This window comes from Microtus oregoni, unplaced genomic scaffold, assembly GCF_018167655.1.
Source record: "Microtus oregoni isolate MIOR12 unplaced genomic scaffold, Mior012 000025F_ref0000491, whole genome shotgun sequence".
In the NCBI taxonomy this organism is placed as follows: Eukaryota; Metazoa; Chordata; class Mammalia; order Rodentia; family Cricetidae; genus Microtus; species Microtus oregoni.
This window is the reverse complement of record NW_024543084.1, coordinates 2,358,197-2,502,375: the sequence shown is the minus strand read 5'-3', so window position 1 is coordinate 2,502,375 and position 144,179 is coordinate 2,358,197. Positions and strand designations below refer to the sequence as shown.

General features: G+C 41.4%; 1 protein-coding gene across 7 annotated transcripts in view; it reads right to left on the bottom strand.

Annotated features, from left to right (window-relative positions):
• Window positions 1-139,685: 139,685 nt before the first annotated feature.
• LOC121462986 (glycosyltransferase-like domain-containing protein 1) overlaps window positions 139,686-144,179 on the bottom strand; it is a 354,055-nt gene continuing 349,561 nt past the window's right edge. For all 7 annotated transcript variants that reach the window (XM_041674978.1, XM_041674980.1, XM_041674983.1 and 4 more), the window contains one exon: window positions 139,686-140,783. In XM_041674978.1, the coding sequence (XP_041530912.1) occupies window positions 140,700-140,783 (84 nt within the window). In that variant the 3' untranslated portion in view covers window positions 139,686-140,699. The remainder of the gene's footprint in view (window positions 140,784-144,179) is intronic.

Sequence of the window (144,179 nt, the reverse complement as noted above, 5' to 3'; positions counted from 1 at the left end):
TCATCCTGACCTATTGTGCTTTGAGAACGCCAGTGAAGAAATCCTCATCACAGCAATCTGCTGGCACCATGGCCTTGAGCTTGCCAGCCACTCAAACTATAAGAAATATTTAATATAAAATGACTCCATCTTGGGTGTTTTGTTAAAGTGGCGAAACAGACGAGGACAAAATTAAGCATGGAAAGAAAGAAGAGCAAAGTAATATTTAGGCTGTACTATTGGCCTTGCGTTTTTCATGTGTTTTATGGAAAATTCTTTCACCAAACCTTAGGTATACATTCAGTGATTCCCATTTTATAGAGAAAAAAAAAAGCTGAAGGCCATAAAGGCCAAGTGATTATGATGGGAAAAAAAATCTTTAAGAGGAGAGGTCAGTTCAGAGCTGTGTCTGCCTCCAGCACCCACTTGCCACTGCATTGAAATTGCACTGATAAGGGTGAACCTGCTATAAAAGTCAATACCATGTAAGATCCCATGTAATCTGTCATATCATGACAGTTACAAATACAGCTATATTTAATACATTCTATACAAATGGGCCAATAGACATCTGAGGGAAACAACTGTAGAAAATGCTGATTCTTCTTCTACCAACTATCGTGTCATTAAGTTCCGTAACTTCTCATCTCTCAGGGATGTTTAGCAGGAGATAGAAGCAAGAAGACTGAGGAGGGATTCACTACTTCGAAACAGCCATGAATAGTTAAAAAGAAAAAAAGAAAGAAAAAAGACTCTCTGTCCTCACTCCAATGTGCCCACCCTGGAACTGGCCTGTTCCTTCTGATGGTATTATTTCACTCTTTCTATTCCTCGTGTTTCTTTATCCTTACTCTCTGGATCTATGTTTGGAAACTATTACATGTATGTCATTTACCACATGGCATTGGCTATGGTTGCCTCACTAAGGTGCCAGATCAGTGACTCTGACCCTCTGTTATCCTCATGGCTCGATATGGCCCTCACCCCTTACACATGACTGCCTGGCAAGCATGTGTTGTTTCACCAGGGTTACAGTAGGCTAAAACTCTCCTTACTCAACTATACGTGAGAGCAAGTTCATCCCGCTATGTGTATAGGAAAAGATGATGCCTGTTTGTCATTCTGCTTCCAGTATGGACAAATCAGTAGTTTCTAATCTCAGTTTTAAACTCTTTTTATATTATGAGCCTCACAAGTGAGCTTCGTGGCAGAGAGAAGGTTGGACACAGGCAGTCATAGGCAGCTGCAGCAGCAGGCACCTCCATGGGCACCTCTGACTCCCCTCCACCCCAGCCCCCAAAGAGTAGGGAATAGCTGGGCTACCCTTCCTGATTTCCCTAACAATATTTTTATCAAGAACTCGGTACTCATTTGACTAATTTCTAATTAACCAAGAGCAATCGCTTAAGAATTTTGACAATGTAAGCTTAAAAAAAAATTCTAAAGACTCAGTTCATTTTCTTGCATGAGGTGTAGGATGAACATTTTCCTTCATTGCTGAGCTGAAGGTTACACATGAGAAATGTGTATTTCAACTCAGATGTCAGGACAGCTCCTTAAGCACTAAGGGAACAATTAAAATTCCCCCATTAAAAGTCCATAGCCTACTGAAGTTTTCAGAACCACTCTCTGGCATACAAAAGTGCTAACAATAGCTGAATTAAAGGTTACATACCACCTAACCACGGGCTTTCAACAAATTATTGCAGAAATAAAGACCCACCAGTTAGGACATAAAACCTAAATAAATAAAGCAGATATTCACTTAATTTAGTTTCTCTAGCATGTAGGTCAGCAAATATTATTTAAAAATAAAAATGTTACCATGTCCCCAGGCTTCAAAACAGGCAAAGCATTTATGCAGGAGGTTACAAGTATTCATTCTGCAACAACTCTTGGCTATTGGTAGCATGTATGTTGATCACCAGTTAAAAAGTAAAATTGAATTAATCCAAATAAGCTGCTCTATCATAAAAGAGACATTTCAGATAAAACATCATTGGTGCAGGGATTATATCAACTAAGCCATACAAAGTTCCAGGAAAAAGTTCTGGATAGCAACTTGGTAATGATGTCTTGAAGAGTATAATTCTAACTATTATACACATGGCCCCTTCACAAAGCCACTGGACAGTCTACGTGGTTATTTCTATTATAATTTTCAGGGTAAACGTAATAAGGTGAGGAAATGTATTTTGTTAATTGATTTATGAATGCTGCTGCAGGAGGTCTTCTTGTGAGATGGCCTCACGACAAGGCAGTCTTACAGTACAGATCCAAGGGACAATATTCCAGCAAAGGCCTGAGGCATTTTCTAAGATTAATATAAATCAACCTTTGCTTTCCAGGCGAACCCATGTGAGCAGCGATCAAAATATTCTTTTGAGTATTTTGTGTGGAAGTACTCATGCTTGATATTTTTCTATTTTAAAGGGGAAGACCAAAACTGGCCAGTGCCCATAGTCATTTGTGTGACGTACAGAAGCAGGTGTCTGTGTGCCTCAATGGAGCCCAAAGGAAGGACAATTCAAAAGAGTATAACGGGTCTTCAAAAAATAGTTATAAAATATGTGATCATTTTCCCTATGACCCTTGAAACATTGAGATCAAATAAATTAGCTTGTATGTAGTCTACTTGCTAGTTGAGATACAGATAGCTGCCACTTCAGGCCACTCAAAATGCAAGACATATTGCTCTCCAGTGGAACCAAGCCCCCAGCGCAGCTAAGCTGGTTAACAAATTTCTCCCAGGTTTCCTTCCTTTGCCTGTGGGGAATATCTCTAGAAATGGCTAAGGCTGTTTCTCCATAGCGTCGTAAGGAAGCAAGGCTGTATTTCTCGTAACTCAGATTGTCATTATAGCCACACCAACTTGAGAAGCATCAACAGTCATGTTACGTGCTAGGTCCCATCTCACAGAGGAACACATAATAGCATGGATTTTGTTTGTTTTTATTCAGTCCCTGGAGAAAAGGAAATGAAAATTATAACCAGTCAGATAACCACGGAATCTAACAAGCAAACACCATGAGCTTGCAAGCCAGAGAGAAGACATGATGAACTCCAGCTCAGCATCATATTGAGTGAGGTTCAGTTTAGGACATAAAATAAAATGAAAAGCCCAAACTAATTAGACCGTAATGAGCAGTTCATATGCCTCATGTCATTTCATCACGTGTAGTAGGTGCTGTATCCTTGCAATGAATGACTTCAAGCAAGTCATCAGCTTCTACTGTGTTCAAGAATGCTAATCAGAAAAGGGGGTCTTTTATGACATGCTTGACGAAAACAAGATTGATCGGAGCTTCTTGATCATAGCTGTACCAGGGGGATGGAGTTAGCGCTATTAGATTTCACTGTGTTTCTGGAAAGCATGGAGTGTCCTAATGAGACAGGCAGAAAGAAAGGAGTTCATTAGTACAAAATTTGCTCAAGTTGATATGTCACCCAACAAGTTGTGAGCTGATATTCTGGGGGCGGTTTAGAACCTGGATCAAAAACTCTTATGGTTAACAGATATACTTGTGGCCTCCCTAGCCTCCATTTCTCCCAGTTCAGTGAGCACATTGATGTTTAGGGTATTTCCAACTATCAGCTTAGGGGAACTTTAGGCGTACCATTAAATAGTTGATTGAAAAACAGAACAAAGATCCACTGTATTTCCTTGTAGCCCTGAAGACTAATAGTCCAAGGCCTTATTGGTAGAGTTGGCTTTCCAAGAGGCCTCTTTGTGGCTCGCAAATGGCATTCCTCTCCTTGTGACCTTAGATATCACCCTCTCGATCTGGACTGACTGTGTCTTTCTGTCGGAACATTAACAAGAACACACTGAGGCACACCCAAACGACCTATTCTTACTTAATTGCCTCTTTAAAGATTCTATCTCCAAACAGTCTCATGGACTCGAACTTAGGGCTTCACACATAAATTTTGAAAAGATGCAAAGTGGTTTCCTTATCCTGTCCCTTTCCTTATGAACTTGACCTTAATGAGAGGCTCACACATCCAGTATTTCCACTGGAAAAGGGCCTCCTCACTTCTACCCAAACTCCTTAGAGAAGCTCTTGAAATATTCGTGTTGCATTACAATCTGCAGGACAGTCAAGTCCCCTGCAGCAATTTTCAAGTGTAAGGGCTTTTAAATACGGAGTAGCCATTCGTTAAAAAAAAAAAAAAAAAGAATGAAATCCCAGTTGTTAAAGGTTCAACTATCAGCTAAACAAAACAAAGTGATGTCCCCATTACCTTTCAAACCACATCACAAACTAAAGCACCACCGTTCCTCAGCCGACTGCCCTCCTCAAATGTCTTCATTATCACCCAAGCCCACCTGACATTTTCTAGACTGTCGTGCCTTTATTGAGTGGCAGTGGGGGGCTCCATACAAAGAGGCTGCTAAAAGTTGGTAAGTAGTACTCACATACCAATCTCCAACCCGGGGCTGTTAGAAATTATGTTTATGATTCAATAAATGGGATTTTTGACTATTGCCCAAACTGCACCCCAGCATGACCTGGGTGAACGGATCCTGCTAGGGGTACTATTTTTGGATGCCATAAATCTAAGCTTCTGGCTATTTCTAGTCATTAAACATCCCACGGAACTTTTCATAACACTAAGGGGTTTTAATCCCCAGCTTCTGGCCAAATTCCAACTGGAATAATTGTGTTCCCCTCGCCATACCTAGCTTCTCATACGAGAGCACGAGGGACGCTTGTATTTGTATCTTCTCAGCAATTAAGCGACAGTCCATTGAGTATGCTGTGTAGATTTTAACACGGTAGAATGCGAGTTTATATAATTCTGGAAGTTGCTTTTCCAGTCCAACTCAACTCAGCCACCACCTTTCTTCAGGGGCTTCAAGATAATTTGTGTGCTAAGATGAAGTCACTCAATGCTAATTGTTATACCATCTTAAGTCATAGGGAGCCGAACGCAGGAGTTCCCCCTTAGAGTCTCTTTCAGCAGGAAAAATAGAGGGTCGCTGCCTGAATTTTATTATTGTTCACATGGTTGTTTGGGAATTCGGTTTCAGCTCAGAGACACACGAAATGTTACAGACAACTTGAATTCATTAGCTTCTTTTGATTATACGGGAAGTTAAGAAGAAAGAAAGCCCGGTCTTCCAGGACACCATACCCTAGTGACTGAAGTTTCCAGTTTATAGTTGTAGAGGGAAAAGAATATCGATTTTTCAAAGGTCTGACCACCTAATATTCAAAAGATAAACAGAATGATCTCACTGAGGAGCTCCTAAAGCCTGGAAGGCCTTTAAGTGGGCCGCGGGTAACAGCTGCTCTCACCAGAGAAGAGATCCGGCAGGGCACCTAGTCTCACGGTCAGGGGCTGGAACCGGGAAACAGAAACGCCAGCACCAGATGAGGGCAACAGCACAGAGCGCTGTGGTGAAGACATTTGCTGTGGAGAGCACACTGAGGAAGACGCTAACTTCCCCCAGTTCCAACTTCCCAAATGGAAAGGCCTCAACTTTCCCCCACAGAACAGTCGCAGAGAGAGATGCAGTACTTTGCTTTTATGGCCGTGCAAACGCCCTGATATCTTCTGAACGCTGTGGCTCAGATAACCAGTGCTTTTTAGTTTGGACATAAGAAAGGTCCCTTGCAAAGTGCTTTCGTGGCCTCTGGTTGGTGTTCCTCTTCAGATGCAGAGGTTCAAGCGTTCAGCCGACAACCCAGGGGGGGTCGGCCCCCACATGAGTGTGGCACAGCCGGGCCAGGAAGAGGCAACACTTAATGGGAGTTCTTAATCCCGTTTACAGCAAGAGTCCTGAACGACGGCGTTTGATGCAGACTGCAAAGCCAGCACCTGGGATGTGGAGGCAGAAGGATTAGAAGGTCAGGGCTGTCCTGGGTTTATGTAGTGAGACCTTGGCTCAGAGAGAAGGAGGAGCGAACTCAGACACCCCACCTGCATCCCGCCTATGCTTTCGCAGCCATGACTACTCTCTTGTTCCCTACACAACGCACAGATACAAACCCCAGTTTCTTTTCAAGTTTTCTTCTCCTAACGATTGGGTTTATTGTTATAAATATAACATCCTTAGGTGACTGGCTAGGGCACAAAGTTGAATGTGCTTCAAGTGCTAACCAGTCTCTTCTCCTGGCCAAGAAGGCCACAAAAACAGCTCTCATCTCCTCAAATGCAGATATAAGAGAGATTTTACCTGAACTAAGAAAGCTTAGGAAAATAGAAAGCTTTAATGAGATAATGCATATTTAGTGCTGTATTGTTCTTCTACTTTCAAGAATCCTCAGCTTTTCTCAGGAAAATATAACAAATGAGGCGACAATGAAAAGGCATTTGGTGGAAGCCTGCGCGTTGCGTTCCGATTTAAGCAGCTTCCACTCCTCCCCCCCCCCCCCTTCAACTTTTGAAGCACTGTCTTTAAACTGCTCCATATCCAGAAGGGTTGGCAGAACTGGGACTAGAATAAAATAAGATATGGTTTGTGAAAACCATCTTCATATATTTGAATAAGGTATGCTTCTCCTCTCTAGCCGACTCTGTAAAGTGGCTCTCAAACAGCAGTTGTGAACACCAGAGTGCGAAGATGGAGCAATGTGTTATCTCTCTGAGTAATATTTGCATTTTGGATCTCATTTCTAATTGTGGAATGAAATAATCTGTTCCAGATAAAAGAATTTTAAGTTGAAGCCCAGAAATTATTTTTGAGCTCTACTTGATCACCTTTTTTTTTTTTTGGTAGCTGAAAAGGAAGGCTCAAGGAATAGTAGTTTTTCTTGAGAGAATGCCCCCTCCCTGCCAATTTTGCCATATAAAACTACATTGTTTTACATTACATATGCTAATCAGTGCACTTGGAGGCTGGAGGGAGCTGGAGGACTTAAAAGTTTATCTAAGCCAATACCCTCATCCAGGGCTTTTCAAATAATAAACTCTACAGCTGTCTTGTAACGAGTCCTTGATACAAACAGCTCAGAGGCTCAGGGCGCAGGCTTTGACATGAGACGGTGAGATCACCCACCATGGACTGTGTTGTTTTCCTTAAGAATGGGAACGATTGTGCTTCATGTAATCCAGACTCCCATTCTTGCTCCCCATTGGCTAGAGGAAAGATGGGTACAACCACATGCTGGGGTCTGGAATAAAACTTAGGGTTTGTGAAAGACAGAAGTCCATGGTTCTACAGAAAGGCACAAATCTGTGTTTCATCCGCCTCCTTTTCCAACAAGGAATTAACCAACCATACACTAATGCACACACCTATACTAAGGTGAAATTGTTTAACTATCATTGGCCCACCTCTCAAAAAATCAGTTATAACACATTATCAAGTTATCAAGCAATAATTCAAGTCATCTATTACATAATATTTACTAGATTTCTTTTTTCAGTTGTTAAAGATTATGTGGAGTTATTGATTGGTGATAGGAATAAATAACCCAAGGAGGGGTGTAGAATTCATTCTAATTAGTAACAGACATCATATAGACCCTGGTTTAATCTGAAAAGCTTCACATTCCAGATCCAAAGATCACAAGTAATTCATAGCATGATAGAAATTGTATTTTAATGAATATATATGATATCAACTCCTATTATAATGTATAATGTAATGACATCATCTCAATTTAATGAAGTAATAAAAGCTTGCATATTCTTTTACGCTTTTCTTAGCATTTGGCTAGGCTATTAGATCCTACAACCAGGCAAAGACGAAGTCCAAATATATAAAATACATATCTCTTATGCTATGATAGAAATGAAATTACCATGCTTCCAATAAAAGATTACAACTGTATGACTAGGTAACAAAAAATGTTCAGAACTTAGAATGAAAGAATTAAGAAAATAAAATACAAAAAATATATGTATAAATCTTACCAATTTTGATAAATCATATGTCATATATAAGAATCTATCTTTAGCCAGGTGGTGGCACAACCTTTAATCCCAGCATTGGGAGGCAGAGGCAGGGATATGAGTTTGAGGCCAACCTGGTTTACAAAACGAGTTCCACAACAGATAAGGTTATACAGAGAAACTCTGTCTCAAAAAAACATAAAAGAAACCAAACAAACAAAAAATGCATCTTGAAAAGTCTATGTAGGGTCATTCCTTTGGGAACACTGATGTCACAAATTTATCACCATTCTTAAGTGTAGCATATTTGCCTAAGAAGGATTATGCAGTCTTACACATGACACAGAAGGAAGATGTAAATAATTTGCCAGAACTCAAGAAGCCCACCATTTCCCTAGATCTGAGCAAAAGCATTCTGACGGACGGACACCATGGCCCAAAGTGTCAGGCCTGGGCTGAGACTTCCAGTGGACTCCAGACCCACAGAAAGATGAGATAGATGTTCATAGCAGGATGTTCTTCCAGGGGGCGGCCTTAGGTCAACTCCCTCTAAGAGATAATGCTGATTCCAGAGAAATTCTACAATCCCCTAAGTCACCACCAACAGCAGGCACCATGATGTTCCTCCAGGGTTGAGCACACATTTCATGCAGGAATTAACTTGAGAACATTGTTTATTTGACCTTATCACCATCTCCAATCCCTTTGCTTCCAAGCCCAGCAGGAACTGGAGTGAAAAGAAGAGTCCTGCACCGAAGTGTTCTGTTAGTTAAATCAGTTAAGAAAGGGACTGAATTTGCCAGCAGTCTTACAAATTGCAAAATGTTCTGGGCTGATCATTTAAATGGTTGGTTCAGTGAATCCTTGGTACAAACTGGGAAAACTAGGCATCTTGGAAAGGTAAAGAAAAGAAAGGCCAAGAGAACTCAGCAACCTCGAGACCTCTTCTGTCCATTCCTATCATCGAAGTTTCAGTATTTATGACTATTTAATAGAAGATTATTCCCCATATGTTTTTGGAGACCACTGTTCATCTTCTGGCCATTCAGGCTCCCAAAATAATCACACAGAAGCTATATTATTTGCAATACTGTTTGGCCAATAGCTCAAGCATATTACTACCTAGCTCTTACATATAGAATTAACCCATTTCCATTATTTCATATTGTACCACAAGGCTTGTGGCCTATCAGCAAGGTTCTAGCTGGCATCTTGCATCTTTCACCTCTGTAGGCTATGTTGAATCTCACGACTTTGCTTTCTTTCTCCCAGAATTCTGTTTAGTTTTCCCCGCCTAGCTCTACTCTGCCCTATCACAGGCCAAGCTAGTTTCTTTATTCATTAACTAATGAAAGCAACACATATACAGAAGGACTTCCCACATCTCCCATCCAAAAAATAATAAATAAATAAATAAATAAATAAATAAATAGGCTGTTTGGGGAAGGAAACAGAATGACAATAGTAACCACTAGCTAACAAAAAAAAAATCCAATCAAAATTTGTATTTATTTGTTGTACCCTTGGGAGGTGGCTGAAACTGTCTTGTTGATAGTTCCTTGCATGGGAAATAGCACTATGGTGCTTTATAAGACTGTTCGCTGGTGGAGTAGAAGACAGGACACAGGGATGTTCTATGAGAGAGAGCCATTTGCATGGTGGTGGCTAGCCATCATGAAGAGCTAGCATGAATAAAGTTGGGATACATGAGTTCATTGGGCCATGCCTTAGAACAGCTGAACTGAAGGATCTTATCAAGTGTCCTGCTTTAATTAGATATTTTCCCAAAATCAAAGTAACTTGATGAAGCAAGAATGCTCCATGGCTCTCTACTTTCAAACTTAGAAATCTCTAAACTTTCAGAAAGAAAGTCTTTCCAACTCTCTGTAAGAGGCTCAGAGTGGCGGCACATGTCTATAACCTCAGCATGCAGGAGGCTGAGGAATGAGGATCAATAGTCCAGGATTGACTTCATTTACATAGTGAGTTCATGGCCCAGTATGTGCTACATGAGACTCTGTCTCAAAAGCAAAAAGTTTTTTAACTTAGGAACAAGTTAAATCTGAAATACCAAATTCATCTACTGTTCCCCTTAAATAAACACATGATGGATATAAGATTAATTCAATGTTCAGACCCCAGAAATAACACTAAAAACAATTAACATAATTTTAAGGGCTATTTGAAAGATTAATTTATATAAACACTATCTATTAAAATACCTCACCCTTCACTGTGGTTTATTGGACAGTGAAAACTGGCTGAAATTCTAGCCAGGAGGATCTGAAGTACAAATGCGCATGCTACTCTGGCTAAAGATAGTTGCGATGCCGAAATGATGTGCTTCATTTTTTCAGAAGCATCAGCACAAGGCATTTGCAAATGTGCCAAACTCTCCAAAACTTTCTGCAAGGAAAATGTTTGAGGCTAGAAATAGAAAGCTATGCTGTAAACTAAAAGCAGCCTTGCAAGTAATTACATGCCCACTTCTCCGGGTGATAAATGACACTTGCTCATGCTTTTTCTACTGTTTCTATGACTTATGAGAAGATTATAGGTAATCTTTCCATGGATAGGAGGGAGTGAAGGCTGCATCAGGGCCGTCAACGTCAGCCTGGGAGAAAAAGAGCTGAGTATGATCTAGAGCCAAAACAGGTGGTCCGGGAATGTAGCAGTTAAACTATTAGGCTGAAAAACAAGGGGTCCAAGGAGGCAGGGTAGAGAATCATTGAAGATCAGTGAACATCGTTCCACTGGGAGTGCAGCTGAGGGAAATAAAACTCAACTCTGATCAAAATTACAATTGACAACCTGAAGACAAATGGAGGGCCAGAGACAGACAGCTCCTTGAGAAGGCTCGGCACCCACGAGTGGAATCAGAGCAGTATGCAAAGGAAATAGAATGCAGATGGGGATGAAGGCAGCCAAGACATGGTAAGAAGGGAGCCCAGTGAACATGAAGCTTGTCAGGTGAACTTCAGGGCGAGGCGGCAGGTATGCGGCCGCGTCAGTTGCAGATGCTCAGAAATGGTCCCTCAGGAAGTGAGATTCCATCTTCCTCAGCACCGGTATGACTTTGTGTCCCAGTCACGCCGGCCATGTGCCTTTGACCTGTTTTACACCTCCTCCCCAGATGAACTGCAGTTGCCTGGAGGCAATGCTCTAGCACAGACAGCTATGCTGAAGGCCCCATGCTTACATGTGCGTTGCTCTTACATAGTGAATGCAGTGTTTCCGCTCACGTCCCAAACGAAGACTCGAAAAGTCATCCAAATATTTATTTTCACGAGTTCTCATGCAATTCGGTCTTCTGACAGGAGAAAGCATCTTGACCTTGTTACAGCTTCTACTTCAGTTTAAAACAAAGTTGTCCAATGTTTTACTAAGAAGCCATGTCTACTATGTCCGTGTGTCAGGGCAAAATTGCTCCTGACTGCTCAAGAGATTTTTTTTTCTTTCTAAAGTTTAGAAACTTTATAGGGCTTTGTGTGTGTGTGTGAGTGTGTGTGTGAATATCAAGTCCAATCTCTCTATACAAAGCACTGCTAAAACAATCTTGATCACTCAAGCTCAGTCTCACTGTTCTGCATGGATGATCTCTTTCCAGAAAGTTCTTTTATAATATCTTTTTGCAAATAGTTCCATTTGCCCTGTCTTTACTTCTTAACTGGGTATTTACAGCATTTCATTCATGACAGTGTTACAGATGTGTAGAGGTGGTTACTTCCTTGCTTAATCTTCTCTTTTACAAGTTAAACTACACATTATTATCATATTTAAATAGAATGCCTCTATTTTTGCCATACAGCCATCATTTTCTGCAATGTGCTTCATTAACTGTGGTCCCTAGACACAATATCCTAAAGTTATCTGAGCAAAGAACTGACTCCCTCAAATTGACCTCTGACCTCAAACATGTAATGGCGGCATTTATGCGTGGGTGTGTGCATGTACATACATGGTGGTAAGGAAATAAAACGTGTTTTTAAATGTAAATAAACAGGAAAATGAAGTCAGGACAAGCTCAAGAATATTCCAAGGTAGGGAAAGTTCATATGACCAAGTGTAGTTTCCAACTAAGAGGGCATGAAGAATTTATCAACGTGCTAGAGAGTAAAAGAGAGAAAAAAGAAAAGGGAAAAGCACACTATAATCAACAAAGGGAAATTGGCGTCAGGTCAGAAACAGAAAGAGGTTAAATAGATTATGAGCCCCAAATCTTAATCTTTACTGAAATAACGATCATTTTATTTATTACAGTAATACATGAATGATCAATTGTTATAGAGGGGCCAACACCAACATGCATGTCACCCAGGTGGAACATGTATGCATAAAGTGGTTACAGAAGCGCTATAAATGCATGTTTATCACTAAGAACCATATTAATACAGAGATGAAACTGTGGAAATTAAAGAAAATCAAACTGAGAGATAGCAAAATGGGGGGGGGGGTCTTGAAGCAGTACCAGACACCTAGGAAGAGAATCAGTACTGAACTGTTAGCCAAGGCGATGGAAGGGGTGGGTCAGTGTGGGAGCGACCACAGGCGTGAGCTGCTGCAGAGTCTACATATGAAATCACTCAACATAGGCCCAAGCAAAATGCAGCTAACCGCACTGGCCTGCGCTTTGTAGAGGAGTCCGGCTTTTCCCTTCTGCCTCCCATGAGAACAACCTATTTGTGAGGAGAAAAGGTTCACTGAGGCAACAAAACATTGGGAAAATTCAGAGAGGCCTTTGCCTTGCATCTGAATTAAGCTTCTCTTCAGAGAAACATAAGGAAAGATCCAAAACTGGATTGGAGGCCCCTAAGGCACAGGTAAGTAAGTCCACTAATCAAGAGTTAGAAGAACCCCAGTCATGAGGCTGGATAACAGAGATTGGATCTCACAGGCTGATAGGCAGTGGTAGGAACAAGGCAGGATCCAGAAACCAGAGTTTGGGTTTCTAAGCAGATTCTAAAGCATAGATTCTAAGACATAGAGGAAAGTGAGGAGGCAGAAACTGGGCGATACATTTCAGGGTTAAAAGAGCAGCAGGGGACTAAACGCTTAGTGTGAGTCACTGAGTGGAGATGCTAGCTAGGCATCTGCCTAGAATCAGAGTGGTCTCTGGTGTATGAAGATGCTTGACCCTTCAGGGGCTGCTGCTCTGAGAGCCGGGGTGGGTGAAATGTGAGCGGGGAGGTGTGTACAAATATCTCTGTGGAATTTCACTGAGGTGAGGAAGAGTTGGCCGAGAAGAAGAAAAAAGAAAGAAAGAGAGAGAGAGAAAGAAAGAAAAGAAAACAACAAGGTCCAGAGTGTTTCTGTTAGTGTTCCTTAGTAATGGAAATAAAAACATCTATAAACAAAAGAGGCAGTGGAAAAAAGAGTCACTCTTGAAATTATGGGATTCCCCACCTCCCAGGAGAAAGGAGGAGCTGGATAAAGGGTTATGAGCTTGGTATCTTGGACAAGAACTTATTTAAAGCTGAAGCTTCTCAGAGGAGGGCAGGGCAGGGAGAATGCCAGAGTCCGAAGCCCTGTGTTTCTGTCCTTTTTCTGTAGCTGCCATCTTGTAACCCCTAACAAGTGTTTCTCCCTGAGCCTCCGCCAGCTCTTTCTCGTGTAAAACTCAGCAATGAGTAGAATGCAGATATGTGACATGGAAGAAGAATCCTCCAAAAGGAAGATTTGGGACACTTTAATACGCATAGTACATTAGCAAGCCACATAACCCAGTGATGGCGTCATATGTGAGTCAAATGAGAATCAGCTGAGGGATTGAAGGCCAGGCGAGGCTGCAGAGCACCCTGGCCAGATCTGCTGGAAAGCTAATTTTACATGCTGGCTCTGCTTCTTAGATGCGTGGGAATTTGGACAAACTGCTCAATCCTGGACATATGTCCCTTCATCTGTAACACGAGAGTGATGGTTGTCTTGAGATTTTCCTAAGTACAAGATTAATGAAGAAAGTCCATAGATGACACACACATGACATGTGATACTTTGCCCAGCCAACCCATGTGTCAAACTAACTCATCACACTTGAAATAAATAAAATCAGAGTTGGGAGTAAACTCTAAAAAACTTATAGTGGCTCCAACCACTGGTGCGTCATAATTTTCCCTTACAGGGTCATTATCTTCGAGGGAAAGGAAAGAAAACAGTTAATGGAAAGGAATCTCAAGAAGAGGAAGTTGGGTGTTCCCGGGAAGCAGGTAGATGTCTGCCTGAAGGAATGAGAGAGAGAGAGAGAGAGAGAGAGAGAGAGAGAGAGAGAGAGAGAGAATAGGCAGAGGCTATTGGACAGGGAGCATGGAGGAAGGTGACCTTGAAGCCCAAAGCCTAGGGAGTGAAATTCCTGGGTTCATAAGCAAGGATTTGAAGTGGTAGGCTTAGCAAATGTGGTCAGGAAAAGAAAATGGTTTGAAGGACCCAAAGGGGTCACTGAGAAAAGTGAGAAGGAAAGAAAAAGGGAAAGCCTGGATGCTCAGACAACCTCCAAAACAACCGGCAACTCTATCTCCTCACAAAGAAAGAACTTCAGAGGGTAGAGAGTGATGTTTTCATTATAAAAGGTTTTATATATTTTTACGATTCTGCCATCTGTATATTCTACTAGATAAAGCAAAACATTTAATAAAGGCAAAACAGTATGCAGTTCGAAGAGTGTTTACTTCAGCAGCGTGCATACTAAAGTTGAAAGAGTACAGAGAAGATCTGTATGGCTACGGTACAAGGGTGGCATGCAGAATTGCATGCTGTAGAATATTCTCTTAAAATACAAAAGTAGAAGGAAAGTGATTTGTGAGGAAGGAGAGACCAGAGGTGGGGCGAGAAGGAAAAAAGGCAATGGAAAAGTGGGTATGAGCTGCAAAACACAAACACTTGAGGAGTGCTGAAAATGAATGCTTCTATATCCTAATTAAATTCTATTATAAATATAAATATATATCTTAAAACACACCTACAAATGGAGTCATTAGAAAATCAGTGACCTAGAGGAGTGACCTGGCCTCTTTAGTCCTACTGAAAAACAGGACAAGTCACACCCTCAGAGACTGGGTTGCTTGTCTAGTCCCTTTTACACGCATAGAGGTATGCCACTCAGACTTCAGTGATGAATGTAAGGGCCCATTGCCTGAACCATAGAGAATCATCCTCTGAGTTTATCAGCAATCGCTCAATTGCCACAACTTTAGGACACTTGCTGTTCACCCTGATCTTATTCAATCCCTGCCAGGAGACCCCCGAGAAGAAGATGCCACGATTGCATCCACTTTGCAAACAAACCAGAATACATACATAACATCAGTTGTCTTTGTCGCCAAGCCCCACAGGGGCAGCTGAGTTGACTCCTCAGTAGCCATGCTTGTCACTTTATGGATCAAGTTCAAAGTGAGAAGAAAGTGTCAGAAAAGGGCCCTGTATCTTCCATTCAGGTGGAAATATACTAATTCAATTTTTTGCTAGCTTATCCCATAAAACCACCCATTTTCCCCCGAATTATTATTATTATTCTTACATTTGCTCATTTTAAAATCTTCCCAGGCATGTGTTTGGAGTTGCACTGCAGAAAAAAATTAAAATAAGATGGGAACTTCAAGTGTGGATCAAAAGTTGTACAAAGTGTCAATTTCCTGAGCATCGCGGATACGGGAGAGCTTAACAGTAAAGTCCTAAAAATGTAACTGTAGCTTGGTAACGCCATTAAATATGTATACTGTGGGCTTTTTGACAATTGTATTAATCCCTTTACAAAGCCTTCAGATGTCCCATCACAGAGGCATAGATGCTGTTTTGATCTATTTATTACTCTTAAGTGTTCAGAGAACTGTCCCTATTTTCTAATTAACACTTTCAGAGATAAAAAGACATGTATTAAATCAATCTGAAGGATGGTTGTTTGTGAATCCCCCAAGATAAGACAATTTGCATGTTCACTTTGTACTTACAAACTAAATCTGCCCATCTCCAAAGCAGTCCCTTCGAATGTAAACCTTTTGTGAGTGTTTGTAACTTGAAAGAAAGTTTGGCCTACTAGGAAGCTGTACCAATTATCTAAAGGGCTTCATTACCGAATGTGATTAAGATAGAAAGATATAAGGCTTTTTTTTTTTTACACTGTTTGCTGCAGAATTTGAGGAAACGACTTTTAAATACCCAGGATTACAGATTATCACCTTTTCACGGGAGGAATAAACAACAGAACTCATTTCCCCCAGCAGTTGAACTTCACGGAGTAGCCGGACGATCGCCACTCACTTGGGGTAAAGTCACTTTGATATGTATTAAATTGCTTACTGATGAAATGTACCTTTCAGCGACCTGTTTGAGTGGTGGCTGACGCTGTGGCTTGCTCTGTGATGGGAATTCCAGCTCTAGAGCGAATGCACGCTGGCGATTCGTTACTGGAGTTCAGGCCTGACGAGTCAGCACTGGCTGCTGCTTACCAAATTGGACCTTCAAGAACAATGGCACTTCTCTCGTTATGCAGAAACCTTTGTTGCCAGCAGCCGGCTATTGTTTCCACATGGTTCTGGTGTGGTGTGTTCACACTCGGGGCCTCTCATCAGATAGAATTTCTTAGCTCTCCCAGGATCTGTCTTCATTAGACTTTACGTGCCCAATCAACTTTGAAACCACTTGTAAAAGCCCAGTCTTCAAAACACAAGCCTGGGTCCTTTATCTTCCTAAACAGTTCAACCTGGGCTTTCCCTTTGCCAAGTCAGTCATGAAACCAGAAATATATGGTGTTAGCTAGTGAAAATGGTGTCTGATTTTACTCTCCTCTCCCCCTTAGGAAAATGAAAAGCAATACCTCATGTCCGTTGATCTCTTTTGAACTGCTCTTAGAGAGAAGACCTGGACAAAGATGGTGGCGATGTGAGGCTGACTGGTTGGAAGGAAAGCAGTGGGGTTTTCTATTCAGCAAGTTTTTGTTGTCCTTCCGTTGCATAGCAGGTCCCGCTGTCGGTGGTACAGCTACGGTCAATATAAGCAAGAGAGTCTTATCTCTCTGGAGTTACTTCCAGAAAAGCTGTTGTGTGTGTGAACTAATGTCACATGACAATGTTTCTAGGTCTTGGACACATCCACCAAGAAGCACCGTAACTTACAAAAGCAAAGTCCAGTCGGAACTGCCCACTCCAGGTCCCATTGGGACCTACTTTAATAAGTGCTTCCTTTTGCAGCACATCTTTCAAATACCAACTCTTCGTGGGGCCCCGAGCACAGTTTCCAGCCACAAATTCACCTGGCCATCGCAGTAATCTGTCTTCTGAGTCAAAACTGAAGTTACCAGAGAGTGCATTTTTGCCAACTCTTCCAGGTATGTAACTGATGTCCTGTCCCTAGGAAAAGCAAGTGCACATCTTTGGAGACCTCATCTGTCATTATTACTGAGTAATTAAAAAAAATCACACTCGTTAATTATTATATAAAGGTTATAAAGAAGCCGCATATGAACAAATAAATATATTAACAATTAAATCCTCAAGCAATGGCTTTCAGCCTTTGTCTCTTGTTCCTCCTGTAGAATACATGGCAGCTGATTTTCACACGTGGGACACGGTTTTGTAAACGTTTAAGGCTATATACTATCCCCCAGGAAGTTGGCTCTACCACCATCTCATTCGCTCACAAATGGCATAGGAACAGCAGCCAATGAGAAAGAAGTCACTACAGGGATAACCTTGAGTCTTCTGTCCTGATTCATTGTTAAATAAGTCACTTGAAGATAATTCTTAACCACAAATTATGTGCGAAACACTTCCCAAAGAATCATGGATGTGCCCCAATGGTAGGTCCAGAACCCACTCACCCACAGACTAAATTCTCTTAAAGTGAAGGAACCGTGTGTACTCTGAATGTATAGAAATCTGTTATATTGTAAATTAGCAGTAACTAAGCCAACCAGTGCTATACCACAGTACTTAACTTACTTCATTACTACCGTCTTGCATCCTGGGTTCCCTCTCTCTCTCTATATATATATATATAGATAGATAGATAGATAGATAGATAGATATAGATATAGATAGATATAGATATAGATAGATATAGATATAGATATATAGATATATATAGATATAGATAGATAGATAGATAGATATAAAGATATATAAATATATATATATATATATCTTTTTCTCATACCACAGAGACGATAAAATCAAGGAAGACTGACTCTCTCTAAAGCAGGTACTCCCTCCCCTGTGTAGAATCCTTCAAATATCCCCTGACAAGGCGATGATACGTGGAAGTAGTTGCCTCAGGTCCAATGTTCTTGCATTGGCTGTGAGCACTGACTTCAACAGAAAGCTCCGTGGTCCCTGCCAGCCCCTCTGGTCCACAGATGTCTCAGGACACAGCCCCGCCCTTGCTGGATGGAGCAGAGCAGTGGGATTTACAAAGGACCAACACAGCAGACTTGTTACCAAACTTATGGTGGACATCAGCAAAAGGTAGGAAGCTTGCTGACTTCAGAAAAATGCATCTTAGTGTTTGACATCTTCCTATGTCTTTTTAAGAGACTTTTTTTTTTTTAGTTATGATTCAGGTGGGACATTTTGTTCCTTCTGTTAATGGGGCCTTTGCTTTTTTGGGGGTGTGGTAAATGTGGTTTTACATATCCTGTTTAGCCATAAGTCCTTCTGAAAACGTAAACTAAAAGCATACTTTCCTGCTCATTAAATTCCATTATGTCAAAAAATAGAAAAAATAAAATAAAGATCTAAGTAGAAATGTAACAGGATCTAAGCATAGCTCTACAGGGCTGCCTTATAAACAGCATAGTGTGAGTCTAGAAAGGCCCTGCCTCTGTGCTGCCCAACCAGGTGGTTGCTGGGTGAAGGTAGAGCTTGAACAAAATAGTATATGACTGGACAGGTTTGTGGGGTTTTTTTAAGTAGTAGGAATAGTTATTATGAGACTGGAAGCATGTTCCATAGAAACGAGATTCATTATGTATCATGTCTATGCAATAAAATGTCCCAAGTTGGACCATAGCAAATAAATGATAATATTTTTGTTTGGAGTTTCTGATACTAAGAAAACTGTAAGCTAAAGACATATTTTTAAAATTCAACAAAAGGAAGATGGGTATAATGGAAGACCGTGAAAGAAGGTCAAAGCCTTGGAAAAAGCAAAAACCCTACAAGAAAATTGGAGGAAAAAAAGAAGAAGGGTAGGACAGAGGGGAAAAAAGAAAAGAAAGAAAAGAGGAGGTTAAAAGAAGGATAGAATAAGATATAAAAGTTAGGTCTATGCAAAACACTACACATTCAAAGTGGATCTGCAGAAAGTTCCAAAGCACAGGTGTCTTTTTAATTGGGATACAGCGGGAAAAAATCACGCTGGTAAATGAGCCTCTGGTTCTCACTTCTACCTGCGTGACACAGAAACACACTGTTAGTATGCTGAGCTAAAATCCGAAAGATGCCAAACTCAGTGTGTGTAGATAAAAGAGCTGCGAGAGTCTGCTGTCTTATGTTCCTGTAGTGCTGCAGCAAGGAGAGAGTCCGGGCATTTCTATTTTACATGCCATTCACAGAATATTTATGCTCAGAATTTGTCATTATAAGATGATGTGCGTGCATGCATGTGCATGCGTGCGTGTACATGTGCGTGTGCGTGTGCGTGCATTTGCATGTAAAACATGTTGGGGCTGTCAGAGGACACTCCCTGGCATTGGTCTTTTCCTTTCATCCTTTTTGGAGCGGGGTTCACTTTGTTGTTTCCTGCTGAGTAACGGCTAGCTATCCCGTGAGGGCCCAGGGATTCTCCTGTGTCCACTTCGCATCTCACTGATTACGGATGGACAAGCCTGGTTTACAGAGGTTCTGGGTAGGTGAACTTGGGCCCTCATATTTTGTAGCAGGTGTTTTATTCACTGACTCGTCTCTAAAAACCCCATTATTTTTATGTTAAAAACATTCTTTGTTATAGGAAAGATTCATTGCTGTTTTTTTTTTTTCAAAGATAAATCACTGAAAGGCTAAATATCAAATCCAGCGAATGAGCCCAGGGATCAGAAGTAAACTGTCAAGAAAATGAAAGTTGAAAGGGGTAGCTAGTTTCCACAAGGTATGGGTCTAGGTGTTTAGAGAACAGCCCAGGAAGGTGATGAAGATGCAAAGCTATGAAGATACTTTATCACTGTGCGGTGTGGGCGTAAGGGGCAGGTTACTGTCTACACTGTAGATTAACTATCGCAAGAGCATTTGCTTTATGAAACCACTGTCTACGAAAGGACTTGCCGTCTCTGGAAGTGTGGGAAAGCAAATCATTCTGTTGACTGCAAGCTTCTTTTGTTCCCAGTCATTATCACAGTAAATGATTTTGTCAGAGGAGGTAACTTGGGCGACAACTCTTCCATCTCAGAACAGTGGTTTAAGTTGACCACATGGTTCAAAGTTGAGGTCTGAAAGATGTCTAACACATAGGCCGATTTGTATTTCTGTAAGTGCCAATGATTTATTCCTTTGTTTCTCTAGCCATCAATCTATAAATGGAGAAAATACTTTAAAAAAATACATGTATTAAGGATTTGCTTGTCTGCAGTCCATTAGGGAGCAGTTCTTACCCACATTTAAAGACTTATTTAAGGAGAGTTTAAATATAAACAGATTCAGATGCACGTGCGTGCATAATGAAAGAGAGAAAAGAAAGGACACGTTATGTAATTTCCTCTCTAATTTTTTGTGCGCCACACCACATCTGACTTGCATGGCTTGGGGGTTACTGGGTTTGAAACAGATACTCCCTTCTTATCAGCGTCCTAGACCAGGGACAAATAACGCTTTGTTTGTGACAACGGAGAGATATGTGTCGATGTTTTATCCTGATTTACCACAGTTACTAACAGCAATCTGCTCGCTGCTCACTCTGTCCAGAGTTAGGACCAAACTCCCAGAGGAAGCACAGAATTGAAACAAAAGTGGTTGCTGCTGTGTGTTGCACCTGGCCTGGGTCTCAGGGAGCAGGAGGAAGCTTTGATTTCCCTTTAACCCTAATGGTTAGCATCTTTGCAGCTTTGTACTACGGACCTTTGCTAGTCCTTAAATGCATCTATATATATGCTGAGGTCAGAGTAGTGCTGTTACTCTTTTGTGGAATACTTTTGTTATGCAAAAACATATATATAGTACATATATATTTGCCAAAGTTCCCATTACACCCCTTCACTAAATAACAACCAATGTCGGGGTTGGTTCAATTTCTTATGAAGAATCGCCTTCTTTCCTTAGACTTACGCAACTTGAATCATTACCACCCTAGACAACAGAAACAAAAGAACTGAGTGGCCTCACTCCTTCCTTCTGTCGTTTTCAGTCTTCACAGCTCAGATCACGGGCACGGCCTCTTTGTGTGCCTGAAAAGGGCAGAATAAGACAGCTGGAAGCGTGGATCCACTTTGAACACCTCTCCAGAGTTACTTAGATTTTAATCAAATACCCTCCACAATCACACAATGCCTGAGTTTTTGCTTAGAACACCCTGCCTATCCCAGTGACTCTTATTCTCCTTTAAACAAGAATGCAAATGACAGCCCCAGGATGGACTTGGCGTTCCCCTGCGTGCCAAGCAGCTGCTTCTCTGAAGGGGCTAGTGCATTGACATCCCGGGTACTTCCCTGTGGAGAGTTGCGGGTCTGGTTACATGCAGCTCCCAGTCTTACAGCTGCCTATGAGCATCCTATCTCTCTAATGGCTGCAGGATCCAAACGCTGAGACTCACTGCAACTCTTAAAGCGTTTCCTAGCTATAATAATAGGATTTTAGGCAGGTTTGACAAACATTTTTAGATCCACCGAATTGATAAATGTCAGATAAATGAGGAAGTCACTGAGCAGTACACGCATTGATCTGTCATCAATAGAACTGCAGATCAGATGGCGGCCTGAACATTTTTAGCCTGGCTCTTCCCTCCCTCCACTCAAATGCACCGAACGAAGCGCCCATTTGCTGACTGGAAATTCACAGTTGAGGTCGGCCGATGATGCAGCGCAAAGAGGCCTGTTCTATTCCTCTGCTGGCGGGTGAGCCTTGCCAGCCTTCACCTCTAAATAGCTACATACTTAATTATGTGATATTAAGAAACAAAGTTCAGTCACAATTCATTAAGAACATGCACCCGCGTGGAGGGTGGGGTGGGGAGCTATCAGCAACTCAAAAACAACAACGGAACCTACACAGCTCATTGCCAGGATGTCACAGAAAACAAAACGCTTACTCAAAGGCAAATCATAATCAATTAGACTAAACTATAACAAAAATGTACGCATTTTTAAAGACTGGAATTATTTCTGTATCTCACCTTAAAACCTTGGGAAGTATGAGCTCACTTGGACAAACAGAACAAAAACTGAAGCCAGAGGACAAGGTACAGTAGCCACTTTCTTGAAAACAAAACAACCTCTCGGTTCCTGCCATTTGTCTGAATTCTTCCTCCAGGCAAGCTGGACAGCTGCACTGGTAGGTGTTTTAGTCACGGGTTGTAGGCCCCACCTGGCTAGATTTGTTTAGCAGACAGCTGGCAGAATTAAATAAAAAGAATGGAACACAAAATGCTTCCCCCAAAGAAAAAAAAAAAGAAAAAGGCTGAGAGAATTTTTTTTTTTTTTTTAGATGCTTTAGCCTTTTGGAGGTTTATGGACTTCTCTTGTCTTTTCTCTGCGCGTATTCACATTCGGCGTGTGAGCGTATCGCGTGGCTATTTTCTTCTTTCAATTATAGCGCCGTAGCTGAGGTAAAAATGTACATAAATGAACATAACAACTAAGTGTGTCTTAAACGACTTTTTTTTTTTTGCTGCTAGAACACTAATTTGAAGTTTATAAGTTCCCGAGAATGACATCAGTTTTAAATTACCTTTTTTTATTCCTGCATTTTCGTTGCTATATTTTAAAGCCAATAAAATAGATTTTCTTCATCTGGAATGTTCTTTCTCACTTAAAGATAAGAAGGAGCCTAAATTGTGGGAATGGCATCCCTCGGCATCTGTTTCTCTCACAGACCTATCAAATATCTAATTTTTGGCATGGCTGCTGACTCCGACCGGGGGATGACATAAACCAGCTTTGTGGTTACATGTTTCACTTTTAATCTTGGGGAATAAAACTCAGCACTGAAATGTCCCTTTGCAATGGGACAATATGAGAGCCTTCCCCCCCCCCCAAAAAAAAGACCAAGCAGAAGAGCATGAACCTGGGTCAGCTTAGCACACAGTGTACACAAAAGCATTCTGTATTTTAGGCAACAGCCATGAGGCGGATCTGCCTTCAGGAGAGCTGTGATCCTCCCTAAATCAGGAGCTACAGACAATGGAAGTGGAGAGTGGGTGGCAGGGAGATACCAGGGAACAGCCTAGACGCAGAGGAGCAAGCTCACTCAATAACGGCAGCCCCGGCATGCTTTTGCTCTTTCTGTAAATGCAACAAGACTCGGTGAGGTTTTGGAAAGACCACCATGGGTTCAACGCTCAGCACTGGGGGATCCAGGCTTTTCATTAAATACAGTAAATATAGAGTGGAAGGTTCAAAAAAAAAAAAAACAAAACAGTTTGGATACAGTCCTGGTTGGAAGAAGTCCATGAAAATTGATTCCAACTGCTTGTAAATGAGCAAGGGGAGGGGCATGCTTATTTTAAAGACAGTACTGCATGGTAGACAGGAAGCATTTATACAGTAGCTCCACTGTCACCTATGAGATGGCAACGATGGTTACTTTAGAAAGTGGCTCAAACCTATCTGCATAACCCATAAAAATAGAGTGCATATTAAGGACCAGGTCAAGAAAATACTCTTTAATTTGTAACCTAGTCCTTGCTTTCCAGAGCAAGGCCTGTGTTGGCCCCTGTCCACCCAGCCTATACATCCCGCTATGCAACATAGACTTTACGGAGCCAGGCATGATCTGTTCACTGCAGAGGCGGAGTCTCTCTAAGCACTGGTATCAATAGCATACATTTCAAATAGAAGGGAAGCCCTACACAGGCTTAATCCCCAGAGCCCAAGTAAACCGAGCACGGTCTCTGGGGAGGCTGCTGGTACAAAGCAAAAGGCAGTGTGGCTATACCTGCTTTCCCGTGGTTCGCAAAGTGGGTCTGATCCAAGACCAGGCAAACAAGCGTGGTAGGAAGTGAGGTCACTGCAGGCTTCTATCTGACCCCTAAAGATGGCTCAATCTGGCTGTCAGCTAACGGCTCTTGTATTTAATTAGACAGACACACTCACATCTCTAGTCAGATCTTTACGGGACTGCACGTCTTTCATCTATCACTGGCCTGGCAGAATTAAAAGCTCTAAAACCCCTTTGAGGGTGCCATGGGGTTTTTGTTTTTGTCCTCATAGAGATTTCCTGTACCCACCCGTGACGAAAAGGAATTCCGTGGGGGTGTACATTCTGATTCTGGACTGTTTTGTGCACGCACCATACAAATTCGTTGTGTCCATCATGGGCAACTTCTTTGCTAAGGCAAACTCAATCGTTTTACTTTGTTAAAGGGCCTTTTAATTGCACGTTGACCTTCAATTCCTAGCAGAATAAGCAACCCCCAAGCATTATTTATTTGGGGGGTGAAAAATCAAAATCATTTCTCTCTGTATTAGCAAAGAGAAGTTGTTGACAGAGATGATGTAGACTACTTCAAAAAGCAAATATTCAAGAAAGGCAAAAGAAAGACCTCAATGCTAATTCTATTCATTGAAGCCTGAGATCTTTGAAATGGGGTTAACATACTGCTATGGGGATGTTGTAGTACGTCCGTATCACTTCAGATATTATCATCATAGCTCATACTTAGCAGTATGTATGCTATTATTTGTTGAGTGAAAGAAAAGACTGTATATTCTTAGCAAGGTTTCTTACTTTTTAAATTACCAGAGCTCATTCTATAGCCCAACAGAAGCTTCCTCCACCAGCTAGAGTCTCAAGTCGGGAATTTTACTAATCCATCAGGTGTGTGTTTCTCCACTTAAAGGACCAAGGAGGCTACAGACTGTCTATCTACTCCGGGATCACCTTCCTGGTGGTGAAACGGAACGAGCTCTTCTGCAGGATAGAGCCATCAGTGGGTGTCGGTAACACTGTGCTGCGAAGTGGGGAGAAGGAGGCGAAGGCAGCTCATTCAAAGGAAGCGCTACAGGGGGATTTTAGATCAGCAGAATGTAATTATCCAAGTTGGAACGGTTCCCAAACACCAAGGAGAACTCTAAAGGTGGGTGAACTGACTACCGCTTCCTCGCAGGACAAGCGAGCACATCTCTGACAAGACTGGTGCTGATTCTATTTATTTGTCTTAACTTTATGAATAGTACTAGCCAAGTTCTGGCTGTTGCCATAGGAACTGGAAGATGTAGACCATTTGATCAGCACTGGAGACATCACGCCTACTGGTGAGTACCCTATAGCCTTTACTTATCAGGAAAGCGAAGGATATTTTTAGAACCTTCCTAAAAACAAAATGCATGTGTCTACTAGGAGTTATCCTAGGAGCCTCTACCCCTGCACCTCTGTGTGAGATACGAATGAGTTCTGGCCAATCAAACCATGACAGAAATATGCACTTGAATTTTGATATGACCATAAAGTGCCCACACTTGATCTCCTATCTCTGTATATGTATTCATCTCGTTGTCATTCATGTGCACACACAGATTCTTCTTCTCTTCCCAACCTCTCTCTCAATTGTTTGTTCACCAAGACGTAAACTACTACAACCTGATAGACTAAAATATTTACGGCTCAGGTCCCTGCAGAGAGGAAAGCTATGCAGAAGTGATTCAAACATCAGACTGTGAAGTGATATCAACAACCAAATAAACTCCACAATGTGAAAGTTTGAAAGTTTTTAATCAAAGCCATTAAGAGGTGCCTTGACTAATTGTCTTAGTTAGGTTTCTACGGCTTGATAAACACCATAACCAAAAGCAACCTTGGGAGGGAAAGTGTTTATTTCAGTTTACAGCTGCAGTCCATCATGAAGGGAAGTCAGAGCAGGAACCTGGAGGCAGGAACTGAAGCAGAAGTCATGGAGGGAGCTTACTGGCTTGGTCCCCTTGACTTGCTCAGCCTGCTTTCTTTTCTTCTCTCTCTTTCTCTCTTCATAGGCATTAACTTGGGCTTAATGCATGTAAATTATCTATCAGTAAATTTATCATAAAATAAGCTTGCCTGGATAAATATTTTCTCAGAATTTGCAAAGTGTTTCTTACTACATCCTTGGCTTATAGAATAATGTTTCAACTCTTGCAGCTTTGGAACTCAAAAGAATTTCATGTTTATCATCACTATTATATAAAATATGCTGGTTAGTTTTGTGAGTTTGATAGAAATCTAGTCATAACTAGGAAGAAGGACTCTCAACTGAAGAACTACTTCTGTCAGACTGGCCTGTAAGCAAGACTGTGTTGTTCTTGAGCAATAATTGATGTAGGTGGACTCAGCCCTGTGGTGATATTTTGTGTGTGCTTTAACAGATAAAGCTTGCCTGAATATCAGAGTACAGAGCTACCCACTAGTTAGCCATATAGACCAAGCTGGGGTGGCACACACCTTTAATCCCAGTACTCGGGAGGCAGAGGCAGACAGATCTCTGTGAGTTCAAGGCCACCCTGGGCTACACAAGACAAAGCCAGGCAGGGGTGGCTCATGCCTTTAATCCCAACATTTGGGATCACATGCCTTTAATCTCAGCATTAGGAAGCTGGAGACAAGAAGGGATATGGCTGGGTGGAGAGAGGATTATAAGGAGGGAGAAGACAGGAGTTCAGTGCATTCCCTCTGAGGATTTATATAGACAGGATCGCCCTTTCGTTCTGAGGTGAGGTAAGAACTAGAGGCTGACTGTTCTGCTTCTCTGACCTTTCAACTTTCACCACTGATAACTGACTCTCAGTTTTTATTATTAAGACCAATTAGAATGTGTGCTATACAGTCTGCTGTGGGCAATGCCCCCTCTGGGCAGGTTGTATAAAAGAGCAGGCTGATGCACGGTTCTAAATGGGATGTTCTAAGGCGTTATGTAGTCAAAAACATTAAGCTGTGTTTTAGTTACTTTGTGCATCATTATGACAAAATACAGAACATTATGACAGAAGCAACTTCAGGGAGAATGAACTTCTTTTGGCTCATGGCTTCAGAGGCTTTCCGTGGCAATGGCACGGTAACAGGAGCAGTCCAGAGTGGCAATGGGAGCTAGAAGCAGCAATATTCGCTCAACAGGAAGCACAGACAAGACCAAAGATGGATCAGGCTAAGGCTCCAGGTCTGTTCCTCCTGACCCTCCTCTGCCAGCTAGGCCTACTCCTGAAGATTTCACAGCTGGGAACCAAGCATCCAAACACATGAGCAGGGGATGGGGGACACGACACTTCAGGTTCCGTCTACACGAGTTTATAAAGACAATGCTTAGCGTTTATGCTTCCATTTAATATAGTCTACAACCAGAAACTGTCCTGAAGTAAGGCTCGAAGCTAGTGGCCAAGAGTTTTGTCTTTTAGGACATGGGGTCACATAATGTAAGCAGCAGATAAACACTTAACTCGGCCTTGGCCCGGCTTTAATAGAGAAGACAAAGCAGCCCTCAAAAACTCCATATACTGTATATATGGGAATATTTTAGTCATTTATTTACTGAATAAGCTAAAGTTTGTAGAACACCTACTATGTTCTATACTTGTGCTAGATGCTGGGAATATAATCAGGAACAACAAAATGTCTGCTCTCACAATATTTGTATTTTTTTGGAGATGAAATAATACCTAACAAAAAGATCAGTCAGTAGAATAACTAGTAGTATTAACGAATTAAGAAAATGTTTCTTGAGAATTTTAAGTAACTATCATGCACAGAAACTACAGGTACACTGTCAGAACATGGGTCCACACATACATTTTTTATAATGTGAAATTAAAATGGAAAAGCTAGAAAAATATTAAAATTCTAATGTATGCATATGAAACGTTTCTAATTGTGAGCAACTCAAAGTCCATAAAACATATAAATTAGTTGCATTGCTGATGTATGAATTTGAAATATTAAATGGACAGCACCAGAGTGGAGGATCAATTTACACAGAGCACAAATGTAATTAGGTAGCCAACCAGCAGCCCCTTTTTGAAAGATTTTATTATTTCACGTCAAGTAATGTTCTACAAAGTGATTTAAATTATTTAAAAGAAAGCATTATTTATTTTCAAAAAAATTAAAAGAAGAAAAGGAAGTGAAGGGCTTGGATGTAAACCAACTGCTGTGTGTGTAATGGTGGAAACAGGAAGAGCATGATGGTACAAACTTAACAGGGCCGCACATGACCGGAGCTGGGGCTGGAGTGGAAACGGATGGCAAAAAAAGCAGCCCATACTGCTTTTTCATAGTACAGTCCAAAGAATGATAAGAGAAAAATTACTGACTCAAAAACATGAGGTCAAAATTAAAATTCCCCATTGTAGGACTGGGGAGGGTGGCTCAGTGTGTAACCTCAGAATGCTGGGGGTGACAGTGAGCGCAGGCCTCCAATCCCATTCCCTCTCGGGCAAGTTGGTAGGCGGGACAGGAAAATTCCTGGATGCTGATGGACCAGCTACCGTGGTATAGCAAAGAGATTCACTCTCAAGCAATGTGGAAGATGAGAACAGACACTTGGGGTAGATTTTTGATTTCTACATATGCATGCACACAAGTGCAAATATAGACATACACACAAACATACACACAATCATCCCACATACAAAAATAAATTGATTAATTAGTTTAATTTAGCTTTTTTATTTCACATAGTAAGCAATTTTTCTTCAGGGCAACACACATCATCAAGCAGAATGTGAGCGCGTCTGTTCTCAAGTGCTCAGTCCACTTGAAAGTGACAGCTGCCGGCCACATACCCTAGTGATAGTAGTGATTATTTCTCAGTTATGGATTTGAGATTATTTATGCTTGAGCCTCAATACTTTCCTGCTTTCGTAAAATTTTTCTAAAGATAAAGTCGGATGATGGTGGCGCATGCCTTTAATCCCAACACTTGGGAGGCAGAGGCAGGAGGATCTCTGTGAGTTCAAGGCCAGCCTGGTCTATAAGAGCTTGTTCCAGGACTGGTTCCAAACCCTGTCTCAAAAAAAAAAAAAAATTCTAAAGACAATATGTCTAATTACAAAATTTAAGTTTTAAAAACTGTGAGTTGTATATATTAAAACCAAAGTATACTGTTGTTTCTTTGCTTCTTAATTGCTTATCTATATTATTAGCTTTATAGAGGAGAACTTGATAGTGTCCCGCTTTAAGTACAACCACCTCACATCTACTCAGGTGGGAATACCATCAGCAGCACTAAGTTGTTGACCCAAGTTCACATTGATCCCATCAGACCATCACCCCTGACAAGGATCTTCCATAATGCCTTTGGGCTCCATGCCATGGCCCTTGAAGGCCAACAAATCATGGAAAATCTTAGCCTGAAAGAGCAGCTCCTCCGCACACAACACATTCACATGCCTCCATTCCTCCCTTCCGGTTAGAGCCCCACACATGGAGCAAAGTCTGCAAAGAGCATTTCAGAGGCAGCCTCATCCCACGGAGATGGACAGTGGGACTCGTTCTTAACTAAACTCAACAAGTATTTCAGCATTCTGCACAGAGGCTGGAGATACGGGCATACCCCACCAGGGCTAACTCTGTTAGCTGGCAACAGGGCAAAGTCTGAGTCAGAGACTTGGAAGGGATCTCAGGAAGACATCTCGTCCATCACCCTGCCTTCAGGCAGCTTTCCAGGCAGATGGGTGTTTACTCTGTTCATCAAGCACACCACTGATCCCGGAGGAAAAAAAAGACCAGGGTATTTATACCCGTGATGTGTTCTAACCAAATGTTTAGGATTGGCCACCCCTACCATCTACAGCGGTTCCGAATGCACTTGGACTGAAAGTTATACTCATGGATGTCAGGGAATATAATTAAATAAAAATAGTCTCCATTATATACTGAAATAGTTCTCAAAGCTTTTGATAAAGAATTCCAAAGTGGTATCAACAGTTTAAGGCAAAAACTGAAGCAGTTGTGGTTTCCAGAATCTAGTCCAGAGCCACCTGTTCTAAATTTACAACCTTCGTCACAAATAGTTCAAGAGAATATAAATCAATTATCACAACTTTATGTTTTGGAGTGGTGGAAAATATCCATTCTCTGTCCCTACATAGACTAATCATTTTTCTATATGAAATAAATCCGATTCATCATTTGCCATTTGTATAGAGGAGCAAAATGGGAAGGCATCCTAGCCAGACTTCATAAGGAATTTTAGAAATCAAACTCACTTAACTCTCTCACCTGCAAACTCGTTTTCTACAGTCTTTGGAACGTAAGCTATTGAAAGCAGGAATGGAGGTGTTCCCTGAAGTCCCAGGTAGTGACTGTAGTGCTTAGCCACTGCTAGGGCCTTACTTGTTTCCCACCCAGAATATCCTTGTCCTAGTGCTGGCCTTGGCAGTAAATATTTATCCTAGGCATTTCTGATTATTCTGGTGGGGAATGATGCTTGATGCTATCTCCAGACAGACATGGTAAAGAAATCAAAAAGAAATGCAAAACAAAACAAAAACAAACCATGGTTGACCCATTTCCGATCAGAATTATAGAGACTGGCCTGTCGGAAGCCCTCTCTATGGACAACCTTCAGGCACACTAGAGACGATGCCTCCAGCATCAATCCATTCAAAGCACACGTCATACGACTCTCCTTGTCTGTTTTTACATTTTTGTTGGATTCACTGCCAAAGAAGTTGGAGATAGTGAGGCCTGTTTTTCTAGTAAACCCTTTCTCCAAAGTTTCTGGGAGTGGGTCTGGAATCCAGGCATTATCCTAGAGTTACTTTATCCCAGGTCTAACTGAAGGAACCTCGGCATGAGATATGAGCCTCCTCAAAGACTTTTTCATAAGATTTATTGTCCTCGGTACAGAAAGTTGGTGAAAATTGCCAAACTTGGTTATGCATTTCTTGTGCACAAACAGCCAGAAAGGTTATGGGAAAGTTACCTTGTTACTGCTGTGAGAAGGAGGGAAATGGAATGATTTTGAGTCAGGCATAATAGAAAGTGAATCCACCCAGCGGTCTAGATACCAACATTTCAGCTATTTCCTGCCACATATAAAGTCAGTGTATGGTCTCACAGCTGATGTGGGAATTCTAAAGCATTCCTAAGGAAGTTCAAGTCCAGGAGGCCGTGACTGTGGAACAGAGTGGAAGTCTCCAAATAGCAGCTTAGGCGGAGCAGTAGAGGTTGAGATCTTTAGCAGTAGAGGGAAAGTAGAGACTTTAGTCCCCAGGAATGGAAAACCCAAAGTCAACACAAGCTAGCGTACATTTCTACAAGCTTTCAGCCAAGGGTAAGATATGATTGTATATCATCTCAGGAAAAGTGGTCCTCAGCATCTGTCAGTGTCTGAATTATCATGCAGAGACCCTGTGAGACTAGATAAAGTAAGTCTGACCTTAGGACACTGGATGGAAAGACCAGAAGAAAGAGGGAAGTACACGGCCTATGGACAACAGAAGGCAGACAAGCTGGCCTCTCATCCAGACATGACGGGCAATGCAATCCAGGACCCAAGAACCAGTTCATCAGAACCAGAACTGAAAGGGAGCCACAGCTGGAAGTGTGGCCAAGGAGTGGCCAAGGCCTGTTCACTTTGAGTACAAAAGTTTCCAAGTCTCTGCTGTGGTAGGCTAGGCAACCAGCAATCCTCATTCCTTATTATCATGCTCTCAGGGGCAGGTATTGCTTTGCAAACTAGCGGGAAACTAGACCATGCAGCCAGCCTTTCCACAGATTTGGAGAGCTAACTACAGACCTTGGAAAACGCTGCTGCTTCTAACCACTTTCTTCCCTTAATTACTGTCTTGGGGAAGTACATTATGCCCTACAAACTACGACATACTATGCTAAGGGCACAGAATTTCCCATGAATGTGCGTCACTACCACAGTGTTGTAGGAGGCCGCTTGTTCATTTCCCGAGCGCCCAGATTCCCGAAATAACCACACAGAAACTGTACTAATTAAATCACTACTTGGCCTATTAGCTCTAACTTCTGATTGGCTAGCTTTTACATCTTAATTTAACCCATTTTCATTATTTTATATTTTACCATGAGGCTCATGGCCTACTGTCAAGGTTCTGACATGTCTGTCTCCTGCAGCAGCTCCAAGGCTTGTCCTGATTCTGCCTTCTTCCTCCCAGCATTTAGTTTAGTTTTTCCCAACTAGCTCTGCTCTACCCTATCACAGGCCCAAAACAGCTTCTTTATTAACCAACGGTATTCACAGCATACAGAGGGGAATCCCACATCACCACAGCAACATATACACACCCATGGGTTTGTTCTCTCAGAAAACTTTTCATCTTCTTACCTAATGTCCTTGGGAATACGCTCTGAAACTCTAATAGAAATGCATGTGCTTTTCAATACAAAACATTAAACAAATACAAAATGTTACTCTTTGATTGTTTTGTACAGGTGGAAGTGAGTGAAACGGCTATGTTATAAGCCATTAAGTCACTGGCTTTTAAGCTGAAGGTTTCTCTTTCTGGCTGTTTATAATACATAAATATGAATAATAAAATAAGGAAAGGTAAAAATGATTTCACATTCTATTACTGTAGAATAAATTTTCTTCAGGAATTTAGAGGAAAGCCATAAATTCTTGGTCACTATGCCCAAATCATGACACAAATTGGCAGCTGGGCCTCTTGCCATGATTTTGGAGTCAGAAAGAATTTTCACCATGAAGTTTTTTTCTCTCTGGTGGTCTTCCAACTTCACAGTACTCTTCTCAGGGACTTTGAGGTTTCTTTCTGTCCCCAGATTCCAACTCAAAAGCAAGTGCTGGAGCCATGGCCTGTGTGGAAGACTCCATACTTGGGAAGCTGTGGAGGCAGAGGGTGTATTTGCTGACTATAAGAAAAATTCCAAAAGTTCCAAATGGGCCCCAGAGGATATTCTAGATAAATAATATGCAAAGAGGTAAATAAATAACTGTTTGAACAAGGAGCTTCTCAAAGCGACACACCGCTTGAATGTGTTGCTATGGAAAACTATCTCCTAATAACATATTCATAAGACATTATAGGGCAGGCAAGATGGTTCAGTGAGTAAAGGCACTTACTGCCCAAGCCTGGCACCCTGAGTTCAATGTCTGGAACCCACATAAAGATAGACGGATGTAGCCAACAGGACAAAGCTGTTCTCTGGCCTCCATAGACATGTATGCCCTGGCACTCTTGCCCCTCAATAACTATTAATTAATTACTGTATTTTAAAGTATATTAAATAGAGCTTCTTAAGTTACAAGTGTTTCTACCAAACTCTGCCCATGGCATTTGGGGTGCTGTACTGATTTAATTTTTTTAAATGTCTTTAGCTAGAGTTTTCCCTAAAGGTTACTGTAAGGAGCACATAAACCACTTTGAGTGGTGTTTCCTAATGTACTCATACACAGCAGTTTTCATACATGATGTTCCTTTAAGAACCCCAAGGCAGGGTGTTTATTGCTGTGGAGAGAGATAATGACCATAGCAACTCTAATAACGGAAAACATTTAGTTGGGACTGGCTTACAGTTTCAGAGGTCCGGTTCACTGTCATCATGGCAGGAAGCATGGTGGCAGTCAGGCAGATAGCCGAGAGGGCCACATGATGGAGGAAGGTAATTGGCTAATAAAGGCACTGCCCTGGCCCATTTTATTGGTTAGAGGATAGGTGGGAGGAGTAAACAGAACAAAATGCTGAAAGGAAGAGGAAGTGAGCTCAGAGACTCCACAGCTCTCTCGGGAGCAGACGCCTCAGAGAGAGACACCATGCCCCGCTCCCAGGATGAAAATCTCCCCAGTAAGCGCACCTTGGGGTGCTACATACAGATGATTAGAGGTGGGCTAAATTAATATGTGAGAATTAGCTTAGAAGAGAATGGGCCAGGCAGTGTTTGGAGGAATACAGTGTCCATGTAATTATTCCAGGGCATAAGCTAGCCGGGCAGGCGGCTGGGGTGTTGGGGACGCAGCCCCGCCGCCCTTATTACTTCATATGGCGCCCCACGTGATGGACTAAATCCACTTAAAAAACCTGAGAAGGCTTAAAAATAAGGGAGCGAGAGTTTAACACAGATTTTTGCTGTTTGTTGGAGGCGTGCTGTAGAGAGATTTCCAGATTCGGCAACAATAGCAGAAAAAAACGCTGTGTCATTTTAAAGCGCGACTTCCTGGGGCTGTGCACCATTGCGATCTCTGTCTGGCTCCTGCGGGAGACAGAGCTTTTGAATAGAGCATTTGGAGTAAAGTGCTACGATTTGTTTGATGGCAACTAGACTCACTGTGTTCTCGGGTCTGCTCTGCTTGTTAGAGGCAAGCATGCGCTTTCTTCTAAGAGAAGCTTCCTGACTCAGCTTTAGCTGCAAAGCCTGCAGCTCATTAAGAGGTCCTGCCACGAAACACTTAAACGGTGTTGACAAAAAGCTGAACGCATGCTTTTCGGTTTTCAGCCGTAGCAGGAAAAAAGCTGCACTGTTTAAAAATGCCGGCTTTCTGGGCCATCCTGCCAGGGCAAACTTTGACTGTTTGAGGCAGGAGGGCTGGCTACTGAGAGAGGACTTCAGTGTTGTCTGTTGTAGCTCACTTGCTGGCAGGGACCTTGAAATGCCATACAGTTGTTGTAGTAAACATAGCTACAGCCTGTATATCCGCCATGAGGCTGGAAAGCTAAGAAATGGACTGGATCTAGCTGGCAAAGCCATGCCTTTAGTCCTACTGAGATTGCTTGGTAAATTAAAGACTCATGTGGTCAGAAAAAGAGAGATATACAGTAAAGAGAGATTCAAAGACAAAGAAAATTTTTAAATGGTTTACAGTGTGTTAAAAATATATGCAGACTAAAAGTTGAAGTTCTTAAAGTAAACATAAAAAAAGGAAGAGAGTTGTGTGTGGTAGCACACGCCTTTAATCCCAGTGCCTAGAAGGCAGAGATAAACAGATCTCTGTGAGTTCAAGGTGTAGTAGTGTACACCTTTAATCCCGAATGCCTGGGAGGCAGAGACAGGCAAAGACAGCCTGGTCTACAGAGTTACTTCAGGTCAAAGATACAGAGAACCTGTCTCAAAAAGCAAAAAGTTAAAAGTAAAAAATAAACGAAATAGAGGTTAAAACAAAGCTGTACAAAGATGGAAAATACACAGAGACTTTTGATACTGTATGCTATTATGCTCTCTTTGAATCGTTTAAATGCTGAGGAAGGAGAAACAGATGCTAAAAGATATTTATTTATAAATACTGCTGAACTAATCCAACATAGATATTATGAATTTGGATCTAAGGATATGATACTTTGGAAAGGAGTTTCTTATTTTGTTTTCACAGAGGATGAGACGCTGTTCATTTCTTCTATTCCAATTTGGTATGATGGACCATGCCCTCCTGAAGGGTTGCAGTGAACATCTTCAGAAAATTGCTTCCCTCAACTGTCAACTGAGATGAAACTAGCACACAGGTTATACCATGAAAGACCTAATTAACGACGCCCCCATTCAGCAGGAAGCAGTTTGGAGAGAAAAAACTGCGCCCATGTTCCCAAATATGGTTTATAAACGTCCTTTTACATTTAAAGGGGGATATGATATAGGTATGAATAATTTGCATTAGTATAGATTTTGCTTTATTGACAGAGATTTAAGGTCAATTTTGTTATATATATAAGTGTTTCTGATTTTGATTAAGGTATTGTGATTGTGTAGTTCATTTAAATATGTACTGTATAATTAAGAAATATAGGTTGTTAATGGATAATCATTGATAATAGTAAAGCTTGTAGTCATGTTAGTTAGATTTTCTAGATATATAGAGATATATTTTAGATAGACATTCTTCATGTCTTTCAAAGATTACAGAATAGGACATTTAATGTTTTAATAACTGAGGACTTTTCATGACAATGAGACACTCTGCTCCTGGCAGCACCAATCTACTTCAAGAGGAAGATGGGCATCAAAGAGGCACCTTATGGAGTTTGATAGCCATTTGGGCAAAAAACTGCTCTTGCCTGGACTATTGCATAAACTGGACACAGAGAACCCGCAGAGAGAGGACTACTGAACTTGCCTAAGGTGAGATGATCTTTCGGGGTTCCTGATTCATGAAAGAGTCTGTGAGACATGCTGCAGGACACAACAGATAGTGACTGAACTGACTTTGAATTTTCCTGCTTTATGGAAATGTCTGCTGGATACCATGGGCCTGAAGGCTGAAGATGGATGCCCCAACGGTACAAAAGAACTTTGGGTGACTGTCCAGGCAGCGAGATGTCTCTGTCATTTCTAGAGTTTTAAAAGTTGCTTTTTTCTTGTTTGCTTAGGTAGTATTGTATCTTTCTGGAGTCTTTGATGGAGTTAAGAATAGTTAGTTATAGTTATAGTTTTCCTTAGTTATGATAAAGATTATTGTAACTTTTACTTGATAACTGTTTTGTTATATGTAATTTTGCTATGTTAAAGTTAAAGCCTTTTTTTTTTTTGTTTAAACCGAAAAAGGGGAATGATGGAGGAAGGTAATTGGCTAATAAAGGCACTGCCCTGGCCCATTTTATTGGTTAGAGGATAGGTGGGAGGAGTAAACAGAACAAAATGCTGGGAGGAAGAGGAAGTGAGCTCAGAGACTCCACAGCTCTCTCGGGAGCAGACGCCTCAGAGAGAGACACCATGCCCCGCCCCCGGGATGAAAATCTCCCCAGTAAGCGCACCTTGGGGTGCTACATACAGATGATTAGAGGTGGGCTAAATTAATATGTGAGAATTAGCTTAGAAGAGAATGGGCCAGGCAGTGTTTGGAGGAATACAGTGTCCATGTAATTATTCCAGGGCATAAGCTAGCCGGGCAGGCGGCTGGGGTGTTGGGGACACAGCCCCGCCGCCCTTATTACTTCAGCCACATCTGGATCCACAGGCAGCAGGAAGAGAGAGTGATACTGGGCAATGCTTAAGCATCTGAAATTTCAAAACCCATCCACAGTGACACACTTCCCCCAACATACCATACCTACTCCAACAATGTCACACTTCCTAAGAGTGCCACTCCCTCTGGGCCTGTGGGAGCCATTTTTCTTTCAAACCACCACGATGGGGTAGGCGTTTGTTATCCCTCTTTTACAAATGAGGAAGTTGAAGTTCACAGGCGTTACATGGTGTGTCTTTCATCAAGCAGCTAATACTGCTTCTGCTAAACCTAAAATGCTTACCCTCTATCACTCCTTTTGGCCTTGAGTGGCTTTCACCCCACAACTCCATCTCCTTCCAGGATGCCACATCCACCCAGAAGTCAGCAGGGCATGAAGCACACTGAGAGTCACACACTGGGAGTCTCGTGTTTTTGAAGGCTTGAGATAAAAAAAAAAAAAAAAAAAAAAAAAAAAAAAAAAAAAAAAGTGCTATCCAATTTTTCCCACACATGCCACTTCTTAGCTAGCCTATCACTGAGGCCTGCACAGTGTGGCCAATAATCATATCACCATTGTAGCGAGTGGCAAATCCTATGTAATTTACACATTAAAAGAGAGTGAGATGCACGGAAAAACCCAGCCCCCACTTGTCTAATGAAAGTAAAGCTCTTAGCCAAATAGTGGTTCTGAAAAGAGATGTTTGGGAAGGCTATCCCAGCCCTCCCTCTGAAGAAGAGGGTAAGTGCTCTTTATTCATGATCACCCCCACAAAGGGACCTCTAAACCAGGGGGCCCCTGTCTGGGGCTTGATTGTCCATAGCATAGCAGAGGCCAGGCAAGACTTCGGCATTATGAGTACTTATTTTCAATGACAATCGAAGGGAAAATAAAGCAGGAAAGACGTGACAGGCAACACAGAACTGCCCTGCCTCCTCTACCGCATGACATAGAAGGTTCTGAGCATACCCGAATTAGCAATTATCTCAAGGCCACGCTCATCCTCTGTAGTAACTGAGCGAGCATTGTGAAGCACAAGCAACTGATACAGTGTTTGCTTCATCCACACTGACCTTAATCTCCAGAATAACCTACTGGTCCTACGATTGTGCATGACAACGTGGATCCCTCTTGCCCTTGGTGCTGTCCAAGTTTTTGTGAATCTCCTTTGGCTTTGAAATAGCCCCTAAAGTCATGATCAAATAAATTAAAAAAAAAAAAAAAAAGGGCAGCTGAATTTCAGTGTGTTAAAGTCGAGAACCTTTTAATTAGGGAAGTTTCATGTAAGACGTTCACATTTTGTTCATGAAAGGTAACTATGCAAACCCGTTGTGGAGTATCTGGGCCTAAAATTTAAGGCATGAATCTGCAGAGAGGAATGGCAAAAGCACATGATGACTCGTGAAGGGTCTTTACTCCTAGCATAAACAGCTACCCAAAGGCAAACATTTTTTTTTTTAAAGAAAATGAACCGTGCTCGTGCACACACACACACATACACACACCTCTGACCCAGTAAAAAAGGCATGTTGAGAATCACAATCTACTTTCCTTAATCCGTGTAAATCTTGCACAGTCCAAACATGGATTCCAGTTTCACTTTCTACCACTGTTCCTCATTCCCCTTTTATTCACAGGTCATATCTTCTTTGCTTCTCCGTCACATGAAACTCTTTTCTGATTGGAGAAATTCTTTTCTGCATCATTATCCCCCAAATTCTCACATAGGTAGTTCATTCTTATCTAAGACTGGGCTCTACACAAGTTCAAGCATGTCAATATATATTCACATTGGATGTAAGAATTGAAATGTCCTGGTTGTTTCATTTGGTTGTTTTTGTTGTTGTTTGTTTAGTTGGTTGGTTGTTTTTTTTGTTGTTGTTGTTGTTGTTTTTTGTTTTTTTTGAGACAGTGTTTCTCTGTATAACAGCCCTAGCTGTCCTGGAACTCATTCCATAAACCAGTTTGGTCTCAAACTCTCCGAGATCCGCCTGCCTCTGCCTCCCAAGTGCTGGGATTAAAGGCGTGTGCCACCACTGCCAGGCTTTGTTTGTTAACTTAAAACAACCTAACATTATCTGGGAAGAGGAACCTCAATTGAAAAAAAATGCCTCTTTCCAATTTCTTGTAGGCAATTTTCTTGATTAAAGATTGTTGTAGGTAGGCCATCCCATGGAGGCAATCTCTGGTCCTAAATTGTACAAGAAATCAGACTGAGCAAGCCATGAGAAACATACCAAAAAAAAAAAAAAAGCAGCATTCTACCATTACCTTTGCTTCAGTTCCTGCCTCCAGGTTTGTGCTTTGAGTTCCTAACCTGACTCCCCTCAGTGCTGGGCTCTTACCTGGGCATCTAAGATAAAATAAACCCTTTCCTCCCCAAACTACTTTCCATTAAGGTTTTTATCACAGCAATAGAAATGCTAAAAGACAGAAATTGGTACCAGGTCATGGAGTGTTGCTGCCACAGACCTGACCATGTATTTTGGGGAGTACTGTGAAGGGTTTTGTAACTTTAGGCTAGAAAAGCCATTGAGTGCTCAGAGCTAGCAGGCTGCTATTGTGGGGACTTGGAAGATAACTGAGAGCAATGCAGATGGTGGAGCTCTTGCTTATGAAGTTTCAGAGAGAAGCAAACACTCTCCCAGGGCTGTCTGAGTGATGGTTTGAATTAAGAACATGTGGTTCTGGTCATCTGTGGCTGAAGAATCAACTGGGATGAACAATCTATCGCTGCCACTGAAGCGAAATCTGTGCTTTACTGGGACAATTTATTCCAGTTTTCTTGCTGAGAAATCACCTGTGATGAAGAAGAGACCAGCATTATTGAGCTGAATTCTTCTGAGACTATTTCCTCGGGGTCAACACACAGAAGCTGTGGTCCAGAGGGAGCCAAGATTGTTTCTCAGGCTATTGATGTTGGCAACATTCAACAGTTTTCCAGCAAGTACTGGTTGTGAAGGTAAGAAGGAATTATGGAGGCCAAGAAAAGCCACTGATAAAGATGTGGACTGTGTTGCCATGGAAGCCACAGGACTGAAAGGGTCATGGAGAGAAGTTGAGGCTTGTCACTATGCTATGGGGTCAGAGTCCCTGCAAAGAGTGCAGAAGAGGCTACTGGTGAACAGTGTGGCCCAGTTCCAGAAAAGTTACCAAGTGTTTTACCAGTTACCAAAATTTTGAAGATTCCACTACATGGGATGACCTCCAAGGACTGGAGCTACTCTGAAATAGAGCCAGCTGGAACCCATGAGATCTGTCACGTATGTGATGGAACTAGAGGAGCAAAGCTGCACTTGTATTTTGGCACCCAGAAGATTGTGAGTCCCAGATGCCTGACACTGAATTTCACACTGTTAGACTTCAAGTTTGCTTTGTTTCAAATGTAACTGTGTCTTTGTTCCTCCCTCTGAGAGTAAAAACTTGCTATTGTTACTATCATCCTCATCATTTTTATTAATATTCTTATTGTATAGGAATCCACAGCTAAGAGATTAAATTTTTAGAAATATTTGAATGTTTTAAAGAGATTTTGGACTTTTAAGTATTAAAATTTTTGAAGATTGTGGAACTTTTAAAAGTTAGATTGTTTTATATCATCATTATTATTAACATTTTATCTTGAGGACCAAAAAAGGAAAGGTTATAGTTTAAAAGTAGTGTGTGTGTGTGTGTGTGTGTGTGTGTGTGTGTGTGTGAAAACAGTGGGCCTCAGTTGTTCAGGTTGTTTTTTACTTGTTTGTTTATGTCTGGGAAGAAGAACATTAATGAGAAATAGGAAAATGCCTCCATCAAATTGCCTTTAGAACTGAGGGGCAGCATTTTTGTTTTAGATCGATATGAATTGATCTATCCCATAGTGAGGAGCATTTCCACCCCTGTGCTGATGGCCCTAGGTTCTATGAGAAAACAGGCTGAACAAGTCATGAGGAAAAAGCTATGAGGATCAAGCCAAAAAAGCAGCTGTTTCCCTGCCCCTACTTTAGTTCCTGCCCTGACTTCCCTCAAGGCTGAACTTCGACCTGGGTTTGTAAGCTGAAATAAACCCTTTCCTCCCCAACTTGTTTTTCATCATGATCTTTATCAGTGCATCTAACACAGAAACCTAGCTAGGCTATTATATAGAATGAAAATAGCTGTGTTGCCATTAGTTACAATTTACACTTGAATTAAATATTAGTGATTTCAATTTTACAATCTTCTTTCCATTAATTAATGCCAATAACATTCTTCCAGGCCTGAAATACTATCGTGGGCCCTCGTACAACACACCATAGGCATCAGGTTTATCATCCTTAATAAATGAGACAGTCCTAGTCTCTATATTGGTTGAGGCTTAACATCATCACTTGCTCAGAAGAGGTGTCTCCCAATTATCTGATCCCAATTATAACTTCAAACTTATACTCTCTTTAGCATGACTGTTTTAACACTTCTCATAATCTGAAGTTATCCGGTGTTGCGTGGTCCTATCTGTTTCTGGCCAAGAGGATGCAAATGCTACAAGATAAAACATAAAGTATTTTCTTCACCATTGTACCCCAGTGTGAAGAACAGTATCTGGTGTACAGCGGGAGCTGCATAATATCACTAAATGAGCAAGAGAATGGGTTTATTCTATTTAACTCTATTATGATAGTAATATAAGTTAATTTCATAATACTGCTATGCTGATTTGTGTGGGGATTAGGGCTCATGTAGCCAAAATGTATTTTTTCCAGTAGTAACTACTCAACATACACACGGGCAATACCTGGTGCATAGGAACATTGGCAAACAGAGCAAACACCTCCAAATCTTGCTTCTTCAATGGACACTTTATTATGCCATCATGCACCTCTATGGAATTTTCATTTTCAGGAAGAGAATGCCAACAGATTGAAAAACTACCCAGCTCTCACAGTAGGTGGGGGGAAGCACATCCAGAATGTAAATTTACCAAGGCTGTGAGACAGAAGCAAACCTTCTCATTGAAAATAATTTTTGAGGCATATGAAACCTTGGGCCATCAAAAGTCTATAGTCTCAGGAAGTACTAAAAAGAAAAATCCAGCTTTGGAACAAGAGTTTTTAAGTAGAAACTGGAAAGTGTGGTAGGGACTATATAGAACAGAGAAGTACAAAACTCACCCAGGAAGCTTCAGATGAGAGATATGCAGGGCCCCGGGATAAGCAAGAAACCATTATCAGAGCCCACCATGGGAAGGATACACATACAACTCTCATCACGGAGTAACTGTCAATCATCTCGGAAAATCGCTTTCTCTTTTTGAAATCTTAGCTAAACAGCATCTCCTGGTATTGTGATAGACACATTCCCGGGCCAAATGAATTTTATAAAATTGTAAGTTATAATTCTGAGATGCAAAGTAGTTCAACTCAACTACTGCATAATTATGACTTAAGTAGTTTTTGTGTGGTGTGAGCTCTACTTCATTATGTAAGTAAAAAGGAGAGTATTGCTGTTCTGTAATGAGGTACTTTGAGGGATTATAAGCCTATTTAGGATTGGGAAAAATCGTGTTACAGAAACAAAAAATTATAAATGAAATTAATTATTTGTTTCTCTATCAAAATAGCCTAATGTTCGAATACCTTTCTGTGGCAATAAATAACCAGATAATGTATGATAGTTAATTTTATGTGCCAGTTTGACCTAGTTAAGAGTTACTTTGGCACCAGGTGGTAATGACACGTGTCTTTAATCGGGAGGTAGAGGAAGGGGTATCTCTGAGTTCAGTGCCAGCCTAGTCTACAGAATAAGTTCCAGGTGAGTCAGGGCTACACAGTGAAACCCTGTCTCAAAAAAAAATAAAAATAAACCCATGAAATAAAAGTTACTTTGAATAACAATGAACTATTATTCTTAGTATGTCTGTAAGAATATTGCTCTGTTTTTTAAGAGAAAAGAACTTGAATCTGAGTGAAGAAAATTTTCCCTCACCAGTGTGAACATCCAATCCACTGGGGGATGACCGAACAAAGGGACAAAAGGATAAAGGGGGAAAGCCCCCACCCTTTTCTCTCTCTCCCCTTCAATCAGGAAACCTATTTTCTAGTCTTAGAGATCAGAGTCCCTATTTCTATGGCCTTCGGATTCCAGGAATTATACTGGCAGCCCCAGGCAGTTTCCAGGCCTTTGGATTTGGACCAAGTTACAACCACAATTTTCTGCTTGTAGGCACAGGTCATGCAACTTTTTGACCTCCATTATGGTATGAGTCAGTTCCCATGGTTGGAAGTGTGTGTGTGTGTGTGTGTGTGTGTGTGTGTGTGTGTGTATGTGTGTGTGTGTGTACATGCACGCTCCTGTGCACGCGCATACATATGAAGATATATTGGTACAGGTGACTTGGTACTGATATACACAGATTACAGAGGTAGGGAGAGATGGATTCAAGATACCCTGAGTCTATACAAAACACTGGTTAAAATACAGTCCTTAGCAGTCCTGGTACTGTCTGTGGCTGTATCACTTCAAGATGAAGTTTCCGTGTGAGAAGGAAAAAAAGACTGAAGACATGTTTCATGACCTTGGACCAAAAGTGTCAGACAAAATGTCTTCACATCTGATTGATTTAAATTCAAGAGTACTTAGAAGTATAACTTTCCATGTTCCCAAGAAAGAGGAACTTTAAACTTGTCCCTGTCCTAAACAAATAACAAAGTAAGAACTAAAGGTTGTCCCAGATCTGATACAACCTTAATAATACTCTCAAGAATTCGCTTTGGGGCTCAGAATATACCTAACATTTGGAAGATGCTCATAAATACTTATTATAGAAGAAATGCAGATGAAAAATGAAAGAAAATAAGTGAAAAGAAGGACAAAGTAAAAGAGGGAACAAAGAGAAGGCAGACAGGGAAAAATAGAGTCTTGATTTTAATTACCCTATAATTACCCTATAATTGGGGAGGGGGTCCCCAACTAGACACCACATGTTAGCAAATAAAAAATTCTAACTCCCGGTGAAGGTTACCTATTTTTGAGTTTCTGGCCAGTGGGATCCCCTAGACTGCCAAACATTGCAGGCTATCCTCCCTGCTCTTCTCTAGCCTTCAGAAAGTGATGGTGACAACCTATTGCTAAAGATACCACATCCTTACTTTATAAAAGACAGAAAAATCAAGCAGGTATTGATCTGAAAGCTTCATGACTACTAAATAGCTTTCATAGTGCTGGAAAGTACTATGCTCACAACCAGAGGAAAAACTGATCAACAGTCTTGCCCACTTGTGACCGCTATGAGCCACAGTAATGACTGTTCTTTCAAGATCTGTACACCGGTGCAAGAACAACATGAATTTTATGGGAGTAGCCAACAACTCTCCGACTGGAATTAAGGCACACACCATGAGATGGAACTCAGGTCTGGCAATGACACCAAGGCCAAGAAACTTTGGCCGGGTAAGTCATAGGCCCTAAAGGATAATCTACTACTATCATTACAAATGAACATGGTATTAAAATGACTCCTAACAACTTACTTCTATATCCATAAATTAATGCATCTCTCGACCTTCATTAGAGAACCTTCTTGTATTAGATGATCATTAACACAGAGGCCCACATTGGCGAGTGTTCAAAAACTATGAGACCTCAGAGTACTCAGCCCTAAATGGAACATATTGATTACACTCTTCCCCCAAAGCTCAGGGGACTTTGAGAGAGGGGAACAGAGAAAAGGGTTTTCTTACCACAACAGGGAAATTACACATGTGAACTCCTCCCAGTGATGGGGACAGAGTTCTTAAAACCTGTGCAAACTTATGCCAGACAAAAACCCAGCGTGGAGAGGACGAGGAGGGCAGGAAGCCCCACCCTAACTGAGGAGTTACTGGCATTTGATAGCGCCTGGGAGAGGATGGTTCAGTTTTCTTTAAGGGTGTGATCCCTAGTAGGTCAACCGCATTATAGTGCAGACCTCACTCTCTCGAGTATTTGGGCAACACAAGTTGGACTTGATAGGTTAGAGAGAGAGAGAACACAAAGTTGGGTGAGTAATGAAGTAAGGTGGGGTGAATCTGGGAGGAGTTGGGAGAGTGTATAAATAGGATAAAAATACACTGTATGAAATTCTCAAGGAATTAATAAAAATGTCTTTTTAAAATCAATAAACAAAAGCATAGAAACCAATGTAGAGCAGCATTAAATAAAAAGAGAAAAATGGAAGCCCAGTATGGTCTTTTCCAGGTTTGCCAAATATATAATATGCATAAAGGGGGAGGATGAATTAATAAAACAAAGAAGAGAAAGATAAATCACATGATCTTCAGGGGCTGTAGAGACAAAAGGGAACTCATTTTGAAAGTAAATCTGCGTATATCATTTGCCCTGAGCTCCTTGGCAGAGGAGTGATGTCTAAAGTAAATGATACGGTGAAACTTTTAATAATAAGAGTACTATACTTCTTCCCCACCACACAATTTACAGTAGCATCAAAGGGCTATGCTTTTATGCAGCCCTTACAGGAAAAGCAAGACATTGGCAAGTAGAAATAAATTATCTTCCATTGATTGTCATGGAGAGTTCATAGAGTATTGAACTAATAGTTTATTAGCATGCTCTCGCTCAGATGATGAGGATCTTTTATTGTTCTTGTGGTAACTCTTTATTTTAAGTATCTTATCATTATGAATTCATTTTGCATTGATTACAATAGCACTGATCATAAAGAATTAATTTGACATTACCATGTATGTCATATGCCCTCATATAAGAGTTTGGCTGTGATTAAAAATTAATTAATATGGTAAATTTTATTGCTTTGATATTTTTTAATGTATCTAAGCTATTTTTTAGCAGGTGCACCACAGCAAGAATGCTCCGAAGGCGTTTCACTGTAGAGGTCAGTCTCAGGGAGTGATGGATGGTCAGTGTGCCCTTCATTTTTTGTTAGTTGTTTGTTTGGAGACATTTAGGGTTACAGGCCCAGGATTCAAGAGAAACAAGTTTGAGTCCTGGAAAATCATGCTCACTTGGTATATCTGGGCTGAGTAGCAGAACTGAGGTTTTTTTCCCCCTCTTTTTAATCAGTATCTTTTATCTCTCACCAAAGATAATTTGTTCTTGTCAGAGAAAAGTCGCCACAGCAAGGAATTCCATTTCCTATAGTAACAACAGATTCCCCAGAAGGTAGAGGTCAAAACACTGTTAGCAAAGTGAAATTGTTGAATTTGGATGTGCGGCAACCAAGTTTCAGAATCTGTATCAAACGTTGCTGGAATGCCTATCTGTGGCCTGCGGTTAAAAACCCACCGAGGAAGCCGGACGGTGGTGGCACACACCTTTAATGCCATCATTCGGAAGGCAGAGACAGGCAGATCTCTGTGAGTTCGAGGCCAGCCTGGTCTACAGAGTGGGTTGCTGGACAGGCTCCAAAGCTACAGAGAAACCCTGTCTTGAAAAACATAAAATAAACAAACAAACAAAAATCCACTGAGGAGCCAGGTTAATGGCTCAGCAAGTAAAGGCACTTGCGGCCAAACAAGACTTTCTGAGTTTGGTCCCAGAACCCACATAGTAGAAGAACAGAATTGAGTTCCTCAATGTGTCCTCCACATGTCCACCATGGCATATGTAGACATGCCTGCATGGACGTACAGACACACACACGCATACACACACACACACACACACACACACACACACACACCACAATACACACGTCAATTAAGTATATTTAAAATTCTCTATTATTGCTGCTATTCTGTGCCAATAGCAGCACAGGCCCGCTTATTAGGATGTCATGTTGCGGATGACTGGGTTACAGTGTCAGTAAATATCTGCTCTGACAAAACATCAATGTCTAAAATTAATCTCAAACATCGCTGAGAAAATCTTTAAGGCTGTTGCCATTCTTATTTTAAGTATATCCCTATGTGTGCCTTTAGGTCCAATGGAAGGATTCATCTCTTCACCAGACTTCATTACGAGGCAGCCTGACACGGAAAAAATACTCCAACTGAACAGCATACTGGAGTTGTAAAGAACAGCTTTGTCCGGAGGGACAGTCTGGAATATGGGATTGCCTGGGAGGAAGATTCACATGGAATGTCATTATGTCAGGTCCTAGACTACAAGGGGCCGTCGCGTTTACCAAGAAAGAGAGCCAGAGAATATCTACTATCCATGGAATCCCAAAGGGAAACTTTGACCAGGGACAGTGAAGGATGAGCCCAAACGGTCACCACAGATAAGCCAGGGGTGTTGACTGAGGAAGTCCGTGGCTGGCAGCTGAGTGGAAGAGCTTGTGGTGTTTGCCAAAACCAAAACTAGAACACAAAGGAAAAGATTGTCGGTATAGTTCTTTGCCTTCTCCTGCCTTAGCCAGTAGACCTGACACTCACCGCTGAGGCACACAGAATGATCTGGATAAGAAGTAAGCCTGGGATGTGATGAGCAGACAAGGCCAGACACAGTTGGCCCCAGAGCAGTCAGCGACTTCTAGGCTGTTACCAGGTGTGTGTTAGGATTCCTACTCAGCTCCCCCTCCCCCCCAAAAAAACTTTAGAAATATAAAAACTGATTTCTCTTGCTACATGTATACCACATAATATAAACAAAACCCCCTCAAGAAATCTCAGAGTCAAGTGCTGCAAATACAACTCAGGTTCAGAACGCTTGCCAGCATGCTCACGGTCCCACTTCAAGCCCTAGCCACATGAAAAATAAGGAACAGAAAAATATCAAAGATATCCTAGGCTGGTTTCTTCCATGCGGCCCTCAGTCACAGTGCCAAGCCTCCAGGGGGAAGATCCCCACGCTATGGCATGAAGCACTATTATCACTCCTGAGAGAGGAATCTAGCATCCGAAGTCTCCTGGTACAAACAGGGATATTCTGCTCTCTGGGTCTGGTATCAACAAGGTATACAAAAATCTATTCTTGGCTTCCTAATTACTGATATCTTCTTGGTGAAAGTTAATAGCTATTCCAGGCAGACAGCCCAGCTGCAGAGCAGAAAACTGCAGTCCAGGATCTGCCTGTCCCATCAGGTCGGTTAAAGTCGTCTAGCAAAGAGAAGCCATCAGCCTTTAATACCTTAAATTAGCGTGTCCCTTGATGATAGGTGTTTCAGGGTGTCTCGGTGACTGCCGCAATGCCACTGAATAGCTCAGCACCTCCCAGGGCCTCTATGAGGGTGTTCTCTGTTTGTGCTATGGGAAGCAATAGCGGAGATTTATAGTTCTCCAGTATAGCACAGGATTTCCCAGAACACTGGCTAACAGGACCAGTCAAGAGGCTTATTGATGGGGCACCACATTGAAAAGTTTTATTGATGAATGGCTGCATGGGAGTAGAAAAGGCAAGAGCAGGTACCTAAAGACACAAAGGCACCGGTAGCGGGAAGATGGTGTGGAAAAGAAGTAGCTCAAGACATGTGACCAGAGATTAACTCTCAGGATCAACAAAGAAACTTAAGCATTCAGGAATCGACGCTAACAGAGCCCCTTCCTTCTGTCTGCAGGTTTTAATAACCACACATGTCTCTCAGCATTCCCCTCCCTTAGACAGACAATATCAGAGTGCTGGCACCAATTTCATGAAATTGTACTGGCAAAAGATAAACAAAGCTCAAGATATAGAAATATATTTTATACAGTAAAAAAAAAAAAAGGAAAAACACACGGAATGCAAATCTCCTGGCTCACAGTTGCACACTCACTAGTTACCCCAAATGAGCTTGCTGCAAAATCACTCCGTTCTCTCCGTAGGCACCATTCACCGACTGGGTGCAGCAGATACCGGCCGGCTCCTGAACTTCCCTCCTCCAATTAAGTTCCACAACCTGTTACCGGTCTGCCAATGGACGCTATTTACTTCGGCTCTGCATCACTTGCCAAGTGCTCACTCAGTGGAATTCCCAGCCAAGAGAAAGGAACAATTGGGGGAGATTTTTGTTAGCATCCTTTCTTTTAAGTTTTCACAGCAGAAGGGCATACATCAACGCGGAGCAGATGCGCTGAGACCAAATGCTCTCATCCTCATGATTACAGTTGGTTCTACCTGTGGATAGGCGAGCTAATTCCACCGCAACTGTGCAAGAGAGGGTAGTATGAACATAGAATGTGCGGTCCTGGAGGCTTTGTTCCCACATAATAGGGTGCTTCATTTCACAGGAACTGGCACACACAGAACACTAAAGCAAACAGCACTGCGTGTTGGGGATCAGGATCTCCCCGCACTGCTTCCAGAACGCCCTGGTTCACAGCGATGTTGACAGAAAATAGTGTGGCATTTCTTATTCCGAGTTGGAAAGTAATGATTCTTTCTCCTTAATGTGCCCAGTGACTCTGCACCCTATTGTTTTCTGCCATTTGAAAACGCCCGAGGATGTCATTATAACTACATGTATCAATATTAAACCTTTGCAAACAGTTGACTAAATGAGCTGTTATTATCTTTGTTTCTGAAAATAGTGTACCTTTTTTACTTCATTTATCAGTAACTAGGTGTAGTCAATTGCGCTTCGGTATTGATCCCAATATCTATACCCGTCACAGACTACCTTTCCTCAAGGTCATGGTGAGGTCGGGTTATGATCAATATGAATTGACTGTCTGCAAATAAATTTATGTGGCTCACATAATTGCAAGTAATACCTTTTTTTTTCAAATTAAGGTGGACCATTTTATGGAGCATATGTGTCTGAAACATTAACAGTAACACCATCCATGTGCATAATGAACCAATCTCGCTAGAATTTACAAGTCCTCGCTGTACCACTGGAAGCTGTGGAAGCTCCCTGATACCCATTTCTAAATAACACCTGCAGAGTTTCAAGCCTCGGGTTTAGTGTTGAAGCTAATTATGTTTTCCAAGCAATGGTATTTTCCTGTGTAATCTCCGTGTGCATCTTTATTTCCAATTTTCAATCTTCATTTCTATCAGTGTTGTTGCGAAAAGTTAGCGGTAGAATATACGTATCGCCATCCCAGTCAGAGGACCGCATTTGGTTAATACAAAAAAAAAAAAAAAAAAAAAAAAAAAACAACTTTCTAGACCAGAAGCACCAAGCATCAGCAGCATTGCAGAGCGGATTCCAGTGCCATGCCTGAGCCCTGGGCCCCCACACTGGGAGACACACTTGTGATCAGCCTGCTAGCCACTGGATGTCACTGACGCTTACACAAATGGAGCTTAAGGGGCATTTATCTGACTGTAAAAATCATGACTTCGGTAGAAAGCAGTTTAGCTACAAACATTTCACTCAGGCAATTTCTAATTTCAGAAAAATAGGCTCATAAAGCCCACAAAGGCGATACCCAACTTCAAGCGTGATTAGCTTCAGTTGTTTGTTTCAGCTTTAACTGGGATATGAATAAACAGCAAGTTTGGGGGTGCACTCCGTATGACAGCCACTGACATCCTCCTTTAAAGGGACCCTAACCAATCAGGTTTGCGACATCCGAAAATGCATATCAGCAAGTCTAAACCATAAAACAATAACTTTGGAATATCCTCTTAATTTTAGGAGGATTATTTTCTTTTGTAGCAGTATTCCACATTTCACTGTTTTCCCAGGGCGGGAGGAGATTATTTGAAGTATAAAAATGTACTTTTTCAGTAAAAAAAAAAAAAAAAATATTGTGCTTCAGATTTTAAGCAAGTAATTTCACCAAGTGATGAACTTGTAAAGTATAATTAATGGTGACACACGTCATAAAAGCAACATTGGGAGTATTGTAAGTAAAATGGCTTCCACCACAACCTTTAGTCTCAAATCAGATGGTGGCAGAGGAATATAATTTTCGTCGGCAATTTTATGAATTCTCTTTCTAGGACGTATCAAGAGAACGAATCGGGGAGACCAGCGATGGTCTACAGGGTAAACATGGAAAGATGCAGTGGATTGGAAAGGTCTAACTAAATGAAGGTTTATCTTTTGTCTTTAATGTAGACACAAAGCAAATGCAGTATGTGAGTGGCTTAGAGAGAAGGCACGACATAGAGCAAAGAATTATGACAAATGACATTGCACCAGACACGCTGCCATCCCGAGCTTGAGCCATTTGAGAAGCTATTTTGAATTAATAACGCATGCCATCGTGATTACATTTGCTTAGCAGAAACATTTTAAGAAATAACAGCCTGCAGACGGAAGCTGAAACAATAGTTCTCTGCCCTTCCATAGCACATGACTGTCATTTTTCTGTGGAGAAAAAAAGTCCAAAACCTAGTCTAACTAACGCCCAGATTCCTGTTTGTTAGAGTCGGTATAGTCACACGTGCCACAGAATCAAAGTCATGACCTCCCAAGTAAGATACATTTCTGAAAATACGGATATATGAAAGACCGCATAATCCAGCGGTTGCTCACATTGGTAGAACTGAGGCTTCAGAGTTGGAAACGGATGGTAGGGCATGGTGAACTAAACTAAACTCAGTGAGTGAAGGAAGCGATTGCCAGTCATCCATTCTCATCTGCCCACACCACACAAAAGGGTCAAGGTCAAGAAAATGTACTCTGTGTAGTTAGAAACTGATCTCTATGGCTAAAACTGATTGGAACACACACTGCCTAGCCAAATCATGAACTGCAAGCTACCGCGAATCGCAATTTATTCTGAGTTCAGGTAACTGGGAACACCTGGAATCCCACCTGTGGACATCCAATGTTTGCTGAAAGGTAGAAAGGCAGCATTTGCAAGGAGCTCCCTTATACTCTTAAACTGTATTTCCACCTTAAATAATTGCAGCCTGCAGCCGCAGTAGGTAAGGTGGTCAATGCAATTAAATTGAGAACCTGAATGTATTGAACTTTCTGCGATTATACATGGGTCATCTCTGGACAATATGTTGGCCATCTGGTAGCATCTGTGCCAGAGCCTCTAATAGCGTTCCTGCTGTGGCTCGAGGCCATGGCAGGCCGTGCTAAGCAGGTCACATGTTGTGTCTTTCAGCCATATTTAGGTCACTGTTTGGGGTAGGAGAAGGCAGGAATTGTCTTTTTGCACAAAGCAGATATAAATGAATAAGCCTTCGTAGGTATCTCTAGCTTTGTTAAATAGTTAAGGGGCGAGGATGCGATTGTGTCCCCCACTTGTAGAAAAGAGGTGAAAATACATTCTAAATGTTAAACATTTGTCTGTAAGATGTCTGCCACACCTCAAAAAAAAAAAGAGGATCTTTTAGATATGGTAAAATGCCTTTGCCTTTAACAAAACCAAAATGTGGGAAGAGAAATTAAAAATCGATTACTTAGTCCTTATATAATGGATAAAATGCAGACGAACCTTGGGAATCTGGGTATATGAAGTGAAATTTGCGTAGAGGAGACAAGGTTAAACACGCTCCTTTTTCAGACAGGAATATTAGCAGATCATACACTGTTGTGACTGCTTACATATTTTGGCTAGTTGACTCACACAATGTGAAAGCTAGTCCATACAGATTTACATGTCTTCAGAAACGTCTGCGCTACTGAGAAATGAGGGACTGGCTAAAATCAAGATGTGAGCACAAACTAAGACTCTGTTTTAGACCTTCTGAGTCGGTAGAAGGCTTTGGCTTAATATTACAGCTCCAAAATGCACATTTTAATAGTGAGAACCTTATAAATATTGCTCAAGTTGCCTTGATATAGATTTTAAAATGCAGTATGGATAAGACTCAAGTCCGACATAAGCAATTCCAGTTTGACATCAATTAGTGAGCAGCTTTTACTCTTATAGACATATTTATAATGGAAAGGAGTGCATTTAGACTTTAAGGTCCTGCCAACTAATCAATTTGATGAACTAATTGATAATAAATGTTAATTGACAACTAACAGCACTCAATTAATTGCATTTCAAATGCAGCTCCAGGAAGCTGAGTTGAACATTATTCTAACTCGATCTTCTGAAATAATAGCTCAGTGATGACTTTGCAATAGGCTATCAAGGGCAAAGTGGGCTAGCCTCTTCCTGAGTAGGGTGCCAAGGATGCCAGAGTTAGCCTCACTGGAGACGCAGCTCATGCCCTAATCTCCCCTCCCTCCAGCGCTGAGCGTCTTTCAATGAGACAACATGACTTCATCGAAGCGTCCTGTGTATTCATTTCAGTTTACAGTAAGGAACGTCACTGCTGGTCTCCAAGAAAACACCTGATTCTTTGACTTACATACTCTATAACTTTGCTGGGACCACTTAACTTAAAATAACCTAAATTTTTAGTGTACTACTATTTGGTTACAAAATCATCACATTCAGAATGTGTTTTTCTGTGACCCTGTAGCAAAAAGGCTATGTCTCACTTGCCATGCTTGTACAGTGGACTCAGAGAACATGTATGATGTCTAATTAGTGAATTGTGTAACACTGAGTCTTAAAATGGTTAGTAGATGAAATTCAAATAGGATTGGATTTAAACAGTTGATACATACAAAACACTACAAAGGGTTTGTACAAAGGGGTCTAGGGTATAAGGAAGGACAATGTCTAGCGTGGGCTATACAGGGGAATGAAAAGGAAATTAGCATGAGAGCTAGGGAATCCTAGTCCAGCCTTGGGTGTGTGTGACTTGCCACATTGGGAAATCACTCCATCTTTCAAGGACTTGGTTCTCATGACAGAAATAAAGATTTTGACGGGATAACCTCACTAGAGGGTCTCCATGATTTTGTCATTAATTTTTCCTATTTGAAAGAAAACAATCCTCCATTGTTCTTTTCTGGATATATTCTCCCTCGGAAAAAAAATGTAATAATACAATAGAATCATGTGTGTTTCATCAAGACTGTTACCTTAGAAGTCTTTACGGAGTTAGTAAATGTCACTATAAAGTTAAATAAATGGCAGCCGAGGGAGAAATGAGTTAGGAATAGAGGGAGAGGCCCGGACTTTAAATGAAATTTCAAGTGAGATTTGAGATTTGAGGAGACAGCTCGTGCAAAGAAGGTTCTGACAGGAATGGAAGGAGTTTGGGGGTCAAAGGAAATAAAGAGAGAAACATGCAGGGAAAACGAGGGGAAGCAAGGAACTTTTCAAACGTTTGAATTTCAAGAATGCCATGTAATTGAGTGGTTTAATTTTAAGAAAAGGGAAGAGCTATAATTCTGAAAGGACACAAAATAAACGCCTGCGGGAGTATGGGTGACCTGTGGAGGCACCGAGAAGTGTTGTGATCTGACCGCTTGCAGTGTCTCAGGCCCATCCAAGAAGCAAACGGAACTCAAAACAAAGACTCAGGTTCGGGTGATGTGAATTTTTACTTCCCCGTTGCTCTTTCTTGGATCAGATCCAAATCAAACTCCCCAAGTCCCTAATATTCTGACCAGGAAATACATGGCGACTTCCAAGCATGACTGGGGAGGGGGAGAGAAATCTCACTGTTTTCCCTAAATAAATACGAACAAAGGGCTTCCATGTACCTGCTTTGGAAGGTGGTTCATTCCCCTCTGCCCTATCTTTCATTAGTTACCCTGATTTGGTCTGTGTTTGTGTTTTTAAGAGGGGAAAGTGTATGAGAAGCTGGCCTTGTGACCTGAAGTCACTCTCCCATTTTCCTGCTGAATGCTAAGATGACATGCAGATACCCTGGGGTAAGTGGGGAATCCTATTCCACATGGGATAAAGCCATAAACTCATAGAATGTCATTGTCACGGGCGAGTTCAGATATTATTTCAATAAACTCCTTTGAGCAACATAATCTATGAGTTTATTAAAAGACCCTCAGGTTTATTTGATGGACTATAAATAATCTACATGCTCTTTCAAACCAAACATTTAGGAGACAGAGGAAAGGATTTCAGTTTTCCCCCCACGTCTTCCATTAGGAATGGATCTGTTTGCTGCCAACACAGCATCAGGATGCATTTGCTGGGGTTGGACGGGATCCTAATGAGACTCTGTGACAACCACATCTGGATTTCCCACAGCCTCTGAGTGGCAGGTGAAGGAAGGTGCAGAATCATGCCAACAAGCAAAGCTCCGGCTTTCTGCTTTCTCCTATACCGCAAGTATGTTCATTGGTCCCTCTTGCTGTTCCTCCAAGGAGCACTCTTCGCTTCCTAACCTCCCCCTGAAATGGACAGCTCGGGCTCAGATCACACACCCTCCCTCTCGTCTTCTCTCTCTGTCCTATTTCGTTTCCCCTCTTCCACTTTCTTGAGATCCTAAACACTTGAGTAATGGTCAATAGAAGTTGCTAATGTATTGTTCCAAATGAACTCAAGGCAATCTTTTATCTTTGAGTACAATTTGTTTATCCTAAGACTCATTACAGGTACCCTCCCCAAAAAAGAAATCTCAGATTAATTTAAAAGCTATTCTCTATTTAAAGAGGATACTCTCGCAAAATTATTCACTGGTGGATGATGCCTTGTATGAACACAATGTGAGTACTCATGTTTGCCACATAGCCTAGCCTGCTTTCCACATCAGCATAGATTGAAACAAACTGAAGGAACGCTGAAGGGTGGGGTCACCAATGGCAGACTAGCACCAATGTCTGAACAAAGTTTTCAAAGCTAAAAGCAGTACATGAAGATAATTATTTAATCCCAGCACTCGGGAAATAGAGGTAGGCGGATGTCTGTGAATTCGAGGCCACTACAAGAGCTAGCTCCACGACAGGATCCCAAGGAGATAGTCAGAGTCTAAAGAAGAAAACTATGAGCATTTCAGCAGAGGGCCATTATAAAATATTAACTTTCAAAATAATATGACATAATGAAATGAAGACTTGGACCACATTTTTTCCAAAGCAGTTTTTCCTCTTCTACTAATTAGGATCCAGCCGGAGTCCTCCCTGCTAAGGCATTCTGGTCCATCAGTAGATAGGCCTCATTCTAAAGTAACTCTCCCCCATAACAATAACCCAGACTTTGGGGGATAGATAGGATATTATAAAGAAAAAAATTAAATGTCCTCCTGAGCAACTAATGATTTCAGTGACGATTGAAATCAGTTGTCCAGAACTGGCAGATGCATGAATCTCCAAGTTCCAGGCTCAGGACCTACTGCAGAAGGGCCCCACCGAGCTTGGGAGCTTTACAATGGTTTGTGATTCCAAAGTCATTTCAGAATGATAAGAAGAAACAAAATAATGCAGATAAGATTGTAGATTTTTATAAGCATTGATCTAAAAATGCACAAAAATATTGTGAAAAAGAATTTTAGAACCTATTGAGTTTGTTATTAAGATGATTGTTTTGTTATTTTTGTTGATTTTCTTTTTTGCTTCATATTGCTGATGATTGAATGCGAGGCCTAAATCATGTGAAGTGGGCATTTTGCCACCAAACCATATTGTCACCTGGTTTATTATTCCTTCCTTTGGAGGTTATAGACTGATACACATGAACATGTGTTATCATTTTCCATTGCTGCTGGGAGAACACTAAAGTGAGTTTTTACATCAGTTTTATAATGGTACAGATCATTCCGAGGACCTTCTTGTTCCAGGCAAATGCTTTACCACTAATCTACACTCCCAACCCTACAAGTAGCTTTTCCTTAAGGAAAACAACCATATAGACTCAATGGAGGCTTTGGAAGGAAGCGGTCGTACTCTCTTCTTTCCGGTGCTTTAATGGGAAGCCCCCGCATGGCGGTTTCCACTTTCAGACATAAACTACCACAGTTGATATTTTTCAGTTTTTCTTTTTCTTTTATTATTTTAGGAGGATGGTGTGTTTTGTCTGCCTGTGTGAGAAGCATGTGCATACAGTGCTATCTGAGACCTGCAGAAGACACCAGACACCCTGGAACTGGAGTTAACAGATGGTTGTGAGCTGCCATGTGGGTGCTGGGAGTCCAACCTGCGTCCTCTGCAGGTACAGCCTGTGTTCTTAAGCACTGAACCCACTATCCAGCCCCACAGTTCAGATTTTTAATCCAGGGAGGTCACAGTAGCGGCTTTCAAGTAGTGGGTATTCTGTGACTTTGTAGAGCAGAGAAAGAAATGTACGTGTTCTGAATGAATTCCCTGTGTAGAATTCACTGCACACAGATAGAGCCAAGTCACTATCGCTAAGAACAAGTTAGAAGATCATCCCCAAAATACAAGATGCCAAAATTCTGGAAATCTTTTCACTGATGTTAAGAGTTATCCCACCTCCCCCATCTACTATGAGAAAAGCGTGTGACAAGGCTCCATTAAGGGCAGTTAGCCAGCACTGCTCAAATTATTGAAAATGCGCAAATAAAGGAACGCTGGGAACGTTGCAACACCCAAGAAAAGTCGGCAGGAAGAGATCGTGACTAAATTTAATGTGGTACCTCGGATGAGAGCCGCAGAAAACAGCAACGGAGAAATGCCGAGGCAATCTAGGTATGTCATGGGCTTCAGTTAGTCACGTATTGTTGTCTCTGTAATGATACTGCTACATGGACATTGTTGACTAGCACGTCCATTAGAATGATAGTGTCAAGTGATAACAGAAGCAATTGGATATGGGAACTCTCTACACTATTTTTCTCAATTTTTGTGTATTTCCAACTGTTCAGATAAAGAAAGCTTAGTTTAAAAATCTCATTGAGAATAAAACTTTACAAAGTAACCTATCTTTTATAGATACCTTTTAAAAGATAGTCACTATCTTGACTTTCTTAAACAGTACTTACAAGACTGTTCTCATCATCTAAAGATGAAGAACATTTTGGAAACAGGTTTCCATCCTTGTGCATGTGATTATTCTTCCTCCCTTTCTGACAGTCTGAAGCAGGTCCTCACTTTCAACAAATTCTCCCCTGTTGGGAAACTGGAAGCACCAGAAGGCATCCAAAGCACAGAAAGCTTGCATTCATGCTCATATGGTTATTACATAAAGGTAGCTTATATACTATACACTGATGACAAGTTTGAAGCATCTGCAGTCATGATATGTTTCTGCTTACTTGCTGCTGTTTGGAACAAATATAAGCAAAAGGAAAAGACAAATTGGTAAGAAGTTAACCCTTTGACAATGGAAGGATGAAGCCACACGACCCAACGTTACATTCCTCTTTGGGAATTTTGTTCTTATTGTTGAGGTTTTCATTTCTGTTTTTTATTTATTTACTTTTTTGGCTGAGTCTTGTTTTCCCATTGCTCACGATCAAATCCAGTGCCCTGCACAAGCTAGGCAAACACTCTACCACCAAGTTACATCCCTGTGGCCTACTCTTCTGTTTCCAGTGCCACTGGCTCCATCAAGACGCACAAGTATTCATCTTACCACATATACACAACTTTGTTCTGCCCCTCTACGTCCATTGACTGGCCTCTATACTCTATAACAAAATTCAGCCATGCCCATGAGAACAGAAGCAAGTGCCAAAATATACCGACAGGTTGTCTGGGAAGGCAACCGTCCACTCATTTCCTAAAGAAACCCCAGCTTTCTAATGCTTCCTGACCTAAACCCTTGAGTCAATGGCACGAAGACCCTAAGCAACCAGTTGGAACCCCTATCAAGCTATATGCTATTAGGAAAAAGGAAATAGTTGCGGGGCACTAGCAGCAAGCCCCTGCCTGGCTCAACTGCCAGTCACCAGTGACGCGGCAGCCCCTTTTTGGCAGTTGGCCAGAGGAGGGTGCTCTGTTGTTGGAAGACCCTCCAGGAGAGAGGGGGGGAAAAAAGACAAACAGACAACCTTTTCCCTTCCCATCTCGCTCCAGACCTGCGAGGGGAGCCCTTGTGGTGTTTCTCCTTTTTGTCTCAATCCTGTCACTCTCTAGTCTTTGAACAATAGAGACGACAATGGTCTTGTCTGAATGATTTCACAGGCTATTATTCAGACACTCAACTTTTAACATTTCAATTTTGTCATTCTATTTCCACACAAAAGGTGCACTTCTACAGTCTAATGTTCCCAGAATCGTGTCAATGAGCTGTAATAGCTTTCAGCATTAAGTTGATCATTAACAACTACATTATCTGAGGCATAATCAGTCCTTCAGCCTTTTGTGTGATTATGGCATTACCGAATTTGAAGCTAATGGGAGGATGCACTCATAACAACATAGAAAAATATTTATACAGTAATAAAAGGTGGTGAGAGGAAAACAGCCTGAAACATTAAAAATGAATTTAAAAAAACCACTTAGATTTTCTTTCTAAAAGGTGAGCTTCTGAATCAGAACTAGGTAAATGTCATTGCTGCTGAAACGTGACTATCATACCAGGTTGCGTATCGTCGCTAAATTTTTTAGTTAGAAGTGATCTCAACGATATTTTAAAAGAAAAACATACTCATATGGGTTTTTTAAATGTTTTTACATTTCTTAAACTGGAAGGGATATTCACACGACACCTAGTGTGTATGTGGAAGTCAGGGAACAACTTGCAGGAGTAAGTTCTCCTCTTCCACCACATAGGTTCCAGATAAGAAATTCGGGCTATAACAATTGATGGACGGCACTGTTACCTGTTTGGCCACAGTTTCAGCCCCCAAAATATATTTTTTTAACTTCAGTCAATAACATAGGAGGGAAATTCTGTACCTTAAATATTATAGATCTACTGAATCATAAAATTTCTGACAAAGATCAGCAATAGATCAGTATAGATATTGTCTCAAACCTGTATGGTTCTCCCCCTCCCACTGTTTTCATAAGAAATCATTCAAAGCCAGGAAGTGGTGGTGCGTGCCTTTAATCTCAGCAATGAGGAAGGCAAAAGCAGGTGGATCTCTATGAGTTCAAGGTCAGCCTGGTCTACAAAGCAAGTTCTAGAACAGTCAGGGCTACACAGAGAAACCCTGTCTTGGAAAAAAAGAAAACAAAACAAAACAAAAAGAAATCATTCAGAAAAGGGTTATTTCCATGTAGTCATAATTCAATGGTCATGTACACATAGAGTGTGCACGATGGGATCCAGGACCAGATCAGCCATGATGATGGCATTTAGTCTAGAAGTGCAGGCAGAAGCCCCAGTCTTAATGGAAATCTCTGACATGAGAAGATTCTAACGAAGAAAACCACACTTTGTCAAAGAACCAAGCCAATGCTCATATAAACACAAAGTATGAAGCTCACATAGAAAGTTCCTAATCTTTGAGGAAAAAGTCATTCTTCACAAATCAGTCCTATAATAAAATCTTAAGTTCAGAAATAACTCAGAATATCATAACGTTGTAAGTACATTGTTAATTCTCACATTGACGACAGCAGGCCATTTTTTTTTTTACTCAATAAAGGAGCTTTCTTGTGATATTTGCCAAAAATTGTAATAATAATTTTAAAGCTTTTATTAGGTAAAACACAGTCATGATTACATATTGATTAGAGAAATTATCTATTTCTGTGAGTGTGCATGTGTTGTATAAATTGAAAATCCTTCAGATAGGGTAGGTGAGTCTTGAGTGCCTTCTTCCTCCTGCTCTGCTCCTCAACCTGACTTGCTCTCATCTCTCTCCTTTCACTTTCTCCTCCTCTTCTTCTCTGTTCTTTTTCTTCAAAATAGTGTATTGTTTGTACTAAGGTGTCAAATTACCATTGACTGGAGAATATAGTGACTTGGTGTTTATGTGTCATTTGTGTGATTTGTCCTGGACCCTGATCTTCCTGCCTCAGCCTCCATCAGTGCTCATAAAGTACTGTATTTTATGATTACATATTACCATGCCTGAAGAATATTCTCTTACTTACCCTGTCCATTATTAGGAAGGCCTATTAAAAAATGCACAATAACTTAGTACACATATCTTAAGTAAAGCACTGCTTTTGATCACAAAACAGCCTTCTAAAGCCTTCCAGCTCAAAATCTATAGTTTCTCATAATTTTCTATCCTAACATTGTGCACTAGAAAGTACTGACATATAGAAATACATGACTAAAATTGGATTACTAAAATATGCTTAGAGTTCATTATCTTGCCTATCGACATGGAAACCCCAAAGGTTTACCAGAGAAATGTGAACTATAAGATACAGAAAGAATGGTTTTACTTTACAACACCTTTTGAAATTCTAAGAGTTTTTCGGGGGTGTTTTATTTTTTCTGATTTTTCAATTGTTTCTTCTTTGGATCCTTCTATTGAAAATAGATTCCTTTTCTCATACAATATAGTCTGATATAATTTCCCCTCCTTCTACTCCTCCCGGTTCCTCCCCACCTTCCATCCCATCTGTATCCACTCCGTTTCTTTTCCTCGTTAGAAAAGATCAGGCTTCAAAGAGCTAACAACAAAACACAGCAAACATAAAATAATAATAAGATAAAACAAAGTCCATCACATCAAAGTTGGACAAGGGAAACCAACAGAATGAAAAGAGCCCCAAAAGAAGGCACAAGAATCAGAGATACACTCATTCACACACTCAAGAGTCCCATAAAAATACTAAACTGAAAGCTATAACATATATGCAGAGAACCTGGTGCAGATCCATGTTAGCCCTGTGCTTGCTGTTTCAGTCTCTGTGAGTTCATATGAGCTTTGATGATGTTGATTTTTGGCAGGTCTTTTCCTCCTGGTATCCTTTATCGCTGATGGATCTTACATTGTTATATCTCCTCTTCCAAGAGGATTCTCTGAGCTCTTAAAGGAAAATAGAGACATCCCGTTGAGAGCTGTGTGTTCTAAGGTCTCTCTCGCAGTGCAGTGTAACATCTGGCTGTGGGTTTCTGTATTTGTTCCCATCTTTGGCAGGAGGAAGCTTCTCCAATGATGACTGAATAAGGTACTGATCTATGGATATAGAAGAATATCATTAGGAGTCATTTTACCACTATTTTTTTTTCAGACTAGTAGTATTTTGTTTTACCCCTGGTCTCTGGGCTACCTTGCCTCTAGTTCTTAGTCATCCAGCATTGTCAGGCATGGGTTCCATCCCATGGAGTGGGCTTTAAGTCACATCAGATGCTGGCTGGTGTCTTAGTTGGGGTTTACTATGACTGTGAAGAGACACCATGACCACAGCAACTCTTAGAAAGGAAACCTTCAATTGTGCTCGCTCACTTACAGAGGTTTATTCCATCATGACAGGGAGCACAGCGACATGCAGGCAAGCATGGTGCTGGGGAAATAGCCCAGTGTCATACATCTTGCAGGCAACAGGAAGTCAACTGACTGTCATACTGACTGAAGCCTGAGAAAAAGACCCCAAGGTCTGCCCCCCACAGTGACAACAATTCAACTGGATGTTACCCAGTCCCTTATTGAAAGCTTTGTTTGATGACATGAGCTGGTCAGTTGGAGACTTCATTAGAATTGCCTTCATATAGTTTCAGGAGTTTTTTTTTTAAGATACTCAGAAAACAAGTTACGTTTAACTTTGATATGAAGGAATAATTGTGCTGATAATATACAAGCACAAATCAAGCAGGAATCTTGAGGTGGCCATCCTACCACAATACTGGCCACTGAGTACCAAAAGCCTGTGGCTTCTTCAAAGAGAAAATCCTAAGTCACACATGTTCTTTAACAGAAGACAAGAACAAGTCTCTGCCACAACCCTGATATTCTTTCAGGAAATTGCTACAACCTTGATGGTGTTTTTCAGGAAGCATTTGGGGTTTCTTTCTATAATCCTGCAGTGTTACTGCTATTTCTGTCAGATGACACCAAAGGTGACCATCTACATTCTTCTAGGAGTTTATGTTTGCATGAAGACTGTATTGTGGCCGGGCGGTGGTGGCGCACGCCTTTAATCCCAGCACTTGGGAGGCAGAGGCAGGCGGATCTCTGTGAGTTCGAGACCAGCCTGGTCTACAAGAGCTAGTTCCAGGACAGGCTCCAAAACCACAGAGAAACCCTGTCTTGAAAAACCAAAAAAAAAAAAAAAAAAAAAGACTGTATTGTGGAATAATCCTCTTGTGCACTGTAAAGATTTGTCTCTTGAATGGGTTTAATAAAATGCTGATTGGTCAGTAGCCAGGCAGGAAGGATAGGTGGAGTGACCAAACGAAAGATGGTGGGAAGGAGAAGGGAGGAGTCAGGAGTCACCAGTCAGATGCAGAGGGAGCAGGACATGAACATGCCATGCTAATAAAGGTAACACCACATGGCAGTGCTCAAACAAGGAATATGAGTTAACTTAAAATGTAAGAGTTAGTTAGTAAGAAGCCTGAGCTATTGGCTGAACATTTACAAGTAATATTAAGCTTCTGAGTTGGTTATTTGGGAAATGACAAGTGGGAAAGAAACTTATAAGACTTATAAGTTTATAAGACTGTTCTTCTTCTGAACCCATCATCCCTCTTCTACCATATCATGCTTCCTGGCATCTGACACTTACTCCATTCCAAGAAGTCATATGGCCAGAAGGCTGTTGGTGACTAGAATGTCAAGACCTTTCTTACATAATGTCTTTGAACTATGAGCATTAGTGAAGCAAACATAGATGAAACTCCCATCTTATCTCCAAAATGGTCCCTTTATTACTTTAAACTAATCACTGTAAGACTTAGCAGGTCCCAAACATGAATATGTTTTATACCACGTGGTTCCAGTAGGGCAAACCTACTGGTGAGTAAAGCTTGGAGTCTTCTGTAAGGCTTAACCAGGAATGGATGACACATTTCAAATGTGGCTTAATCATATAAGCAGTAAGTTGATGCTGGGTGTTCATAAGGTCTTAATTTCCTTTCCCTTGGGCTTTCCAGGAGACTCTCAACATAGGAGCTTGCTGTACCCAAAGAAAGCAATCTCAGAGAAGACGAGAAAGGGCACAGTAACTGCCGCTCCAGCATAGCAAGTCACAGACTGCTCAGCCCTATGCAATGAAAAAGAGCTCTACCGTGGCACACTCACAGAAATGAAAGTCATTCAAGGCCATTCTACTCTTCATGTCATTACCCATAACTCCCTGTGTCAGGAAGTGGAGTTTCTTATTTGGCCAGCTTGAATCTGAACTGGCCCGTGGTTGCTTTGACCAGTTGAATCCAGAAGTTGTGCTATGTAAGTTTAGACTGGAGTCCAAGACAACTAGTCATTTGAATTTAATGCCTCCTAGAGTCCTGAGCCTCCATAAAATAAGTGCAGGCTTCTCTGATGATGACAATGGCTACATAAAGAGGAGATAATAGATCAGGCACTTGGGTAAACTAGGCCGTATAGAGCTCTTGCTCATTGTGTAGAACCGACCTGTCTGTGGTTTTCTATGCTGGGGCATGAATCACTGTGGCATTTTCCTTCTTCTGAGGTTGCTTTCATTGGTCATAACTAGCTCCTATATTGAGGCCACCAGGCAAGTCTATCCATCTTGTAGGTTTCTGAGACAATAATATGTTTTTGTTTTCCCCTTCCACAATTTGACATGGCTGTTATAAAGACAAAATACTATGGCGCACGCCTTTAATCCCAGCACTCGGGAGGCAGAAGCAGGCGGATCTCTGTGAGTTTGAGACCAGCCTGGTCTGCAGAGCTAGTTCCAGGACAGACTCCAAAGCCACAGAGAAACCCTGTCTCGAAAAACCAAAAAAAAAAAAAAAAAAAAAAAAAAAAAGACAAAATACTAGAATAAAAGTAATGTCATTTTTGTGATTTCTTCTTGGTAACTGTCTTAGTTTCTTCTCTGATTGTGATAAAACACTCCAAAAAAAAGTAACTCAAGGGAGAAAGCATTCATTTCAGCTCACAGTTCAAGGACATCGTCCATCGAGGCAGAGAAGTCAGAATCACAGGAGCTCGGAACAGCTGGTCATATTGCATCCACACTCAGGAAGCAATGACAAATGTTCATGCTTGGCTCATTGTCTCCTCCTTGGACAGTGTCTCAGTCACTGTTCTGTTGCTGTAGAGACACCATGACCAGGGCAACACTCTTCTTTAAAAAAAAGCATTTAATTGTGGGCTAACTTACAGTTTTAGAGACGGTTCATTATTATCATGTCAGGGAGCATGGTGACATGCAGGCATGGAGCTGTAGCTGAAAGCATCATCCTAATCCATAGGCAGAGAGAAAGAGCAAGAGAGAGAAAGAGAGAGAGAGAGAGAGAGAGAAAGAAAGAGAGAGAGACACAGAGAGAGAGACAGAGAGAGAGACAGAGAGAGACAGAGACAGAGAGAGAGAGAGAGCTTGGGACTTTCATGGGCTTTGGAATCCTCAAAGCCTACTCCCAGTGACATACTTATTCCAATAAGGCCACACCTCCTAATCCTTCTAATCCTCCAAAATAGTGCCACTCCCCATCACTAACTAGATATTATATCTAATATATAAGCCTATGGAAGCCATTCCTATTCAAACCAACACATACACTCTAAAACCTAAGCCCAAGGTATAATACTATCCACTCTGAAGATGAGTCATTCCATCCCAAATAACCTGATCAACAGGACCCCTCACAAGCATGGCTGGAGTCTAAGTGATGCATCACAGGAGTGCCCAGAAGCTTATCTCCTAGGTGATTCCACACTCCATCAAGTTGACAGTAAACACTGTCACCACACCTCATGTACAACTCTTACATTATGATGTAAGGTCTACTGGTACAGGGAATATACCATACACCTTGAAAAATGCCCCCAGTGACTTCCTGTTTTTATTGCTGTTCTTTAAATTACCTTTACAACAAACTTCCTTTATCAGAACCATAGTCACAATGAGCATCACCAAAACAAAACATATATCAAACTTTATCCCAATCCTCAAGGTAGGCTTTTATTTTATTATGCATTTTCATTATAATACGTATAGCACTTTTATCATTCCCACCGTGTTTATGAAACAAGAACCTCATTTAATCACAAGCTGCATAATAGCCCTTTTAAAGGTTTGTTCTTTACTAAAACCTAATCTATACATGGAAAGCACACAGCTCTCGCATTTAATTTTCTACATTGTTTTATTTTTATTGTTGCTCCTTCAGTAGCATAAAGCATATATCGTGGTTTCACTTGACATTTCTATACATATACTATTGCACTTGGCTCAAATTCATCACACACATCCTCCCTTGACCCCTTTTCCTTCACTTATTGTTCCCCATCTACTTTAATGTAATTGATGAGTGGATAGATAGTTTGATAGGTAGATGATAGATAGATGGATAGATAGATAATAGATAGATAGATACATAGATAGATAGATGATAGATAACAAATAAATGATAGATAAATAAACACATGGTTAGATAAATAGATTTATACAGAATATACAGATTTAGAGTCTACACATGAAAGAAACATGTGTTCTTTGTCCTTCTTATTTCCTTCAGCCTCATGATCTCCAGTTCCATCCATTTTTCTGAAAATTTTATTCTTCTTTATGGCTGAATGCAGCTCAATTGTGTGTGTGTCAGTATGTATGTGTATATGATATATATGTATATTGTATATACATATACCATACTTTCCTTTTTAATATTTAATTTTTTGAGATTATAATATAAATACATCATTTTCTTCCCCTTTCTCCTCCAAACCACCCCATGTGTTACTTTTTCCTTGTTTTCTTTCAAATTTATGGCTTCTTTTTCCTTAATTGTTGGGGGAGGTGAGTGTATATGTGGGTGTGTGTTTCTGTTCCTAAATATATAAATATAGCTGGTTCACCCCTTATAATCTAACTATATGTATGTTTTAAGGGCTGACCATTTAGCATTAGGTAACTAATTGGTGTGCTCATCCCTGGTGAAAACTATTTCTCCCACTCTCAGTGTTTCTTAACCGCCTGTAGTTCTTTGTCCAGTGGTGAACCTAATACAACAAACTGTCTTTAGCCACCATCTGGTAGTACCTAGCATCGATGGGCATTCATTGTACATTTGATAATGAACAACTTCCCAAAATATGCTTTGCACTTCACACGACTTTGTAATAAAACTTACAAAAGAAATAATTTGCTCAGCTCTGTTGATTCTCATTTTATATTCTAAATTTAATATAGTAATTTCATTAATGAAATAAAAGTTTTATATATTTGCCAACTTATTTAAGCCACAAATAAAGGGTTCTCTAACTCCTTCCTTCAGAAACCTTGTAAAGTATAAATGTTCTTACTCATAGAGATACACCAATCATTACCAAAAAAAAAAAAAAAAAGATAGAGCAGACGCTGTTAGGTCAAGCATGTGCTAATAAAGAACAGAAGTGGTTACACTCACGTGTATTTTCCTATATGGGACTCCAAAGGCCCAAGTATTCAGTCACAAAATTTTGACCATATGTAAACTCATGTAGAATAGATTAGCTGTTCTCTTCCATAAACACAAGAAGCAAATTATAATAATTATGAATAATTTAAAATTATTTTATGAAATCACGGGCCCTAAGTACTAATGATCATTCGGTGGAAATATTCACCACACTATGTGTGTGTGTGTGTGTGTTAGAAACACCAGGTTCATTGACAGCGACACAAGGAAACCAATTTTGCGCATGCCTATATTCAAAAAGATTTTAGACTAATTACTCTCCTTACAACAGTTTCCATGTTCTTTTTCCTTTTTTCTTACATATGCCTCTACATCTGTGTTTGGAATCCAATTTTTACATCTAATTACAAGCAGAGGAATTTGCCCGTTTAACATCGGTGCAGACCTAAATTATTTTACATTCACACAGATTCGTGGAAGTTTCTAGACAGAAGTATTCTAAAGTTACATAATTCCACGGTTTCCAAAGTCTAAAGTGTGTTGTACAGTCACCCACATGGCTCATCACAACGGAGATTGCTAGACTTTACTCCTATACTTCTGATTCAGTATGCCAGGGGTGAACCCTGGATTTTACCTCTTCAAGAGTTGCTTGATCACACTAATATGTTTGGGTCAGACACAGACTTCTAGAGTCAGCCACCCAACCTCACAAACTTCAGTATTACAGACTGAAAAGTAAAAATAGTTACAGAAGATGGCCAGTTCAGGCTCCACCTCCTCCATTACTAGGCGTCCTCTCTAGGGTCATCCCCATAGGTTCCAGGAAGTCAGGAAGTTTCCACATCACCCCCAACTGTCCTCCCGTTCCAGCTGTCTCTCCCCACACTCTTTCTCCATTCCTCCCTCCCCCACCTGATCCCTCCTGTTCCTATGCCCACCTCCCCCCAGTCTACCCACATAATCCATTCTATTTCCCCTTCCCAGAGGGATCCATGTGTCTCCCCTAGAGCCGTCCTTGTTAGTTAGCCTTTCTGGGCCTGTTGTTTGTAGCATGACTATCATTTCTTAACAGCTAAAGTCCAGTTATAAGTGAGTACATACCATGTTTGTTTTTCTGGGTCTGGGTTACTCACTCAGAATGATTTTTTTCTAGTTCCATCCATTTGCCTGCAAATTTCATGGTGTCATTTCTTAAGCGGCTGTGTAATACTCCATTGTGTAAATGTACCACATTTTCTTTGTCCATTCTTTGGTTGATGGACATCTAGGCTATTTTCAGCTCCTGACTATTGTATACAAACCTGCTATGAACATAGTTTATCAAGTGTGCTTGTGGTAATAGTAGAGAAACCTTTGGGTATATGCTCAGGAGTGGTATATCTGGGTCATGAGGTAGCTATTTTTTGAGAAACCACCATATTGATTTCCATAGTGGCTGTACAAGTTTGCACTCCCACCAGCAATGAAGGAGTGTTCCCATTGTTCCATATCCTCACCAGTATGAGCTGTCACTTGCTTTTGGTCTTAGCCATTTTTACATGTGTAAGATGGAATCTCAAAGTCATTTTGATTTACATTTCCCTGATGGCCAAGGATATTACTTGAAATGTTTTTCAGCCATTTGAGATTCTTCTGTTGAGAATTCCCTGTTTAGATTTGTACCCCATTTTTGAATTGGATTATTTGGTTGGTTAATGTCTAGCTTCTTGAGTTCTTTATATATTTTGCATATTAACCTTCTATCAGATAACCAGGCAAGACTTTCATTGGTAGGACTAGGATACCAACTCACCACAAAATCTTTGACCTACAACCTTTTTTTGGCAAGACGTGCTTGCTTGGGCAATGGTGGCTCAGAGCTTGTGTGAGTGGCAAACCAATCACTGGTCTAACATGAGGCCCATGCCACAAGAGGGAGCCCATGCCCATCCCTGTCTGGATGTCCAGGAATGGGAAGCTGTATGGCCCAGAGACCTATGGGACAACCAAACATGACTGGCAAAAAAAAAGTCAATGAAATGATTCCTAATGATATTCTGCTATACTCGTAGATCAGTTCCTATCAGTTGTCATCAGAGAGACTTCCTCTGGTAGTTGAGGAGAACAGATGCAGAGACCCATAGCCAAACATTAGGAGGGACTTGGGGAACACAGAAGAGGGGGAAGAGGTTGAGTTTTAGAAACCAGAGGGGTTGAGGACACAGGGATCAACTAAGCAGGGCTCATAGGGGTTCACAGAGACTGAAGTGGCAGTTGCAGAACCTACATGAATCTGTGCTAGGCCCTCTGCATGGGGTTGTTTACCTTGTGGTTTTGTGGTACTCCTTACAGGGGGAGTGGGGTTATCTCTGACTCTTTGTCTGCATTTGGGACCCTTTTCCTCCTCCCAGGTTGCCTCACCCAGCCTTGATATGAGGGTTTGTGCATAGCCTTATTGCATCTTGTTTCACGTGTGTTCAGTTGCTATCCCTGGAAGGCCTGCTCTTTCTGAGGGGAAATGTAGGAGCACTGGACATGGGGGCTGAGGCTGCCTGAAAGGAATGGAGGGAAGGAAGGACACAGTCAGGATGTATTGGATGAGAGAAAATAAAGAAAGAAGACAAGGAATGATGGCTTAGAAAACTTCAAAGATTGAGTCAGTGTTCCTCCCATACCCAGTGACAGAGCGACAGGATAAGGAAGGACTGCAGCTTGCTCTTTGAATTCCACCAAGCATGCTCTTTGACTTGACATCCCTAGCCAATGAGGTGTGCTGATACAGAAACTTAGCAAAAACATGAGTCACAGGCCAGGACACTGGAAGTCAATATAAACATCCTTTCTCTCAGTCAACAAAATTAAAGCACAGAGCCTCTTCACTCATGGGGGAAAAAAAAAAAAAAAAAAAACTATTGGATTCAGGTATTTCTTTGTGGCTACTACTCCCTTTTGAAGATCGTTTCCTTCTAAACATCTGAGGGTTTACTTTGCATTCTTACATTGCAACGTCTCTGTTGATAACTTCGCAGTAATTCCATTATGGCAAATCACAGGGTTGTCAAATCTTCAAGGATCAGAAGATCCATGAGTTGACAAGTAGCAGATGCACAAAAGAAGTTTTAAATAACGCGTGTTCATTCGCCATGTGGAGTGAAGGGGAATACCTGTGCCTCTGCAATAGTAAAGCCAGCCAAGAAGTAACGGGGACCATACCTATGGAACCACATTTACCGTCTCCGCCACTTTTATTCAGCGAGGAATCAAAGAAGCCAGAAGACTTAAAGCCTCTTCGGTTTTCAAGCAAGCTGTTTCTGTTTAAGGACAGCCGTTTCTCCTCAAACAGATGATGTCTGATGTCACTGAGCCCGGTGAAGGCTGCAGGCAGATGAACGTTCTCATTGTAATACCGCCACGGTAGGCATGTGTGTTAGAATGTTACAGCTTCGTCAGACTGTGAGTGGAGCTGCTTGTTGCTTCTGTGCTTACAAGATGATAGAAGTTGCTTGCAGAGTTTACACAACCCTGATGTGTTGCGCGTAAAATATAGACAGTCACGTGAAAATGATCCTATTATACATTTTCTCATCGAGAGAAACAGCTGAGAAACCTACAGACCATCAAATTATTACTCCAGTGTTTCTTTAGAGGCAATTAGACCCCGGAACCAAAAGGTCCATCTAAACTACTTGGCTTAATTTTGTTAAGCCATTTTGGATCTCAGTTACAGGTGCTTCAATCTACAGAAAACAAAAACCTACTAAGTATATAGTTTATTACTTTATTGATCACTGCTTTTATAGCCAAAACATCAAAGGTTAAATTTAAAAAAAAAAAAGCTAAGTGAGGAAAAAAATTCAAAATCATCTTTTTTCATCCCACAGACCCTGATCTGGAATAAGGTTCTATGTCGGACACAATCTCTCTTCTCTACAAACTCAAAACTCAACAGGAAACATAAACAGAAATTCATTCCACAAGCAAACATTGGTCACCGCCCTCAAAAAGAAATATCAGTATAACCCATTCACAGTGTTCCAATAGCCCACTTATTTGATTAAGGACTAAGACTTTAGGAAGCCATCACTAACCATGTTTAAAAGAAACATAGTTTTCACGTGAAAAATGTCATCTCCTGAAAGAAAACAAAGGCATTAAAGACAAGTTCATATCCGAGTCCTTAGAAAATTATGATGAGAAGTGTCCTAGACAATAGCTCCCAGGCACAGGCACGGAAGACTGTGGGGCAGACTGGAGTCCGGGAAACCTCTCTTGAAAGCACACCTAAAAATGGGCATACACTACTTTCTGTAATGACCGTCAGCTGTTCTAATAACAGATGGCCACGGGAACTGACGACAAAGAGCAAAAGGCTTATGGAGATTTGGAATAGACTTTTGTCCCCAATTCCTGGTGGCCTGGAACACATACTCCAATGAGTCATATGAGTAGCAGGGCACAAACCTGAGGCCGCAGCAGAAGGAAGCATGAACACAAGAGTCGAATGGAAGGAAACAATAAAATTCAAGTCAACAATAACTAACAGGAAATTCGAGATATAATACAGAACATAAGGACAACTAAAACTTTATATTCGATGGTGAAGCTAACAAAGAACACATCTCTGACACAAAATAATCAAGAAAAAAAGAAATAATTCAAATTAAGCAATATAAAGAATGAAAGGGAGTTTGCTTAAGTGATTAAGAACACGCTGAGCATGGCTGCCAGGGAACCAGATAGGCTGACTGCAGGCCTTCACCTCTCCCTCTGTTCCCCCAGGCCCAATCCCCTACTCTCATCCCCAGCTCTACACTAGAACAACTACAAAAACCTATCCCCATCCCATCTCTAGGGGTCTAGTGGATCCCACAGCTCTTACCCTCTGAACCTCTCTCCCGCCACACTCTGCTTTATCCCAACTCCAACAGGAATTCATTACTAACCCACAGGCCATTCCCGCCAGGGAAGCAGGTAGACTATAGATCTCCCCTTCTCTCTCTGGGCCTACAGATGAAATCCTACGGTCTTGCCCTCACTTCTGCAACAGACCACCTGATATGGCCTTCCTTTTTTCCCCAGCCCCATCTTGTGTGGATCCCATAGCTCTTGCCCTCCTAATCCCTCCCTCAAAAAATAAATAACCCAATTAAAAGGCAGTCAGAGACCTAAACAGAATTCTCAGTAGAATAATCTGAAATCGATGAGAAACACTATCAGGAAAATGTTTGACATCCTTAACCATCAGTGAAATGCAAATCAAAATGACTCTGAGATTTCAAATTTTCACCTGTTAGAATGGCTCAGATCAGTAACACATGTGACTGTTCATGCTGTCAAGGATGAAGGACCAGGGGAACACGCCTCTATTGCTGGTGGAGTGTAAATGTGTATGGCCACTTTGGAAATCAGTGTGGCAGTTCCTCACAAGGATGGGAATTGATCTACCTCAAGACTCAGCTGTATCACTCTTGGGCATATACACAAAGCATGCTTCCTTCTACCACAGAGACACTTCTCACCTGTGTTCTATTCCTAGTAGCCAAAAATTGGTAAAAACCTAAATGTCCCTCAACAGAAGAATGTATAAAGAAATGGTTGTACATTTATACCATGGAGTATTCAGCTGTTAAAAAAGATGTCATCATGAAATATGAAAAGAAAATAGATGAAACTAGAAAGCAATCATGATGTAACCCAGACCCAGAAAGATAAATATGGTATGGATTCATTTACATGAATTACTCATTAAGTAAGCAATAACCAAGCTACAAGCTGCAGATTCAGAGATACTAGGTATAGAGGAAGGGACTAGGGAAGACACACAGATCTTCCCTGGAAGGTAAAATGGACAGTAGGAGGTCCTTCTATCTTTGTGTTGCTTTCATTGGTTAATAAAGAAACTGCTTTGGGCCTTGATAGGGTAGAACTTAGGTAGACGGGGAAAATTAAACAGAATTCTGGGAGGAAAAAAGCAGAGTCAGGGAGAGACACCATGGATCCGCCCTAGACAGACACTGGGAACTTTATTCGGTAAGCCACTGCCAAGTGGCAATACAGAGATTAATAGAAATGGGTTAAATTAAGATGTAAGAATTAGCCAATAAGAAACTAGAGCTAATGGGCCAAGCGGTGATTTAATTAATAAAGCTTCTGTGTGGTTATTTCAGGGCTAAGCTAGCCAGGAAGCTGGGACTAACAAGCGGCCCTCCTTGCAACAGTAAAATAGGATAGATTTTGTGGATGGATTTCAGGCAGGGGACATGGGAATGGAAGGACAGAGTGGGGAAGGGGAGGTACAGTGTGGTTGAAGGAAGGAAAGAAGGGAGAAACAGAACTTCCGCCATCACCCGCTCTGAAAAAATGATAATCATAAGAACTTATTTCAAATCTAAACATACATTTGTCATACAATGTAGCAAATCTTTTACTGGGCATTTATGCCAGAGAAATGAGATGTGGTCACACTACAATTTGCATACAAGGGTTTAATAACAATCTGTGTGCCCTTGATGGGTGAATAGGAATAAATTATGATGCAATCATACCACCGAATATATACTACTCAACAGTATAAAATAGATAAACTGTCACCATGAAACAATGCCAATAGATCTGCAGACAATGATACCGAATGAAAAACGTTAATGCCCAAAGGTCACAAATGGCATGGTTTTATTTCTACAACACTTACATAATACCAGATTTATAGAAACAGAAGACAGGCTGGTGGTTGTCCAGGGTTTAAAGGATCAGAGCAGTGAAGCACGTAGCTATAAAAGGCATTATGAATGGCTCTTACAGTGATGGGATGCTTTGTGTCTCAGTTGGACCAACGTCCGCGTTCTAGCTGTGATTTGTACTGGACTTTAAAAAAATATAAATACTAGAGAAGCTGAATCAGTGGCCCATGAGGTTTCTATTATTTCCACATGTAAATCTATAATTATCTCAAAATTAAAAAGCTTTATTGAAGACAGATTTTTTTTTCAGAGAACTTTGAAAAATTAATTTAAATCAATGTAAGAAAGTGAAGCAGCATGATGTCGCGGGCTAGGAGAGTAAAGAAGCACGTAAGCGTTTGCTCAACATAGACTAGGCCTTAGGCTTCAGACCCAGCATGGCCAAAACCAAAGCGTAAAGTAACAGGGATGGACCTACTAAAGACTAAAGAAACAGAGGGTTCTCTCCTCCTTCAAGTAGAAAATGGACAAGTAAATCCTTGTTTCAACTTCTGAAGAATTTGGAAATCTAGTAAAAGAAGGAAAATAGATTTTTAAAAAGCTAGGAGTGACTTGGGAAAGGAATGGGCTGCTGCTTTGTGCTGAAAGAATGAACGTTATGGTGTTTGGAAGTACACGTCTGCCATGCCTACACAGGCTGCCTGTACACATAGCACAGATTTCGAGGGCCGGAGCTTGCAATAGAGAACTCACTCTCAAAGGATGGTGTTTGTGGATCTAAACCTGTCTGATAGTTTTTCCAACCAGCACAAAAGTTGCTTTATGCTACAACTACCTCGGTTCTTCTAGCTTCGCAGACAGCTTTGATGGGTCGTGTGAAAGCACAGTATTGGCTGGGGTGTCCTAGGGCAGGCAATAAACAACATTTAAGACAATCAATACATAGATCAAAAAGTCTCTGGGAAGGCAGAGCTTAGGAAAGTTAAGCGCTTCTGTGTATGCCAAAGGCTCAAGAAACCCATGTGTGGGCTCAGAGTGGGATGAACACTACAGAAAGATGGGGAAGAACCTAAGATTTCACCTCTGGCTACTCCCCAGTCCGCATACAAGCAAGGAAGGCTTAAATGGAGTAACAGAAAAACTGAACACCGGGGAATCGCTACAATACAAAGAAAATGTGCATAAAGACCATAAGACTTTTTTTCCTCTTTTTCAAGCCCAGATGTCTAAGATTACACTGTTAGAGCACAGGATGATGCCTGAACTTATAGACTACAGACGACGTTTGACCAAAATAATGCATGGGATTGAAAAATGGTTTGGAAAAGCCAAGCAGCCAATAAATGACCACCATCTGAAACAGAAGAGCAATAAACCCTTAGGGGATGGAAGAAGAGGAAATCTAAATTTTAGTGTTAGAAGCACCTAGTATTAAATGAAAATAAAAAAGAAGGTGTGATAGATCCACAAGAAACTAAAAAGAAATCAGTAGAAATTGTCCGCGCAAATGCCCGACAATTTGACTAAGTAAAAAGCTAACCAAAGTCTATTATGTTCACTCAAACAAGTAAAAGGAAAGGGCTAGGGGATTAAAGAGAGAGAATAGAATCCCAAGAAACACAAAGAAAGCATCGCGGAAGAGACAGAAAACAAAAGAGGTGGCATAAAAGAAAACCAGGTTGTTGTGGTGGTTTTTGATTGCACTCTGACATTCCCATGGCTACCAATAAAGTTTGCTTTGAATCAGAGGGCAGAGCTAGCTACTGGCTAACCAAAATCAGTTATAGAGGTTTTGGAGGGCCAAGGACAGAGAAAGAGAGAGAGAGAGAGAGAGAGAGAGAGAGAGAGAGAGAGAGAAATAGGGAGGGGTTTAGAAAGATTCTCATCCCCTTTTGGATCAAGGAAAGGGAGAGAGGAGGTCACCGCTGGCTTCTCCGCTGCTTCTCTGATCATTCAGGTTCTTACCTCAACATCTGACTCCCGATTTTTATTGATAAAGAAAAATTAGGTAAACACCTAACCAGGTAGAAAGTGTAGACTTCAAAATTAACATGACTAAGATGAAGATGTCAGCAGAGGGTTCTAGCAGAGAGGGATTAGACAGGAGGATGAGTAAACCCAAAGAAAAGTCAACAAAATATGTCCACTCAAGAAGCAGAAGGAATGAAGAAAAATGAAGCATAAAATCCGTTAGGATACTGCCACGGAGGGTGCTGGATACACAGAATGAGAATTCCAGAGGGGAAAAAGGAGCAGAGGGATGGGTACCTTGAGTAAATGGTGGCCACCTACATCTCAAGTTTAATGAAAGATATATAAACCTACATATTCAAATGTATTTATGAGTTCTGTACAGGAAAAACGCAAAAAGACCTATTCCAAGGGACATTAGAGACAAACTTTCAAATATCATCTTGAAAGCAGCTAGTGAAGGTCTCTCTAGCAGGGCCAAGCAATGCAGGCAGGTTTTGCTTTTCCCCCTTCCCTCTCTCTTGCTAAATCACTGGATTACATTCCTAAAGCTAGGCCCCAAGGTCTGTTCCCTTAATGACCACTGACTCAGTCCTGAGACTGAATACCAAGGCCTGCCGATCAAAATTCATTTCTTGGCTACACTGGCTAACCTGTGCCATCAGGACTTAGAAACTCACCCTAGGAGAGACTTCCCCCCTTTTCTCCTTAAAGTCCACTCCTACAGAAACACCTTCTGCTACTGTCTGCTTTTGCCCATTCCAGAGGCAGCCCCTGTCACCTGCCCCGACCCCCTACCCCCCCCCCCCGGGTAATAAATCTTGTTTGTGATGAGAATTTGGTGTCTAAGTGTGTTATGAGCTAACTCTGAGGGTTCCCCGCTATATTGGCTTCATGACTGGGGGGGAGGGATGTCATTCTACAGGATCCCCAACTCAACTCAATCCTTATACTGTCTGCACTATCCAGTGTCTGCTCATTTCATCCAATAACAGCAAATGGGTAATTTTTCCCTTAGTAGCCATCATAAGCATTCCCCCAGGACACCAGATTATGACTGTTGTTAAATCCAGCATCCTCATTCTGTCTTGTGAGGGTGGGGAGAACACACGACCACAGCCTTCAACAGGGACAGAGGATTGCCTTGGAAGGGCAGGTAGGCACGTTCCATTTGGTTTAGTGGTTGGCAGTTTTCCTTTCACTTTTGGTGGCCCCTCGGGCGGAATCCAGTGTCCATTCCTAACCATCTATAAAACGCTCTTCCGGGGCTCCAGATATCTCCTCTGACCCATTGAGTCCCTCTCTTGGTGATGAAGCATTAGGTAACAAGCCTTTCCTCACAGAGACCTCCTTATCTGCCTCACAAGATCCTAGGGGATGCCCTTGGCTCTCAACCTTGGCTCCCAGTCACCACCAGCAAAGGGGATCCATCCTGACTGACACACATCTAGGATGTCTCCTAAAGGTGCCAACTCACACCCAAAATTACTGGTGTGTCTTAGCACCCAACATAGCCCTTATACTCCCTAGATATCAAACAAAACAAAAACTTTTACAATTGTGTGGAGATATAAGAAGATACCCCTCCCCTCTTCCTCCCTGCCTCCTCTTTTGTTCTCTCTCTCTCTCTCTCTCTCTCTCTCTCTCTCTCTCTCTCTCTCTTTCTCTCTCCTCCTAACCTACAAAGGACTCTAGTCCCTTCCAGTCTTTCAGATTTTATCCCTCCAAACTTCTCTTATCGAAAACTGATTGCTCACAATTCCTCCCCTCGATCCTGCCACACTTATTCCTTTACCCCAATATTCCCCAGCATTCCCCAGACCCTCTTCACTCCTGTCCAGAGACTCTTGAATATCTCCTCCCAATCCCTGTTGTGGAATATGAAGTGGTCAAGGTAACCTTCTTATCCCCACACACAATCAATCAACAGGCAAAAACAGGCTAAATTAATAGCCCTTACCAGAGCCTTCCAAATCACACAGACATACACACACACACACATACACACATATCATTATTGGTGATAAAGACTCCAAACATGCTTTCCATGTCCTGCTAAATCACTCAGTCATCTAGTAAGAATGAGAATTTCTAAACACAAAAAGCAACTTAATTACAAACCCTTCATATATCCATAACCTCAAGGCCTCTCTTTTGCCCTCTGAAATTGGTTTGGTTCATTGTACATCAGACCAACCCCTTCATGGTCAGTAAAGGTGATAGTCATGCTGTCATGGCAGCCTGTCAAGGTGCCCTTTCATTCCTTCTGACTCCCTCCGCTTCCCTCCAGGCTACCCTACCACGTAATCCAGATAACAACATACTTAACCCACCTCAACACAGCACATTATTTTTTACTTACATCAAATATTTCACTCCAATACTAAATTCCTTCTATCATTTCTTGAAACCTGCCTAACTCTCACCCCAGCAGATAAGATTTTCTTTACAGAACCGAACCCAAATCTACAATAAATGTCAGCCAACTAACCCAACCTCTACAGTTTGGCCCCCATCTTTCCCACTCATCGAGTTATAAAGACCTGAAATTGTAAGAGTCTAAGAAAAGTTTTAAAGTTGTAAATACAAGTTATAAAGGTCTAAGTTCTGAGGATATGGAAGCTTGAATAAGCTGTGAGGGTTTGAGAAAGTTTAAAGTATAGGAAAAGTTGTTTTGGTTTTCTTTCCCCTCTTATGCTATTGTTTGGGTTCCCAAACTTTTACTACGACCCAACCATAAATCTATTGCCCTTTCTACAATATGAATTTCCTAAGATGAGCCAAAATGGTAATAATAACATATCTAAGACTTTTATCTCATTCGTAAACCTAAACAGTCTTGTTAAGCTTCAGGGAATTGACTTGGCTCCACCTCTCACAGGTCAAACGGACTCCAGAAAAGTATGCCTGTCAGCCAACAGCCTATTTCTAAGGGTGGGATCTCTCCTATTTTTCTGGGTTCAGGGCTCCTCTCCCCCAACTACCAGGACCATGTGCCTAAAGTTTCAAATGTACGCTCAAGATTCCCCTAAACTCTTTAACTTTACCTCTGCCCCTAGTCTATCTGTCCCAGCAGATTTTAAATCAACTGCAGACTGCTCCCTGAACTCAACAGCCTCAGATGCTCCCTTAGACTCCATATCCTAGATAGGTCCAAAGCAGCTAGCCTCAGATGGTCCAGCCTCACAAACTGCTCCAACGCTGTCTGCACTTCCATAGCCCCAGATGGTACCCCAGAGTCTGGACAGGGACTGACACAGCTTGCTCTTCCTGACCTTGACCAACATTCTGGGCTTGCTGGATACCTAACAATGACACCCCAATATCAGAAGGAAGCAGCCAGAGAGGATGATGCCCACTTATCCAAAACCCTGTGACCCAATAATAAAACAAACAGGTAGGAATGGAGAGCTTTCTAGCAGGCCCAAATATTGCAGACAAGTTTTCCCCTCTCCCCTTTCCTCTTTGCTACACCACTAGATTATGTACCTAAAGCCAGCCTCCAAGGCCTGTTCCCTCATTTGACCACTGGCTCAGTCCTGGACTAAACACCAAGGTCTAGCTATCAAAATTCATTATTTGGCTACAGTGGCTAGCCTGTCCAATTAGGACTTACCAACTCATATTAGCACAGACTTCCCATTTGCTCCTTAAAAGCCCACTCCTGCAGAAACACCTGCTGTCTGCCTTTGTCCATTCCAGAGGTAGATCCCCCTATCCTGTTTGTGTATTTATTTATTTACTTACTTATTTATTTATTACCCCTCCAGGGTAATAAATCTCATTTGTACTGAGAATTTGGTGTGTTCTGAGCCGACTCGATCTCCACCACTTCCAAGCACAAAGAGAACAGCAACTTATTGTATACAAAGGATTCTTAAAAATAATACGATTGCAAGCTGATTTCCTTCCCATGACTAGGGAGGCCAAAGGCTCTAGAATGACACATTTCCACATCAAAAGTGGTAAAAGAAAAATCACCCACTAAATTTATCCCTCAAAACTGAAGGAAAACTTAGGACAACAAGTAACTAAACTAATTGAATCAAGAAGGTAAGGAAAGAGGCTAGAGAGACAGCTCAGTTGCTAAGTGTCATAGAGGCAGGAAGACCTGAATGTGGAGCTCCAGCACCCACATAAAAGTCAAGTATGGGGTGCATGCTGTTCAGTTGGAACCTCCATCTCACTCCTGTTTCATCTCCAAAGTCCCATTCCTCTCTCTCTCTCTCTCTCTCTCTCTCTTTCCCTCTCCCTCTCTCTCTAAATCCTGCCCTCTCAAAGAAGCTCCAGCAAAGAAAAGGCACCAAAAAACTTGACAATTGCAACTCCCTCTCCTCTTGCCACCAGTAACCCAAGTACCCACTTAAAATGTTCAGCATTTTTGGGGCTGGAGAGATGGCTCAGCTGTTAAGAGCGCTGACTGCTATTTCAGAGGACCCGGGTTCAGTTCCCAACATCTACATGGCAGCTTACAACCGTCTGTAGATCCATCCAGTTCCACGGGATCTGACACCTTCATATAAAACATAAAATAAAGTTAAATAAACTATAAGAAATATTTTTTAAAAAAATGTACAGCTTTTGACTATACCTGGACACAAACCCACCTCGCCTACAACCTATACAATCTTCCTCCTATACAATCTTCCTGCCTTAGTTTGAGCATGTGGCTTCTCTGTCCTTGATCTCTAGGACTGGAGAACCACCTGGAAGTTGCTTTGCTCAAATAAGCTCGTTCTTATACTTCTTCAACTCAGCTTGGTCTGGCTTACTGCAATGGCAGAGAAACCTATTATTGGGGATAGAAAACCTATTACATGTGTTATCTCTACCCTCGGGATGCAGAGATAGAAGAGATCCTGGGGTTTGCTGGTTCCAGGTTAGTTATGGATCCTGTGTCATAAGGTAACATGGGGGTGTGTTGATATTTTGTTTGTGCTCTAACAAATAAAGCTTTTTGAAGATCAGAGTGCAGAGCTAAGTCACTAGTTAGCCATAGAGGCCAGGCACACACCTCTAATCCCAGCACTCAGGGGGCAGAAGCAGAGGGATCTCTGTGAGTTCACAGCCACCCTAGGCTACACTAGATTGATCCAGTCTCAAAGAGAAACGGAGCGAAATGGTAGTGGCTCACCTTTAATCCTAATACTTGGGAGCCTTTAAATCCCAACACTAGGGAGGTAGAGACAGGAAGGGATATGACTGGGCAGAGTGTTGGCGGATATTGCTTGTTTGTTCCCAGCTGCCCAGAACCGAAATAACTACACAGAAACTGTGTTAATTAAATGACTGTTTGGCCTATTCGCTCTGCTTCTTATTGGCTAGCTCTTAAATTAACCCATTGCCATTGTTTTATATTTTACCATGAGGCTCGTGACTTACCGGCAAGGTTCTAGCTGGTGACTCACATCTTTCTCCTCTGGCCACTACATGGGATCTCTCTGATTCTGCCTTCTCTCTCTCTCTCTCTCTCTCTCTCTCTCTCTCTCTCTCTCTCTCTGTATATATATATATATATGTGTGTGTGTGTGTGTGTGTGTGTGTGTGTGTGTGTGTGTTCCAGCCTGGCTATGTTCTGTTAAGCCATTGGCTGAAAGCAACTTTTTTATTAACCAACAAAAGCAACACATATACAGAAGCACTTCCCACACCAGCAGAGAGAGGGATATAAGGTAGGAGGAGACAAAAGCTCAAAGGATTCAGTCTAAGGACTTCTAGAGACAGGATACCCCATTCAGTCTGAAAATTTCATAGAGGTAAGAACTAGTGACTGGCTGCTCTGTTTCTCTGATCTTTCAGCTTTTACCCCCTGATATCTGACTCCAGATATTTTTATTATTAAGACCAATTATAATTCATGCTACATGGAGAGCAAAGAAAGCGATAATCTTGATTGAGGGAGCCATTATGGGGTTAGCAAGAACCTGGCTCTAGAGAAATTCCCAGGAATCCATAAGGATGTCCCCAGCTAAGACCCTAAGCATTGAGGACAGTACCTACTTTATTTAAACATGTGCTATGCAATGTCAACATAAATTTACAAGTATATATATATATTTATATACATATATGTTTACTATACATATAGTAAACCTTAAGGAAATTGAATCCACAAACAAAACAAGATAGTGGTTACATTGGGGCACAGAGAGAGAATAGGGAGGTGATGTCTGAGCAGGAAGTCTTTCAAAGGCTTTCAAAAGTAAAAGGATTTCTTAGGCCGACTCTAACAGTGATCATTTTACAGTTGGCAAATGCTACCCTCCATTATAAATATTCTAGAATATTGCATTTCAAATATGCACAATAAAATATACACTATTTTGTTCATAATAAAAAGTAAAAACAATTGGAATATCTAGATGGGACAAGAAAGTGACACCTGTTTAAGGAAGGTCACATTGCTGCACACAGAAGACACTCCCACTAGAGGGGAGAAATGAGTTTCTCCCCTGGGCAATGTCGTGGTCAGGTTCTAAAGAGAAGCTGTGAGGGTGTCACCAACAGAACGGCCGGACGGTGGGACACCTGACCCTGCTGCTCTCTGAGGCTGGCTTGTTATTAGGAAAGACAGTGAGGACCAAAGAGAACTGTGTGGGACCTTTTACTTGAGGGGCTTCCAGGAGGATGGGAGTAAGAAGACAGAAAGAACCCAAGCCCAGGAGGGTTAAGAAGTCAGAGTTTGCTGAGAACTTCATTTCCCGGGGAAGTGCATGTGATTGGAGCCTGCTGGCATGAAATAGACAGGAACAGCCTTCTGAACTTAGAGAAATGCAAAGGGTTTGAAACTTTTGGAACTGTAGCCATGAGAGATACAATAGGGAAGAAAACAGGGACAAATAAGAAAGTGTGCCAAACAGTAAAGCAAGCTCAGCTAAGGCCGGATGGCAGAAATCCATAGCAGAGCCAGCTGGCATGATTCGTGACCTACTCCAGCAACCTTGGTCATCACTGAGCTGTTATCAAGGTTGAAAATATTATCATATCTGAAATACACAATTACACATGAATAACACATACACATGGTCCACCACAGGGCTCAATAACTTGTCAGAGTTTCCTTGAAACCTTAGATCACACAGAAGAGGCTTCGGGAAATCATCTTCCCAAGGGCAACAATGCTTTTACGGATGGCTTGACATTTCAACCTAGGTGGAGTGGAGTCTTCAGGTTCTGATTGGTCAGAATTTCCAAAAATATGTCAGGAAGATTAACAGGGCAAATAGAAACACACATAGCAGGTGACAATCCCGAAGGATGGGGTATTGGCCATTATCTATCCCTCTCCCCTCCACCTCTCCTGCTTCCCTTCCTTTGCACTTTTGCAGGCAGAGGCGGCTCACTTGAGGGGTTGGCCAAGCCCTCACCGTCGGCTGCCACATTCGGTTTAGGCTAGAGCCATCACTCACCCATTTATCACTACCCAACAGTAGCCTCCTTCAGATAGGACATCCACGGAACACTGCCGCCTTGCATTGATTCTTTTCCTGCCATTATGACTTATCACTTGTCATGGTAACTATGTCTCCTTGCGACAGTCCTACTACCTGACCCCCACTCTTCTACGAACCCATCATCTCCACTGATATCAGGGCAGTCAGTCATCTTATGGAATCTCCTGCTATTGACTTCCGTCTATATAGAAGCTGCTAGCCCTGAGCAATCGAATCCCCTAATATGGCATTGTTGTCACTTTGATCAGAAAGTTTTATACTATGATCAGAATCCTTCTGGCCCCAGAGAAAGGAATGGCATTTCTTCACTCTTGAAGCTGGACTGCACAGTTTCTCCAGAACCAGCACTGGATGTGTTCTGAATAAAGTGTTTCCAAACTGAGGCAGCTCCTGTCGCGTCCAGGCCGTGCAGGATTCCACCCACACTCGGGGACACTTGTTGACTTCAGTGCCTCGTCCCTCTGGCTGCTTCTGCTTCGTCTCTTTATGATGCTCTTATACTGCAAACCTCCCCTCTTCCTCCTTCTCTCGTGTCCCTTCCAGGCTGCCGCCTGTGTATCCCAGGAAATCCGCTTCATTCTTCTGTTCTGTAAACTCAGCCCGCTCCTCCAATCATGGACATTGTGAGCTGTCATCTGTGCCCCCTGCCAGAAATTAGTGCGTTCACAAAGCAAAAATTCTCTAATAGGGAGAGAGAAAAACAGAAACATGGCCCTCCCCAAAGAAGATCACTCAAAATGGAGACAAACTCAACAACCTGAACAGCTGGAGAAAGTAGTCATTGCGCAAATGCCAGCATCCACGTAACTGCATCTTCACACGCACACAGTGTGTGTGTGTGTGTGTGTGTGTGTGTGTGTGTGATTATTCAGTTTTTCTTAGCCAAACAAAGAAAGGGCAACAATACATTGCAAGGGGTATGTTCTCTGCAGGTAAGATGGGAAAGAGTCATCAATGAGGGTTATATGGTAAAACAAAGTTGTTTGGATTTTTGAGGCACGTTTCTAAGAATTTGCCAAATAATTTCTTCTCGTTGAATTCCCCCCTTAACACGTGCGCTTAGATGCTCACAATGACTGACAGACACTGCCAAAGCTGACCTGCCCACAGTTCAGCTCTGCCATATGCTCGCCGTCACTGCTCACAGTTTGTGAACCCTCATAAATTATTCTCCAGCTGACTAACCTCCTGCATCATAAAGGGAATGAATACCTGTCTGTTTTTTCAAATACTGTGTTCTATTTTTCCTTACTACTCAGAAGTCTGGATAGTAGAATAAGTGATTACCAGATAATTGAATGATTTAAGGGGGAAATAATGGATGCGCCCACCCCCTAGAACCTATCACCAATATTTTCTACTTAAATGATGACCCTATTGAGAAATTTTTCAAACCGTATTCATCAGATGCGATTTCTGAAGTATATTATCTCTTTCAACTGCCTAGCAGAACTGTTAAAAAAAGGCTATCTGTTGTTGCTTAGAAACCCCTATACTTTGAACGTTGGGTGTGTGTGTTTACGTTTGGGTATGTGTGCAACATAGTAATGGCTAAAAATACACATTCTAGCTAACCTTTGTCTTTAAAGGTGAATTTATGAATTTCTCTTTCAAGTGTGTTTAAGCACCCAACTCTCCCACTTGCTGCTTGCCCTCAGTTTTGAAACTCCATTTTTCAGGCACTAATGTAGACGAAAGGATGCTGTGGTAGAAGGGAAATCTTGGTCCCCAGGGTCTTAGGTTTTACTGCCATATAAACCCATGCACACCGTTTCCCTTTTGTACTTAAGAACATGTCTTCAACTTTTCCAGTTCGAGTTAAATAACTAAGCTGATGTTGGTGCTTTTTATTTTGCTTTACTGGAGCTTCTTATATTTTTTTTTTGTATTTTTGTAAAGTAACATTAAAGTCTTAGAAAATAAAATAAGAGATTCCCTAATTTTGAAGTATTCTGGGGAAGGACTAACGTTGGACACTGGCTATGCTATCTTTTCCCCCTTTGTTTTAGCTTAATGGTTAGCCTAGAACTCACTCTGGAAGTGAATTTTATTGGCCAGTCTCAGTTGTTACTTATTAATCATAATGTATTCTCATCTCTTAAGGGTGCCATGTTTATATCAAAATATTATAAGACAAATCAGACACCTTAAATATTTATAACTCTCAATTATTGCGTAATTAAATAATTTGCTGCTTACACTTTAGCAAAACTTACCTCTCCTCAAATATTTTTCTGAGGATAAGACTTGAATCATGATACTGAAGAAAAATTACTTGCAGCAAGTAATAGAAGTAAATCATGAAAATAGAATTAAAATGGTTTTCTAACAAGCATATGTTCACTTCCCCTCTGACAGTGCACTTTGGATGATCTGAGAGAGTCTCACAATACCTAACTGTGTTTTCACTAAAGCCTCTTCTGGTCCTCTGAACTCTTAAGGAGTGGAGGATGGGGCAAGGCATGCGTCCATGGCTGCACCCACAAGACTTTCTGTTCATCTGCAGCAGAGGAGCCGTGGGCAGCTGGCACTCTTCCACGGGGAGCGTCAAACACCACTTGCCACGTCGCGAGTTTCCTCCGGCAGCAGATGTCTGGGAGCCGCTGCTCAGGTCTCCAGCTCCACCAGGCCACCTGCACAACATATTTAATGTACTCGCTCCAGTTCTGTTGCTACTTATGAAAGATATTTTTTTTTGCTTAATTTTCCTCTGAACTCTTGTATGGTCCGTGGAATTTTTGTGTGAATGTCTTCAGATTGTAAAACTTAGTCCTCAGGTATTCCAAGGTAAAACCAGATCCCATACGTTCGTTATCTTTTGCCAACTTCCCCAGGTGCTTCAGGAAAATACATCCTCTGTCTGTGCGGTTACAGTCAAATTCTGTTTCTTAAGAAAAAAAATAATTTTCAAGAAGCATCTTTGCTAAACAACAAGACTGAAAAGTTAAACCACTAACTGTTCAATTGCTCGCCTTCTGCATCCCTCCGACACTACCGAACTTGAAGAACATGCTTTTACCAAAAGTTTAAGCTGTGGGTGCAGTTCTCTGTGAGCATTAGCGGGAAGCATCCTGACTCTCGGCGGCTGCTAAACTGACACTTACAGTACCATTGTGTCTGTTTAGTTTAAAAATGGGGTTGATAATGATAATGCTCTTCCATAAGACGATCTTCTACTTTTTAATGGCCCCTGTAGTTTCCCCTACACAAATGACTAAATCCTTACAGAATCTCTGTCTTGATTAGCACTCCTGCTAGTAAAATTTCACATACTAAATCAGCACCAGCTGTAGCAAGAAAGAAAGAAAAAGGCAAGTGTAAATGTTCCATATGCCCCACCAAATTGGCATCTGTGTCAGTAACCCTTCTTTTTAACTATTGTGTACATACATTCTCTTAAGTGTTTTGTTCACAGAATACTGCTAACAAAACTCTCTCTGTTGCCATATCGATGAAGGAGCCTGCCCTTGGTGTTATTCAATGACAAACGCAGAGTCTCCTTCTCCTGGCATGGTCCTGGACATAGCTGAACATTCTGTGTAAGCTTATTCGGATTAGTGAGCCCTTCGTTTTACATCTGGGCTCTGTAATGTCACACGGCCAGGTCTTAACACAGCTTCTCGACAGTTGTTCTTTATGGGCAGCAATGTCACAGGATGTGCGAAAGACACCCGAATTGTGTTGTCCACCTGGCAACTTGGGAGACCGGACTCAAAACCACTAACTTAGAAGCGGAGGGGAAACACTTGTGATCCTTCTCACGTGTCCACCCGAGATTGCTTAAGTTGTGGTGTGTCTCTCTATGGCTATAGATATCTATCTATATAGAGGTGTATCAGAAATAGCCAGAAAGATATGTCTAGGGTGCTGGCTAGTACTTCTTGAACGGTTGACCACTCAGATTTTATTAATCATCTGAAAAACAGTAGGCGTGGCCTACAGAAAAAGATTCAACTAATCAGTGTAATCCCGCACCAGCCACCAGAAAGCTACTGTAGTGATTTGAATGTGAATGTCCCCACTAAGCACATCTATGTCAACACTTGGTCTTCAACTGGCGGCACTGGTTAGGGCAGTTTAGGAGGTGTGATCTTGTTGAAGTATGCCACTGGAGGTGGGCTCTGAGAGTTTAAATCCTCACACCACTTCCCGTTTACCCTCTCTGCTTGGTACTTGCAGACAAGAAGGCTCAGCATTCCACTCCAGCGGCCACACCTCTGATTGAAGCCACGCCCTCCTGTCATGATAGACTGTTTTCCATTAGGAACAACGGTAAACCCAAATAAACTCTTTCTTCTGTAACTTGTCTTGGTCATGGTGTTTTATCCAGGCAACAGAAAAGTAACTAATTCAGTTACAAACAGAGGAGAGTCTACAAACCAACGGCATACCTACAAGGAGTATCAACAGATAGATGTCTCACAGGTTAGTAGTGTGGGGTATGGGGTTCTGATGGTGTGTGTGTGTGTGTGTGTGTGTGTGTGTGTGTGTGTGTGTTTTCTTATCATTGAAACACCATTAGCTTGGAGAAGGCCAGTGAAGACAGAAAAGAAAACTGAGGACACCATTTTTCCTAGTGACTGATTCTCCCTCTGCTATCCCTAGGGTCTATAACACTTTATTTACTTACTCTTCTGCCTTTCTTAAATCTGACAGCTCTGTGGATGGTTATCTGTGTGGACCTCTATCCGCCTGCTATAATATTAGAGCTGAGTAGATACCAAATAGATGTTTACCCACCTCAAAGGCCGAAAAGTTTTGTTATAAAGGTAAATGAACTAGTTGGTGAGCAATTTACCAACTCAATCAAAGAAGAAGGAGACGGAATGAAAATTTCCGCGGCTCCCCTGACAGTTTCCTACTATAAAAATATCCTTTTCTTAAACATAATTCTAGAGCTATTGAGATAAAGTGAAAGTTCAATCTCATAGTTTTTTTATCTAAGAATAAAAAAAAGATGATAGTTTAATGACAGGTTTAAAAACTTTTGGGTCGTAAGATGCAATTTATTTAACTCTGTAGTGGGTGGTTGTAAGAACATGTGGGAAAAACATAATTATATTACATTTTTAAAACAATTCTTTTTAAGAATGATTCTTTTCCCTGTGTGTTCAATTTAAGGCATGTATTCATTGTGCACAATGTAAGGTTTCATAAAATCACTTTCACACAAGTTGACACGTGCTTTGACCATATTCACACCACTCCTCGTCATCCCTCTTATTCACACCATACTCCTCCTTCTCATTACCCCCATATTCACACCATACTCCTCCTCTTCTTCATCCCCACATATTCACACCATCCTCCTTCTTCTCATTACCCCCATATTCACACCATACTCCTCCTCTTCTTCATCCCCCCATATTCACACCATATTCCTCCTTCTCATTACCCCCATATTCACACCATACTCCTCCTTCTCATCATCCCCCCATATTCACACCACACTCCCCCTTTTCATCATGCCCCCATTTTTCCCATTCAATCCCCAATCTCACCCCTACTTTTACATCATGTATATGATTTCATGTATCTGTAGAAAGCCTAGAGCACACAAATAAGAGAAAATGTGAGATATTTATTCTTCTTAGTGTGACCTACTTCCCCTAATATATGATGACATTCATTTTCCTTCATGGCCAAATAAACATCCCTATGAATATGGCTTAAAATTCTCACTGAGCAAGCATGGGGACTTGAATTCAGATCCCAACATCCATGTGGAAAAGCCAGCATGACAGTGTATGTCTATAATCCCATCACTGGGAAAGCAGGGTAGGAGGATCATCCAGTTCTAAGTTGAGAGATTGAGAGATAGACTGTATCTTTAAAAATGAAGAAAAAAAACCAAAACAACAACAACAAAAAAGCCTATAATGCAAAGATCATAGAAGACATGAACTATTAACCCCTGGCCTCCACAAGCATAGCACCATGCACACATTACACCACACACACATGCACGCACACACACACACACACACAATTCCATTGTGTACACTTGCATATTTTCTTTATCTGTTCATCTGTTGACAAACACATAGGCTGGTCCTGTCAGTTGACCACTGTGAAGAGTGCTAAATAAACATGGATGTAACTGAGAGTCATCTGGGTTCACAAGATAAGCCTTGAAATAAGAAAATTCATTCCATTAAAAATCAGTGCCTTCCCTTGGGAGGCTGTAGCCGCTCTCCAGAGCTGTGAACAGTGAAGCAAGCTGCTGAGGCAGGAATCCCTGCACTGAGGCGTTTATAGGAGTTGATTCCGGGCTCATACACACGGAATTCAATGACCCTACAATGACATTACAGCTGCTCAGTGAATATAATTGACCCTGCTCTTGAAATACTTAGTCATAATTGGTACTAGTCATGACAAAAACATGTATTTCTACACTTCTATATGCTCATCAGGGGAAGTACACACATTTTTAATATATTCCCAAAAAGTGATCATAACAGTGATAAAAAATATGTTTTTATATATTTTTGTTTTTGTTTATTTGAGAAAGGCACTCATTATATAGCTCTGGCTGCCTTGGAACTTACTATGTAGACAAGGCTAGCCCCCAGAGATCTATTGCCCTCTGCCTCCCAAGGCTGGGATTAAAGGCATGCAGCACTACGACTGGCTGGTATATGTATTTTAAAGCCACTCCTGATTAAAATTTTGTCTTTCATTTTTGACATCTTGGTTGGCTGTCTACTTAGTTAGCAGGCCCTCCTCTTAGTTCTGTAAAATGTTTATTTTAATATGGTTGTGTCCATGAAGAGTTATATAGTGATGTGAGCTTTCTTCACATGACAGGCAAAAGTGAAAATGAACCAAGACTCAATCAATCCATAAGACTTTCCAAAAACATTGGTACACAGTCCTTCTATATTTCAAAGCGTGGAGTCACTGGCACCCAAAGAGAGCAATAGTGGTATAAGCTAAGGTGACCCACAAGTGGCCTCTCTGCCTGGCCTTTTTCTGTACCATGCTAGCTTTATCACCAACTTCTAAGGACCTGTGAGCATGGTAAGATACAAGCAACTATAATCTAAATAGAATCAAACAATTGACATTATAAAAATAGCTATCCTATTTGATAACTACAAGGTGTTCAGAGAAGACAGTAAAGTTCTGGAAGATAAGCAAGGCGTGTTGACATTTTAACTTAGAGCATTGGCTTTTAGAGTCTAAGTACCCAAGGTCTTCACGTAGACTAGTGCCGTCCATGTATGTGGACACTGGTGGTCCCGGTTTTCCTGGGTATTCGTAATTGCGGACGTTATTCACCAACAGCTACCTGATTCTCTCGAGAGGCATAGTGGGGTACTTCAGAGGTGGTGGCTGGTTCCAAAAAGGCCACAGCCAGGTCACGTACTATTTAAAGCACGATTTTATTTAAGACAACTTTCAAGCGTCTCTTTCCCCCTTTGCCGTCTATGATTACCCCATTTCAGCTTGCCATAGAACAGCTGTTTAGATATCCAGCATTTATCCGTTCTCCGCATGCATCCAGCCCAGAGGGATTGTTAAGCAGATCATTGTTTTAATTCTGGCTCCATTCCAGGTCCCCATTATTAGTGATCCTGTCTTAACATTTACTGTTCAGTTTGGCTCACAGGTGATGTTGATTAAATTGGATATGCCATCTGGGGTGGGTTTTCGTCTGGTAGGCACATTCAAGGCTGAGCACACCTACTGCTACGTTTTGGTCTGAAGCTTTTCTCATATTTGATGGCATTCTGGATGTGGTTTTTCTGCCACCTGGGTTTCAGGCTTCCTCGTTTAGCGGTTGTTTGAAACAAGGCAATCTACTTCTTATGCGTTGTCTTGTTTTCTAAGGATAAAATGAGAATATTCATCAGTTCGGTCCTTCATTTGGTTCCTTGTTCATTTTTAACTATTTTTGAAGCAGGAGTGGAGAAATCCAATATACATGTGGGATGGGAGTAGAGAAGACACAGACGCAGGAAGTCGGCAATGCATCGTCACACTCTGTGCCCTGCCTGCCTCTGCAACAGATAGAAGCCAAGAGCTTCCCGAGGAAAGAACAAAATCACTGACCTGGGCTATGAAGACACCTTCAGCTCTGAACTTTGCTTTCAGCCATTTAGACAATGAAAATATTCATATAGGCTGGGTGTAATGGCACTAGGGAAGCAGAGGCAGGCAGATCTCTGTGGGTTTGAAGCCAGCCAGATCTACATAGCGACACCTTGTCTCAATACATGCATTCATTAAATAACCAGACACCCACACAAAGTTAACATGCAGCTATTTTGCTCCCATCTGGCAGAGGACTAACAAACATGTCCAGTTCACCTGTCTTCTGTTTGTCAATTTCAACACGCAAGACAGACTTGGACATGCATGTACATACCACAGGGGTTGTTTTGAGACCCAGTGCCATGATATGTAAGCAAACATCCTTTAACAAGGTGGAGAAGGTGCTGTTTAAATGTGTTTTAAATGTGAGTGATGCTACCTACCCTGTGTGCTACCGTGCTGTGATAAGGCTGAGAAAATATGATAATGTTAGAAATGAAAGCACCAATAACTGTGAGAGCAGTGGCAGCCAAGAGTTAATTTGGCTCTTACAATGGGCTAGGCACGAGTCTAAGTGTTTTACGTGTATTTGTTCATTTAATCCTCAAAGCAACCAATCTTCGAGGTTCTGGAGGTGAGCCGTGTGAGAGGACTGAAAGTTGACCCATAAAATGTCAATTTCAAGTGATTCATCTTGTTATTACTTGCTCGGCTTGCACAGGAGTAAATGAAATGCAGAGAGATTAAGTGACTTATTCAAGGTCACGGAGTTTGTTAAAGGTTATTAGTTTTGTAATTATTTATAAATATTCTTAATTTCGTGGGGTGCTCATGTTACAAGAATAAAAATGCAGTTGTCTAATTTAGAGAGAAAAATAACTTCTTAGGAGAATGTGGAAGTGCCGGCAGAATGGAGGAAGCTAAATCACAGATTATTTCCAGGACCCTACTGGTTCCCATAGCATCAAGAGCATCAAGAGCTGGCCTGTCACTTGAATGGCACATGACTCTTCTGACTAGTTCCCCAACCTCTGCCTTTTCCCTTTCTTGGGCTATATTCAACATGATGGAGATATGGTTGATGCCAAAATATAGGTCAACACCACCATGCCTAGCCATTTCTGTGGCTCCATCTCACTCAGAAGCAAAGTCAACACTGTCAAACTGACCTCCCAGGGCTATGCAATCTGACTCCAGGCCTGGGCTTCTGCCTCAACCTCTGTCTGTTCTTTTCTTCCTTCTCTCGGCTCCATTCTCCTGTCCCATGAGCATCTAGAGCAGAATCCCAAGCTAGGTTGCTGTATCTACAGATCTTCCTCCAGACTTCCGCTGGGTTCCCTTCCCTCTCTCAATGCCCCATCTTTTTCCATACATCATCTCTGAGAAGCCTTTTCAGACATACTTAAAATTTCCATCCAGGGGCTGGAGAGATGGCTTAGTGACCAAGAGCACAAATTGCTCTTCCACAGCACCTGGGTTCAACTCCCAGCACCCACATGGTGGATCACAACCATATGTAATTCCACTCCCCATGAATCTGACGCCCTCTTCTTGCCTTCGAGGGCACTGGATGCACATGGCACACACACATGCATGCAGGGAACACCCATACATACAAATCAAAATTATTTTAAAAAAACCTTCAGTCCTTTGCCACTGTGAACCTATTTCCCTGATCTCCTTTATTGCTTCTAGTTTGTATTTACCATTGACTTATATACTGACTTGCAATTATAATTGGACAGAGTCTATGAAATATTATTAGAAAGGAGATAGTACTTTTTTACTCGGTATTTAGCACATAAGAATGTGCGTTGCATGAATGAATTAGTAGATATTGAAAAGTAAAGCAAGTAGAAAAAAAAATCTCCAACTATCCCAGTTTAACTGAATTTCGCATCACTGACAGATTGAGGAAGACTTTCTGAGTCACCAAAAACAAAGGACGAACAACCAACATTACTGCTTCTGTTTCCAGAATAAAGGGGAATGGATTCGTGGGAAGTAGAGATCGGTAGCTTTGCCCACATCAACACACACGGATCTTGACAATCTCCACTTTTCACTGTGTTTCCTGTCGTTTAATACATCGTCTTATGTTCTCCAGAAAACCGTGTATTACCATGGAAATTAGGAAACAAAATCAAAGTACAGACTCATTGTTTCCATTTTCATTAGGCTGACTTTCTATAAATGTAACTTTAAATACACATCGCACAGTGCTTGAAGAATCTATGACCATTATATCAAAGTTTTTAATTCTTGTATTAGCTTTCTTGTAACCAAAAAAAAGTCCCCGATACTTCTCCATTCCGTTCACAATAATTTTATCATGTTGTCCCTGCTAATAAAAAGATAACTTGAAGAAACTGGGAAATACAAAAGTGTGCAATGCACCTAACCAAACTGCCTCCTTGCTTCTGTACAGTGCTACAGACTGAGTCTCTGTTATCAGGGCAGATGAATATTCCAACACATTTCATACCATAAATGTCATTATAGCATCATATCACTTTACATCATTCTGTCACTGCTGCAGGAGTGACATCAAAGAATTCTATGCAAATCGCTCTACAACTTTTGATCTTTATCACACTGTGTACATGTAACATGTACATCTTTACAGGCCACATTGGTTTCCTTTATCTTTATCTTATTTAAACATTGCATTATGTTTACTTATGCAAGCATCTCACCTGATTTAGCCAACTCTTGAGTAGTGAGTGTTGCAATAGAAAACAGGATGGCAATTTCTATCTTTATTCTTTATACTGACATTTTTAGAATAAAGCCCAAATACCCAAATCCTTAGCAAAACTGTAAATATGTTCTACATTTTAATACTTATTTCTAGAAATTTTATAGCAATCTGTACCCCTATGAACAATACCCAGTGCTTGCTTTTAAAACGCCACGTGTACCATTATCTTTATTCTTCATTTATTTACTCATTTCTGCTTTGCCAGGGCTGGGAATATTTACTTTAATCAGTGTTCTCAAAGTACGAATCTACTCGTAGCTTGACAATTCTAGGTTCTACACACCACATCGTACTAGATGCCATCTTCACTAAAATTTGAAATCTGGCAAATAATTCCAACGTAAGGTTCCAACATATAAAAGGCCAGCGAAAGCCTGACCATGGACATAAACGCGATTCCATAAATGAAAAACTTCATTTTACCTAATAGAATAGCAGTGGGTTCGAAGAAATTTTTAAGCCCATTTTCAGTAGGACTAGACCTTCTTTGAGGTGGACAGATGGATATAGACCAAAGAAAAGGAAGAACAGAATGATAAGTCAAAGACGACAACTGTATGAGACGGGCCACTGCTTTCAACTTCCTGTACTTGGTAAACCCATTGCAAGGAATTCAGTTTCTGCCTCTGAATATGTGTCAATGGCGTCCTCAGCAGTCACTGAGACTCCTCCTAGCTATATCAGAGACTACTATTTGACATACTGGAGCTGCACAATGATGCTGCTATTCATAAACATGCAAAATTGAAATCCGAATTTCTGATATGAATGGCCTTCTGGGGAGTTGATATAAACATGACCAGGAAGAGAGGACTCCTGTAGCTCCTGTAGTTGGTTGTCTTGGTGTGGACTCCACGAATCTCTTCAGAAGCATTATAAGCCAGAATGTCATATATTTAGAGGACAGTCCTGTGTGGGGTCAATTAGTGTTAAATGCCATAGGCGGTGGTTCTGACCCAATAGGATTGTGCCCTTATAGGAAGTAGGAAATCCTTGCCACTCAGGACAGATCAAGGTTTGAACATAGATGTCTCAACCATGGTGCTGGGCGAAATTGCCACCCTGTCCATGGTATTTCATTAGAGCAGCTTAGGCAGACCAACACACTCTATTAAAAGTAGATTTTTTTTTGTTATAGATTTTAACCTACAAAATAGACTCTGAATGTTTATTCTCTCATGGTCAAGCGTGAGAGCAACTGTACTATTTTCCACCTTTGTGTGAAAGCCTTACTTAGGAAAAGTAACATCTTAGTCTCGTTCCTACTGCAAGCAACTCTCTACATAAAGCACCGTGCACCAAAGAGTCATGGCTGGAAGCTCTATAAACTAACAACTAAATCAGATTTAATACTTGTTTATCATTATACTGACTCGTCGTCCATAGGTTCAAGTTCTAGCTAGAAGATTCTTGGAGGCAATCTTCCCGTGGAATTGTGTACATGTTAAATGACGTTGAATATGCCAACTTGAGTGAATTTTATTTTAGCATAAAGGATGGCAATAAAGAGATCATGACATTAAATAAAACATTCAATTTTGCCACCAGCCAATCGCCATTTTCTCATTTTTCTCCAAGGCAAAGTCATACAGGTACAGCAAAATTTATTGAGTCAAAAAAACTCCCGTGTCATTTTACAAAATGTTGAAAAGTCTATTTTGTAGTTGTTAGCCACGGGCACTTACCAGTCAGCCTCTTCCTCTGCCTTCGCGTATGTATTTCACACGAGTACCATGTACTTCTTCGTGACTGGCATTGGCTTTAAGAATGGAAGGTCATTAGAAAGCAGGGTTTAGCGCCCTCATTTTAATAATAAATACAAATACGCACTTCCCCGGTGCTTTTTACGCCTGCCTGCAACAAAACAGCTGAACAGATTGCGATGAAATTCAGACTGACAGTCTGACAAAAAAAAAATCCCTTTTTGTCTAAAATCTGGCTTCCATAGGTTTGTGCAAATCTAAATATTTGATTTTGCACTGGAAAAGGAGCCAGTCTTATGTACAATTTATAAAATAAATGTGTAGATACATGTTTTAAAATCCCTAAATTTTGTCAACACATACGGTCTAACTTTCAAGAGTCTTCTCCCCCAATTTTTTGTCTGTGACTAGGGTGTGTTTTCCCCATGCTTTGCGAGGCTTTGGCTGTTTTTCTAATAAAGAGCCCTTTTGCAAACAACGTTTCACTCGTGATTTAACAGTGGCTTCAGCGTCACAGTGCCCTTTGCTCAGCAGGGAGTGTTAAGCCTCCCCCGTATTATACTTCCAAGACACTCTGGAGCTGGAGTTGAGAGATAGACTATTTCCTTTGATGTTCACAGCAAACAAGTTTCAGCCACTCGGCATTCAAACAATTCCATCACACCAGGGCCAGGGCTGAACATTGTACCAAACTTTCTAATTATGCCATTGTTCTATTGACTCTGTGAGATTTGGTGAAAATATAATAGAATCGACATGAATCTCTTTTTCCAAACAGGGCATCAGATTATTGGACTTGCTGGTTTCAAATCTCTTCGTCAAGTCATAATCACAATAAAAATGACTGACAAAAAAAATTAAGGTATCTATGATAAATTTCTTATATGTGTATTAAGGTGTTTATTGCACCAGACATACATATGACCAGACAATACATAAGTATGTGGAAATCATTGGCTGGATATTATTTTACCCTCATGTTTTGTGTGTGACTATTGTTGCCAGCCTCATGGCCTCAAGGGATTTCTCCATCCTCAGATGCACCAAGTTCAAACTCCTCCTTTTATATGTTTTCTAAAGTTTATGTAGAGCATAACTTTTCTTTCTTATTAATGGGGGTGGGGGGCATGTGAAAAGGGGATTAGCTGACCCCACTCCAAGTAAACAACAAGCCAAAACAAGAATGAAGCAATAACAATGAGCCTTGGGGAATTCATGTCGTCTCTGCTGGTTTTAACCTAGACCATTTGCCACGCTACGGGATCTTGTGTGAAGGAAATGGAAGCGACTCATGGGGTTGAAAAAAAGTATGGGCTCAAAGAAGTTCACCCTGTGCCACGCACTGCTGAGCCAGAGCAGTCTGTAATTATACAAGTGAATATCGTTCGGGTGTTTTTGGAAGATGACAAAGATGCCCGGACAACTGATGCTCGAGATGAAGTTGCGCAGATTGTCATGACCTGCCTCGAGCTGCCTACCCACCAGGTGCCCCTTTCTCTAAGGCAATGAATATTCTTCAAATGGGAAGGGAACATGGGCTGCTGTTTGATGCTGATGACATTGAAAATTTGGGATAACAGAAATCCCATCATTTTTCATTTGTATGCAAATTTTTCTGTTCCAGAAATTAACCCCTGGACCCCACGTCAGTTTCCATCTCTAGGAATTTTCTTTGCCAGCACCACACAGAGCAGACTTCTCTCTCCGCTAAGGTCACCAGGCTTCCCTCCTTTAAAAGGAAAGGCTTCTACCACCAGGTCAGAATGCCTCTTTGTTTTCTCTCATTACTGGGGGATAAAGAGCTCTGCGAGGCAAGGCCTGCTGTAAAACGCGCGGCTCTAAGGGCCAGCGCCATTGAAATGCAAACGGTCGCTACTTTGACCAAATAACTCTCATTGACCACTTGCCTAGCGTTAAGGTAAACCCGTTACAATAGACCAATCCTAGTAGTGACCTTTTCAGCCAGGTCTTCAACTGTGAAAAAGGCCTCTTTGTTACTTCGCACCTTAGACAAATGTCATCATCTACATGTGAAGGGGACAGGGGCTTGAAGTTTTTAATTGATGTGGATTTAATTATGCTAATTTAGACAGCTGTAAAGCATTTCAGGATAGCAGCATAATAGGGCAAACAAATGCAGGTGCCCTTCCCTGCAGGGGCTTAATTTTTAACCTAGGAACTTGAAAGGGGACAGAGCTCAAAAGCCAGGACAATTTAACATTTGTAGATTTGCGGCTCCCACTCCCTCACTGAAATTTTTAGCAGGCTCTAAATAGTCCTTCTTAAACACTTGTCCTTATTTAAGAGCCCCAAGCCCGTCATTAATTAGAATAGAAAAATTTAAATAATGGATTTATCAAGAATTAATTCGAGATAACAGCAAACTTGGATTGGAGAGTTTTTAAGTGACCTTTATTTCTTACTCAAAAAATCATAAAATGGGAATGATAATTTTTTGAAGTAAAAATTACTACTTCAAGGACCATTATTCTTAAGTAGGGCAAGATTCTGATTTTTTTTTTTAAACTAATGACCAGGTCATTTTACCTTACCATGTATTTATTGCCCACTCTTGCTCTCCCTGTTGCTAAACTGAAGACTTGACAGGCACCTTGGCTGGTACCAAGTCACAGTTCTCTCCATTTCTGCCTCCTGCCAATGCTCTCGGCGGGTGAAGTGGAAGCGGTAGAGGGTTTGGGTTTTAATAAGAATGGCAATGAATCCTGTGTGTGCTACAAACACAGAAGAGCCCCTGGCCTGCTGGCTAGCCTCTCTGGAGGAAGGCTTGCTCCCTAAGGCCAGGCTAAGCCAGGCCTTGCGAAAGAAAATGGGAGAGAAATGTGAAGACCTTTTATGGCTATTTTGTGGCTTGTCTGGGCCTGAAAACGCCTCAATTCCTCCCATCTAGATCCCCACCCTGCAAGGCCCAGGGTGTCACCACAGACACAGCTGCAGGACAAAGGGTTTTCAATGAATCATCTTCCATTCTCCCTGCCAGGCCCTGCTCACCCTGGTCACCCTTCTCCTCTGTTTGTCCTCCTTTGTTCTGTAGTAACCAGCTGTGTAATTAGTTAGAGAAAAGGGGCCCAGAAGAAGACCAACGTCTCTGCTCTTTCCAGAGGGACAGAGTGGCCCGCCTACTTCTTTCCTGTACACATACGTTTTGGTGTGAATTTCTAGTGTTTACTAATTCTTCTGTCTTCAATAAGTTGCTTATGTTCTCTGAATGTAACTAAATGAAAGAATCACTTGTAGTTGACAGAGCTATGGAGGCTGTCCAGGAGATACAGTGGAGAGCATCTTGACCACAGGCCGCATCTCCCAGAATTCTTTGCCTCTCCCAGAATTCTATGGACATCCTCATCACAATGTTTTATTAACTTTTAGTAATTCCCTCCTTTCAGTTTATCACTTGATTTTCCACTCACTTCTGTTTCTCCTCACAGATTCTTTGAACATTTTTTCGTCTTTTTCATAGACTCTTGTTGTGGTGGTGAGTTTTGTTTCTTTTTTTGTTTTTGAGACACGTTCTCTCTACATAGCCCTGGCTGTCCTAGAACTCACGATGTAAACCAGAACTGGCTTCACCACTTTCCTTTTGGGGGTTCATAATAGGAGTGGAAAGAAGAGAAATTGATCTCAAAGGAATAGAAAAAATTAACACTCTATATCCTATAGAACACATTCACTACTTTTCTGAGCCAGGCATGCCGGTGTGCACTTTAATCCCAGCTCTAGGGAGGCAGAGGCAGGTGATCTCTGTGAATTTGAGGTTCGCCTGGCCTTTATTCTGAGTTCTAGGTTAGCCAGGAATTACATGGTAAGACCCTCTCTCAAGAAGCGAAACACACACACACCCTTTAGAAAACATTCTGGCATCATTTATTTAAAGAAATCCAAAGTAGGATAAGCATATAAATTTACACCTGTTATTTCTCCTTATCCCTATGTCATGCATATAATCTGAAATATAGAATCAATGACCCTATGGAGGGTCCAAGGCTTTACCTCAGTGGCATAGCATGTGCCTAGTATGTTCAAAGTTCTGGGGTTTGATCCTCAGCACCACAAAATGTAGGTGTATAGAGATTGCAAAGTGGACTGGGGCAGATGGGATTCCAGCAGTGACTGGGTTCTTTTCTTAGAACCTCAGCAATGACAGGGACTGTCTGAACCATGGCTGCTTTTTGATAGTGCAGTAATGTTAATTCATAAAAGCTGCGCCCACCAATGGGCTTCTTATTTCCGGTGACACGAAACCCGAACGAATACAAACAACCCCCTCTCTCATCACATGAAAATTCTTTTCATTGTATAACAAAAAAACATAATACATAGCTGAGCTTTTAAAAAAGGGATGAATGTCTCTATTAAAAATAGAACTGACAAGCCGGGTGGTGGTGGTGCACGCCTTTAATCCCAGCACTCGGGAGGCAGAGGCGGGCGGATCTCTGTAAGTTCGAGACCAGCCTGGTCTACAAGAGCTAGTTCCAGGACAGGCTCCAAAACCACAGAGAAACCCTGTCTTGAAAAACAAACAAACAAACAAAAAATAGAACTGACAAAGTCACAAAGAGAAAGTTCTTCAGATGAACAAGGATAGTTAATATTTCCTATTTTATTTGTTCATTCATTCATTCTTTCACTCGCTCATTTTGAGATGGGTCTTATGCATCCCTAGCTGACCTGAGGCTCTCTATTTAGAGCAGTAAAATTACCATGGCTTAGATAATTGGAGTTTTTCTTCTAGTTACCTTTAATGCATAGAAACATACCCTCCTCTCCAGTTCTTTCCTTATCTTTTCCACCACTTTCCCTTTTCAATTTTATGTTCTCTTTCCCCCTCTCCCTCTCCCCCCTTCCTTCTTCCTCTGAGTCTCTCTCACTCTATCTTGTTTCTGTGGGTGTTTATCTGTCTCCGTCTTTCTCTGTGCGTATGCCTCTCTCTGTGTCTCTGCTTGTCTCTGTCTGTCTGTCTGTCTGTCCCTCCCTTCTCTTTCTCTCCTCTTACACACTAAGTCCATTTGGTGCTGTCTTGCATGCGCACAGGTAGCCTCTTAGGGCCTGCAGCCCTGAAGAGCACTAACTTTCCCTCCCCAGCAGCCATCCCTTGCTACCGGCTCCTCAGCAGCAGAGACTTTATATCTCCTCAGCGATGGGGTATATCTTCTTCGGCGATGGGGTATATCTCCTCGGCGATGGGGTATTGGTTGGCTTGATCATGCGCTGGCCTTCTCGGCTGCTGTGATGTGTGCAACTGAACTGCAATGCCAGACAAATGCTGTTTGGCTTTGGTGTCTCCTCCAGGCTTTTATAAACTCTTTCTGGACACACCCACTTCAGAGGTGATCCATGAGCATCAAGGGAAGAGATGTGACCCAAATGGCTCATCTAGACCTGAGCACTCTTACTGTCTGCACGTTGACTGATTTCCACTTTATTTTTGAGCAGGGTCTCTCACTGGGAGGTCGCTGGTCAGGCTAGGCTGGCTGGCTAGCAAGCTCCAGGCATCTGCCATCCACACCTACCGCGGAACCACAAGTGTAAGTAGCTGTGTTTGGCTTTTTACCTGAATGCTGAGGATCCAGGCTTGCTTGGCAAGCACTTTCTAGAGCTCTTTTCCTACCCCATATAACATAATAAATGCACTACTTTTCAATTATTTGTTTTTACCGTGATATGTCTAAATGTAGATTTGTTTTCATTCATCTTCCCTTTCTATACCTGCTTATAGATAAATGTGGTTTCTGGATTATTTCTTTTACGTTCGGTCTTTGCTCTATATTAGCTGGCGGTACTTTATCCGGGTGTATCTCGCAGTTTCAGGGGTTCCTTAGCTATTGATTAGCTGTTGAGCCAGGACTGTATTTACGTCACCAGATTTATTTTTCTGTAGGTTTTTATTTTTCAAATTTAGCTTTCCTTGTCATTAATGTTTTGTTCTTTCACTTTATAGCAGTTTTGTCTTTTGCTTCTTTTATTAGTTCACATATTTACAGTTGACTTTGTCAAGCTCCAGCATCTTAGGTCTCCTGCTGGGTTTACTTAACCTTCCTCAAGGAGAATGGTCTGCTTGGACTTCTTGTCACTTTGGGGCTGTGAGCTTCTCTCCAGCTGTAGGTTTCTTGGGCACTGGAAGCTGTCAATGGCCATAACCAGTTAACTTTTATGCTTGCTTTTTTTTTTTATTACATTCTATCTTTGATATTTTCTGGGATCTTAGGTAGCATAAATACACATTCTACAGGATATATCCAAAAGAGTTTAGTAGTGAGACTCTTTGTCCTTCCTGTGTAAGGAAAATAAACATGTTTTTGTTCACTTGAGCCAGGTATGGTGGTGAATATCCTTAGTTCCAGCACTCAGCGGACATGGCAGAAGCAAACTGACATTTAGATACCTAGGCTACTGTAATGGCCATTGGCCGAAAAGTTTTACTTTCCAAAGAGTCTGTGGAGGGTAATACTAACAGAGCCTCAAACGCTAATCCTTGTGTTGTCTCCTTATACAAAGAATTCATGTTGGCAATACAACCTTTTAATACTGCCCTGACTTCCAAGATGCTGAGTAGATCCACCTGAAGTTCCATCCAATAAAACAGAGTTGGAAGGCAAATCCAGATGCTTTTGCCTTCTCCTTGTCTAGAGGAGTAGCATCTGTCTTTCATCTGACAGGCACTATGGTTAAGGAAAGGACACTATACTGACATCTGTCCTGACAATACTGAGTTGTGGGCCCCACGCCAGTTGATATTTACCTCTAACATTTGTTCAAGATGGGGAAACTTTTGGATTAACTCACATTTCTGTCTCTTCTGTAAATTGATGATGAATATATCCCTAACTGATGGAGTTATCCATTAATGTGGAATTCTATAGACATAGATGTCATACTTGGCGTTACCAATCACGTTAAAGTAGACAGACTGAAACATGTTTAGAAAGTAAAATCAGATTTTGAATCCCACATGGATTTATGGAATGGGGGGGGAGCTTTCCTGTGCATTTTAAAGAGTCTAGACTGGAGTGCCATGACACTGTATGATTTTGAAGCTGAACTATTAGGACCCGAACCCTGTGTATAGCTGTCTGAAAAGTTTGAAGCAGATGCTTTGGCACCTAAACATGCCAAGATCTGAGAAACATGGTAGTAAATGGGCAGGCAAAGAGATGGTGCAGAAAAGGTGATTTGTTTTTCCACACAGACTTTTAGTTTTGTCCTTTCTGCAAGAGAGCCAACAGTTTAGTGGAATCAAGGCAGCTAAAAAAAAAAAAGTCACTGAGATACATTCTCTTTATAGGTAGTCAGAACATTTGTTTCCAATATGACATAATAGACTTACATGGCATTCATAATCAGTAAACACATATTACTGAAGCTTTAATGTATTTAGCTGAAATGCCTTAAAAGTACAGGTTTAACTAGGACTAGTTTCCTAGTTCCAGTTAAATTGTCCTAGTTCTAGGACAATTCAGTAGATCTGTATATTTTTAGTGGTTCTTGTATATATTTGTGGTACAGTTAAACAAAACCAAACAAAGGGACTGGAGAGATAGATCAGATGTCACGAGTATTTACTATGCTTGCAGAGGACACAGGTTTGATCCCAGCGCCCACATAGGTAACTTATAACCCCCTGTGACACCTTCTTTACACTCCTCGGGCTCCTACCTACACACAGCCTGCATACAGACAAGCTGGTACACACATAAGAAAAATAGTTAACCAGCTTTTACACTTAGTGGAGAAAAGTTTTGTATATGTGCTCCAAAATTTGGCTTCCTAGCCTGAAACAAGAAGATTTCATTGTAAGTCTTTCTGCCTAGAAAAGTTCTCAAATGGCAAAATAACACAGTATTGTCTTAAAAGAAATTTCTGTATAGGTAGTATCTGAGTTGGGGCAGAGATTGGGGAAAATGATCAGGTGTTTTCCCATTTCTTTTCAAAAATTGAGAAACATGGACATTTTTACTGGGAAGAATCAGGAGGCAATGAGATGCACCTGGGAATCTTTGGCCCCAGGAAGCCTTGGTTTCAAATGGATTCCAATTGACACGCCATGTATGTTTTAGTGACCTTCTTGCTGTAGACGGCACAAGACTATATGCAGCTCTTGTCCGCGTGTAACATAGAGTCTAGTGTAGTCTACATGAGAGAAATCACTGGGCTTAAACCCCTAGCTGCATGCAGTCTAAAGCAAAACAAAAGCCAGGAGCCTTGAGAGCGGCAGCAAGCTGGATTCAGCTTTGCTGAGAGCAAAATGGGTCCCTTGAGAGAGTATTCAGGGCACAATTTAAAAGATGAAGAAGCAGAGAACAACAAGGACGAACAAGTCTAGAGAGAGGGCAAGCTTAGCCCATTCGTGCGCAGAAGCACTGACTGGAGGGTCCAGAGTCAAGAAGAAAGCCCCTCCCTTGACAAACTATCACCACAGACACGATTTCTAAAATTCAGGGGTCAACCAGAACAGCTGTTGTGATAACTGATGTCAAGTACACCAGAGCCCCTGACACCCAGTAGGTGCTAGATAAAACTACCTTCCGGGCCCACCACTCACTGAACTTCAGCTAAACCATCCTGCCCATTTTCCCTCAGTGGAAGGGCTTGCTCTAAATATAATGATAACATAAAATGTTTTTCTGTGACTGACTGTCTGATACTCCACATGCCAACTTAGAACAATCTCATGTTTATTTATTTAAGGTATTCTTAGGCTCGTCACTCATTTCTTAAATCAACTGGTTACTTTCCATTTTTTTTTTTTTACCGCTTTTCATTAGTACAATGGATATAATCAAATACAGCCCGTTTATCAGTGGTTGCTAATGTTCCTGCACCTCGGGCCCTGGTCTATGAATGAGGGTTCTCCAAGGAGACAGTAAGAGAGGTAAGGGGGGGGGGGGAGAGAAAGAGAGAAAGAGAATCATTGTCAATGCTCAAAAGTAATGTAAAATCAGTTACATATGCAGACCCCAGGTTGGAGAAGCAGACAAAAGTTAAAATCACCTCTCAAACCTGAAGAGAGTCTTGGGGCTGAATTCCTACTTTGTCCACAAACTTAGTCTTTTTTTTGTTTGTTTGTTTGTTTTTTGTTTTTCGAGACAGGGTTTCTCTGTGGCTTTGGAGCCTGTCCTGGAACTAGCTCTGTAGACCAGGCTGGTCTCGAACTCACAGAGATCCGCCTGCCTCTACCTCCCGAGTGCTCAAACTTAGTCTTTTAATGCCTTCTACTGACTGGAGGAGACCTGCCCACATTATCAAGGGTAATCTGATTTATTCAAAGATGTGTCTATCCTATCAAAAACAAACCGCTAGGTGTGACGGTGCACACCTTTAATCCAGCCCTTTAGAAGCAGAAGTGGATCTCTACACATTTGAGGCATTTGAGGCCATCCTGACCTACACAGTGAGTCCTAAGCCTATCTAGGACTTCATAGTAAGACCCTGTCTTCCAAAACAAAATACCCTGAACCTCTTCAAACAACATTTATCCCTGATTTAACAAAAAAAAATAAAAATAGATTTTTGTTAAATCGAGCTAGTCAAATTGGCAGACAAAATTATCCACTCATTCACCAATTAGATTTGAAATTAGTTGTTCCCTCCTTGCTGGGTAAGTGGGTGTGGAAGACCTTGCCGCGTCTGCAGGTCAGGCACGTGTGAGAAAGTCTTTAAGAAACAAGGCAGTACCAAGAATGAGAGGCATCCACACAGGAAACAAAAGCACACACTGGGAGACAGACATTCTTATCCTGAGGATGCTTCTCAACTCAGCTAGGGTTTTGCACAAAAAAGGCTGCAGAACCTTAGCTTTCTGACTGGCAGGCTCCTGCTCGTTCTCACTGATGTATATCTTTCCATGGAGCCCTGAGTCATTCTCACTGGATGGAGAACCTGGTTGGCCTCTCTACTAAACTCACACCATGTTTTTGGCAGTGTTAGCCTGGGTTTTCATACGAGTGAGATGGAAAAACACTATCTACTTAAGGTCATAATGAAAATTCAACGAGACATGTGAGGTAATTCACACTGTGCCCGCGTCCACAGTCTTGGAATGAGTACTAGACTGCTCTTAGGAATCTTCTACCTCACCAAACACATGTTGACCACTTAACCTGTGGCCATACTAAGTACCCGTCTTTGTGCATGTGTGTAGCATGATGTTTTAGTTATATGTTTCTATTTCACTTCACTTACGCTTTTTCAATACCTTCCACATCCCCCACTCTACAGTACAAGTTGAAGGCCGAGGGAAGAGATTGATAAAAGGGTACAAATCCTTTGTTATAAGAAAAATGAGGGGGGAATGGGGGATGCATCTCTATTGGTACAATGTTTGCCTAGCATGTTCAAAGCCCCGGGTTCAAGCCACAGCACAGCATTTGAGAAGGGGAAATACAAGGATCAGAAGTTCAAGGTGACCCGGTGCAGCATAGCTAGTTCCAGCCTGGTCTTGGTTACCAGCAAGCCTGTCTCAAAACAAACAAACAAACAAACAAAAAATGAAAACCAACAAAAAACCAAAAGCAAGTGTTCTGGCTAGTCTTACGTCAATTTGACACACAAACTAGAGTTATCTGAAGGGACAGGACCATTAACTGAGATATATATCTATAAGATCTCTTAAGATCTGTTTTTTTGGGGGGGGGCATTTTGTTAATTAGTGATTGATGGGGGAAGACCCAGGCCATTGTGGGCGGTCCCATCTCTGGGCACTGGTGATCCTGGGTTGTACAAGAAAGCAGGCTGAACAAGCAAGCCATGGGGAATGAGCCAGCGAGCAGCTCGCCTCCACAGCCTCTACATCAGGTCCTGCCTCCAAGGATTCTGCCCTGTTTGAATTTCTGTCCTGACTTCTTTGGTGACGAGCAGCAACTTGGAAGTGTAAGCGGAATAAACCCTTCCCTCCTCAGCTTGCTTTCTGTCATGGTGTCTCATCATAGTAGTGGAAACCCCAAGACAGCAAGCCTGTAAGTAAAAGTCTACAAACTGTAGCCCTAAGGGACAGAGTGACAGCTATAGTTAGTAATAAATACATACTGTGTTCTGAGCAAAACTCTCCACTGCCCTTACCACGTTAAAAAAAGCAAAAACAGGTAACAATGTGAAGTATTAGTATATTAATTGGCTGAATTATGATAATACATTTACAGTATATAAATATAAAAACACTGAATTCTATATAATAAATATATACAATTATTTCTCAATCATACCTCAATGAAGTCAGAAAAACAAAAAAACCAAGAGAAATAGTCTTCAATAAATGAATAAATGGTAGGACTTCTACCGTGCTTCAAACTTCCTGAATTACCTCCATTCCTAGTGGCTGTTATTAAGCCTACAAAGTGTTTACTGAAAACGCACTCTGCTCAGGGTCCAATTTCAGGTGCTAGTGGCTAAAGAGAACCAATGTTTGTCAGTCTGGGAGGTTTCCCTGGGGGGTCTTACCAAGTTTCAGTACCACAGTGGTACAATCTGGAAGCCACACAGCAGACGGACAATCACCTAACCAGGATAGCCGTCTGTACAAGGAGCTCAAAATTCAGAATTCCCACCCGACTGCTCAACGCCGGAGAAAAGCTGCTGTCGTCAGGCAACACCCTCCAAAAGCCCCGGGCTCCTGAGTGGCGAACGTGTCAGTCATCCAAGACCTGCTGCACAGATGTGGTCTCTGCTTATTTGCTTTGGTCCGGAGAGGTGATCAGTGAGTATTTATTATTAGTTTGTTGACAGCATTCTTGACGTGAAGCAAACACAATGAGTTGCTAATCACAGAAAGGGTCATTTATTTTCTATTTTTGGGTCACTTGTTTTCTCTACTGAAGGAAAGGAACATGACAGCTCTTTCTTACTCATGCCAAAAGCAAAGCCCCCTCTCTTTTGAAATCTGAATATGGCATCCTTCCCGACTATACCCTGTCCTTAAACAGGTACTTAAGCCTCTATTCAGATTTGTGAGAGTTCTCGTCACAAGACGGGCTTCCTGCAAGAAGGGAAAGGCCAGAGGCCAGTGGAGCCTTCCTGCTCAGGGGCTGCCTCGGGGGGTACTTTACGCTTGCAGAGCTGCTCAGTGCGTTCCCTTGGCCCGCCATCCTTCTAGAACCCTCATAGCAGCGCAATATCTCTTCCCATGAATATATTATCTGTGCTAACTTGACAGTCTTGCTGTTGACAGTATTGTTTGTACTTCACTCCCCTGCTGTGGTCCAAAACCAGATCCAACACCTCTGGGCTTGTGCGGTGGTTGTACAGCAGCTGAACGGCCCGCTGCCAGGGTCTCTGGAAGGGACTCTCTCCAGCATCGCTCGGCACCTGACTTCCTGGCTGCCTCCCCTCTAGGCTCATTGGTTGATGTGGCAGCTGTTGAGTCTGATAGCGAGCTTGGTGTTAGGTCAAGTTTTCCGTTCGGTTGACGTGTTCCCTGAGGCGCCATTTTTCTTGTCTTAACCTTGATTACAGAGAATGTCCTCTATAACCTTTTAGAATATTTCCTTTGCCACCTCTGGAGCAGGATTTTTGATTTTTAAAACATGTGGATGCTGCAAAGCAAGCAGTAGGGATAGAGGCAGCCCAAACCGAGTTTCGAGACCACTATCATGCATCATTTAGAATCCTGGTAGCCTTGAACACAATGTTTATAAATGAAAATACAATACAGATTTGCATGTATTAGAAAGGCTGTAAGAATTTCCTTCCAAAGGCAATTTGAAAAGGATAAATATTCATGTCCTAATATAGAAAATATGAAATAAAACAGGTATATCTCTAGTAATAAACAGTGCTTTCTTTTCCCCCAATAGTTAAAAATACCAATTGCTTACAAAATCTGTTGTCTACGAAAAACCTCCAGGGTTTTGGCGTTTATTATCACAAACTAGCCACCCCCCCCCCCCACAAACAGACGGTGGTAATAAAAAACGTTAATAATATGAAAGTTCTATGTGATGTCATTTGATGGACAACTGTCAGCACTTGAGATTTCTGAGCATAATGTTGCGTGTATTGATAAAAAAATAATTCACTGGGGGGGGGGGTGGTTGTCTAAGGAGACAGCTCAGCGAATAAGAACATTTGCTGTGCTAGCCCGAGGACTTGAATTCAAACACTCAGCATACACAGAAAAACCCAGGTACAGTAATGTGTGGCCACACACCAGCATTGGAGGACAGCCAGAAAGATCTTTACAGCTCAGTGTCCACTGGTTTTGCCTAACCAAACTATCAACGTTTTAGCATTTCTGGAGACTGTAGGCTCTTTTTTTGGGGAGGCCATCCATCAGGCAGCTAGGCAGAAGGTGACACGAACTGGCATATGATATAAACAAATGTTATATCACGTATATCACGATGAACCACCGGGCCATGTTCTACAGGCTTGGTTGTGGTTTGCCATTAGCGTGAATTGAAAACATTGCAATTGGTCAAGACTACTTTTCTATAGTTGCCCGAGGGCTCAGGAGGGCAAAGCCACTTTATGCCAAGAGCCCCTTCGGTTGGTACCAGAGGCAGAGTGCACAGTGCACCCTGAAGGAGCTGTGGGTGAGCAACAGCAAGCATGGTACCTCCCCCCCCCCCCCCCCAGAGAGACTTCTTCCCAGTTATTTGATACAAAGTTGAGGTTAATTTGGGGATTAATCAACAGAATGATGACCTCTCCTGCAGTCAATGTATATTTATCGCTATACAGCTGATGTTTTTCCAATAATGAAGACGTCTTAAGAATAGAAAAGCAAGAAATATTTAGGGGAAGCCGCACAGAAGAAGTTGGTCTTCCCTCAAAGGCGGCGAACAGCATGTTCTTTGCAAACTTTATAGGGCTCTCATCCGTGCTGTTGTCCCTATATCCTGAAGCCTCTGTGTGGTGGAGTTACTAATTAACGAAATGTTTAAACGCTGCAACCAAGAGTGTTCTTTGAATGAGTTTACACTTTCTTAAGCAGGTTAATACACACAGTAGGTAAATTTCAAACTCAACTTCCAATTCTTCCCCCAAATGGGGGCTGTGGGATAAACAAAATTAATTCAAACTTTTATTTTGAAGTGATCCCCAGCTGGTGTTTGCTGCAGAGAGTTTTACATCTACATCTGTTAAGCATCGTTTTTTTTTTTTCTTTTCCTTCCTCTACTTGTTCTAAAGTGTGATTTGCCTATAATAACATAAATCTAGGTCTTTGGAACCAGTGTTCCGTTAGAGTGATTGACATTACAGAGTTTTAAAGTACATGATAGAAGATTCTGTCACTAGACACTAAATTGAAATTTTAAAGAAATGATGAAAATAGCTTTAAGGGAAAGAGGTAGCCTTTTAAATCTAATTTGTTATGCACCGCAGTGGGGTAATGGATGCAATGAAAGTTCTTTTAAGGAGCTCCCCCGTCCAAGAGGTATTTAGGTAGCAAAGGTTGTTAAGCAGACTCCCTGTGGTCCCCTTCAACTGAAGGTGACAGGACATGAGGTATATAGGTCTGTGTCCTTCTGATTTTGATTTCCCGGGGACTACAACTGCAAAGGACACCTTAGGCTGCTTAGAGATCACAAAGGGGTTGCCAGAACCCTCACTGTCAGCTTGAATAGAAGAGTGAGCCAAAGGGCAGCTGGGACCTTCCAGGGAGTTAAATCCTTCAGGTGGGTCTTTTCAAATTCCAATAGTGAAGAGTTACCAGAGAATTGGTGAGGATTTCACTAGGCCCCAGCAGGTTTGAGATCAAAAGCTTTGGTTAAATAAAAGCCTGTTGGGAAATCTTAAAACCTCTTTGTAATGTAACTTTAAAAAGTTAATACAAAGAACCCTCAGACTGGAGCGGGTAACAGCACGAACAAAGAGTATATCAAAACTGATTCCATTATGAGAAAGCGGACATACAAATTCACTTAATTTAAAGAGCAGTCCAGTTACATTACTGTGAGCCGGCTACAGTATCCACCATACCACCCCGCCCACTTAGATGACTTTCATTCCTTGTTGGGTATGCCAGACTGCAATGTTTTGTTCAGATTTGATTTTGAAACAAAACACAAGTTCATTTTGCAAGAAGAGAGTAATGTTATCCAAACACACTCCTAAAGAAAATGCTTTGAAAACACATTAAAATTATTAAAATTGAGCTTGACAACTGCTTTTCATGGTGTCAAACTGCTAACTGCCCCATGACTAATGATCTACCAAAAACAATACAACCAAGTATTATTTTTTATAATTAATACCAATCCATTCTTTGTCAAGTCTTACACTTTTATAGCTAAAATTGTCAATTCATGGTTTGGTGTAGGGAAAGGAACTTTTTTGTGGGTCTAACATCTCAATCGACATTATTTTTACCCTTTCATAGGTTACACACTTGCGTGTGTAAGTGAGCTCTGTATATAGATAGATGACAGGTAGATCGATAAGGTTAGGGAAACACGTTACACAGCCATTTAGAAAAAGCTTGGACCCTTGGCTTCTGATTCAGTCTCGAAGGAGGCACTAAGCGATGCTTCTCGGATCTCATCCATGGCAGGACGCCATGGTTCAAGTCATATTTCACTGGTCTCTTCCCCAAACACCCTTTCTCTGTGGTTGTGATTGAAGGCAACTATCTTGAAACTTTTGTACTGACAGAGAAACTGGTATTTTAGCCATATCTAATTTTTCATTAAAAACTATTTTATTTTATTCATATGTATGCTGGTTTGTTTGTCTGTTATGTGCACCCTATATATTCATGTGACCACAGAGAACAGAAGAGGGAGTCAGAACTCTTGGAACTGGAGCTACATGCGATTATGAGCAACCAAGTATATGCTAAGAACTAAACCTGTGTCCTCTGCAAGAGCAGAAAGTGCTCTAGCTGCTGAGTCATCTCCAAAGCCCTTAGCCTGTGTGTTCTCACTGAACAATGCAATAGTAAGCAATCATTTGCAACCTCATTCTTTGTTCTTTTGTCCTGTATAAAATCAAATCTCAAGGGCATTGTTTTAGCATATGATGTGGGATTCCCCTCTGTATGCTGTGAATATGTTTTATTGCTACTCGTTAAGAAAGAAGCTGCTTTGGCCTATGTCAAGGCAGAATAGAGCCATGAAGGAAATCTGAAGAGAGATATAGAGGAAAGAGTAGGTGGAGTCAAAGAAATGCCAAGTAGCTGCCCAAGGAAAAAGAAGCCAGAACCTTACCAGTAAGCCGCAGCCTCATGGTGATATATAGATTAGTAGAAATGGGTTAATTTAAGATTTAAGAGCTAGCTAGGAATATGCCTAAGCCATTTGTCAAACAGTGTTGTAATTAATATAGTCTTTGTGTGATTATTCAGGTCTGGGTGGCCAGGAAACCAACATGTAGTCTATGAATACAAGCATATTTATTCTGGATAACCAAAATAATGTTTTCTTAGGTAGCAAATCTTGCTTTGTCTCAAACAGACTCTTGTTTTTTATATTTGGTATGTAATAACTTGCCTTTACAATTAACCATATTCACTAAAAAATATTCAAATTACTTAGGATGCTTTCTCCACTGAGAAACCAATTTAGAAGATTTGATGTTGCTAATGTTCTTGACAGCTTTGTTATACATATACAGGATTGACATTTTAAATAACAAATTTGATGTGTATGTGTGTGTGTAATGAATAATTTAAAAAAATATTGATATATTTTGAGTACCTGTAAAAATATTTCCCTTTAACTGGCTGTAGTCACCTTCATTTTATTTATTTCATGGTATATTTAATTTTACTGACAAGTATCAGGTTGCATTAATTTTTTTTGTTCCTATCAACAGTGTTTTAATGAACATCTTTTAACATAAAAATATTTTCTTGGCATAAATTCTTAGACATGAAGTGGACTTAAAATGTTGAAGGATTTTGTTAAATTACTCTATAAACAGGCTATGCCAATTTACACTCCCACAAACTGTGCATAAGTCACTTTCCCTATAACCTAGACTAGACATAATTTATTTAAAATTAATTAAAATTCATTTAAATGTTGTTAATCTAATAGGGAAAACTGTCTCACTTTTTTTTTTATTACTGTTTCAAGCCCTCAATTACTCAAGAACTTTTAAGTAAAGAAATTCTTGATGACTCACACCTGGAGAGCCCCCAAAACCTACAGCCCCCAAAGGAACATGTCTGTAATCAACTGACTCACCTCTCCTACCCAAATAGATTCTTCCTTTATAGCAACAGTAGATTTGAACCCAAAGAGGGGGGAACCTTAATATTAGCCTAAATACTTGTGGGAGAGGTCAAATTGTTATAATGACTCTCTAAATAAAAAATGTCTGAATATTAGCTATACTACCATTTTAACCACTGCTATTCCCTATTACTGTGGATGACTGAGTAAACAGTAGCTAGCATACACAGCCTCTGTGAACCTCTTCTAGTGCACAACCTTCAGGGTGACATACGAAGAAGAAAACTCAGGTCTTAGTTTCTCTTGAAGGCTATAATTAATTATTTCTCAGAGTTTCAAACCCTAAATTCAATAACCTGTTTATCTGATATGATGATATGTATAAAATAACACAGCTGTGTCTTTGAAAATAACACTGGCAACATGAAAAAAAAAAGCCATTTCATATTTCTGTAGTCCCAGTATCTCAATGGAACCAAATCAGTATTAGAAATTGAATATAAATATATAAATATTTATAAATATAAATCTTAAAGTTTTATAATCCTAATTGAAAGAGTAGTGCAGGTTAACACCTCTTGCCCGCGAAAGGCAGCAGGATCTTTGTGAGAAGCCCACAAGACTCTCTAGACTCTACTGGACACCTGATTAGCTCTTCTCCTAAACCCGTCATCGCATTGAAGCTTCCTATTGACTGAAGACCATAGATGCAAAAATATAAAGCCATTTGTTTCCGGCTACGTTATTCTACCACTCACTGCAAAGGCTCGGTGAGGAGCTACTGAGTGTGTTTACTGAAAATGGCTGTTTCAGTTGTCTATCACTGTGTAAAAATACAGCCAGAGTTCAGTAACGTACGCTGGGCGGTGGTGGCACAGCCTTCAGTCCCAGCACTTGGGAGGCAGAGGCAGGCAGATCTTGTGAGTTCGGGGCCAGCCTGGGCTATAAGAGCTAGTTTCAGGACAGGCTCCAAAGCTACAGAGAAACCCTGTTTTGAAAAAACAACCAAACAACCAACCAAACAAACAAAATCCCCCTAAAATACAAGCATTACCCCGCTGGATCTGTGACTTTTAGAACTGGGTACAATTTAGCAGGACATCCTGCTTCACGTCTATGGAGAGTGTAGTCCAGATGTCAGCTGAATGGCACAGTCACACCAAGGTTCATCTGTTGGTCTGGGACAGAGGGCTTTCCTTTTCTTCATGTAAAAGCGCTGGCTTCAACTTCCTAGACCACCGATGAATAATAAATGTTTCACTAAGGAAGAATACCCATCCAAGCTCATATCTTCCTGGTTGGTAGGATTAGGTTAATCAGTGACGACTGGAATAAGTCCCATTCCTTGCTGGCCACTGGGTGCTAACAATAGAAAGTCTGTGTGTGACTTCACCAGGAAGACAGAAGCCAATCTCATATGACCTAATCATGGAGTTGTGATGTGGGAGTCTGCTGTTTTGTGTTGATTTCATTGGTTAAATAAAGAGACTGCCTTGGCCCTTTAAGAGGACAGAAAATTAGGTAGGTGGAGTAGACTGAACAGAATGCTGGGAGAAAGATGCAGATTGAAGAGTCGCCATGATTTTCCCACTCCAGACAGACACAGGTTAAGATCTTTCCTGGTAAGCCAGCTCGTGGAGCTACACAGATTATTAGAAATGGGTTAGATCAATATGTAAGAGCTAGCCAATAAGAAACTGAAACTAATGGGCCAGGCAGTGTTTAAAAGAATACAGTTTCCGTGTAATTATTTCGGGCATAAGCTAGCCATGTGGGCGGCCGGGTGCCGGGGACGCAGCCCTGCTGCTCCTATTTCAACAGAGTTGATCTAATAATCCTGTCCATATTCTAGGCTTCAGAAGCAAGCCATAAGGCCCTGTTCATACTCAAGTGGAGTGAACTATACAAGCCCACAAATAGGAGGGAGTGGGGGGGGCACTGATGGTAATATTCAATGCCTGTCTATCACAAGGGTGACTTTTCAATTGATAAAAGAAACAAAAGAAACTCAAAATATGGGTAGGAGAATTTCAAGAAATCGTTTGGGGGAGAAATTCTTTGAAAATTACAGTAGTCTAGTGATACATAATGCTCTCAATAAACATGGGTGCATCTGTGGCATTGGCCATCTTGAGCAAGGCAATGTGGGAAGTCTTGGAACACAGTGACATGTGTCGAGGTAAGAGTGTCCCTCCAATGATGCACACAGTGAGGACAATTGCTACTGTCCTACAAAGGAAGAGCAAAGAATGACAAATTTTAGAAACTTCAAACAAGAGGAAATAAATAGTCCCTGCTTATTAATGTGGGAAAAATGAGAATAATTCTATCCACTCAAAATATCAAGTCCATTAATTTTGGAAAGGTGCAATTAATAATATTCCAAAGACTATGATTCTGTGTCACATTTAAAGCAATCTACCATTTATTTATTTCTTATTTGACGGGTTTAAATTTCCACGTTGTTCTATCAAGACCAAAAAACTCGTTGGTCATTGAATGCTTTCCCTTACTTTCCACTAGCTTCTTATTTTGGCCGGTGTATTCCAAGAGATCATTAAATAAAATACAAAGCATGTCTCCATTTATACCAAGGGGCTTACAGGCATCCCATAGTTATAAGAATGGACGTTCTCATAACCATTAGGCTAATCAGGTGCGTGTGCACACATATGGGTGACACACTCATTGCTCTGATAGTGAAAACAAGCCAGAGATACAGCACATAAATTGTCTTAACAGGTTTTTGCTTCCATTTTAGTGCAAAAACTTACTAATTAATGCAAGTGTTGAAATCATTTTTATGACATTCCCCAAAGCTGGCACATTAAGGGTTATGCCATATGCTGATTGACAGCAGCCATAATTCCATACAATGAGACTGTACCATATTGTTTGAAGTGAGGTGATATTCATCTCTTGAAACTGATCAAACATATGATTGCATCAAACAGTATTACAATATAATCGTGCTGCATGTGGGGACTGCCAAGGCTGATATCACGCCGCACGCACTTTTTTGCCTCGGACTTCTCTAATAGCAGCTGTGACACATCGCTGCACCGACATTTCCCTCTAAGAACTGAAGACTAAAGCAGAGCAGAGAATCTGCCTAAGACCGCGCCTCACTTGTGCTGTATGAGCACATGCTTGTAGACGCCTTTGGAATCGCAAATTTCCTCCCATTAACATCTCCCTAAGTATAAAACCCATAAAGAACAAGATGAAAAGGAGATTCCACGCAGGGCATAAAAGAACTCAACTGCTCTTTATTTGTCTTCAGCAAACAAGCAAACTTGCTTGGAAGTCATTTTGTGTTTTTAACCAAATCTCTTTTTCTGTGGCACCCAAAGCTATCTTTTCCTGATACCCTAGTTTCTCAAAGCTGCTGCTTACTGGTAGCGGTGGGGCTCACTTCAGTTGCAGAGGGAAACGGCAGTAGCTTCTGTGTTCCAGTCTCACTAGAAGAGATGGAGAGTGGTGGCCATGGTGCTTGGCTGTCTCTAGGTGGTTTCCACAGGGAAAATCCTTAACAGAGGGTTTAAGATTAGGCTCCCATTTTATTTTTTACTAACTCACGTATCTGTTTGTCCATCCATCCATCTGTCTGTCCGTCCATCCATCCGTCTGTCCATCCGTCCGTCCGTCTGTCTGTCCATCCATCCAGTCAGCCAGTGATTCAAATTTACAAAAGAAGCCATTAAGAAACTTTCAAAACCATACTTAGGACAGCATGCAAAGAAGTGAAATCTGGGATGATATTCACTTCATACCCAAGCCTCAATGTATGCAGACGTCTAAACTGTCCCAACCCAATTGGTCCTGTATTAATCCTTTAGCATAAACTTAACCTTAGTGTGTTCCGTGGAGGCCTTGGACTCTAAGCATCTTCTAGCTGTTTGGGCCTGCATAAACCATGTGACAAAGATTCTTGCAGACCAGCTACCCAAACTGTCTACACAGCTACCTCTGCGATTTGTGCACAGGGGAATCTGAGGCTGCTAACCTCCTGGTCAAGTTACAAGACCACAGAGCTCTCTGTTCTGATCCCCTGTCACTCAGATGGGTGCAGGGAGGCCAGTCACTTCAACAGGAAAACTACTAATACCCAGAGTCCTCTTTTTCCCTCCAACCACTTCTGGTGCCCCTGTAGCTGATAGGGCATTATGTAAAATGAGGAGATAAAATTGTGTTTTGGTTTGCTCTCCTCGAATCTTCCACTCATAGTCATGTTTTAAGATCTGCAGGTTTGCATTTCAAGACTCAACATTGACTGCATCTTGATCTCTGTAGTAGCAGCCCTTGTCTAAGACAGAGCAAACCTATGCCAACTGCCTATAGTGAGCAAAGGTCACTATGTATCTTCTTTCTTTTCTTTTTCCTTTTCTTTCTTCAACTTCATTCACGTTGTTGTTTGACATTTCAATGTTGCCTTTCTTTCCTTTCTTTTATTTCTGAGAGTCTAGCCCTCGGTATTCCTTGATTATTGACCTCACGAATTTCCTTTTACTTTCTTCTCATTCTAAGTTTTAAGAGGTGGGCATTTATCGCCACTTATTACTTAATCTACACCAATAATTTAAAAACTTTTTTTGACTATTGGTTGCTGTTGTTTGTTTTGAAATAATAAAGATCTAACCAAAATCTGTACACAGTCATAACAACTTATTTTCCTGAATACTGACTTCTAAGTGTGGTGGTTTGAATGAGCATAGCCTCCATTGTAGCATGACTAATAAAAACCCAGACACAGAAATTGGGGTTCAACCTGAAGGTCAGAAAAACAAAACAACCAGCCACTGGCTCTTACATCTACCTCAGTCTGAAATGGCGATCTTGCCTCCAGGAATCTCAGAATGAGACTGTGAGAACTGTCTCCTCCCATTTTATATTCCTCTCTAGGGCTGGGATTATGGGTGTGTACTACTACCAACTACTTCCTATGGCAAACTAGTGTAGTTACTGGCAATAAATCGTGTGTCACGACTACCTGGTCTGTAAGCCAGTGGGGCTGTTTTACTCTCTGAACTTCAGGCAAGCTTTATTTAAATGCAAATGAAATATCATTGCACCCCATAGACACATATATTTTAATTTTAATTTTTTTATTTTAATTCATAGTACCCGGTTGGTGAGGATTAGTAGGTAAGGCCTTGGTGGAGAAGGTGTTTCAAAAGCCCACACCATTTCTAGGGTCTCTCAATTTCTCCTTTCTTTGTGGTTGTTGTCTAAAGATGTGAGCTCTCAGCCACTGCTCCAGTGTCAAGACTGCCTGCCAGGAATGTTCCCTGCCATGACTGTCACAGACTCTAACCCTTTCAAAGTGTAAGTCGCAAATAAACTCCTTCTGTAAACTGCTTGAACCATGACGTCTCATAAGAGCAATGGGAAGGACAAGAGGCTACCTAAAAGGAGATGAAAAGGATTATTATGACCTTAATGAGATAATGTACCTTTCTTCCCAGAAGACTTTAGGGCTTGCAGAGCTCAGTAGCACTGGCCTGCCTGCTTTTATGAGTCACGACTCAAACATGAAAATTTCACTTTAGTTATTTGGTTATTAATTTTTAATTCTTTGAACACTGGCCAAAGGTTAAGAATTCTCTCCTGGTCACTCCACTCTGGGCTTTTTCACTCTTTCTCTGATGGTTTCATCTCCTGTCATCACGGGGTTGCTGCTTGTCCAACCTTCATCGCAAACACCCTGGCACTGGCTTTCCATCCTCCTGGCAGCTGCTGAGATTTATAGCATGCTCTGATGTTTTCTGGTGGTTTCCTGTAAACTCTAATAAAATTATCTTTGAGCTTCCTTTTGAGTATGTTTCTAAATTCCTTTATTAACCAGACTAAGAACCCCAAAGGGCACAGTTTTCCCTCAGTGCCTTAGCCAGTATTCTATTGCTGTGAAGAGACACCATGACCATGGCAACTCTTATATAAGAAAACATTTAACTGGGGCTTGCTTGGTTAAAGTTTCAGAGGTTTATTATCCTTATGGCAAGAAGCATGGGGACACGAAGGCAGACACAGTAGCTGAGAATTCTACATCTAGATCCAGAGGTAGAAGGAAGGAAGAGAGAGACCCTGGGTTTGGCATGGGTTTTGGAAACGTCAATGCCCACCCCCAGTGACACACTTCCAATCAGACCACACCTGCTAATCCTTTACAAATAGTGCCACTTCGAGGCAATCAAGCATTTGAGTCTGCAAGACCATGGGGACCATTCTTATTCAAACCATCACACCCAGCAATTCTTTGTCAGCAGCTATGGAGTGCTCCATTTTGAGTGGGGTCTCGTGGACCCCTCCCCTATCCACACTGGAGTATTGACGGTCTTGATCTTATGTAGGTCTTGTGCAGGCAATGAGAGGTGTTCTGAGTTCATGAGTGCCATGTGCTATATGTCTAAAAGACACTATTGTTGATTGCCTTGGAGGGTTACTTAGTCTAGGGTTTGTAACCCGCCTGTCAGTTCAGTTATTCCAGGGTCACGGAGAGGCACCACCTGGAAGATAAATGGGCTGAGAGAGAAGAAGAAGGCTAAGCGGGGTTCTTGTCAAAGCCTTCGTTTATTAGAGATGGGGTACAGCTTATAAAGGGTAAGGAGTTGGGGGGTGGGCACAGGGGCCTGGGCTCTTGCCGCGTGGTTCACGTTGGTCACGTGGTTCACGTTGGTCATGTAGGCCAGGAGGTTACGTTCAGTCAGGTCACGTTGGCCAGGAAGTCACAACTAGGAGTTGACACACCTAGTTCTCTAGATAGTTTGGAATGTGGGGCGGGTTCCGCTAACAGATAGCTCTCCATTAACAGCCAATTTGGGTGGGGGGTAGGCTCTGTAAATAGAACGATGCCTAACACAATTAGGGGTCTGGGGTTCTCTACAGACTCCCCAGGGTGATGGTTCCTGCAATAATCCTAGGAGGAAACGGCTCCTGACACACTATTGCACATCTTTCTGTCCCTTCATCTGTGATGGTCCCTGAGCATTGTGGGAAGTTGTGATATAGATGTCCCGACTGTTATACACCATATATAGTTTTTGTCAGGATACAGTTTCTTTCTGTTAATAGTTTGATTTGATTCACGTTGTCTAGAACATTCTACTAGTGCAAGTTTCTCATCATTTGTATGGAAAGGAAAAGTTATAATTGATACGATTGTTGAATGGCATGGCATAGGAAATGGAATACATATGGCTATAAGATAGTTGATTGATGACACTCTTCTCTCAAAGTCTTGCCGATGATACTTTATGTTATTTCATCTCTTATGTTGTTTCTAAGAGGTCTGCCCTCATTAGGGATGTAGCTTAGTGGTAGAATACTTATTTAGGATACACAGTCCTCACGTTTCATCTCCAGCTCTGCAATGATAATAATAATGTAGTAGTGTGTGCCGTCAATTTCATTATCATTCCTTTGAAACTAATCTGTTTTAATGTTATATTTCTCATTCCCTCTGCTGAATCCTAATGAAATTCACATTTTAGGGACTGTTTTATTTTTCCACTTTATGTATATACATAAATATATACACACATGCATATATTTCTATCTCTGTGCATAAATTCATGAAGAAGTCATATCTGATTATATATAATATTTATCACCTGATATGTGTCTTTTTAACCTCAGTTACATTATTGTTCGTTTGGCGATTCCTTTCTAAGCTCTATTAATATGTACTTGAAAAAAATCACTGACTATATTTAAATTTCAGGGTTAGAATTTATCGTTCACATTCTGAATGCTTCTTTTCCCAGCTATCTGCATCTCACTTTTGTTCATAACCTTTTAATTGATTCTTTGTTAATTTCATATCTTGCACTCCAATCCCACTGATTTCCCAGTCCTTCCATGTCTGCCCTCCACCCATGTAACTTCTCCCCAAAAGAAGATAAAAAACAAAAAGTAAAAATTAAAAAAAAAATTCCATGGAAGTTGCAGGGTGTCACAGTGTGTGACACAGTAAGTCCTTTTGTCCAAACAGCTTTACTTGCAAATGTTCATTACAATGAGTCATTGGTCTGGTTCAAGGCGTTTGGTTTCTGCCACATCATCAATACTGGACCCTCATGGAGACTCCTCTTGGATATCCTGCTGTGCCCTGAACCATGGAGAGCCTGCAGTTTTTGCTCTGTAGAGTCAGCCCCTTCACACACTTCAGCTGCTCACAGCTGGGGTAGGTGGATGCTGGAGTGAGCTAACTCAAAGCCCTGGTTCTGGGCCTGGGGAGCAGCTGAGTTGGTGAGCCTGCCAGCTCTCCCACACCAGTGGGAGGTAGGGTCAGCTCTCCTGCACTGCCCCGGTGAGAGGTGGGGTCAGCTCTGAGGTACTCAGGTCATCGGAGCCAGACCCAGACGTCATATGATGTCTGATAGTTGTATAATCTGAAATTCTTTGGCTCACGGCCTGTTGTTCTCTTTCCTATGTCTTTCCAGGTAAACTGTTTCCCTGCCTGTTTATAATTTTGAGTGGGGTATTCATCTTTGCAGGCATCGTCTGCAGACATTACATGTGGCCTGGGGTGAGTTTTCATCTCAGTCTGCTTTGCTCTCACTCTGAACCATCTGAACATGGAGTGTTAGGAATACATGCAGCTATGCAGCCTCCATACTGAACTTAGAAGAGGGACATGTCCATGACCACAGATTCTTTGGGAGGGTCATTTTCTACTGTGTACCAAGGTCTACATCCGTGGTTCTCAAGTTTCCTAATGCTGCAACATGTATTCATCATGTTGTTGTGACTTCAATCATACAATTATTTTCATTGTTACTACAAAATTGTACTTTTGCTACTGGTATGAATTTTAATGTAAATATCTGATATGCAGGACATCTGACATGCAACCTCTGTGAAAGGGTCACTCAACCCCCAAGGGTTGCAACCCTCAGGTCGAGAAACATAGTTCCACATAAACAAGTTTTCTCTCCAACCCCTCCCTGTGCCTGTTTAGAGGTTTCTCGTCTGTGGTTGTCACTGAAAGTTAACTCAGGAAGTTCTACCTCAGTTACCTCCATTCCCCACAGAAATTCCAAGACCGTGTATTCTATCTCTGAGAACAAAAGCAAGTCCTTTCCATTTCTGAGACCATAACCAGCACGTAGCCCATTTTCTCAGGCAGTGTTAACAGATAAGACTACACGTGTGAATGTTGAGAGGCACAGTTCAGCCCACCACACCAATAAAATGAACATTCCTTCCAACACTCACAGTTTCTTCTTTCTCCAGACACAAATCTGTATGGAAGAACCTGACTGGGTCAATGGCAGTTTGAACCCTGCTCCTTTGTCTTGGATGCTGGCCTCACTTGTTTTAGTTAAGGGCTGGTTTAGTTAGTTAGTTTTGATGTCATTTCCCCAGAGAAACACTGCCTGGCTCTCAGTTTAGGTTATGATTCTGCATTTGGAGAGTTATGCATGCTTTCCTACCTCTTCCCATAATTCCAATAAACTGATTAATTTTGCAGTTGCTAAAATTCTTGCATTCTACAGTGTTATGAGTTGTTAGCTACACCCCCAACTTCAGGAAACTTGGTGGGAGAGGTTCAAATACGACTCTATTACTCAGCTGCTACAAGACTAATGTCGCACGAAAAGCACCGCAACATCCAGTATCTTAGGAAAATAGGTATTTGTTTCTCTCCCTAGGGACTGTGACTTAACTAGCTAGACTTAATTTTTATTTGACTCAAATGCAGGTTGCAGCTCTGAGATCCAGTCTAAAAAGTTGGGTTTAGGTCTACTTCATCCATTTCTAGTTTTCTACTAGAACAGCAGCTACAGAGGCCATAGAGCCTCATGGTGGGGGCAGAAGTTGGAGAAGACAGAGTGAGCTTCTGCTAAGGTGATATCTTGGATTAGACGCTAGATCACCTACTTGCCAATTTTTTTTTTTTTTTTGGTAAAGTAATAGTTCAAGGTCCTGGTCAAGCCTAACATTGATGTACCAGGGAGGCATTACAGAGGACAGTAAGAAAGGCCACAATTATAGTGATGAATTATATACCAGGGAGGAATTGGCAACAACGGTCCAATCTCATGCCTACCAAAACCAATTTCTAGTTTACTTATGATATATTCTCGGTGGGTTTTGCTACCAAAAGATGTATCTTCCTGCACATTGTAAGAAGAACCTCATGGTCAGAGCCTACAGCACTTTTTAGCCACCTTCAATCACCTACTATTATGCTTATCATTCCAGTGACCTGTATTTATGTAACCAGAGCTGATGAACACTGAGGAACAATTATGTAAAAAAGTTCTATCTGCATTCTCTATTTTGGAAGTTCAGACATTCCTCCACTACAATGATTCTTATCATTGGAGAGAAAAGCCTTTGTATAGAACTCAACAAGTAGTCTTTAACTGATCCTTGACATCTGAATTATAGTCCATAGTGTGTGAAGTGGGTGTGCAAGCTCCCTAGCTTGTAAACTCTGCAATCTGTTTCTAATGTCTTTTAATTGTACTGTCTGGATGCAATGGCAATTCTTTTGAGTGTGTCTCAATAACAAACAAAACACAGGCTTATCTTCCAGAGTGTATTTTCTCTTCTTGTGGGGCCCACAAAGGACATTTAAATGTCAGCTCATCTTTTCTCCAGTCATGAATACTTGCCTTAATTATTGTAACTTTGTGTTATAGCTCTAGCCCCCCTCCCTCCCCAGATCTTTTTGGTTTTCTTTGCACATATAACCAGCTTTCATTTCAAAGCAGCCTTGGAGTGTCATCTTCAGGAAGACATTTAAAAGGATGCTAGAGATCTCAATGTAAGTTAAAATTCTATTCTATAAGGTGATAACAGTGTTAAGTAACACAATGCAGAGACTTGTTTCACAATGTGCCCTATACCTAAGAGTTGGGATATTCTTGAAAGGTCCTATTGCTAGAATACAGTACCGGTGCCCTCATCAGAAGGCCACCTGCTCTTCTCCTACCTCAAGTATGAAGTGATCAGAGTTCTTTGGCTAGGGTTTGATGTGGATGCTGGAGATGAGAGTGCCTCACTTCTGAGGTTGTATGGATCATATGAAAGGTACAAGAGACCTCTTTCCTATCACATGTTTGCCTTAGAGAAGAGATCACTTCCAGTGGGGTGTGTGTGTGTGTGTGTGTGTGTGTACCAGAGGAAAGACTATAGGGTCAGCACTGTACCCTTATAAAGTCCAAGATCATATCCTAGGGCTTATCAACATAGAACTGAGCCACATTTTATGTCTGACTAGTGTGACTTAACACCTGTCACTGACAATCAACTAGAGCTGTGGTATGCGGTAATAACCCACGGGACAGCATCATGGTAAAGAACACACACAGCAGTGCATAGGCCAAACACAAATTTCAAAGAAATTCAACTTAGTCATTTTTTTTTTCCCACAGAGCGTTGTGAAGGGCACCATCTCCATGGCTGCCCTCACTCCCTCCCCCCACCCCCACTCAGAAGCAAACACACAACAGCTGCTTCTGCTCCATTATATTTGTCTTCAAATTCCACTCTCCTATCAAGATAACCTCCCCATGCAATTTAATCTTTTGAACTTCTGTTCTCTCTCCCTTTCCTCCCAGTTTTCACTGCCTGTCTTTCCTTGCCTGGGCAAGACTCAGGGTAGAACATAAGAAGTGGAGAAAACCATACAGGGAGTTGGAGAATCCTGGCATCAAACACGAAGGTGGGACACATCCATGTCAGCCTCATTCTCTTCCACGGCTTCGTCTTAATGATGTTCTAAGTAGAAAGGTTGCTTTAGTCTGAGCTTATATAAATGCTCTTCATATTTGGGCCTTTTCTTACTAATTCATGCCTTCCATTAAAACATGAAACACAACCTAAATGAACTGCTGAATGAATGAATGGATGAATAGAGATTATACGAACAGGTGTAAAGTAAGACATTAACTCTATTTGGGAAATTATTATTAGATAAGTTGAGAGGCAGAGGTAGGCAGATCTATATGAGTTCGAGGCTAGTCTGGTCTATAGAGCAAGTTCCAGGACAACCAGGTCTACACAAAGAAACTCTGTCTCAAAAAAAAAAAAAACAAAACAAAACAAAAAAAAACAAAAACAAAGAAACACTAATTTTGACAACTAGAATGGCAAAAATACATTTTTAAGACTCAAGAATTTTTGTTTATATTAATAAATAAAACGTAAAAACTATATAAAAATTTGAGAGAAAGAGCAAATGGTATTTATATTCACCCAAAACTCTAAAGTTCAAATGGTCCCAGTAGTAGTTACAATAAATATTATTTATTTATAATTTAATAAAGTTTTAATTTGGAGACAGGATCTTTCTATGTAGCCCTGGCTGTCTTGGGACCCTTTACCTAGACCATGCCGGCCTCGAACTTCCAGAGAACACCCTCTCTCTGCTTCCAGGGTGTTGGGATTGAAGGCATGTGCCGCTATGCCTGGCTGTAACAAAATGTGCTTTATCAAAAGTCTTTGCACATCGTAGAGGCCGAATAGTACTGAAGCAGACATAAGGATTTGCTGTAGGTTGGGCCGCAGCAGGGCTGCTCACCTCACAGCCATCTCTGCCTTCTTATCTTGGCGAACATATCTTAATTGTGTTTGTGATCCATCTATCTTATCCATGTGCCTCAGGATTCAGGTGTTTTCATTATTTTATTTTACACACTAATCCCAGTTCCCCTCCTTCTCCTCAAGCTCTCCCCCTTCCTCCCATCTGCTCCTCAGAGAGGGTAAGGCCTCCCATAGGGAATCAAGGAATTCTTTCACATCATCACCACCACGTTGAGGGAGGACCAAAGCCCCGCCCATCTAGGCTGAGCAAGCTTTCTCTTCATAGAAAATGGGCTCCAAAAAGTCAGATTATTCATTAGTGATTGCTCCTGGTCCCACCGCCAGTGGCACCTCAAACTTCCCACGCCACGCACTGTCACCCGCTTTCAGGCGGGCTACATCAGTCTTTTGCAGGTTTCCTGGTTGTCTGTCCCAAGTCAGTGACTCCCACTAGTTTGGGTCAGCTTTTTCTGTGGGGTTCCCCATCCTGGTCTTGACCCCTACACTCATGTTATCACTTCTCTGTCTCTTAACAGTGTTTTGTTTGTTTAGCAAGATCTCACTACATAGCTCAGGCTAGCCTGTAGTAGAACTCTCTGTGTAGCCTTGGCTGGTCCTGAACTTGCAATCTCCTCCCTCAGCTTCGGAGTGCTAGAACCGCCTCCTTCTCCGCTGCTTCCAGTGTGTACATCCATGATGATCAGTTCTGGGTGAGAATCCTTCTGGAAGATTTCTCACCAAACCTTCCCTTGACTGCAGAAAGATACAAGTAAGAAAATACCAGTTCTGTGTTTGAAAGAGATACTGTAGGGATGCGGTGGCCGGACTGCTGAGCCCTTCAGTGAGCAACCACACGAGGCTGACTAAAGGGAATCCAACAAGTCAGGAGACAGATTAGGAAGACAGTTATTCTGCATCTAGATTTCTTACTATTCAAAAGCGTTGGTTTTCTCCACTGAGCAAGTCCATTGAGCCGGTCTTGCAACATTTTTGCCTGTGAGAAAAACAAACCAAGGGGGCAGAGCATGTGGCTTTGGATTGGTAGGCAGCCCAGGAGCAATGGAAACTAGGAAGCTGTGATGGTGAGTCTTCATCATCAGCTTGACAGGATCAGGAATCTCCCAGGAGACACACTCTGGAGCCAAGCTAAACACTGTGGGTAATGTACCCCTCTAGCAGAAAGAACGCAAAGGCATCTCTATCCCACAAGCAGAACTCGCTATCAGCCATGTAAACTCAGTTCTAGCTACTGCTTTTCCATTCTGTGATCATTTTCTTTTCCTCCTTCCCAGGTTTTCGAGCCTCCTCAAATTCCTACTCATTTCTGAGGCAAAGTAACTCTTCATGTTCTGTTCAAAGGAGCTCTAGAAGTTGCTTGGGATTTCTATTCTTTAAAACCCAAGAGTTGGGCTGGAGAAGATGGCATGTTTAAGAGGACTTGCTCTTGCAGAGGATCCAGGTTTGATTCCTAGCACCAACCCATACCCGTGTAAGTTCAGTTCCAGGGGATGCCCTCTTCCAACTTCCATAAGCACCAGGCATGCACACGGTGCACAGACATATATGCCATGCAAATAAAATTAAAAAAATCTCGAAAATTGTGAAAACCGAGAGTACCGTCATAGACTTTGAATTTATTTTTGTTTTATATAGTATAATTTTTGACACACCTCTTAAGCAGAAGGGGAGTGCTTTAAAAGCTTGTTCTTCCTCGTGTCACTGAAAAAGCCAAAGGTCACTGTTTTCTTTGATTTCTCCTCTCAATTATCATCCTCCCGTATCTGCAAAGTCATCATCTTGTACACACAATTCCAGGGAGTAGGGACTATGGAATCCTCAGTGAAAGGGGGAAAGCGTATGAAACACAGCAGAGCATCTAGACCCAGCTTTGTGACTTAGCAGCAGTGTAGTCGAGAGTTGCTTGCTGAAATCTGTGACTAATGATCTACTTTACCTACATCATAGGGTATGATAAAGCCTACGTCAGACGGCAGCTGAAAAAACCCATCAAAATGCAAGGAGCAGCACAAGTACCATAGAGTGCCTGCCTTACAGTGGACAACAGAACGAGCAAGAACCCAGCTTCTTAAAACCTGTGAAGGTATTCCCACAAAAAGCAAAGAACAAAGGAGCAGATATCGGGGTACAGCAATCAGTGTGGCCAACTGCAGTCTCTAGCTGGAGAACAACCAGAATTCCTTTTATTTCTTCAAGTTTTCTCTCTTTTTATTTTTAGAATTATATATATATATACACACACACACACACACACACACACACACACACACACATATATGCAAGGCTACACTGAGAAAGCCTGTCTCAAAAAACCGTGTGTATGTATATATACATATGTATGTACATATATTTTTATATATGTACATATACATGCATACACACCCACACCCATAGGCAGCCAGAGGAGGGCATCAGATTCACTAGAGTTACCGGTAGGAGTGAGCTCCCACTCAATGTGGATGCTGGGAATTGAATGCAGGTCCTCTGGAAGGGCAGTTCTAACTTCTGAGCCATCTCTCCAGCTCCTCCTTGTATTTCTTTTGTCGGGTCAGATTTGATTTCTAAGGTTACTGGGGTCTGAATGAAAATAAGTCCTACCTCATTTCTCTCTCCTTTAAGCTAAAAAGAGCAAACAGTTAATTACACCGTTATATCCAACATTTTTCATTTCCTTATAGAGCCCATGTGGGTTTTCCCCTTAATGAGCTGTCACGTGAAATGGAAGAGCATTTATTATTTACTATGCATTATTAAATTTATCTTCATTTTTAAAATGGGTGGTTTTGTTGTGTGTTTTATCCTTGTATCAATATGTCATCCATATAGCTATCTTTTATTGTTTGTTTAGTTGAAGTCCTCGATGTACTTTTGTTCAGGTCAGATATTTATAAAAAGCAAGACAAGACAAACCTTCTAGCACGCTTTAGAGTAATTAGAAGGAGCTAGTTGCTTTTATTTTTTTTGTTTCTTTCTTTTATATTTTACTCTATTTAAATATGACATACATACGTATATACTTATATTTACGTATGTATGTCATATTTAAATATATATACTTACTTAGTGGTATTATATAGCTTTCTTTCAGGGCTCAGTAATAATTTTTTTTTTTTTCGAGACAGGGTTTCTCTATGGTTTTGGAGCCTATCCTGGAACTAGCTCTTGTAGACCAGGCTGGTCTCGAACTCACAGAGATCCACCTGCCTCTGCCTCCCAAGTGCTGGGATTAAAGGCGTGAGCCACCACCGCCCGGCCCATCCTCAGTAATAATTTTTAATGGATATACTTTAAAGTATTTATTTATTTTACACAGGTTCATGTTTTGCCTGCATGTATGTGTGTGTTGGAAAGTGGCATTAGATCCCTAGGAAGCAGTGTTATGGATGGCTGGGAACTACCATGTAGTGCTAGGAACTGAACGTGGAGTGTCTACAAGAGCCACAAGCACTAAATCACCAGGCCACCTATTTAGCTCCATCAAGATCAGGGTTATATATGCACAAGGTGGGTCCTGACTAGGGCTCTACACTGGGTCTAAAGAGATCAAGACTTGGACACCTACCTGCTAATTTCAGTACTGATCATATCCACTGCAGTTTATTCGATGGGGTAGTGCTAAAGAATTTATTCATTGTATGGCCTCTTTCCTTTGTTTAGGAATTAACTGCTAGCCAAAGTATTCAGAAGGAAAGGCACTTGCAAACAATTCATCCATTTAAAAATCGTCGTTGTTTTCATAGGTATGGAAGGCAACATTATACAGCCGTATCCATCTCATGTTCTGGGGACTCGTTTCTCTTCAAAACTCTTCAAGAGGCCTTCTTTGCTGTCTCCCACAATGTGAATTGTACACACAGTACAAGCTTACTAAAGAACGCTGAACTTGAAAACTGGCCCACGTACATCCAAAAGGCTCCCTTGGGAGCTTCCTTCAGTTGCTTAATACCTGAATGTAACAATCCAGGCAGTGATGACACTCCTAATAATTAGGTCTTACCCACGCAAAGCATCTAAAATCATTTTACTCTAATGCCATCTTGAGTTGTCTTCCTCCACTTCCATTTTTATCCCTGCCATCTTCCTGTCTGCCCCGCCCCCACAGACTTGAACATTTTCTCAGAGGAGCCTTTTATTTCTAGAACATAAAGATTCAATCGATATGAAAGGGAAATGGCTTTTTTAACATGTAAAATTTAAGTAGGAAACACAGTATATATAGGTCAGTTTGTTTTCTTCAATAACGTATTCCCACTGTTCTTAGCTATGTATAGCTAAGTCATCTACGTTGGTATAATTTTTGACTGAGCTACCAAACTAAAATGTTCGAGGAAACAGATATTACTGAAGAGCATAAGAACATCCCCTTGCAACACTGCTCTCACTGAGTGCTCCGGGAGAAGGTCAGACATCCAGAATGTGCCCAGTTGATGGGAGCTTGCTGTCATGTTTCTGCAGCAGCTATCTATAGAACATTTCAAGACTCGGCCCCTTACACATTTTACCTTGTGACAATCAATAGCGTCACAATCATTTTATTATGTTCCCCAAGCCCTCTTCAGGACATCTGACTTCATCTTTGACTCCCCCTTTGAGAGAGAGAGAGAGAGAGAGAGAGAGAGAGAGAGAGAGAGAGACCATGGCTCTGGTCTTCAAAACTATAGTTGTCTCAGGTTCTCTACTCTTTCTAGTTTGAACAGGGTTTTTAACTGAAACAAGGTGAGCTTGTAATTTACAAAAACAAAACAAAGAAGCCAACACCAACCAACCAGCCAGCCAGCCAGCCAGCCAACCAAGTACACCCTTGATCATGTATTCTAAGGAAGTGTACTTCCCTCTGTTCCACGGTATGTAATTAGATAGATCTGAAATAAAAGGTAAGTTAAATAAGAAGTTTCAGGGACAGGAAAATACCACTTTAAATTCAGGCAGTGTCAAATGCTGTCTTCAACAGACTAGCGAAGGATGTTTCACAGGTGACTTCCCAGGGCTCTTGTTTGCTAATTATTAGCTACCATCCCCTGCCACCCATGCTAAGTCACTATCTCCTGGCAGAAAGACACAGCCAAGAGTTTCTTTATTTCATTTGTCCTTGGAGGTTTTTTTTTTTTAAATCAGCATCAAGAATGTGGACTGAGCCAAAGTTAGACTAATGCTGTAGCTAAGTAAAAGTGCCACGTTTAACAGCCCCCATTAATCGGGGCTGTCACATGACTCATCTGAGGGAGACAGAAGACAGTGATTTCTTTACAACTCACAGTTGGGTGCAACATGCTAAAAGTAATCCTGTAAATTACATTTTAAATCTTCACCATATTCTGAGCAGATAAAATAGTGGCGTGATTGACCAAACTCCTTTTAAAAGTACACATATTACGATGCATCAGAGTTATAAACAGATGGTATTTGGCCTCCTTCCTATTCTCAACATTTGGAATTTCTAAACTATGTGAATTAAACAATAATATTTTATAAACATACAAGGGATTTTGCTCACTGCTTTGTTAACATAGAAATTATACAATGCTGACATTTATTTAAATTTTAAAAAGTAAACAACAGTGTGCATTGAAATAAAGCAAACTAAAATCAACAGAGAAACATGCTCTGTATGCTCGCCACCTACAGTGGCCCTGGCCTGTTGAAGGGAAGGCATAATGGGTTGAAGAAAAAATTGTAGCTTAGCAGGCCTAATCCTTAGTACTCCAAAGGCTCATTTAACACCTCTCTGTAAACAACGGATATTTATTCCATAATTGGCTATTTGACCATCGGTGTTCATTTACTATGTAACCTGCTATTATGGAGTTAAAAGAAGTTCCCCTTCATTGCTTTGACAGCTTTCATCGTAGTGAAAGTGTCTATCAGTTTTAAACACACACACACACACACACACACGCACGCACGCACGCACGCACGCACGCACGCGGGCGCGCGCGAGAACTGGTTGGAAGCTTGTGCTCCGAAGGAGAAACGCTGTCATGATATCAATATATGTACAGATATTTTCCTCCAGAGAGAAAAGGAAATGTATCAGATCTTAGTGTCATTTCCTGAGCCGTTTTTTTCTAAATGGTAGCTTTAACCCTTCAGCTCGTTTGGAAGGGAGACACATCTGCTATTCTGATGTACAGAATAGAAGGTGATTAGTTTCTGCACACTATTCTGAGATGTGCAAAGTTCACGGTGGTGAATAAATAATGGAGCAGCTATTCCCATCAGTTTCGTGACTCTGAAAGCCCCATCATCGTTTACAGGCTCCTCTAAGTACGCTCACCACCATTTCTTGGGCAGCTCTCTTGGGGTAGGTAGGCTCTTGTAGGCCACCCTCTTCCAGCCTCTTTGTCGAGGTATAGAACACAGATATTTCTCACACTTTAGCCAATCTATTTATTCGAGAAACATTTCAAATAATCTGGGGGAAAAAATCTCGAGTGATATCAGAGATGGTCACGGGCCCTGTGGGTCAACTGGGTAACAGTTGACTTTTGCATACACCCCTATTTTTGGTGAAAAAGGAGGGAGCTATACTACGTATCAGGTATAGACTATTTACAGTGTAATGCAGGCTACATGGGATGGGAGAGAAAAGGCCACTGTTAGTATCAGAGAATGGAAACCCTTTTCCCTTCACTTGTGCCTTTAACCTGCACACTCAAACATATCACACTCAAACATCACACTCAAAAGTGGTATGATACACAGCACTGTTTCGAAAAGCTTTTTAATCCATCAGAAGTCTCAAAATGCTAAACATAATTTCTCTACTTTCCCCAGACTTAGAGCAATTGAAGAACAAATCAATGGGCTGCTTCGAAAAGACTCTCTGACCAAATAAACTGCTTTAAATACTCCATGTCCTCGTCCTCCTATACAACCCGCGGTGAACAGGTAGGGAAACACAGTTTATAATTCCCAATATGCAGGCATGATGTGAATTGTGGGGGGAAAAGCCCCAAACAAACAAACAAACAACAAACAACAACAACAACAAAAAAAAACTCCCACAAAAACAAACCCAACAACACTCGTTCTGGGCATGTGATTTAAATCAGACTCTAGCAATGCCAGAGTGGAAAGGAGTGTTTTAAACGTATAGCCCAGAACCTTTGCAGCAGAATCCTCATGCCCATCTCCTCCGTGGACTGCGTAGGTCAAACTTTAAACAAGTGTGAGTGTAGAAAGCAGCGGTTGTCTGCCTAGTGCATCTTCAGATTCACGCTCCGAGGGCCGAACATAGCCACACCGGAACCCAGTCCCCAGCACAGTGCCACCGAGCAGGCAAGGATGCTGAAGCCGGAGTCTGCGGAACGCCGGGCGCCCGGGCTCGCGTCTCCACTGCGGCCCCGCGGGCTCCAGCGGCTGCGGCGCACCACCGTGCGCTTGCTAGGGCAGCGGGAGGCGGAAACTCTTTGCGCCGAAACGAGAGCGCGTTGTCCAGGGCGGAAACCATCTGGTCCCCGGTGGTGCCCTGCTACCGGCGACCCCAGGCCCGCGCTGCAGAGCCGGGGGACCACGGCAGGGCTCGGTCGTCAGCACTCGCGGGCGGGGTGTCCTGCAGCTCGGCCAGGAAAGTCTCAGACTACAGCACTGGTTAGACCCCACCGTGGGTAGACTTGGAGCTGGGAGGGAGGGAGGGAGGACAGAGGTGGCAAGCCCCGGACAAGGGATCCTTAATTACAGATTAAAGACACACAAAACTGTATGCTACATTTTCCAAGTGTCAGCTGATGGTCGCGACAAAAGGAAACACTGAACACCAAGGGGGGCCTCCCCCATTTATAACGTGTGCAATGTAAAATGCATGAGGTAGAGACTATGGGTAGGTGGTGCCTGGGGCCAAATCGCAGCTGCACACTCGATGGTGTAGGAGGACAGTTTGCTGATGCACCCAGAGGTCTGGGGAACCTCTTACAGAAAAGACTATAAATACTCCGCTCCAGCACACTTTGCTGCTTTAAAACTTCATTATTCATGCGTTTTTAAGTTTTAAAATTTGGTGCTTAAAGTGTTGCAATTTATCTTTAGTAATAAATACCCTTGCAACACACACACACACACACACACACACACACACACACACACATTGTTTTGCAATTCTGTATGTTTCATTTTATTGGCCTGGTATCATCACACTAGAAATAAAGGGGCAAAGCCATCAGACGGAAAATCCAGGGAACGTAGCTGCAAGCACCAGCCTACAAATTATCCGTGGCTCTTTGGATCAAATGGCAAAAGGACACTCTTGTTCTTTTTTCTTTTAATTGATTACGACCCCCAAACAATCGCCACCCTGCCCCTGGGATTTAAGTTAGAGGTCACTCTGCCACGTCCTGAGTTCTGCAGAGAAGGTAAATTGTGCAGACTCCGAGGCTCCTGGCTTACCATGATTCAAGCCTCTAGTCCTGCACGATGGCCAATACTAAAATGGGGTAAATGACCTCTGAGATCGTCCTGCACCAACATGCTGGGTTCCGCCTGGGTTTTCTGGCACTCCTGTATCAGTTCGGAAGCAGAGGGGTTGGTCTGCCTTCACAACGACGAGCCACGCTGAAGGTGGCAAGGCCACAGGGCTCCGTGGTCATTTTACTAACCTCTCCCCTCACAGGAGTAGCTCTCCTATTTTTCTATTGTATTTTGTCCCAACCATACCATCTTTCCCCATAGCGCTTTAGGAAAAAAACAAAAAACAAACAAACAAAAAAAACTCCAAGTGCTTTTTCATGTGGTTCCAGTTAAGTGATTTGCCCACACCCCAAATCGTACCATTAGCATTCAAGATTAATAGCTGCATATCAGTAATTCTTAAATACCTTCTGATGCATAATTTCAATTTAAATGATCCTGACATTATTGGGCAGGCAAATGCCTGAACCAAGATGTATGTGGACTAGTTGCAGCCAGACGACAGTCCTGCAGCTGGGATAAAACACAACCGGTTAAGTTTCTTCAGCTATTGGAGACTGAGAAGCAGTTTTCACGCTCCCCGCGAGTAGAGTAGGAGGCTAACAAATGTCAGAGAAGCAAATCACACGGGGTTTTGTCCACTCCCCACTTTCTGGCGCATCTTTAAGTGAATGGTACAGAACCTCTTTAGCATCCATTGCTGGGAGCTAACCACACACTCTGCATCTTCTGGTGGTATCCCTCAGAAACATAAGGAAAAAAAAGAGCAAGTCACGAGACTGCTTTTTCTTACAGCATCACCCCGCGGCCCTTGATTTAGGCCAGTTGTTAGTTCTTACCACCCACTGAAGAGCAGGGCAGGACTCAGTTTATATTAACAAATGATGCTCATGAATAGGTTTCTAGATGCCAGAGTGAAGATTTCTTCAGTGTTTAATGGGTGGAGAAAGGAGAATGTCAATAAAACCAGCTCTTAAGTCACTAAGGATCCTTGGCTTCACGCATCAATAGGGAATTTCTGTTTCTTTTTTGAATGTACTTCTTATTTCTCTTTAAGTTCTTGTATGGACTAAATACTTAGTTTTAAAACACTCAACTTTGTCCGTAGCTTCAAACTCCATTCCTCTTTCCTAGTTTTGAGTTTATAACGGCCCTTATTTATCCCCTGCTCCCATTAAGAATTTCACAATAAATCCCTGTACCAAATAAATTAAAATCAGCAATTTCAGACACTCAGGGAAGAGGACATTAATCCACTTAGTAAAATACCCAAAACTCCCCCTCTCAATTTCAGCTCTTCTTAATGTAACGTTAGTAATTGCAGCTGGCTCCTTATACTTCCTCCCTCCCTTTCATTCTGAATCATATTGGCCTTGTTTAACCTTCATTTCCTCTTCTACCCCCCACATTTCTCCACATACTTTTCTTTGACCGTGATTCTTTCTCTCTGCTGCCTGGACTAAAAGGAGGGAAAAATGGAGCGAGGAACTTAGTACTTTCTGGTCAAACGCTGCTCTGCTTCCCCACTCCACTACTGATGCTCTGTAAGTTTTTTACGCATCCTCCGGCTGTATAGTTAACTACTTGCATTCCCTGACTGATCACTAAGTTCTTCGGTCTTTTCAGAACTGCTCCATAATCCTGAAGCAACAGCTTTTTTCTTGGCATGCTCTTTGGAATGTCTTTCCTGGCAAGGGCAGGCATTTTGGTTTGACTGCGATTCTTAAGTTACAATTCAAAGCTAATTTGTTCAGTTAGGTTTCTGCTAGCATCGGCTCTGCCTCTCGCTGTTCAGGCCTCCATCGTGCTGCGTGGTAGGGGTGGGCTGCGAGAACACGATGTAATAGACTTACATTGTACTTGATTATCAGTTTTCAAAAGCAGCTGCATGCTTTGATATCTGTGTAAGGAAATATCAGAAGATAATATACCATTGGTATTTATTACTCTATAATTAAGGATGTGTCAGTATTTTCATTTAAAAAACCCTCTATTTTCAGAAATTCATATCTCAGGCATAAATTTCCCTATGAATTAGAGTCTAATACCATATCAGAAGTAGCTTCTTTTAAAGTTACTCCTCCGTTCTTTTTCTTCCTGGGGAAATATGTCCCAGGATGTTGTTCCTGGGTTATCTACTGGGGTGAGAGGAAGCAGGCTCAGCCCTGCACAACTAAGGTGCCACAGTATCAGCGTTCCTTGTCAGCCCTGGCACTCCGAAGAGAATGTGGGACCGCCTTTCACAGCTCGGGGATGTGCAACTTCATCCTTGTAGATTTTAAAGACAACAGAGGAGGGTCAGTTCAGAAATATTACAGGTCCCATTGGGAGGCTCTAGCACCAGAAATCACTGCTTTTGCATTGCTCTCCTATTGTTCATTTAGAATGCATGCATGGTCAGAAGAAGCAGGAATATGTCTGTTAGGGGAGATACTAGCGACAGTGCTCCATGCTCCTTCTGATAGCCAGAGGCAGAAGAAAACAGCAAGCCAACAGATGAAGACACACATTGTCTACTTCCCCTTCTTTGTAGGACTTGACCAATGGAACCAAATGTAAATTCAAGAAGCTTGGAAACATCTGAGTCCCAGATATGACTCTGCCTCCACAGGACCTAAAGCAGGGCAGTGTCCCCTTAGGGCCACAGTTTTCCCCGTGTGAATTAACCTGAGAGGCCATAGAGACAAATTCTTGATAAGAAAACCACACAGATGAATCCAGCAAATATAAGAAGAGAGAATGGTGGAGATTGTGACAGACACCATGCACATTCAATGCCCCCTTAAAGACCAGATAAAAGCAATCATAAAAACACATAAAATATTGGCCACACTTCATGGTCTCTCATGTGCCTCTTATCCATGTAGCCTTTTGTCTGGAGGCAAGAGAAATCAAATTATGGGTTCAAGTGAGTAATGCAATTTGAACTTGATGCTTCCTCAAAGATCAAATTCTTTGTCTTTTTGTAACTCTAATGTATTCTGGTTACTAAATATGCTGGTATGGTTTAATTTTCTCGATTGTGAATTGATACTGTGAACATTAAAACTTCAAATACAAATGACTCCATTGCTCTCCCCCCCGCCCAAGTCACACAAGTACGTTTCCCTGTAAGAGTGACATCGAACACTCTACAGTATGTATTCAAACACAGAGATAGGGAGTTCAAGAAGCACTACAGATCATCCCTTGAAGCCATCAATTCAGAGTCTCTGGGTTGAACATCAGTGGAAGAGCTGCTAGGAAGAGCTGCATGTTCAAGGCAAAAAATTTAGGGAACCCAAGGATAGCGAAGTCTGACTTTGTCCATAATATGATTTGTGTCTAGGTTAAAATGAAGTCCTAGGCTTCTGGAAAGTAGAGGGACATCTTCTCATGCGTAATTAGAAGTTTGAGCAGTTTTGATCACTTTCTGTGGGAAAATAATGGTTTTCCGACTCAGGAAGTCAAAGACTGTTAAAGCTGGTGGGCAGGAGTCCTGACCACTCATTTCCCAGTGGAAACGAGCTATAACTCCAGTCAGAAGGCACACATTATAATAACAACAATAACATTGAAGACACACAAAGAGGCAGAAAGCAAAAGTAATAATAAGCCTTTCTGAGTCAATGAGCTTCCCCTGCAGAGGAGGTTGTTAGCTACAGAGGGAATGTGTCTCCTACTGCAGGGCTGTCCCCTTTCCACCAGAATTCCCAAGGGGCAGCTGTAAAGTTGGTGCTAATTCTTGTCGTTTTGTGCAAGATTTTAACCACATATTTACCTTCTTTGAGCAGCAGGTAGAACTGCTTGTTTTAAAACTGTCTCAGTTGCATTTGAATGAATGCTTTAAGGGAAGATGGCCTGTATCTCAATTCATGGCTTAAGATGCAACACATCTATGGTGATGTTTATAATATAGGCTCTCCACTCTCTTCATTGTTAGTATAACATCTGATGACAAGCACTCCAGTTTTCTCCTGGAGTGAGAGGCACTTAAGGTGAGGCTTGTTAAGATCCCGAAGAAGAGTAAAAACCACAGACCATGTCAGCATTAAAGGACATCAGGGGAAACATCTGAAGACTGAGTCCATCACCCTTGGAAGTAACTTAGGGCTTATATGAAATCTTTTTTGTGGCTCATGATATTTCTGGGTAGCAGATGCTTTTTCCAAAACAGATTTTACTTTTAAAAATATCAAATATAATTAACACTTTCAACTAAAATGAAGTCTTTGCTTCCAGATGCATTTCAAGGTGTTGGAATTAATCCTTGCGGCCTTCTACAGCTGAGAGTCTCCACTTCATTATGGGTTCTGCTGTCCCCTATATGTGGTATGCCTGAAGACCTGCGAATAAGAGCAGGGCATCCAGCTTAACTGTATTTGAAAGATGCCTGCCAAACGGGGATGTTTTGATAGTCTTTTGATTTATCCTGTCAATACTGGCATACTGATGAGGTTAAGAACTACATATTGTATTACCTGTTGAGAGAAACAGAGAGTGTGTAGACAGAAGGCAAGTACCCTAGACACTGTGTCATATTTGATAATGGCTAGACTTTAAAGCTATTTAAAATTTAAAAAGAAACAAAAATTAAAAGTACCTATAAAAGAGCAAAAGTTTCAAAAAACAAACAAACAAAACAACAACATACTAAACCCAGGAACTACGGGAATTACTTAGCCTCTCTTCTACCATAATCATGAATCAACTCTATTCCCAGTTATCCACTGACTTCAAGTGCTGGCTAACTTGTTAGCACCGCACTCAGCATGTCATAGCTATTGAGAAGTACATGCACACACAGAGATACAGATGTGCCTTTAATAATGTTCAGAACTGTGCATCAACCGAACTCTTGATGACTTCGAAGCACCACTACTGAATGTGAGTGCATAGCTTTTCCTAAGTGGCAACTATACTTCAAATCTGTAGCCTGTGGGGAATGAGGAGCACAGCCAAAAGCAAAAGTTGATTTGAATTTGAGTGAAGGAAAAATTCCATGCACAGGTCATGTGCAGTATCATTACCACAGTTGCCTCCAGTCAGGAAAATGGGGTTACGGATGTAGTTTGGTTGGTAGAGTTTGCCTCGCATTGCCAAAGCTCTGGGTTCCAATTGCCTGGCATCACACAAGCTGCAGTGGTGGACACCTGCAATCCTAATACTTGGAGGTTGAGGCAGAAGGACAGGAGGCCCAAGGTCACACTGGGCTACACAGTGAGTTTGAGATGAACTTGGGGAATGGCAGATCTTATTTGAAAAAAAAAAAGGAGGAAGATATTTAAATATTTGGGACATACTCTCTGAAGAGATGCAATTTCTTCCTATTAACCAGTGAAAAAGAACCACAGAAAACCAGAGAAACCAAGTATCTTTTCTTGGCCACCTGTGAAAAGTATCTTTCTGACTACATCATTTCATTAGAGGGTAAAAAGTAAAACCTTGCCCAAGAGATGTATCTATGAGCTTCTTATTTACAATGATATCTTCTGTTTTGCTCTCAAATGAGCCATCCCTGCTAGATTCCTTATTCCAAAGATTAAGACGAAGCGGGACTTCTGAGAGCTTCTGGGCCCTTTATGAACGGGGTGAAGTATCTTTTTCTAGTGGCTTCCTCATAGGCAAGGACAAGAAGCCAGTGGCATAGTGGCCCCACCTGCTGTGGTTCTCACAGTAGACAGGTATGAGTCTACCCACAGACAGCTAGGTTTCTTTCTGCTGCTTCCATTTCCTGCTCTGAAACTCCCAGCTCTCAGGGATTTCCTTCCTAGGTCACTGGTCTACATGACTGCCTTTACCCTGAGGACCGTGCATGGCTCCCTAACCCTGACTGATTTTCTGATTTCTAGTTTGATACCTATCACAAGGACTTTGTAGGACTTTAGTGCAATCATCTGCTCCATCTTGGATGCTTGCTAGACCACCCAGCTCCTCTAGAGAACAGAGACCCAGGGTTGGCCCTAGTCTAGTCACCTCTCTGGCTTTTCCTCACTCTGCATTACATAGAAGTTTTCCATTTCAATAGGCAAGGAAGTTACAATTTACCTGGCAGTAAACAGAAGATGGTTTATCAACAGACTTTACCTTAATGACTACAAATGTTTACCTCCTGCTTTCCAGAATGCAAAGAAAGTCTTGGAAATGTCATAATATGTAACAAACATTTGCAGCTCAGATCCTTGTTCATCCTTACAACAGACAATTGTATTCTGTCTTCTCTGACACAAGGCAGCATTCAGTAAGAAACAGATAGGTGCACACACTTAAACGCAAATGAATATGCTAATTAAAATTACAGCGGGTAGTTTATTAAAAATTTATTTTACAATCCAGCCATTTAAAATATCTTTACACCAACAAACAGAGCAGCTTGACTACAAGAATCATAAGTGACTTATCACAGAATGTATTTGTAGTTGGATGCAAATATTTTTGAAGAATATTTGTACCAAATTATGGCTTTGTCAGAAGCATTTTGATTTCTCTATTTTTACCCATAAGAAGAAAATGTAGAACAAGTATCTCGTGTTCATTTTATGGATGAGAGGCCTTCACTCACGGTATCTGCCATGTTTGTCCGCATTACAGCTGTTTATCTTGCAAGTTTCTTTAAGATTAATTAAATGCAAATGAAACTCTGAGAATCATGGGAATACCTGCCAGACCCCTTATTAATACCTTCACTTAAAAACTCCTGTGCCAGAGAGTCATTAATTTGCTAAAAGAAAAGTGCTAAAGCAGCCCTTTGCCTACAGCAGCTTTGAGATGGCTGCCCAATTAGTTCAGGAGCATTCTGATCCTCTTTCTAGGCCCTGTGGCCCTTTGAGGACTCCGATGATAACCTGGCAACCCAGGTAGAAACTCAGCCAAGTGTGAGTGTTTGAAGCTGCAGCTTGGCTGCCATCTTGCCGGCAGAGAGAAAGAATTCAGGCACCATGTCATCCAGTACAAAGGATAAAAACGGATTCAACCGGAAATTCAATGTGGCACCACATATGGGATACATGAGTGCGGTTATACAACAGGCCACATATTTTTTTTTGAACAGTCTCCTACATGTGATGCCGAGGACATGTGTAACCATCATAACGTCTCTAGGAATCTGTATTTAATTTGAGTTGGGGTGGTGGCAGGGATTGGAGATCTGAAGCCGCCACAGGTTTGTGGCAGATGGCTCTGTGTCAGCTATGACAAGCAGCCAGGCTCGGCTTCCTCTGCAGATTTTCTTTTCTCTCTGATCAGGTAAATATGGGCACACTCTGGAAAGTTCTTCAGATTCTGCCTTAGGCTGCAAGTTTGTGACTTAGCCCCATCTGTCACAAATCTTCCCTGGGTTCTGTTGTGAGCAGAGACCTGAATTTGCCATGTAGGGCTGCCCAAGAAAATGGAGCCACTTCACCCTGCAACAAGGGGGAGGAGAGATTAGAAAGCAGTGAAGAAGCGCAGGCCCTGAAATGAGAGACGCCTGAAAACTCACACTGCAAACTTGCCTCATCTCTCCAGCTACAACTCCCAAGCCACCAAGCTCCATGGATGACTCCAGGACAGCCTGGCTTCTGGCTGGTTTAAGACAGCACTGACTTCAGCTGGGAGAGGGAGCAGTTTGCACACGGAGAGACTGCTGCACACATCCCTTGGTTTACGCCACGAATGATGGCTCATAGACGGTGACCATCTGTCTTTGAACTTTCACACACAGAAGGTATATGGAACTCTCAAGAAACAGCTTTGCCATGTGAGTTTTACCCTTAAGGAGCAAGGGCACAAGATAAATGCCCTCACTAGTACATGGAATTTATAAGGTGCTTTATATTGCCAAATGGGTTTTATTCATTATTTCATTATAGCACTTCCTCGGGGAAAAATGCTATTATGGTTGGGGGGGAAAAAAAAAAAACCCTTCTAGATCTGCAGAGGAGTAACCCATAGGCCAAGAATTTACCTAAGGAGAATGACAAAATCTCAACCAAGTTAAACGGGCCAAAGCAGAGACAAACCATATAAAATCATGGTAAGGGAAGAAAAAAGGAGGAGAGGAGAAGATGGGAGGGGAGGAGAGGAGGAAGGTATATGGGAGACAGAAGAAGGAGAGAAAGACTGAGAACCTGCATAATATTTTGCAGGTGTTGCTTAGAGATTTTATAAGCTCTTGACAGAGCACTATAAATCTTTTCATTTTCTCAGGAAAAAGTAAGATTTTAGAGTAGTGTTAATGCTGGTGAGATCCACCTTATCCATATCTAGACTCCATGCTCTAAGTTAAAGGGGACTCCAGAGTGACAGTCTCTTAAAGGGACTTAGAAAAGGCTTGGTTGTGGTTTGGATGAATGTAGTTTGACATAATTAAGACCACTGCAAATGGCTTTTCTGGGCATCGAGTCTGCTTTGTAAGCACAATCATTGCTTGGAATGAGTTTTAGACAAAAATCTGAAAATTCTTTCCTCCAAATAATAGATTTTGTAGCTCTCAACTGCTGAACAATTTAAAAAGGACAGAGTAAAAATCAACAGTTATTTCCGAAAACCTTGGGAAACTACAGGTGACTCCCCCAAAGCACAAGGACACTTTCCTCCTTTTCCCAAGTGCAAGCACACACAAAGATATACAAACACAGAGATACACACAGACTGACACATGTATACACAGATACATACATACACAGACACACAGATATACACACACACTTGTATTTACGCAGACACAGCACACACATACTACACACACTCATATGCCATTGCCCAGTTTGTAAGTCAAAGCAAATGAAGAACAGGATAGAAAAGAGGTCTCTGCTGTGAGCACGGGTGCTGTCTACCCTGCACACTGGCCATATTCTTGTTCTATTTTCAGTACTGATAATAAGGGACCATCTCTTTTTTTCCAAAGCACTTAAAAAGAAAAGGATAAAAAGTTATGGTGAAGCACAATGTGCCAGTCTCACACAACTGTTAGAGTCTTTCAGCGAGTAACGGACTAAAATCAAGGCCAAAAGTGCGACTTCCATCCAGCCTGGCCTCTAGAAAAGTGCTACTGTCCGTGTAAACGGTCAGTGCAACTGGCGTTGCATTGGAACTGGAACCTCATGTCCAGTAGGCTGATGGGTCCAGAAGAGCTCTTCCTGCGAGAGAAATCAAACTTTTTTTTTCCCCCACAGAAGTACACGGTTAGTGTAATTTTCTACCTGGAGCAAGATACAGGTTAATGTTAGAAAAAAAGTTATAGTCAAAACCTTTATGTAATTCATGCATGTAAATTTTTTAAGAAGTAGATTTTAGATTTTTTAAAGTGATAAAAAAGGTTTAGATTTTAAGATTATTAAGAAGCATTTACTTTTTACATGTATTAGATTTTCCCAATGATCTTTAAGTGTGTATGTGTGTGAGCGTGAGGCACCTTCACATGCACACATACACATGGGGGAAGGGGATGGATATTTAAACGTCACAGGCCTGAAATCATTCAGGTGAAGCAGTCATAGACTTCTAATGCAGAACGTCATTTTAAGCAACAAAAGAACAACAAGACAGAATCAGTTCTGCCTCTGCTTCAAATCCTGCTGCAAGTTACAGCCCCCAATCTCTTAGTCATACTAAATGTGCAATGTTTCCTATAAGAAGAAAGTCAAGTTTAAAAGCCTTATCCCAGTCATTAAGTTTCTAAGTCTGAGTCCACATGAAAAAGTGTACGTTAGGAGAAACTCTAGATGGCACAATGTTGGGATGATGTTGAACATGAACCTTTAGCAACAACAAGAAAAGGCGTAAAATGTAAAAGGAACAAATGAAGGAATCCAATGACATTCTGTCCTCTCAGACTTAGGAGTATATGCTTTATAAAAGCAAACACAACTGTCCAACAGAAGAAGTAAAATAATAAAAGAAAAAAGGAAGAAGAAAAAAAAGAGCATTAAAAAAAAAAAAGCCTTTGCGCTCTTTTTCCAAACACTCGAAGGTCCTTTTCCATTGCACAAGTAAGCAGAGCTGTCCTGGAGGGAAGCACGTCTCCATTATCTGCTCAGGAGAGCAGATACCACCTGAGACTGGGACAGGAACAAGACAGAGCTGGAGACATGACTGTAGCTTATGCTTTTCGTACCTTTTGGACACATCCATTCTTACCAGTTTGACCTGTTTCAGTATAACAAAGCAGACTCGAGTCCATTCCTAGCATTTTTAATCCAGCGCCTCATGATGGGCCATTTGTCTTACTGCTCTTGGTTTCTTGTAATTTTAGATAACTTTCTTTAAATTTTGAGAATAATTTTTAGATACAATATCACTAACATTTTCCAATGAGGACATATATTAAGGCATATCATAGATTTAAAACAAAAAATTCATTGCAAAAGTACTTAAAACATACATGTAAATTCTTATAGATTACTAATTTATAAAACATTGAGTTGCAAGGTTTATCATGTAAAAACTAAAGTTATCTGGGAGAGTTAAAATGTAGCAGTTTAGTTATGAGCCATTTTTAAGTATGTGAAGAATTTTGTATATTAACATCATACAACAAGCTAACATTCTTTTAGAATTTTTCCATTATTTGTCAAATAAACATTATATCTCAGAAGGGTAGTAATTCTATTGAGAAAGGTCAGCTAGAAATCTGCTTTTTTCTAACTACAGACAACTGTTGCAGGCCTTGTGAAAGAGTTGAAGACTCAGATGGAGTGTAATAGGGCTAGGAGAACTTGACCTGAACCAACATTAAAACAAAAAAAAATTTGATGGTAAAACAGTTCTATAAACACTTCATCCAAATTCCCAAATATAACAAAGAGTTGATATTTTAC